Source organism: Lepisosteus oculatus, chromosome 2 (assembly GCF_040954835.1).
Source record: "Lepisosteus oculatus isolate fLepOcu1 chromosome 2, fLepOcu1.hap2, whole genome shotgun sequence".
Classification (NCBI taxonomy): domain Eukaryota; kingdom Metazoa; phylum Chordata; class Actinopteri; order Semionotiformes; family Lepisosteidae; genus Lepisosteus; species Lepisosteus oculatus.
In genome coordinates, this window is record NC_090697.1 from 15,993,909 (window position 1) to 16,115,146 (window position 121,238).

General features: G+C 38.3%; 4 protein-coding genes across 8 annotated transcripts; 2 read left to right on the top strand and 2 right to left on the bottom strand.

Annotated features, from left to right (window-relative positions):
- The first annotated feature begins 953 nt into the window (after window positions 1–953).
- si:ch211-225h24.2 (testis development-related protein) lies at window positions 954–27,789 on the top strand. 2 transcript variants are annotated; one of them, XM_015358301.2, is made up of 5 exons: window positions 954–1,200; window positions 1,290–1,416; window positions 8,699–8,740; window positions 21,736–21,839; window positions 25,656–27,789. In XM_015358301.2, exons 2-5 carry the CDS (start codon window positions 1,330–1,332, stop codon window positions 26,011–26,013), a joined length of 591 nt encoding a protein of 196 aa, XP_015213787.1. In that variant the 5' UTR covers window positions 954–1,200; window positions 1,290–1,329; the 3' UTR covers window positions 26,014–27,789. The 2 variants fall into 2 exon arrangements, with proteins under 2 accessions (XP_015213787.1, XP_015213780.1); XM_015358294.2 differs by having other exon boundaries at window positions 955–1,416.
- Window positions 27,790–29,180: 1,391 nt separating this feature from the next.
- On the bottom strand, window positions 29,181–82,567 carry fbxo25 (F-box protein 25). Of its 3 annotated transcripts, none has more exons than XM_015357909.2 (11): window positions 81,810–82,567; window positions 56,696–56,831; window positions 41,023–41,126; window positions 39,918–39,967; window positions 38,757–38,849; window positions 38,161–38,254; window positions 37,559–37,743; window positions 37,225–37,407; window positions 36,301–36,444; window positions 34,832–34,858; window positions 29,181–29,945 (listed from the first exon to the last, which is right to left on the bottom strand). In XM_015357909.2, the coding sequence occupies exons 2-11, from the start codon at window positions 56,821–56,823 to the stop codon at window positions 29,856–29,858; spliced, it is 1,098 nt and encodes a 365-aa protein (XP_015213395.1). In that variant the 5' UTR covers window positions 56,824–56,831; window positions 81,810–82,567; the 3' UTR covers window positions 29,181–29,855. The 3 variants fall into 3 exon arrangements, with proteins under 3 accessions (XP_015213395.1, XP_015213386.1, XP_006626446.1); XM_015357900.2 differs by lacking the exon at window positions 81,810–82,567 and adding an exon at window positions 57,206–57,307; XM_006626383.3 differs by lacking the exons at window positions 34,832–34,858; window positions 81,810–82,567 and adding an exon at window positions 57,206–57,307.
- Window positions 82,568–83,157: 590 nt separating this feature from the next.
- Window positions 83,158–84,733, bottom strand: fam110c (family with sequence similarity 110 member C). Its single transcript, XM_069197533.1, has one exon. The coding sequence runs from the start codon at window positions 84,545–84,547 to the stop codon at window positions 83,489–83,491; it is 1,059 nt and encodes a 352-aa protein (XP_069053634.1). The 5' UTR covers window positions 84,548–84,733; the 3' UTR covers window positions 83,158–83,488.
- Window positions 84,734–105,514: 20,781 nt separating this feature from the next.
- LOC102693669 (solute carrier family 22 member 13) lies at window positions 105,515–116,046 on the top strand. 2 transcript variants are annotated; one of them, XM_015357626.2, is made up of 10 exons: window positions 105,515–105,822; window positions 106,541–106,641; window positions 108,489–108,643; window positions 109,466–109,634; window positions 109,729–109,831; window positions 110,655–110,785; window positions 111,132–111,349; window positions 111,513–111,621; window positions 113,511–113,738; window positions 113,854–116,046. In XM_015357626.2, exons 1-10 carry the CDS (start codon window positions 105,598–105,600, stop codon window positions 113,915–113,917), a joined length of 1,503 nt encoding a protein of 500 aa, XP_015213112.2. In that variant the 5' UTR covers window positions 105,515–105,597; the 3' UTR covers window positions 113,918–116,046. The 2 variants fall into 2 exon arrangements, with proteins under 2 accessions (XP_015213112.2, XP_015213117.2); XM_015357631.2 differs by having other exon boundaries at window positions 113,857–116,046.
- Window positions 116,047–121,238: the final 5,192 nt, after the last annotated feature.

The following is a 121,238-nucleotide window of genomic DNA, read 5'->3' on the forward strand; positions in this document are numbered from 1 at the left end:
GAAAGTGGAGGCCATTAGGTCCATTAAGCTTATTTTCTTTCTAGTACTACTGTAGGTTAGCTTGTAAGGACAGAAAAAGTTGAAAAGGAGAGGAGGAGGAAAGACTAGGAACGAGCGCGGATGATTCACCACGAAAGAAAATCTCAAGTCTTGAACAAGTACAGCGTACTGTATATTGACAGCTTTAAACGAGTACAACTAAAGCTGAGTTGTTTTAAGTTCTCTGAAAACTGGTTCCAATGCACAACATGCAAATAAATTACATCGATAAGATAAAGGTGTTTCTTCTATACTTCGTCATACAGTACTTTATAATTGAGAATAATCACGTACAGGTCCATGGTACTGTATTACCAACAGCAGAGAAACTATTGTTACAAATTCAATAATAACTGAGGCAACGGTAGGCTACAACAATAGTGCAAATTCGATCTGAGTGAGACAAAAAAAAATAAAAGAACAAAGACATGGAGAAACCACGTCAGACTACATTAGTTTAATTTCTGTAATCAATGATTACTGGAGCATCGGCGGCTTTTGTTGCAATCACTTACAATCTTACAATCACTTTTTCACCACTGACCTTTCAATGATAATGTGTAGCAACACTGAGACATCATTTCATCTGTCAACGTCGACATTAAATGCAGTGAAAGTTACATAATATTGTCTTTTTATAAGAGGATGTGGCACACATCTCGAATACTGTTAGAAAAACTTACGGAGGAGGTTTTGACCTCAGAGAATGTTATTTTAATTTCCCTAAGGAATTAATACAAACCGGTAGTATCCAAATTACTTTTACACTGCGAAAGTTAAAGAAAATATGGTGCTCTTGAAAACTAAAGCCTTGTTCGCGGAAACAGTTTATTTGCTACTTTCTCATCACCTCCGAAAAGAAGTGACAACCCACTGCCACCTCCTACCATGGCAACCGGTAAAAAAAGGGGCCAATAAACTGGGGCTGAATTGGCAAGAAGAGACGTGGCGGAGAGGAAGAGGGGGGTGTTTTAAAGGTCACAGGTGTCTCAGTTGAATTTTCTCTCACTACCCACCGAGCTCACCATTTTCTTGCCGTCTGTGAAAAGTAATCCTCCTGAGCGCTATCGCCGTTTAATCATGTGGAGAAAGATTAGAAGTGTTTTTGTGGCCCGTTTCCAAGACCAGAGCAGCTAAACTCTTCTGGTGGTGCTCCCGCTGGTGAGTTTTTGCAATCTTACTAACTCGTGGATGCAACCCAGTTTGCTCGGAAGGAGATAGCACTTCCCCTGCAGAAACTTTCGTATCAGTTTACAGGTCGGACGACGAAAAAGTATCTGAAGCCACATAATGTTTAAGAAAAGCAAAACCAAAGTACTAATAGACGATGGATCGGAAGAAGACGACATCACATTAAACCAGCAACCCGCACCCAAGGTAAGAGGAGACTCTTAACAAAGGACTTTAAAGCTGTGAGATGAACCTCAAAGGATCTGTACAGCACTGCAATTTTACGTGTCGTTACGTTGGAATTGCTTTGAAATAAATCTTTTATGGCCGTTTTTATCCCTTATAACAAAATGGTGTTTGCAATAACTCGGCTTTTTTTGGTAAAACCGTAGGGGATTACGGTATTTTCAAATTTGTTTAAATTTGAAAGTTTGATGAATCAGCGTTTTTGGTTAAAAAAGGGGATTTAGACTGCATTACTTTCTTTAAAAAGTAACGCTTGGGTGGTATCGTTTGTGAGTGTGGAATTAATACCGAGGATGTGATAGAGACGCGCACAAGGGTGGACTTTATTACGTGAATTTACGCGAGAGCTATCAGGACGGCTATCGGGGTTTTCAGTAGTTCTGCTGCTTTGATTGTTATTAGTGCACTGACCTGGACATAACCCAGCAGCGTTATCCTCTACTTCTCGTAGAAGCTACTTCTTGACAAGATAATACAACTTATAAATATTATAGATGACAAAGTTTACACAGTAAAACGTGGTTACACAAAGTAGCCTACATGCAAATGTATTGTTAATTTTGAAATCAACATGAAACAGTCAAGAGCTATTGCTGTTTGTTACCCACAAACACCCCCCCATCTTATACCACGGAGTAATCACATTCTTTCAGGCATGAAACCATTTCTGAGCTCTGATCCAATCTAGGGGATTTAGAGGAATGTCTAGGAGACCAATGCTGGGTAAAGGCAAAATTAACTGGAAATGAGCCATTGTTTTTCTGCGATCTCTTTTTTACATGGTTTGCAGTATTGCCCCCAGCTGGGCCAGTAGGTGTGCGCTGAAATACAGCTCCCAGGGCTCAACTGCAGTAGCCATTTTGCAAAGGAACACTGAAGGTCAGGTTGAGAGTTTGAAAGCAGGATGCTCCCATTAATCTGAATCTGGGTGAAGATCTTGAGTAACCTGTAACATGGTTTATCGGCTCAAGATACTCAGTTAAGTTCCTGCCTATAAAAAGTCATTTTACCATGTCTCAGTCTACTATTTCATGGAAAAGATAAAAACAAAACAGTCATCAGAAAAAAGTCAGTGACCTAAACAAGATAATACTAAAAGTTCCTACTTTCCTTAGAGTGTTACATTAAAAAGAAAAGCGCACATAGTAGTAGAGAGCACTGTCTCAAAGCTTTTTTTTTAGGTGGTGTTGAAGCACCAGTGTTGCTTTTCAGATTTGATTTGTTAAACATGATCTGTATCTTAAACTTAGCATAGAGTTTACAGAGAGAAGGCCAAGCATAGTTTCCACGAGCAAAAAAATTAGATCTCCAAAACACAAATGCAGGATAAAGGTTCTTTGAGTCATTTCCCATCTGAGTTTGCTAAGTGGTGATCAGATATGTTCAGCATAGATAGGATGAAGATAAAACCTTAGACCATCTGCTATTTTTTCACAGCCAAGACTAGAATGCAAACAACTGAGATTATATGTCTGGGTAAGCCTTTCTCTGAAAGTATGACATGTTTCCAGGTGCTTAACAAAGTGAAGTGGTCACTAGTGTGCAGTGAACTAAGGAGGCTTTTACTGGTAGATTTAGTAAATGGTAAATCTTTTTGAGGATCACAAGATGACCATATATATAGCACCCTTTCTGTAGGGAACTTTACTGTTTTTTTTTAATTACCCTGGCAAAAAACCCCTTTGAGGGCTATAGATTCATTTTTTTTATTCACTACATTTTGTTTGCTTTGATGTTTGTATTCAAATTAAAACAGGGTATTACTACTTTAGCTTATAGAAAAACTGTCAAACAGCATACCACAGAGATTTATATTTAATTAACACATCAGGGGTTAATAATATCTGGAGAACAGTGGAGAAAAATTGTCCATGCTCTGATTTGGGTTCAAAGCATTTACTTTTGATTAGATTAATTTCATTTGCTTGAACATACTGGGATCTTTAAACTTGCCTCACTTGTTCTTTAGCTCAGTAGCCACTGATCAGCTTGTACCACATATATATTACCCAGTCAAAATGATCTCTCTCTAGGAACGGGTGGTAAAGATTTTGACTAGAAATCAAGGCTATTGTAATATTTTGATTTCAGGCTTTTTGGTTCTCTGCAGCATTTCTCACTGTCCTCATTGTTTCCACTACTAAAGTTTAAAAGGTAATATTAAGTGCATTTTCCATCAAAGTAATCCCAGTTTTAAAACAGTGCAGCACATGTGAATAACCATTGAATACTCCAGTGACATGAAAAGAAGCTTTAGTTAATGGACCTTCAAGGCAAATAATACTGACAACTGTCAAAATGCAGCATTTTGATGAAAGCATGCTGAGATGAGTGAATACATGCATGGGTTTCAAAAGTGGGGAAAAAAAGAAAATCTCCAGAGAATGATTTTAGTTCAGGACAGCTAGTTTGCTGTCTTGCACCTACTTTTGCCATGGTGCTGTCTCTTCCAATGAAAGCTGTTGTCTGCAGAGATAAGCTGGATCAGACTATAAACCTCAGCCCTGTAGCTTTGATGTCAACAAAAACATGCAGTAGAAAATATTGCAGCTTGATGCATCCCTTTTTTTGTCAGAACCTTCACACATTGATGTTGTGAATGATAAACTTTTGTCTTTCTTAGTCCTTTGATCTCCTTCGGTGGCAAATCTGAAACCATGGTATGCCCAGACATGTTGTGTCTCGGAGTTCTTAAGCTTCCATTCTACACACTTCAAAGAAGTGTCCTAAGGGATTGTATCTACATTATTATTAATGCATTAGTGGCGTCATTGTCTCTGATTAATTCATTAAATTGTCACTCAAAAGACCACTCTCTGCAATGTTTTGTTTTTCGCTGTTCAAGGAGCTATTCCCGTTAATTAAGCTCCGCCACTGTCTGTTTATTTAAGACTACGGTTCTAGTGCTATAAAACAACAGGAAGGAAAGAGAGGAGGTCATGCCCTAGCATGAACTGAAGGTAACCACTGCATTAGTTTGATAGTTTTACTTCACCTCAAGTGATTTTCAAATCTGAAGATGATTGTGCAAGTTTCACATCTAGAGGAAGATATTTTATGTTTAGTTGCATGTGGTTGGTTACTTTTTCTGCTATGGCATCCTGCTTTAATATGGATCAGGACTAATACACAGTTTTGGGAATGCCACTGGTAATTTGTGGTCTACAATACACAGAAATTTGTTGGGGCACTGTAATATAGGCTAATCTGTTACATTATTCTACCAGTGAAACTCAGTGGGCTATTTAATTCCAAATTTGGGTGAATTTGCAATTAAATTTTTCCGTCATTTAAAATGTAGTATTTTAAATTCTGGACAGTTCATTTACCATGATCAACCAAATGTGTTGATCTTGATAGGAACGACCCAAAGTATATGACAATACCATTTCATTTAAGAGAATACCCACACTTTAGTAAATATAACATTATTAATTCCATTCAGTATATCTCCTGTGCCTAAAGGCCACATTTTTAAAATTGTGTAATTGAAAAGGGGAGTTTGTTTTTCTTAGGCATTTTGTTTTTCCTCCTTTGTCCAAGAATTTTATGAATTTGAGGTGGTGATCTCTGAACTGTATGCGCTTTTATCAGTTAAGTATTTGCAGTTCAGTCTGGGAACTGATTACTTATTTACCCTGTTTTGCTTACGTGTGCTTTAAGAATGCAAAAGCAACTCCTTTAAATAAGCAAAGGTCTCTTATGAAACCATTTATCCATTTTCTCTCTGCTTCATCCAATTTAGGGTCATGAGAGAGTCAGAGCCTATCCCGGCAAGCAACTGAGTCACCCTACACAGGTGCCAGTCCGTTCACTGGACACGCACAACCGCAGACACACATAATCACACCAGGGTCCGTTTTCCCACACACCACTTAACCTAGCAGTAAGTCTTTGGACTGTGAGAGTAGACCGGAGCACCTGAGGGCAACCCACTCACAAGAGGGGAGAACATATGGTACAAACTCTCCACAGATAGCACTCCAGGTCTGGAATTGAACCCAGGACCCCAGTATTGCAAGGCACTTTGCTGCTCTCTTATGAAGCCAGTTGGTTTTCTTTTTAAAAGAATGTACAAACCCATCACTGTGCTAAAAGCATTACGCATCAAGAATAGGAATGACATTTAAGTAATATGTCGTCAGTATATTTTCACCTGTTATACCAGTAATTGGGAGAACATGCCAACTTGCCACAAAGAGGTGCACCACATTAAAACCAAGGCCTCTGGAGCTGTGAGCCCCTTGTACTAACCACCATATCAGTCTGCTGCTATTTACAGTGGGAAATACTTTATTACGTATTTCAATAGTACATACCGATAGTGGACAAAGATACATATGGGTAAATGGGGGACACCAAGCATATTAAAAACATTGACTTTCACACGGGGGTGGCTCATGTTAATTAAAAAAATAACATCCAAGCATGCTTAGGGTCATGTGCGAATGAGTTAGACAGGCCTCATCACTTTTAATTATGGCTAGCATGGGGTAAGAGGAGACCTCAGTGACTTTGAAAGAGGAGTGTTTTGGGGGGCATATTTGGCAGGAGCTTCAGCGATCAAGACAGCTCAATTCACAGCTGTTTCTTGAGTAACAGTGTCTGAGGTGATCTTGGCATTGGAACACTGAAGGAAAGACCATCAGCATGGGGGGAACTGTGGACAGGAAAGCCTATTCCAGGATGGCGATAGCCCTGCATTGATTTGAAGAATAAAGCAAAACACGTGAGCAGCTACAAATCAATTGGAAAAATGTCAACCTGAAGTACAAGTAGCCAGTTTCATTAACAATGGTCTGCCAAAAGCACCGCGGAGCAGGATATCATAGTCAGGCTGCAGTGTACAGTGCATTGCCAGGTGTGACGAGTGGTTTGTACATTTGGCGTCAGGTGGCGTAAAGAATGCAGGCAGTTGACTATCAAGAGGTGGAAACATGTGATATTGTCAGTTGAATCATCCTCCCGACATGCTCTCAACAAACATTAACAATGTCCTGTGCATTATTATTGTGCACAAGTAGTCAACTAAAGAACTCTACAGCCCTGAGCCCAGCCAGCTCGGTTCCAACAGTGAAGGGTTCTTGGGGTTCTGCAATACCGTGGTTTTTGTGGGGTGTGTTTTCCTGGCAAGTGTTGGGTGCACTCATTCCTTTCTAAGGCAAGCTCAATGCACATTGCTATGTAATAGTACTGACTGATCACCTTCACCCCGTGTTGAGGCATTTCTTTTCTGCCGGGAGGGGTGTCTTCTAGGATGACAATCCTCAGAATGCGAGTGGTCACCCAGTGGTTTGATGAACATGCCACTGATGTTATCCATATTTTATGGTCTTAAGTCACCAGATCTGAACCCAGTTGAACATTTATGGGAAAGTCTGGAATGTTGTCTGAGATGGCTTTTTCCACGTTCTTGTGGACCAATACTGCCATATTCCTCGTGCAGAATTCTAGATACTGGTAGACTTATGCCATGGTGTACACAGGCCATACCGGCTGCACATGGTGGTCCAATGCTCTTTTAAGTGACTTTACATCGATGTTTCCTTTTTTATTTCATTACCTCTTGTTGTGAAATAGAAAATGTTCTGTTTATTTAGTGCCTTAAAATTAAAGATGAAAGGAACCTACTTTGACCATATCAAATATGCACTGTGACCATGTCGCATGCACTGTCAAGCACATCACCGTCCAGGACGTGTTGTATAAATAACAGCAGCTGTTGCAGAGTCACCTATGATAGGACCTTAGTTTTATTTTACATCACATTCTAAAAAGGAGGTTAAGTAAAGTGCAGCAGCAGTGAAAAACTACTCTAAAGTTAAAAAATAATTATCCTTTCACCCGATTAGAATGTACTGTACGCAATATCTTTTTAATCCACTTGATTGCTAATGTAAATCTACTTAATACATTCTTGAAATCTCCCACAAGCATCCAGCAGAGGCCTATGTTGGAGCCTAATTTTTACCCACTAGTGGAGTTGGGGCTTAAACTGGAAGTCTTTGGTAACAGCCCTTTTCTTCATTTATGTACCCTAATTTTGTGGTTAAATGTTAGCCTGACCCCTGTAGTTACATGGTTGTATTATTTCACTAGCTGACTGTAGCAGGTATTTCCAACAAGCGGAGTGCTGCAGGGGTAGGAGAGTTCTAGCTCTCCTGTAGGTCCCTGTTGATGACTGGCTCTGAGTGCTGGGCATGTTTGCTGGTCCTTCCCTGCTGTATTTTCCCCTTGGAAAGGGAAAGTGGCTGAGCTGAGTTTTAAAAGAATTGGAAAAGCCAGATTGGGTGTGTGTGTAATAAATGTTTATTTTTTAGGAATGATAACTGCTGAATAAAACCTGTTTCCAGTAATGATATTTACTTATCGTTCTTGCCAGCACTGTTCACTACTAAACTGATTAAAATTTCAAATCAGAAAATGTGTTGGGAAAGGGCTGTAACCTCAGAAAGGACTTAAGAATATTTTTAAAATTTTGTGTTTAACGAACAAGTAAATGCTCAACATGTATATGTGTATTAAAAAAATGGAAAAAGTCCACTCTTCCACTTGTGTATTAGTTATCAAGCAGCCATTTTTAAAATTGATTTTTGGTCATTTTTCCCCCAATTGTCTGCTAAGTGTCCAGGATGATATTGTCTTTATCTTAAACCAGCGAAACAAGCAATACTAATGTAAGTCAATACAGCGTGATCAGCACTCTTCACAAAGCCCTGACATTGATCAGTTAAGAGAATAAACTTTTAATGTTTTTCAAATAAATTATTGTATGTGGAATAAGAGAGGCGTACTCTGCATAGTCAGCAATATAATGTAAAGTTCAGAATTGTATCTTTTCCAGGGCAGGGCAGTCATGATCCCAGTAACGCACAAGACCCTTGTGTAAAAATATATTTTTAAAGCTGATAAAACATTTCGCTATGTGAAGTAAACGGTAAAATGGGTTGGTTGCTATAAACCGCAGTCTGTTATTTAACGTCCACTTGTAACCTTGAATATGTTTTGGCTTAAGATATTCCACATGTACTTAATTGAGAAAAAATTATAAACAACTTTTATCAGACCTTGATGAGCTGCTCAAGTAAAATGTGAGACAATTGAAATGCCTTTCACAGTTTTACCGTGTTTATTTTATGTGTTCCATAAATATTGTACTGTTTATCCAGGAAGAGGCTGTGTACAGCAGTGTTTTTGTCTGCTGTTGCAGCCTTACTAATTACTCAATGCCTTTTGTTTTTAGAATAAAGATCCAGATGGCGAAGAGGAAATCACTGCTTCAAAGGTAATGGTTCCTTACTTTAAAGTGTCGTGCCAGACACGTTGACAGAAGACCATTCTAGCGAACATTTTTCATTGAGTTGTCGGTTTGTATCTCTATAGTTTGAAAGCTATTTCTATTAGCAATATTTGCTTTGTTGGTGAACTACTACAGTTCTTGAGTGAGAGGGGGCATATTCAGAAACTGGATTTGCTACACTAATTGGGAACATTGGGGTGTTTTCTGTAGGTAAATATGTTGGTTCTTCCTAAGGATTTATAATTCATATAAAGGCTTGACGGTGTATGCAGACAAAGGTGTTATTAACAGCATTCTTTTGATGCACAGCTATTAATTTAGATGTTATGTGTTAGTAAATATGTATTAAATATACTTTGCAGACAAAGTATTAGTACACACTATCTTATCTTTGGTTTGTTCAAATCCCTTAAAAACTTTGAGTGTAACTGGCAAGGAAGTACAGTTTAATATACACTGTTAAACTACATACAATGCTGAATAATATGGTATTAAATGTAGGGTACCATGTGTAGATGATTACTATTAAAAATGATCTGTTTGTGAAGGATAGCTTTGATTCTCAGTAGTCTTGAGTCAATGAGGGGTAGTGGAGTTGTAATCTGATATTGCCTAGTGACTTGTTGCTGTTGAAATCAAATGGCTCTGTTTATTTAGCCAGTCTATCTGTTTTTTAATTTATGTGTTAGGTGACTAGATTCTGCAAGTTGCTCTGAACATGTTCCAAGAGCCTCCTTTTGCTAAATGTTCAGGGCTCCTCTTCATTTAAATCAATCCATTGTCATGCTCCAGAATTCATATCTTCATGGGTTCTCCAGCATGCTCGATTCTAAAGTTATGCGAAAACAAATTGATTTTGTTTTTTTGGCCTTTGTTAGTGAGGGTGGAGTTGAGTAGCATGGACATTTGGTCACCTTTTGCAGGATGAGGATGTTTATTTTTCTCTAACCAGCTGTAACGGTCTAGTGTGTCAGGTTATTGTTACTGTGCTCTAGCAAGCACTTATTGAGCGTGCGCTTATGTAGCTTAGAAATGTGTCAAAATGGTAGAAATGTCAGAGGGTGATACATGTCTGTTCTAGAAGGTTAGTAAAGACAGCATTGAGAATTGCAAGTCATGATTTGACATCTTGTCTGCATGCTGAATGGACCACCAGGAAGGCTGAAACCGTTACTGCTGATCAATTTCATCCAGTCCGCCATGTGTTTCAGCTTGTCCTGTCTGACAGGCACCATGGATCTGTAAATGTCTGTGCTAACCATTTCAGGCACCATTTAATTTCCACTTTGTAATGCTAGAGTGCTTTATTCTGTTTGCATCATGCAAGTATGTGTAAATTCATGGTGCTCTTGAATGTAATGCTGAGTAGTCCTCTACCACCGTGGAGCAAAATCTGTAAGAGTCACAAGGGACAAAAAGGTTTTCAGCATATCAGGCTACACCAATTATATTGAGATATATTTAATATTTGGTAACGTCACTCTGGGTTAAGGAGCATTCAAATCGCTCAGGTCCCCAGTTCTGTAGCTGCATGTAAGCCAATAGGGCTACGATTAAAAAATACAATAGATTGATGGCCATTTGAAGTTCTTTGCAAAGGGGGGAACTTCAACTTATTCAACTTATGTTTTTAATAATTTCAGTGGATAATATCAGTATTTTAAGCTGTTTTAGGGTTTTGCAAAGTCATTGACTGGATCAACAGAGAACGTGGTATTGTGCGTGTGATTTCAGAATTTTATTTTAAAGTATTAATATGCATAGTGCATGTACAAGCTATGCCGGTTTTTGTTTTTTTTTCAATAAAAATGGCCGAATCTTCTTTTGTTGTGGGTACTGGAGTGGTGTTTGCTAGAACTATTATTTCGAACTACACATCAAAATTTTGAAAGCCATCCAGGATCATTTGAATTTTCCTTCATTTCTGTAAAATGTTCAGCTGTGTCGGAAACCCAGTTTGCTAGTCTTTTACCCATTTTTAATATGAGATCAAGGTATTCACTACAGAACCTCTATACTGATTTTCTCTTCAGCCCCTCAATAGGAGCAGGCATGCCTGATTCTGGAGTGCTACATTTGTGTCTGATGTTCATTCCGGCTCAGACCTTAATAACTTAATTGAACCATTTAAGTGGATAAGAAGTCAAATCAGCTGTTTCCTGGAATTTAATCGGTTGTTTATCCCTGCCTTAGTGAGATGAGACTAAAGTGTAAGAGCTTTGCCTGCAGTGCTTTTTGTCAGCATAGGGTAACCAGTTTAGGGTAGCCAGTACACTTGAGTCTTGGAGAGCATATGTTATTGAGAGGTGTTCCCCAGTGAAAGAAATGCCTGCTAAAAATCCTTCAACTTCATTCAGATTAAATGGTATGTTCATTAAAATGTAAGAAAAGGACAAAAGACTTATCCATCAAAGTTGAGAGAGCAGACTGAGTTCTGTGGCTCAGGTGTTGCAAACCTGAGTCATGTCATCAGCCAGATATTACTGGGATTTTCCACGAACAGTGGTGCACATTTGGTCAAGTGACACTTTTGATAGAGTTACAATTTGTGGGCCAAGGCTCTCTCAGCATGCCAAAACAACACAAACTTCTTTGAATTGCCTGTCAGGAGCTGTGGAGCTTGCAATTTGTTAAAGTCCTCGTCTGCCTCTGCTTACCTCTCCAAATAAAAGTAGTTATAGAAGAATTACTTTGTTCTGATTATTTGGGTTGGATTAAAATAGAAATTGAAATTAAAGCAAGTACTGATATTCCTCTTCATAATGGAGATTGTAAAGTATAACCTGTAAAGAAGACCATTTGGTTAAATGTACTTTAATTTTACTCAGGATTTCAAGCCTTTTCTCTTTACGACTCTTCTAAAATTAGGGCAGATTTTACTGCCCCAATAAGAAAATCCTGATCTCAACACAATGCCAGGTGGACATCAGCCATAGGGGAAACCTGTTGCTTTAGCAGCCTAGGCCACAGGCACTAGGGATAGAGTTGGGTATGAATGAGAATGCCCAGATTCTATGCAGACTGACAACACCCATGCTTGCACCCATGGGGTGGAGTGGCAGTCTGTGACCAGGAAATCCTGGTGGGTTGGGTGATCAACCAGAAGTGGAGAGGATGGGTAAGTGGAGCTCCCCTCCACCACCACCAATGTGCAGCATCCACCTGGATGATGCGGCAGCTGCCATAGTGCACCAATATGCTCACCACACATCAGATCTCAGTAGGGAGGAGAACAGAGCGATGAAGCCAGTTCATAGATGGGGATTACTAGGAGGACATGATTGGTAAAGGCCAGAAGGTCAAGGGGATATTTGGCCATGACACCGGGTTTACACCCCTACTCTTTTCAAGAAACACCCCTGGGATTCTTAAGGATCTCAGACAGTACCTTTTTACAGTATAGTGTCCCTGTCACTTTACTGGGGCATTAGGACCCACACAGACCACAGGGTGAGCACTCCCTGCTGGCCCAACTCACACCTCATCCAGCAGCAACCTTAGTTTTTCCCAGGAGGTCTCCCATCCAGGTACTGACCAGGCTCACACCTGCTGAGCTTCAGTGGGCTGCCAGTTGTGAGTTGGCTGCTGGAACCGATGAAGGTCCAGCATTTCAGTGATTTCTGAAATGAGAGGTTGTGCCAGGCAATTATTAATGTTATAATACAATTGGCTGCTGGAACCAATGAAGACATTAAGTTAGAAAATGCAACCAATACACACCGTCATCTTCCCTCCACACTCACCAGAAGACCAGCATTGCACAGGCTGAATCCAGAGTTAATGTGCTCCGTTTCAGCCAGACAGCACTTCATCTGACCAGAATCTCTGAATCTCGGAAACATCTCTGAAACAATCCTAGTTCTGTCTGAACAGGATACCTCTTTTATGCTGTTTGTCCATGAATGCCAGGGGGGCAGCCATCCTCTCTTTTAAGGAACAGGTAGCGGGTTTATTCCATGCTGAAAAGGAAATTAAGGAAACGCAACGTTTCGGCTGTGGAGCCTTCTTCAGGTGAAGAAGGGCAGCCTACACATGCTGACGCATGTCCTCTCTTATTAGATGGGAGGGTGCCCAGAGTGGCACAGAGAGTTTTAACGAAGAGGCTGTGGTGGAGCTGCACAACAGAAAGGCAAGGCAGTTGTGCTATTGGGTGTGCACTTGGGAAAGAGGAGCTGCCTCTTCACTGCATTGTACCTTTGGCTTTATTAGAGGGGATGTCAGGATCCGTTGCCAATGAAATGTGGATCTCAGGGGTTTACAGGATATGTATAAAAATTATTTGAACTTGAAACTTGACTAATGAAGTGGTGCGTTGTGTACAGTGTTGCTTGTCAGATGTACACCTTTTGCCATTTTACTATGACCAAAACTTTACATATACAATAAACTTACTATTATGGATTTTTGACATTTTTTTAAATGTCACTTACACAGACCCCATTATTTTAACTACTTGACAAAAAAACTAGTTTAAAGAAAGTAAAACGTTCACTTAAGACTGTGGTGATATACATTTTCCCTTTCTTCAACTCTGTCAAAGTTGATTCCAGTAACTTAATCATTTAAGTTCTAATAAACCATCTGTTCCTGTGTGAGACATGGACATTTATTACTACTTCAGTATCATTAGGATCTGTCTTAGAAAAGACTGAGATATTGTGCAGTGTTATGGTCTGCAGTTTATACATTCCTTAACTAATGGTAAAAGGTCTAAATATTTTGAGAGTTTGTTAAAGTTAATGATTGCCTGGCACAACCTCTCATTTCACAAATCCTAGTGTACATTGTAAAAACAGTCTTAATGATGGACATTGACTGTTTCCTGAGTTCAGAATTTTACACTTAAGTAGTTTAACATCGGTCTTGGGTTGGTAATTTTTTTTTGGTAAGTGAACAAAGATAAAATATACTGTTGATTAGAATTAAAAACATTTCTCTCAGTTTTAATATACAAATCATAGTGTGATGCTGACACCTTTTTCTTAGGTTCCACACCCAAGAAAAAGACAGAACAATGTTTTGTCTGAGAAACCTTCAAGTGTGTGATATAAATATCTTAACACCCTTTATAATTAAACTACCTGTATATTTTTATTTTCTTAAGCGAACATGTTTTTTTTTGTATTTAAATAGCATGTTTTCACTAAAATTTAAGCAGTATAATAACCAGTCCCACCTTTTCCCTCATGATTTTGTGCAGTACTTATTTTAAGAGGGAATGCTAGATGTGTGAATTACCTATATCTTATACTTATATAATAAAATCATGTACTTTGTCATTTTTGGAGAACTTTTTTTTGCATATTCTTAACTTGGTGATATTTAGCTGCTGAATTATAAAAATGGACATAAGTTGTTTTTCTTTATTTTGCTAAAAACCCCTTGCTTTGTTGGCAGTAAGTGCTAAATCTAAACAAGCTCATGGCTTAAATTGGTTGTACAAGGTTTGTTTTTGTCTTTGGCATTCAATTAAGAAATTCTGTATCCTGTAAGACCTATGCAAAAATGATGCATCACATTTGTTTGTAATAATTTCATTAAAAATGCTGTTGTGCTTTCATAGTTTCCAAAATGCTTATAATTTCAAGCAGGGTATGCATAACTTACATTTTAGAGACTGCAACATGCATCACATCAGGGTTAAGTTGCCTTGAACTGAGTATGAAACCCCATGTGGGTGTGTTTGTAGAGAAAGTGTTTTTGTAATTACTGTGATCTTATTGATTGGCTAAGCCAAATATTCTTAGGATAATAATAATAATAATAATTGCTTACACTTATATAGCGCTTTTCTGGACACTCCACTCAAAGCGCTTTACAGGTAATGGGGACTCCCCTTCACCATCACCAATGTGCAGCATCCACCTGGATGATGCGACAGCAGCCATAGTGCGCCAGAACGCTCACCACACATCAGCTATCAGTGGGGAGGAGAGCAGAGTGATGAAGCCAGTTCATAGAGGGGGATTATTAGGAGGCCATGATTGGGAAAGGCCAATGGGAAATTTGGCCAGGATCCCGGAGTTACGTTCGAGAAACGCCCTGGGATTGTTAATGACCACAGAGAATCAGGACCTCGGTTTTACGTCTCATCCGAAGGACGGCGCCTGTTTACAGTATAGTGTCCCCGTCGCTACACTGGGGGCATTAGGACCCACATGGACCGCAGAGTGAGTGCCCCCTGCTGGCCCCACTAACACCTCTTCCAGCAGCAACTTAGTTTCTCCCAGGAGGTCTCCCATCCAGGGACTGACCAGGCTCACACCTGCTGAGCTTCAGTGGGCTGCAAGTTGTGAGTTGCAGGGTGATATGGCTGCTGGCAAGGATGGTAAGGAAAAGCAGTAAGAGACAGCTTGTGTGTTAATGCATTAAAAGCCTTTGAATAAATGTAACGCAGTGCTTGTGTTTACTTAGACGTCTCCGAGATTGTGGTTACTCTTAAACTGGAATTTTAAAAGCTTTGTAGGTTAGTATTTGAATTTAACTTAGATAAGATATTGGTAATTACGAATAAGGTACTCATGAATGCAATTCTTCAAATGTTAATTTTTATGTTATCTTTCTCGCTGCTTGTAAACTTTTAAATTAAGTACAACCGATAACAATTTACTTTATTTAAGAGTGCTTTTGGGAATTGACTATGTAAGAAATTCAGAAAATGTACAAGTGTGTTCATTCCAAGTAACAATGATACTTTATTTCATGTAGTATTTCTCAAGGTCCATCGTTACAGTGATATTTAACTGCTTTGGGAATCACTTTATAATTTTCCTGTTTCAACTAGGTTAAACACTAATCTTTGGATAATCCAATCCTTTGTGTCGAATCCTTACTTGACTGATTTTTTTTGTGTCCTAGTTCTTTATTTACTCGTTACAATTTCTTTATTCTTATGGTCCACACAGTCCACACATATTACATTGCTTCTTGAAAATCCTATTATTTGTATTTTTTTTTCCTTTTTAAGAGACTGTAAAGTCCAGGCATACCTGGAGTTTAGCAACGTTAAACCTGCCTTATAAAATAGATGATTCTTGGAAAAGTAGGAAGTCCTGGGCAGTGTTTGTATGTTTGATTAGATGTCTAGGAAACCCTGGAGCATTTGACGAATGAAGTATGTGACATTTACAGGCCCCTGGAATGGATGAAAATGCATCATGAAAAATTAACAGAACCAAAGGCATCCAATATGTGGCATAGAAAGTTTGTGACATTATCTTATCTGTCTTATTTAAGGTGTTTTCTCTGTTTTACACAGATTGTGATTGTGTAGTAGTTTTTAATTGCCATAACAACAGCTTCTAATGTGTGGAAGCTACAGTATATGAATGCAAAAACAATTTTATTTGGTTTAAGAGTTTTCTGAACATTTAGTCAGTGTTCTTGGTGGGTGGCTGGATATTTTAAATTGAACAAAGTTAGTGTTTGCGTTGTAGTTCCAGTTGTTACTTATTATTAATAAAACAAGAGTTTTAACCCTGATTAGATTAAATGTTATCCCTATTGTTCTCTGATTTCATGTTTATCACTACGAATTATACTTCACTATAACTTATACAGCATTAAAACCACCAGATTATCAATTTTCTTATAAAACACATTGCAAATACCTTTCTTTACAAACACCTGCCATGTGTTCAAACTTTTAACCAGACCATAACTTGGTTCTAGGTCTATTTGCTAGTTTATTACATGTAAATAATATAATAGTATTTGTCAGAGATTTTTTCTTCAGTACTCATTTCAGCCAAACAAGTGGTAGACAGAGGTAAAATGTTTATAAGTCTATAGATGCACAGAATGTAAATCAAACATACTGTACTATGGTCTACAGTACAGTGTTGGGGAAAAGTGAAATTTGTTATTTTGAAAATTCCTTTTTGTTGTCTAAATAATCAAAATATATAAAATACATGAGACTCTTTGTATCAGAATTCAAGATTAAAGACTGGCATTTTGGTGTAGGCATTCAGAATTAAAGGTCACATGGAAAATGAAGTGGCTGCCTTCCTCCCTCAGAGGAGGAATTGAAGTGGGCCTCCTGTTAAGAGCTGGGGTAGAACAGACAGCCTTGTCTCCCGCACCTGAAGGATAAGGTTTTACAGCTGAATCCTTTCTCTGTCACTGCTGAGTTTAGGCCTGTAGACTGCCTGCAGCAATCTGAATATCCCTGAAACTTCTTTGAGTATTTAAATACAGAGTTTGAACTTTCATTGTGGGTTTTGGTCTAATCCAAGGGTGAAAACTATACAAATTGGGGGGGATGCAGTTTTTTTAGGATGATTTTTAGGATATGGGATTTTTAAGTTGGAAAATTGCAAAATTGAATTAAGTGCTTTGAAGAGTTAGATTGTTTTATTTGCAAGAGCTCTAAGACTGCACAATAGGTTTTTCACATTTTGTTTAAAAACAAAATTACCCTAAGACAACAATGATCTGTGAAAAATAAATAGCAGCTGTAGCCAGACTGAATTTGCCACAGAAATTAGTTTTTTTTTTTGTTTCAGGTGAAAACGTTTCATGGGTGTGTGTTCTTTTATCTTCTGACAGGAGCCAATATGAAAGAAAAAGATAAAGACCAGCACAACCTCTGTAGCTCCTACATACAGTGTAAGGGAACAGGGGGTATACCTAAATACAGCAAAGGCACAGAAAATGTACTTCGAATAAATCTTAAAGAAAACATTCACAGAATGTGATAAAGGAATTAGCAAAAACCTAAATTTTCCATGGAGACAAAGGGAAACTGTAATTGCTGAATAAAAAAATAGCTTGGGGGTGGGGAGAGTGTCTGGAACATCATAATTGAGCGTTTTGTAGCCTGAGAAATGGGTGTAGAGTGATACAAAGGATAAACACAAAAATGGGCCTTGGGCTACATTGAAGAGACAGCGAGGTGGCAACTTCTTTTTACCTAACACAATCCATAGCGAAAACCTGTTTTTAAGCACCGTGCTGCTTAAAGGGAATCTGTATACTGTACATGAAGTATAACAGGCAGCGCAGTTTCAAAGCAAGATTCAGAGGAGCTGTTTTTTTACATGCTGGAAAAATACTTCCTCGTCACGGTTTAATTTCTGCTCAATAAGGAGTAGTGGGAGAAAATTAAAATCGAGTAATAAATTCAGATCCCAGTTTCTTGGTTTCCATGTTCCCGTAGTGTTAAGATCACACCTAACTCTCAAAAGGTTGAGCTTTAATGATCATAAAGCAGGAACTTCAGTTTTCAGAAAATGAAAAGCTGTTAAGTATGCTGTTGTCTAGCAGTCAATAGTTTGTGAACCTAAGAGTTGATGCTCTTGGAGCCAGATAATTTGTGTGTTGGTACATAAGACAAGGACCTCTTTAAATAGCTTCTTGTTGAGTGCCAGTAATCACCTTTTGCTTTTATTTCTACTTTAATCCTAGTTTGTGTGTGCATGTTGCAGTGGATATATGACTTTTATAGGACTTAAATGCATAATTAAATATGTACACCTTTGTTGCTACATTTTTTTGTCCCTACACATTAATAAATGTCAAAATGTACATGTAATTGTTTTCAGAAGAGAAAGGTTCCCTCAAAATATTCCTTCAGTAATCAAGGAGGATATGAAGGTTCTTCAAGTCCACCATTTGTTACAAATACTTATTTTTGTGAAAAAGCAGGCAAACGTGAAAATATAGTCTGTGCATGAGATTGACAAAAATAAAGAATAAGTGATGCTTTTAGCAAATATGATATTATGATCTCATCAAGTTGTCTAAATAGTGAATCATATTGGTTCTAGAATAAAAACTTGTAGTGAATTGTGTATACACCACTCCAGTATGTTAAGAAATGGTATGTGTGGAAAATCCATGATTGTGTTGTGCTTGTTGGAACATTCCTTCACACAGAAACAAAAGCTATCCGAAAATCAGAAAGTAGCCGCCAGAATAGTTATTATTGACTTATCTGGTTCTGTTCCTTACCTGGACTTCACCTTTCAATAATATAAAGCCCCTAGATTTTAGTGTTAACAATTGCCCTACTTTAAACCCTTTCCTATTAATTGTGATTAATACTGCTTTTGAAAGTGCAACTCTCCAGATGCATCTTAGGCAACTTTGTATTTTCATAGAGGAGCCAGGAAACATGTTTTAAGTTGATGAAATTCAACTTAATATTGAAGAGATTGAGAGCGAACCACAATATCAGTTTTTGAGCTGCAAAGGAGTGAGTATAGGTTAATTCTAAGCTGAAATGTAAAAAGAAGAAAAAAAGTTTCACGCAGGGAGGCTAGATTTATTTTTTTCTTTTCAGCATAGAATTAAGATCTGCTCGTTTCTGTATTAATTTGAAAACTGTTAAAAAAATTATCAGAACTTTGTGCCTTGATGCTTTGCCTGTAGATTTCTCATTTGAACACATTCATACAGTACAGTAAGTGTGCAGGCATGTCTGTCTCAAAATACCATATGAAGAGATGTTCCTGTTTAAATTAGGACTACATATCGGACTATTGCAGATCAAACTACACATTATGAAACTAGATAAAGCTCAATACGTATTATGGAAATAAAGCTAAATAAAATATGATTATAGTGCCTTACTGAAGAATGCTACATCTTCTAGGAAACCAAGATGAAGATGGAAGAAATCTGTTTTGAAAAATCAATTCTGATTTGAAATTTTCTTTTAACACAACAGGATAATGGCAGTCTCACATTGTGTGTTAAACAGTGTTATCTGCAATCAAAAGAAAGTTGTTACATTTTAATTATACTAAATCTATAACTGTATGGGGACACTCCAAACCTGTGTGATCAATGTCAATATAAGTGCAATATAATAGTTATTGTTGGGTAATTCCCCAAACATACTTTGCATTCGAACCCAGCGGTTTTAAGTATAGGGGCATATTCACTTTAATCCAGTTTCACAGTGTAAAAGTCAATATTAAGTGGAATATCCCTTTGAGGCAAAGCTGTGTGAAGCCTGAAATCTATTGAGCACTCCATATTCTTTCAGTAATCATTTGAGATGCTTTGTTGCAGCCACTTTGAGTTCTTGCACGTCCTGTGGGTGCCGGGACGTCATGCCACGCTGAAGAGAAAATCTGGACAATTGGATTTCAGTCTGGAGACTGGCTTGGTCAGGCTTAGATTTGTTTTCTCTGGTGAACTCCTTCACTGCATTGGCTGGATGGGTCATTGTCCGTTTGCACAGTGAAGGAAGTATGGGACCATTTTGTTCTACATAAGCAGACAAAATGTTTCTGTAAATGTACTAATATCAGGATCAGTAATACATACTCCTTGACTGTAAAACAAAAATTGCAGTTTTGACCTTGTAGTCTCCATACCTTTGGAGGACACTGTAATTGGGAAAGGTCTATGGGAATCAAAGTGCTATACAGTAGGGTTTTGATATTTGTGAGGGATTGGTGCAGAGAACCGTTGGGAATTGCCATGTTCCCATATAGCCAAGTCCAGCCCTATTCTGTTGCAAAATGTACTAAAGTATATAGTTTGTTTAAAAAACATACAGTGAGTAATCCTCCCTAAATGATAATTAATGTACAAATGCACTGGCTTCAAGTCTGATTTAAATGGCGCTGATCAGCTAAAATAACCAACAGTAATGACAAAGTAATCACAAACTTGCACTAATCAGTTCAAATAAACAACATGAAGCCCTCCTCTGCCTCCAGCATTGTTTCTCTCTGTCTCCGTGATCGTCATGCCCTACCGTAACGAAGCTGGGAATTAAACAGTCCGTCTCCATCCTCTCACGGCCCAGCTGCAGACACAGAACCAGGAGAGTTCGTTACGAAATGAGAACAAGACCACGTTGAGATGTGGATTCTGGGTAGTGCGTACTTGGGTGCTGTGCAGCGAGAGGCTCACTTACTGGTTAGATTTGTCTGACAATCCTACTCTGTTGTGCCTCCAATTTGAGAGTTGTACTTAACCTTCAGCTCATTTTAATCTTGCTCTGCTCTTCTCTGGTCAACCAGACGGTATCTCGAATAAGCGAATTCCAAAATGTTAAGCTTCCAGATGTCGACACCCTAGCGTACATATATTCAACGAATATGTGTAATTCTTTCCTAAATAAAGATGAAAGCATGACAGAGTACTGCAGTGTGCTCTTAACTGTTAAGATTTTGTTGCGTACACAGCAGTGCTGTTGGACAAGACTGCGGATTTCAATGTTTTGTTGCTTTTGTCCTTTGTTGTTTATGTGCGGCTTATTTGTTTGTTTTGTCTTTTTGCAACTTCCATTTTTGTCACATTCCTGTCCAAGAATGAGAGAAAAAGACTAGGTATAAAGTATTGGCACTGATATGTGGGCCATCTGCAAGAAGCTCTTCACATGACGGCTGTAAAGCACCAGGCTATTCAAAGGAAGCTGTGATTCCTCTGATTGAAATTCCTGGGTGACACTTGACCAAAGACTGGAGGGAGGTTTTTGAAATGCTAATTCATCAGCCAAGTATATACTGTTTCATCTGTCTTTAGCAGATGGCAAAAATCCACTCTTTCGCTGTACAAGAACAGCCTTCTCTGTGCTGTGTTTCTAACATTAGAGATGAGGTGTTAGAAATGGCAGTCATCTATAGGATTATTATAAGGGCTTTAATGTGACTCCCATTGCTAACTATTTCAAAAATAAATGAAGTGTCTTCAATTGAATTTTAAGGCCTAAATGCTTTCCTTTAGTTTCCTCTCTTGTCCTCTGGTTTGTGTTTCACTGTAAATCTCCAAGAAGTCCATTTGGGTTCTTTTTGGCTATTTCCTTTGAGGATTTTTAGTGCTTGGTTCTTGTCTCCTTGTAGTTTTAATAATGAATGTAAAGAGGTAATTAAATTATCCAGACATTCCTTGTTAGATCCACTAGGACGGGGAAGAATAGACACACACTCCGCTACCCTGCTAATAACAGAAATTACCATAGGATCTCAGTTCTAGAAAGGAGGGATTTTTTGTTTTATCGTTTTCTTTTTTCCCCATAGGAAAAGGGTAAAAAAGCGAAAGCTAAGAAGGAGAAGAAACCTATCATTATTGAAGACGACGAACACTTTCTATTAACAGGAGTTACACCAGTAAATAGAAAAGGGTAAGTCTTTGAAGGTTGTAAACCATAATTCATCTTGTAAATATTTTGCACATTTTGAAAATATTTCTGTGAAGTAACCTCAAAGTAATGAAAAAAATAATACAAATTAGTAAGGACATGGACACATCTGTCCTAACACTTTAAAAACTGAAGGTGTCAAGGAATTTTCCTGACTAACTCATATCCATGTACTTTAAAAAGAAATGGAGCATAGAGCACTGTCTGACTTAGCACTTAGTTTGGTAAATGTTATGTTCATCAGTAAGAGTAACCGTGAAAATTAAACACAAGGCCATAGTGGCATGAAGAGTTATTGGGATATAAGAGGAGGTAGAGATCCACTTTTTCCACAAAACATTGTAAAGATCAGAAGGCCAAAACTTGAAAAAACCTACTGTATTATTCTATTGATGGTTAGGTGGTGCTCGTTTTCTTTTTTAATTTACCTAAGGAAAACTGCAAAGGCTCTTGTATGATAAAACAAAAATAAACGATCTGGAATGGAACATTATCACCTCGCCAGGTCTTAATTTCTCTCAGTGGTAGTTCTTTCATCTTCACTAGGCTAGTTATGTACGCAAATCATACAATGTCTCAGCCAGGGGTTTTGCATGAAAGAATTTTAGCGAAAAATGATTCCCCCAGAATATCCTGTCTTTGTTCTAGTGTTCCTCTTTGAGCTCTGTAGGCCACGCTGCAATTCTGCTTGTTACGACGGTAAGGTTTCTCTTGGTAGTTTGGCAGCAAGTGTTCCTGATCAAAGAGGTCTTCCCTCTGTTTCAGAGTAATCCCTTAGTTAAACCTGTGTACTACAGTCTCCATGTTGCTCGAAGCACTTTTCCACTTATGTTTACCATGTGCTCTTGCTAGTTTTTTAGATTGAAAAAGGACAACGGATGTTTTAACAATTCAGATCTAAGGCAGTGTTCAGACCTGTTTTTCTATCACCCCTCTTGATTTTACCCTGTTCTATTGATTTTTTTTTTTTGTTCTACTTCCAGGCACTATGCGTAGTGATTAGCTTTGCAACCTCACAGTTCTAGGGTTCTGTGAATTCAGAGAAATGGACTGGAATCCTGTCCAGGAAGAGACCAGTCATGTGTTCTCTGTCCTGCCTTGTACCTTGTGCTTCTATAGCAGATGTGCTGTAACCCTAATCCCCATTAGCAGCTTTCTGTGAGCAGTGGATAGAGCACAGCCACCCTCAGCTCCAGCACAGCTACCACCAGTAGAGTTTTCTCTGCATAAGGCTTCTTTTTTTTAAATGACTTGCAACCTGAAAGACAAATAGAATACAAACCACTTCAGTCATGTAAACAGTAAAGCTATTTATAAAGCACTAAGTACAAGACTTTTCCCGGAAAACCAATCCTTGGGGATGACCATTTTGGATGTGTAAAATCTGTTACTTGCTGCAGTATAAAATGAGAAGTTACAGCTCCACACATTCTATTCCCACCTTGCATGTACCATATTTTAGATGTTTCAAATTGCAATTCTTTGTTCTCAGTTCTCTAAGTTCTTATTTAAGTATTAACATCTCTGAAACACTGACGCAAAACCAATTGTGTGGCAAGCTAGTTTTCAGATCTTGTCTCTCTGTCGAGCAGGTTAAGAAAGACTTTCTTTTTCTGAACTTCAATTCTTGTTATTCTGATGTTGCCATGCAATTAAGTAAGGGAAAAAGTTATAGATTTATTCCATGCTGGAAAGAAGAAAGAAAACGCAACGTTTTGGCTGTGGAGCCCTCTTCAGGTGTGTCACCTTCTCTTCTTCTCTTTTCAGCATAGAATAAACCTATTACTTGTTCCTTTGCAGACTACGCATGCTGACACGGCTACCCACATGTAATCAAGTATGAGACTACACATGATACGGCAATATAAATATTGTCTGACAGAAGGCTCATGAGAGACTTGTAAAGTTTGTGGTTGGTGCGGTGGCTCTGTGGCTAAGGATCTGCGCCTGTGGCTGGAAGGTTGTTGGTTCGTATCCCACGGCCAACAGAGGAATCCTACTCCGTTGGGCCCCTGAGCAAGGCCCTTAACCCCAACTGCAACCAGGGGTGCTGTATAAATGGCTGACCCTGCACTCTGACCCCAAGCTTCTCTCCCTGTCTCTGTGTTGGAGAGCAAGTCGGGGTATGCGAGAAGACAAAGTCCTTATACAAGAAATTGTATATGGCAATGATCTCATCTATCTTATCATAAAGGGCAGATCTATAATGTGGATAGCTGGTAGCCCTACACAAGACTATATGTTTGCAAAATAGCTTAAACCTGTGCATATCTATTTGGAATGGTATAATGCTTAAGAGTATGGAATGCAGTAAAAAAAAATACAGCTAAAAAGTGAACGTTGTCAATACATTTGCCACAAATGTTTGATTATACGGGGAGGAGGACTGAAAATTGAGGCTTTTTAAAAATATTTACAATGTCTATTATTTGATGTTCTGTAAATCAATACATCATCATACATAATTTTCTTTGTATTTACTTCAGATATCATTGGATATTTTGTTAATTGACCTTGATGGGGATATCTGCTTAACCAACATGTGAATCTTATGGGACCAAAACCATTCAAAAGAATGCAAAGTTAAGCATGTGGACGGAAATTTAGGCTAAGAAGAAATTTTCTCTGCACAAGTACACTTTGAGGTTTTTCACAGGTTACCTTGTGCTGTGGGTGGCTAGATAAAATGTTAAATTATTAACTCAAGACAATCCAATTTCTTTCCTCTGAAAATTCTTTCTGGAGTGCAGAGTTACTCACATGAGACCTTTGCCATCGACAGCACTCTCTCATCTTAGGAATTTGACCAAATATTTCTTCACAGTACAAAATATTTAAAAGATCCTTGAAAAGGCCCTTTGTGAATTTAGTCACATCTTTTAAGATACATCAGAGTATCAACACACGATAACACAGTTAACAGTTTAACCAGTCATTTTATTGTATTCTGAAGTGTCTGATATCACAGAAGAGTTTAATTTTTAAGATGGTTTTTATTAGGTCAGAGTGCTCCTTCTAACACATTAAGAAGGTAAAAGTATTAGTGATTTAGATTTTTTTTTAAATTGCAAATTCAATTTTGGGAATGTTTTGAGAAAATTGAAGTACGAGTAAGGTCATTTACCATAACTGTAAAGAAAACAATACATTTCTGAAAAGCTGAACTCTGAAAAGTTCCTAAAAATTCTAGTGCGTTGTATATGGTATAGGCAGCATGCACAACTCACCCCAGGTCAGTATTCAATCGGCATCTTTTAGGTGCACACTTAGACCCACAAACAACTGTTTTCCTAATGATGCAGTCAAATTCACTGGAGTATGACTGAGAGAAGGAACTCTGCTTCTGTCTTCTTGCAGTACAAACAATTCAGGGTCATGGGGGAACCAGAGCCCATCCTGGCAATCAACTTCCGCCAGTCCAAGATGGAATTGTTTTATATTTCTTTTTTCGACCTCACAAGTTAAAAAACCATTAGTTTTACAAAATGGTTCCTCAGTTAAAGGAAAATCCCTTCCACTAAAAAAGAGTGCTTAAAAAGAAGCCTGCTTTTTATTTGTATCCAGAGGAATAACTGCAATTTACCTTACCTGGAAATTACAAATTGTAAAAGAACAAAACATCATTCCTGGAAGCCAAGTTGTTTCTCTTGTCTCGAAGTTCAACCCCTCAGTAGCCTTTTAAAATTGGTCATAAGGACATTTTGAGCTCTTTAGAGGTGTGTGAAATAATACTGGACAGAGCTGGTTATGTCTTGCGGAACTTTGATTTCTACATTGTTGTCCTTTTTTGTCTTCTAGATCTAACAAGAAAAAGGAGGAGGAGAAAAGTAAGATGTATGTTGAAAAGAGCTACTGCTTCTGGGAAACTGTGACCATGACTATGAAGCAGATTACGCCAACCAAGAAATTGGATAAGATTGAAGGGTGGGAGCCTCCACAAGTCACTGATGTTATTGAAGAGCACACGGCCAGAGATGCCCTCACATTCCCCACAGAGCCCTCATCATGGCCCGGTTTAGAGGAGGACACTTCTAACTACTCAAACTTGACCGATCCCAAGAACTCTGGTCCGAAGTGGAGCACCAAAGCAAAAGAAAAGCTTGCGGGCATGAGGAGGCGAAGCAGAGGAAATGTTTCGGAAATTTTGGAGGGGTAGAAATGAGATCCTTTCACATATCGTATAGATTGCAACACCTGCCTGCCTGTGCTGCTGTTTTTGACCGTTCCTTTTTTTGATTTAAAAATATCTTGCAAGATTTGGGTAGAAGAATTCTCTTATGCAAAGCTGTAAGCTCAGAATTATGGAGGGGATGGGGACACACAAAATGCCTTATACTGCCTTTAGATTGTCCATGCACTGGCCATCAAGTAGAAATGAAAGTAAATAAAATAGTTTTCTGACACAAATTGAATTCACTTTTAAATGCTTAAATATTAAAATTTAAATTTGCTGTGGTTCTTTATTTGTGTGAGGTCCTCTGTAGTGATGTCTCTTTTTTTGCTTGCTTTCACTTCTTAGACTGCAAGGACAGGAAATGTAAAATAGCTCTCTCCCTGCAGGAATATGAGCACAGTATAGTCAATGTAAAGCTGTATCATGTGCTTCTGTTAAGCTTACTACAAAGTGTTTGGCTTATGAGCTTTAGAGAAGCCGAAACCTTTTGATTTCCAGAAGCCTTGTGATTATAAGGAAAAATGATGCCTTTAAAACATTGTTTCTGTCACTATTATGATTAATCTGTTGGACTTTGAGTGTTTTATTTAACCTAACAAAGTTTATAATTCTTACTATTAAGAGTTTTACATAGTGATAACCTTAAGAGAATTAAATTGGCTTGGGTAATCTATTTTCCATAACTCTGTAGAATAATTTTTCAAGGACTGAAGTTTAATATATTTTCCCAGCATTTTTGCCATGTCAAACAAATCTTTCAAATTACTTGGTAAACAAATCTTTTTTTTTTCCACTTCTCCAGTTACACCAGCAAAAATAATTTAATGAAATAATACAGTGTAAAGCCCTTTTTTCTAAATGTTATATTTTTCCATTTAACTGTTAAAGGTATCAGTGTAAACATGTCAAATCATGGTTTTTATTCTCTATTTGTCCTTGTTCTAGTGAATAACACTTTTGTTTTCTGCAGATTGCTTAAAAACACGTTGATTGTGATTTGTTGTTATATTTTGAATTTTAAATATATTATTTAAGGTCCCTTTATTTAAGAAACATTTCAGACAATTTATGTAAACTTTTCTGCAACTCCCTTCTATACCATATATTTAATAGTGATATCAAACTCAGTTGTTGGAACACATTTTACCTTCTGGGATTTATTTCACCTTAGCTTAATTGATTACTGAAGCCATTAACAGAACAATTACTGTCTAATTAAATATTTTTAGCCCTTAAAAAACTTTTATATATGTTACAAAAAAATCAAGAACTGGAGATTTGTACTTCTTTAAAATCTCTTAAATCAAAATAAAAAATATTTATATTATATATTATCCTTTTGCCTTAGTAAAAAATATCTTTATGCATTGTTCTTTTTAGTTACACAATCCCAGTGTTCAACAATATTAGTGTCTCGAATCAGATCATAAACTGTTTAACTGAAGTTCACTTTGCCTGTGTTTAACAGAAAATCCAGCCTTCAGTGGCCAACTGGTGATCATGATATGCAAAACTAGGTCATTAGTGTGACCTAAATTCCAATGTATAAATGGGAGGCCATGCCAGATTTTTTGCAAACAATTACGTATTCATTTTTGTATGTGCTACAAATGCTGATTCATTCAACTGCAAATGATCATGTTGCAAACTATGAAAAACTGATTTGTTATTTTAATATGTGATAGCAAGGGTGAGATTATTCTTTTAATGGGAGATATAAGGTCATATTTTCAATAAAAATCCAAGTAGTTTTTGAAATTTGTATCCATGTGTTCAGTTTCCATACTGGAATATCCTTTGCTAGTCTATTAATATTCTTCAACATGGCCTCACTCTGTTGCACGTACTGTAAGTATTTTGTGATTGGCATTCCAAACAACCTCTCCATACCAGTGTTATTTCATCGACGGAAAAGACCGCAGTCTTTCTACATCTCTCCTTGAAGGTGGATTTAAGAAATTAATTTTAGAAACTTCAATAACCCATTTTTGTCACCTGACACATGACAAATATGAAAGGTGACGAAATAATTTCTTTAACTTAAGATTCATAATGATTAAAAATGAGAACATCTTTTTTGTAGCAGGTGCTACGTTTTATTCGGCAGAAGTGACGGATACATTTATGATGATGTGCCATTTCACAGTAGAACCCGTGATGATAATGTTAATAGTAACCATCATCATCAGGGGGCCTACTGTGAAAGGCCCAGGCAAGGAGCATTGTGTGACAATACGTTCATAAGGCTATATAAATGTATTTCTGGGATGCATGATTTGCATTGGGTTGCAGAAGCTGGTCCATAGGATTCTGTCCAGTTCTCATCATGGAGCCTGGAATAGTGTGTTCACGGTGTTTGAATGCTAGATACCACAAGTCATCCCACTAATGCATGACAGCGCTCAGGTTTGGACCTAAGCGGAGTTCCCATGTCTTAACTGTTATTTTCTCATCTGGCAAGATGGCCACTGTTTCATGAGCAGCAGGAGCGTAGGCAATGAAGGTGGTCCCATCAGAATGTATGTGAGACCACAGGTCTTGAATAATGTAGCACTGCCCAGTATCACAGGTAGAGAACCATCTGGGAAAGAGGCACATCCCCTCACTGACAGCATTGCAAACCCACAAAAACCCCTGGAGGCCACAGGTTTCTCGATATTTGCCAAGGGCCAAGACACTCCTGCTGGACAATTCCCACCCCTCACTCAGAAATGCTCAGCGAACGTGAGGAATTCCAGTCACAATTAACCTGCTTAAAGACAAGGCTTGAACTGACTACACCTGGAGCAGAGTCCAACTTGTGCTTGTGGCACCTTTACCAGCTGAGCCACTCAAGAGGCCTAATTGGTTCAATCAAAATGATGACAGAAACATTTAATCAATCCCCAAAATGCCTTGTGTAATGAGTGTAAGTCCTGCAATGGACACGAGTCCTGTCCAGGGAGTAGCTGCAACCCTGACCAGGAATAACTAACTACCTTTCTGATAAAGGATGGATGGCTGGAATCCGTCTCATAACTAAGTGTATGAGAAGTTTAACCAGGCAAAATTTTCTATATATTTCAAAGTTCCTTTTTTAAAGAACATCACAGTGCTCTTAGATAACTCCCAGGGACATTGCGGTAAAAATAAGCTAGTTGACCACAAAGTTAAAACATTTTTAAATGCATTTTTATTATATTTAGTCACTTTCATTAGCAAATCTTTAATTGTACCAACAGCATGATCGGTTTTTCACCACTACACTTATCTGGTCGCTGGAATGATAGAGGAAGATTACAAAATATTTAAAGAAAAGGATACAAAATTATTTTCCATAAATAATGCCATTATAGTTTGATTCTGCTTTATAGCAGATTTAACAAAAGGGTATAATAAAAAAAAGTTTTAATTGTAAATTTACATTTTAGTGTTGACGCTTTAAACATGTACACAGCATGACAAAACAGTGAACAGTAATGAACTACTCATCATTCTATGTGCGCTCGTTAACAAGGAGAAATAAAACCAACACATTAACCTCCACCCGCTACACAGCCACCAAAAAGCACATTTCGTCATTCCTCTCTTAATATTGTCAGTGAAAATAACTGCATTTTAAAATTTTCTCAAGACATCTTTCACAAATGTCCAAGTGCAATCCATACACCATCCTCCGACCTTTCTGCAACATACGAGAGCATTTATTACATAACATGCGGAACAAAAGATCTCCATTGAGCCCTTTGACTTGTAGGAAAAATTAAACATATATTGCACATTAAACAAATCAAGCAGCAATTGGTTTTGCCCTGCTCTACGAAATAAACGGTGCACACAACGCTCTAAAACTTGAAAAGGTCAATGAAGTGCTGTGGGGACACTGGCATAAAACAGTTGCCGGGATCATTAGCTGTACAGGGATGTCCAGAATCCTAGGAAAGTCAAAAGAAAAAGTCATGTTATTAAATGCATACAAATAGTATATAGTAGATCATTACTAAAAAACTTTAAGGAATTAAATGAAAAATATCAAAAGTGTAAATATATATAACACTACAGAACAAAAAAAAAGTGTTTCATTACATTTTTCATGCAACCATGCAATGAGATGTCAAGTGTCTCAGAGCTACTCTGATGAAAGGTAATTAAAAGAGCAGCACTTCCCGAACTTAAGCAAATTGTGAAAAAGGAACAAGTAAAAGTAGCTGAACAGCCCATATATTTCAGGAAAGTTCTCAATATGAAACAGCGGAGATGCTATTTGTATTCAATAATACCCAGGATGTGATGTGGCTAACACAGCAAAAATGAAAATCTTTTAGGCAGCACTGTCCTGAACTCAGTAAATACCTGGATTTTCAATACATTTGTTACACAAGTTCTGGAATTACAAGGTATCTGTTGTACCACAAGGATTTCCTGTTAAATAAGCTGAAGTAGCAGTCGCACATCATTATATAATGTACTGAAAGGCTTTAAAATTGCAACAAATATTATTGGTTCCAATACACAATCAAGACCTCTCCTTGATGACACTCATATTGAACACTGCCAATTCCAAGACAAGGCATATCTATAAAAAAGACCTTTCCTGGAAATATAAAAATGCCATTAATGAATAATGTATCCTTTACTTCACTTGTGTTAAGATGGAGTTCTGAAGCTCACTATGTTTCATTTATAAATATGAAAATACACATCCCTCCACAAATTTGTCATAATATGGCATTCAAGGAAAGTCTGATGACATCACTAATATGGACTCCATCTCTCTACAGATTGATAATTTTTTTTACAAAGCCCTATATTCCCACATTTTTTCTTCAAGAATCTCAGAGCTTCACACTGAGCCTTTTTTTTCTTTTCAAATTCTTTTAAAAAACAACAAGGCTGAGAATGAAAAGTTTAAAACTGTTAAATAACGTCCATCCATTTTCTAACTGCTTCACTGGGTCACTGGGAAGCCGAAGCCCATCCTCGCAAGCAACAGGCACAGCACAAGATACACCCTGGGCTGGACATCTGTCCTCCGGGGGCGCACACACACACATTCACACAAGAGCCAAGCATCCCAGAACCCAATGAACCCACCAGTATGCCTTTGGGCTTTGGGAGGAGCAGCCAGAGGAAACCCCATGGGAAGAACATGAATGTCCAGTGCAGATGGCACCGCAGGTCCGAAATTGAACCCGGGGCCTCAGTGTTGCAAGAGAGCAATGCTGACCACTGCACCACAGCGCTGCCTCATGGTAATCGCATACACAAAGGAATTCTACAAAGCTGGCTGATGTATTAGTAATGACTCAGGCTAAGCATTTTTTCACAACCACTTCTTAGCTGTAATCCAGTCTGCCAACCTCAGGGCAGCAATATATAGCCTTTTACCAAATCACACCATGCATCATCGTTAAACAATCATTTTATTGCATTATTAATTTCAATTAGTATTCCCATTATTATGAAGCATATCAGATAAACACTATGTAGATAGCTACTGAGCCTTTAACACTTCCATCCTTATCAATATTTACAGTCTAACAGGACAGTAAATGGATGTTTGTTTTAGCAGGCTATTGGCGTTTCTTTCAAATTAGTGTCAGAAAAGGTATTCTGATGGGGGATCTGAATATTTATGAATCCACTGTTACCCAGAGCATTTGTAAGGAACATTCTACATACCCTTGATCGTTGAATTTCAGAGGTATATATACATAATTGATGTAAAAATGATAAGCTGCAAGGGCAAAATTACTAATGGATGTCTTGTTTCTGGCACAGAATAAAAGCAGAATACTTTTTTCCTGCAGCGCACACAGGGGAGAATGAGGAAATGTGGGCTGATTTCTCCCCTGACCAGACCACCCTCAAGTCACTCATCATTTAACATCTCCGAGGCATCACAAACCTGTGCTAGAGGCTCTGGCACTTGCAGGAATGCGAGATGCAACTCCCTTCCAGCTAGCTTGTCCACTCTATTCAGCTTTCTTTTCTAAGATAAGTGCTGCAAGGTGCAGCTGGAAATGAAACTGCACAGGATAAATGTGTCATAGATGTAGCACCGGTGCTACAACTACTAGAAGAAAATTGACAATAAAGAAGGCTGAAGAAGGTGTGAATCTCTCAATTCAGAGAAATTGTAGAAAAAGTACAATATGGAAAAGGAGGTCTTGGGTGCAGTCAGTCTACCCAAGGTGGTCAAAGAACTTTGACCTGGGGCATGTTGTCACCTTCTTTAGTGAAATATTTATGTAGTACATTAGCCCCTTTCCCTAAAGAACTTAACATTTCTTTTACCCTTCACTGCAATATTCCTTTCATTTTCTCTCTTGGCTTCCTGTCTTACATATACTGCATACCTAGACCTCATCCATGTGTTGTGTTTGGGCGGCCTAACATTTGTAGTCATTCTCAGGGTTTGCCCAGGCCTGGCAGGATTTCTGAGAAAACAACCCATTTAGTCCTGCTGCTCAATTTCTTGTCATGTTGCTTGATTTGTCCTCGATGGGAAAGTGTGCGGCTTATACCAATGTTATTTGTGTCCACAACTACTGTACTTCCCTTTTCAGGGATTGTTTGTACTGCTCCCAGTACTCAAAGTCCAGACTGCAGGCCTTGACTACCACATCTGCTGTCAGGTCCTGAAGCTGGGTAAATGTGTTCGGTCATATGATGCTGTGTGGTATTTTTTGGATGGGTTGGAGAAACGTATTTCCTTTCACCTCCCAAGACAACTCTTTTAGTCTGTTTCTTCTTCTTGTTTCTGTGACAACTCAGAGTGCACACTTCCCAGAATATTGGTTTGGTCTTTTGGAGCTCTTCAAGTACCTTTAAATTATTCTCCAGTACATACATTGTTCTTTCATGATCTGGATTTTTGTGGCAGTTAATATGTAGTTTGTAGACAGATGTAGTTTGGCTGTTACAGGTTGATTTCTTGGTCATAAAATAACACCTTCAACAAAGAGGAGCAGTTATTTTAATATTGCTGTTTAATGGGATTGATTACATACTTCTCCTTTACACTGGAAGAACCTATGCCTCCACTGGGACCTCAGGAGGGTCAGGACTGTATTGCAATGTTTAAAATAAGCCATAAAACCCAAGCAGCCATAATAATGATATTAAAAGCTACTTGAAGCATTAATGCATAAATTTACATAGTACAACCATTTAGGCAATAACATGTTTCCATAACGTGAATTGGCTCTAACAAAATTGATTTGTCTATATCCATAATACGGGTGCATGTTGGCTACAATGTGACGCATGTGGAGTAAAAACAGCGGTAGGCGAGGCAGCATCAGCATTGCAACACACTCTTGGGATACTGGAGTTTTCTCCTACATATTGGCATCAGGCCCTGCCCAACCTGCATATGCAACAAGGGTGTGTACCTATACCAGTGTTCAGCAGCTATATTTCTGTTCATAGGAAACACTGATAGAAATATGAGAGAGAAAAAAATACAAGAGAAACGTAAGAACATGTAATATCATTCGCACTACTGGGTTTATAGTAATGTGCATTGTTAAAACAGTTTCTTACAAAAAGTGCTGCCTCACCCTCCTCCACTGCAGAACTTGTCTCTGATTAGACATGTAAATACTGAAGCATACTTACATAAGAAGCATGTCTTAACTATATTTGAACCCTTTTTCAGTTTACAGGCATCATCATTATGCAGAACTAATATATTTAAATATATTTAAAATGAATTTATTTTAATATATTTAAAAAAACATATTTTAATTGAATATTATGATCAACTACTATAGAAAAATACCTTTGTTATTGTGAATTCCAGCTCTTTACCCCCAAACCCTTAATTCCTATTGAACTATTGGTTCCTATTGGTTTCTATATTATTTCATTATTTTCTATAATGTGGTGTTTTACAGGAACTCAACTATCGCATTATAGCAGAAATGCCTGTACTTAATACCAGCAGCACTCCTTCAGTAGGCATATAGTGTCGTGTGCACGGTGCTTACTACCCAACTATACAAATGGGTACCAGCATAGGACTAATCATCCCATCCAAGGGGAACGTTCTGCATTGCAGAAAGCAGGACAAGCTGTGAACAAAAAACTTATGTGCTGAATTAATATGTCCCCCATATAGTTTCATTTCAGTTGTTTTCTTAACTGATCATTTCAACTAAAAGCAACGTATGCTTTTAAACATTCCAGTAAGTTGCTGGTATTTCTTCTGTGTGAGTCTTCTATTGGTTTTAATTCAAAGCTAGTTAACTGATAACCAGGTGAGATGCCACAAAACTTTTAAAGTTCTGATTTTAACAGATAATAATGTGTAATGTGGTGTACATTAAAGTAAACATTTTGCATTGTATGGCAGCAGCAAATCAAAGAGGTATTTAGCTAACCATAAGCATTTGTGCTGTACATTAGACTGCTTAGCAGAATACTGCATCAATCCATGAATAACAGAAAAACTGTTAGGAGAGCATATGTCCATTTACTGTTAGCATTAATTATTGGTTATTACTGACATATTACTGGTTGATCTTTGAACTGAAAGTGACAGGTGACAAGAGATGCCAACAAACCTTTAAAAGCACAATCTGTTCTGAATTAAATGTGTCAAATAAGGATTAAAAGGAAACGTATTCAGAAACCTTGGGATATTTTAGAGCGCTGACCTTAAAACATGTTAACCATTGCCACCTTAAAGATATTAATCACATTTCACATATGAAATGACCATGCATAATGAATACTATCATCGAGTTTCAGGGCCAAAATCTTAAAAAAAATAGAAGATACACAGGAAAAACTGTGATGAAAACAGATAAAGTACCTTGAATAATAAAGCAAGGTGGCAGTCCTTTTGAGGTCAGGGAGGAAGGAGTAGAAGAAGGGTAAAGCATGAAGGGAAACATGAAAGGTTAAAGATTAGCGAGGAAAGGTGGGTTTTCTACAGCTCAGCAATACTAGAGTGAGACTCTACGAAGCAGGTCTATATTAACGATCAAAGGCACAAGTAACATCAGAATCTCTAAAGCTGTTAATGAAGTGTCTAATCATGAACCCTGGGAAGTAGGAAATTTTACACACTGTAGGTGGGAGCAATAAAAATAACTGTCAATCTGCATATCTAATACTTCATTCCCTACAACATACTTGGCACAGTCACAGAATGAATGTGATACTTGAAGAAAGGGAGAGTAAAAGGCAGGACTCAAGCTCTCATGTTTCAGCCCCCTAGGACACCACTGTAAATTGTAAATGTATCCCACCCTCAGAAGAAAACAGAGATATAGTTATTCTTCAACATCCAGAGATGTTTCTTGGGCTCTCAAAAATATCTTATATCTTGTATTACCATATTACATGAAAGAATACGACTTGACACTTACATGTTTGTGCCTATATGTCCTACCTCTTCAATCAAAAGTATCAAACTTAACATGCATAGTGCAAGCTAAAGTCTTACAAATATCTAACTGAAGGAATCTTACAAATGAATATGCATTATTGATTATATGATTTGGAATCTCCATTTTGTTAAGCTACAACCTGCAATTAGTAATAAAGGTGACACAATGTTAGCCTACGACGCAACTTCGTAATGGTGCTATATGTAATTCATCTTTTATAAAGTATATACATTTTTTGTAACTAACATTTAATCCTCAAATTAATACATTTGAGGATTAATAATCTCCACACAAATATTTCCAAGAGAAATCAAACTGAAATAATTATTTCTTGCACATTTATTTTTAAAACAGTGTAACACGGCACTGTACTGTATGTGCTGAAGCTTGAGTTAAAAATTCCTCAAATCATGTGGGTTAACGTGCACTGACCATAGCTTACTCGCAAAAATGTTATTTCCTCATGCAGATTTTAGGTTATCTTACATTTCTAGAAACTAAAACAAAGGGAGGGATTGAGGAATTGCAGCAGATGCCAAGAGTAAGTGTGGTCCAAATACAGAGGAATGAAGGACAAACTCACTGCAGGATAGAGAAGAAGCAATTCAGAAGAGGACCAGCTAATGGAATTTAAGAGAGGTTCACCATGAAATTAAAAGACGTCTAACAATAGTTTCAAGATGACAATCAACCTAAATACAGAATATTAAAAAATATTAATATGAATGAGTATTATTTTCCTAATACTCTATAGATGTTGTACTTTCAGTATATAAACTTATATATACATATTTTATTCAATCTAAACAATTCTTTGCAAACAAATTCTCAATTCCAGGTAGATTTATGGAACGAATATATGACAAGTGCAATGAGCAAACTGTCTTACCTTCCAAAACAGAATGCTACAATGTCGACAGAACTGCAATGTATCCCCATACTGTTCTTTTTTTGGATAATACTTCTGAAGGGTGAAGTACATCAGTTTCCAGTCCACATGTCCCTTTTCTGACAGAATTAAATGTCTACAGAACTAAGAACACAGAAAAAAAGAGAGCACAATTAAAAGATGGAGAGACTAAAAACACTGTAAAAAGTCTGGATAAATTGAATTCATTTCTATTTTGTAGAAAGAGTGGAAATGGGCATTTACATTTGCAGTAGTTAAAATGTCTCGTAGACATAAATAACGATATTTGAGAAAGTGAATTTGCTAAAAGCCAGCTGAGGCCTTAACTGACTATTCCTTACTTTGCTGTCCAGGGAGAATGAATTGTGCAATACTGACAGCCTGTGCCTTCACTCTTACTGATAAAAGTGTGTGGTGATGAAACCACAGTAAGTTCTCAGTGCAGATAAGCAGTTGACATGAGCCACCTGTGCTATTTTCCATGTTAACTGTTTTGGCCTCAAAACTGTGGTTACTAGGAAAAATACCTAGGACTTCAGCATCAGTGAAAGATATAACACATCTGTTTTCCTAGAGATCTGCTATGCACCTGGGAGGAAAATGATTCTGATCTTCTGATGCAAGAGTAGTTTATCACATACATCATAATTAGCTCAATGTATAACACATGTCCAGGCTTTGATAGGCTCTGCGCTTGGTCTTGTGTTTAAGTGAAAGTGTCTATCCATTTTATATCTAAAGAACCCTCTAGTGGCCAAACTATGTATATTTCAAAGGGGCTCACTTTGACTTTTGAATTGCTTTGAATTACACATAAAACAAAATACAGTTCACAATCTTAAGCAGAGACTTGTTGTTTTTAACGTGAATCTAAAAGTGAAACTGAAACGTTGTCAAACGTACGTGTTTTTCCGCAAAATGAAATTGACACAGTTTTTTCCACAGTTGTCGGTCTTCACTCAGCATGTGCAAAGTTGATGTCACCTGACCAAGGTTGATGATGTCCCAGCCATCCGAAAACTTGTACAAGATGTTGTTTTGCATGTGGAGTGGGAGGTCACTTAATGTAATTCCATTTGTAATTTGCTGTAAAATAGACCCAAAAACAATGTTGCTAAACATATTTCCTCTGTAAAAAAAGATAAATTCATTTAATTCAAATATAAAAAATTCAAACAGTTTTACTAGCTCCATTGTTTTGTACATTCATTAAAACAGCACTGTAACTCAGACAGACCTTGGGGATCTGAAGGTTGTTCAGCTGTTGCTGCCAGTTGAGTATGGTCTCCAAGCGACACACCCAGATATTGATGTTGCCCACCAGCACTGACTTTCCCACTTCTCTTATCAGGATGCACAGTGTAGAGCCCAGGTCCTGAAGAAGGTCTTTGATCAGACGTGGATTCTGCTGGTCATCTAGGACTGCACCAGGAAAGGCAATGACAAATGTATCAACCATCCGAGGGAGCATTTTCACTCCATTATCCAAAGAGAAAGGCTTGCACGCAACAGAATAACATTCTGATTTACTGCTTAAGCATATTATGTCACAGTTTCCTTAAAACAAAGATTTTCCCCTTGGACATATTTCATGAATCTTACAAAACTAACAACCACGAACACAAACCAACATTTAAAAATGACAGTCTACAAAAATATGGCAAAAAAAAAATGGCAAGCCCATTTATATCTACAGCGTCAGTTAAAGGACTTTATTACTGAATTGCTTAGGCCTAGTTTGAAAATGACTTTAATTTCAGTATCCAACACCCTTTACTGCAAATCTTTAGGAAAGAATAACCACGCTTCAGGAGGCATCCGAGTATTTTAAGATCTCACCCTTTCGAACAATCTTCTCAAGAACATTGAAGTAGTTTTTCTGTGCAGCTCCACTCAAAGATGTTAACTGGGATTTTGCAATTAGCTGCAACAACTGTAAAGAAAATGTCTTTCAGAGTAAATTCCATGTTTATTCCTTAACACGGGCTGCTGAATCTTATTAATCAACCCATCTATTTAATTTTCCCAAACACTGCATGCCAAGTCTTATAAAGGAGATGGAAAGGAGCACACTGGGGTGCATGCAAAGAAGATTAATTGATGTTTGTAGATGCGAACTGCATAAGAGATTTTTTTAAATCAAAACAGGATTGTAAATTTAATATTCTTAGAAGTACAGGACACTGTTTTATATTTCAAATACACATTAACAATAAAAAAATGAAGAGAAAACTGTACGTTTATATTTAAAAGAACAATTAATAAACCACTTTATTAAGTCCTCACTCCCTTATGTGTCTGTAGCCATCCCATACGATCCATGTAAATAAAGCTGCTGATGAGGTAAATGTTTAGGCTAAATAATTTTTTCATTATACAGTTGGCTTAATCAAAAATATAGCATATAAAAGCAATACAAGTTGATGATATCTTACTTTAACAACATAGTTGAATCTTCGAATATCTTGAATAGCACTGGAAAAATCTAAGCGGTTAAAAGCTTCCCCTAATGTGCAGTAGCCATGTCTCTGAAAAAATAAAACACCCAAAATAATCCATGATGTATGCAATGTAAGACAACATTTGTAAAACAGTAACATTATACAAGACATACTGCCTAACCCTGGGAAAATGCTGTATATAAGGAGCTCTTCTTTTTGTCTTCCAAAGGAATGTAGATCTATACCAAGTACGTTCTTACACATTTAGATCATTAGAAGAGTTGCCAATAGCTTAAACACTTATGAGGCTATAAGAACCTACTTCCACAGTGAGAATAGGTTACTCCCATTGGGAAAAGTGTATTAATTAACAACAGTTACAGACTTACAGTATGTGCTGTTGTTGACACCTCTGAAACCAAACCTCTGGATGTTTTGATATCAGCCTTGGTGTTACTTTTGACCCCCTGAAGGGCACTTAAGGAATGCCAAGTATCTTTTCTCTGTCTGTGTAACTCTGTTTCGTTCAGACCATTGCTCTGGGGAAATACTGATACAACCCTTTATTTTAGCTAGATTAGACAACTGTAGAGCCTGACCTACTTCCAAGGTACTAAGGTACAGGCTTCAGTACATCCAGATTTCTATGGCTTGTGTTCTAACTAAAGTAGTCTGCAGAAGCACATAATTCCTGTCCTGACTGCTTGTGAAATTTAGAGGACTTCAAACTTCTTCTGCTCACATATAAAACACTGAATGACTTGAGATGCTTCAGATTCTTTTAAGGATGTAGTGCACGAGCATACTCCAGCTCTTAATCTGAGATCTGTTAATTCAAGATTTCTTACTCTTCCAAATAGTAATAGCAATTGAGCCTTCTCATGTGCAGTACCACATCTGTGAAACTCATTGACCGAATCTACCAGGAACTCTGCAACTGTGAACACTTTCAAAACTTGCTTAAAAGATCTGTCTTTTCACTAAAGCTTTCAATGTATAATTCAGTTTAGCCCTTGTCTTCACATAGTCAATTTGGTACCTGCTTTTGGTCAATTTGTTTTGCATCTATTGTGCTATTTTATAATGCTTTGAGAAACTGCAAGTATAAACTTTAAGACTGTCAACTCTTCTTCTTATTATTATTATAATACTTACCTCTCTTGTGCTCTCCTTCTGAACATAGATCCACTTCTCTTGGTAGAAAACTTCGGAAAAAAAGTGAACACCATATCATATAAACATCCATCTATTTTCAAATAGCTTTATCCAAATCAAGGTTGCGTGCGAACTGGGGCCTATCCAGGCAAGCAACAGGCACAAGGCAGGGTACATCATGGACAGGATGTCAGTCCAACGCACGGCACACACAGACACAGACACACACACACTCACACTAGGGACAGTTTTCCCAGAATCCAATTAACCTACCAGCATGTCTTTGGACTGTGGAAGGAAACTGGAGCACCCATCGAAAACCAATGTGAACACAAGGAGAACATACAAACTCCACTCAGATAGCACCCAAGTAACTGAACTCAGTCCTGAGCGCTGCGAGGCAGCAATGCTAACCACAGATATACCGACTTGCCCTGTCATATAAACATATATTTACAAATATTAAGTCCTGTATTATGCTAATTTATGTTCTAAGTCGTTAGCATGTGTTATAATAATGTTGTAGATTTACACTATGCGTCACAAAATCAAGGTTTCAGAAGAGCCAATCTATTAGTATTCTTTGTCAATTTCCGAGGGCCTAATTTACCCAAGAAACGAAACAAGAACTACAAAGAATGACACTTATTTCTATAAAGATGAGACCGATCTGGTCAACAAATAAGGCTGGCGGAATATTACAACATAACGCTTGTTACGAGTGTTGTCAACACAATTCAGAAGAGGTAGATCTGGGATTGTAACGTCAACATAATAATATCATATCCTATTTGCTTGTTTCTTTTGCTTCCTTGTTAAAATTGTATCAAATAAGGGATCTTCAAAAAAATATCATATTTTTTAATATTTGGTTTCTCTGTACCCAACTGCTGGTACTGTACCACCTCCCTATTCAAAAGATCACTGTGTAAAGTCCACTGGTATTAGCTTGTGATTCAAAGCCTTCAGCACAGTAATGCTGGCATTAATACAGCACTGGTATTAAAATGTCTCTTAAGCCACAGCATCTGCTGTATGTTTGTGATTCTGAGAAGTAATTTATGGAAAACATTTCTACCGCCTTTAAAAGAGTCTTGATACTTACATTGTGACTTCGTATTGTTGTTAAAGTGATCCTTTTTCCTCTTTTTTGCAGCAACTTCACAGACTTCACCTGAAAACAGGTTCTCTTTGTTTTCATCATGAAGCCTATTTAAAAACGAAATAAAAAATGGAATTCAGACAGGAAATATTTTTATCTGCTTCTTGATGATGGTGATACATTTCTCCAAAACAAAACTTAAACAAGAAAGAGATAAAGTAGTGTAACATTCTATTTAAGTAAAAAGTTTCTCAGAAACTCATTTATGGAAAACCTTGTAAAAATACTAAACTTTAGCATGATCAACATCACCAGTAGTAGTAGTATAGCTTTCCCAAAGGATCACAAAACCTCATAAATACCTTAATAAAATATTAAATGAAGGTTAAATTCAAAATATATTGAGATCTTTTTCTTTCACAGCACAATACATGTATGCAAGATGTAACATCATTCAAGTTACAGTGTATCAAAATTGATTCATACCCTTTCTAAAATGTGCCTAAAAATGCAACAGTATTAAGACCCTTCCTATGGTGTCCCGTATTGGAAATAAAATGATGCATATGGATTTTCTTAAACTTTATATTGTGTTGAAATCCTGAAAGCTCAAACTGAAGACTTCTTAGAGGTAACAAGTTTCAATAGACTGTCAGCAAACACTAAACAGAAATAAACTAAAATATGTAAATGTAGACGTATACAGATCTCTAATCTTTATATTTGGTGGAAGCACCTTTAGCAGCAATTACAGCCACATGTCTTTTTGGATAAGACTCTATGAACCTTGTACACTGGGTGCAATTTTACCCATTCCTCTTGGCAGATTTGCTGAAGCTCTCTCATGTTTGCTGGGGATCTCTTAAGGATTTCAAGCCACTGTGCTACTGAAAGGTGAATTCTATCCCAGTTTTAAGTTTTATCAGAATGAGGTTTTCCTCTAAGATTTGCCAGTACTTCGCTTCATCTATGTACCTATCAGTCTAGACAAGCCTCCCAGTCTTTGCCGATGACAAACGCAACTAGAACATACAGCTGCCACCACAATGCTTGAAAGTAGGGAAGATGGTGCTAATTGAATGATCGGCTTCTTTGGGTGTGCGGCAGATGTAACCTTTTACCACATATTTACTGTAACACTAAGGTGCTTTCGTGCCATTCGGGATCCAAAATATTTTTTGTCAATGACATACAGGTCCCTTTAGTGGAGAAATGGAGATATTGTTGACCCGTGGACATTGACATCCATCTCAGACAACTCTATGACTCTTTCAAAGGCACTGTTGGCCTCAAGGTGGCACCCTACAGCATTTCCTTCTGTCTCCTGCCTGTTTAGTTTGGATGTAGGCAGTATCTAGGTGTCTTCCACTGCTTAATGATCGGGTTCACACTCAAAGAAATATTAAGGTTGTGCCTTTCTAAAACTTTATCCCTGAACCGTTTTGAAAGTTCTGCGTCTCTTTTGGCTTAATCTCTGCTTGAAAATCACTCCCTGACTGAATGTCCTTTCAGAGATATTGTATTTATTCTGCGATCATGTGAACCACTAGCACAAAATACATAGAGGCTACAGCTAATTATGTGGTTCATTAAAGTAATTTTGTGTACCTAAATTACTTTGGGGTTTGAATGCTTAGACAATCATGACTTTTCATTTTTTTTTTCCCATACTTCAAGTATTATGGCTGTAAGCTTAAAGTAACAAAATGTAAAAAACTGTGCCAGGGTCTGAATTCTTTTGATGGATATGCTCACTAAAAGCCATTAATGCTGGCAAATATTTAATTCATTTATTTCCACCTGTATAGTGAACATTGATATATTTTTTATTGTAGTACACTTCAATAACTTTTCTGTGAAGCAGTAATTGATGATAATAGATATTGTTCCCTTCTCTCCAAACAAAATATGGCCAAGTAACACGTTAGAAATACATTTGGGACTCTAGCCAGCTAACAACAAAACGTACATTGTGCAAAGGCACAACTTGGGGGAAAATGTATTTATAAATTAGATGTTGTGTAAAGAAGTGACTTACGAATGTTTTGTTGTTATTGCATCAAGGTTTCTGGACCTACATCAAATACTTTAAAAGATAAAAATCAGCAATACCTACATGCTCTGCCAAGCTATGATGAACTACATGGCTTTTTTTCAAAGGCCTTTTTATAAAGAACGTTTTGAGCATTACCCTTTTCAAATGTGTGCTGTTTAACTTAAAATATAAAATGAAAGCAGCACTTAGTACTGTAGTCCGGTGGCCTTTACAAATCATTCTGTTCTGCATATTTGCGCTTTTTGTATAATTTTGTGCATGATTTCTAGAGCACTGCCTTGCGGCCTTGTTAAATGTAAATATTTTATATACTTATTCAAAATTGGAAAGTCAATTTTAAGTTATAAGATTTTACGTTATGAGTGACACATCGATTCCGGAGTTCTTTTTCAAGGCAGTCAAACTCCACGTGCAGCTCATGCTGATGCACTGTTACCCCATTTTAGCCAGATCTCGTCAGATCTCACAAGCAAGACACCGTCTGGGCTGTACAAGGAAGGCAGACTTCCAAGGAATTTCAGGTTGCTGAAATTCCTCGCTGAAATGTTGTTGCAAGGGAAGTTATTAGACCAGTAGATGGAGTTCCTCTCTCTGGACAAAAATCTCCTAACCAAGAACCTAGAACAGTGACCAGGACACTGTGCTTTATCAGGAGCTGGCCATAGGATGCTGCACTAAACTACCTGGTCAACTGTTAAAACTGGCTAAAGTCTACTGTGGGCTTGTACAATCTCTTCTTTCTAAATTCCCCCCCTAATTCAACTAACACGTACTTACTCACTTCTTTGCCTCATGTGTTCTGTATTGGAGCTGCTAGTTTATAAGATCTACTGCAAATTACTCTGGTTGGTACTGCACTTCGGAGCTGAATGAAATAAGTTTCCTTCAATGCGTAAAGTGCTTTGGGTTACTTTGGGATGAAAGGTGCTATGTGATTGCAAGGAATTATCATCATCGGCCTTTAAACAGTTAAATAATATTAATAGTGAGCATGCAGGAAGCAAAGCTAACCTTATTCAGTTTCGAATGCACTACATTGTAACTGGTCTGTTCCTTTCCAGACTGTTAAGATACTTATATACAGAAACCAAATGGTAAATGTCACCTAAGGATGCACAAAAAATGGGAAAACAGATCCAGATGTGTATATAAACATCAATTTCTTGTATAAGCCAAAGCAAGGGAGAAACAAATGGTTACTGGGGCAATAGGTACCAAATTGGAGATGGTACTAGAGTTTCATCCACAAACATGCATTCCAGGAGTGCAAAGGACAATCTTAATGGCACATTTTGGCCAAAGGGAAAAGGAGGAAGAGGCGACACGATGGCACAGAGGTTAGCATTGCTGCCTTCCAGCACTGGGGGCCTGGGGTCCTGGGGTTCAGTTCTGGGCCTGGGGTGTTATCTGCATGGATTCTGTATGTTCTCCCTGTGTTCATGTGGGTTTCCTTTGGGCGCTCCAGTTTCCTCCCACAGTCCAAAAAGAAACTGGTAAGATAACTGCATTCTAGGGTCTTGGTGTGCGTGGGTGTGTTTGTGTCTGTGTGCGTCCTGAAATGGACTGGCGTCTCATCCAGGGTGTGCCCTGCCTTACACCCGTTGCTAGCCCTCTTGTAACCCTGCATTGGAAGGAGCAGTTAGAAAATGAATGGATGGAAAAGGAGGAGCAAGTGGAAGGAGAGAAATTCCAGGAAGAAAGGACACTTGCATAACTAGGAACTAGGCGTAGATTTAGGAAGTGTCAGGGGACCTGGGCTGGAGCATCTGAAAGGCAGCAAGAGACGAGGGTTTTTAAGAGAGATTTAGTCTTGGATATCTGTGACAGAGGGAACTACACATCCTGATAACACACTAGTGGCTGTTGGAACCGAATCACCCAGAAACCACAGCAGAGTAGAACGGCCATCAAATAGGAGACAAAGCTTACGAGAGACCGTTGCAATTAATTTAAGATGGGCTTCAATGTACAAAAGGAAGTAGCACTAAACTTGTCTTCCAGGTTCCGCGGGTTTTAGATAGATACTTTATTGATCCCGTGAGGGAAATTGCAGTGCAACAGCAGCTTAACACAGACAACACAGCCACAGTGTAACGAATTATATAATAGTACAATACAAGAGTTACTCACAGTCCGGACACACAAAGAACAAACTAGAACAGAACACTACACAGAAAAATCATATCACACATATTAATATAAATATAGATGTAAATATAGATATAAATAAATATATTTATAAATATATATTTTATGGAGTGACCCAAATTGAAGGGATGATCTCATTTCAAATACAAAGAGAATGAATGTCGATGAAAAAGACTGATAAAAAACTCTTGAAGGGATGATCTCATTTCAAATACAAAGAGAATGAGTGTCGATGAAAAAGACTGAGAAAAAGTTAAAAGATTTCGGGGGTGTCAGAGCCCCTGTAGGGGAACCAAGATGGCATACTTCACTGTGCGCTTGCCTTCTGGGAAATGGTATAGCTATCAATGGCTCTGCAAAGTTGGCAAGGTGTTTAGGCTCTGGAGCAGCGGCTGTTTATTTCAGAGCGCACATATTCTCCGTTTGCCAGCTGTAAATATCATGATCGACTGTTTACACCAGTGTAAATACAACACCTTGACACTTTGGAAGATGCTTCTTGCACCCATGTTCAAAGCCCAGCTCTGATGACCACCATCCCTGACTGGCACAGCAGCATAAAAGTTCAGTCTGGTTTTAAACTGTCCTAAAATTTGTATTAATTCTACAGTTCTCACCGCTACACACATAATTAGTTCTAGATAGTTATTTTTACTGTATCGTTTTTTTTTCTCATTGGTTTCATTACTCTTGCTCTTAATGACTTAAAGAAAATTGCTTTATTAAACTTTATCTGAAGAATAATTAACCATATTACTTCACAGTATTCAGATGTTCACAGAAGAGGATTGTAGTGTCAGTTTTCCTTTCAATGTGTCCTCTAAGTCATCTAACAAATATTCTGGTGAGTTTCGCACTGGCAACATTTTATTGCCAGTGCAAAACTATTTCATGAAGCAACTAGATGAGAGTGAATTGGCCTTAGCTTTTTTTATTAAAAAGTATTTTTGTATTGTATTGAGATATGAATATTTTATGAAAGAGTACTCCAATTTTTTCATATATACAAGTATATATACAGTTTCTTCCACAGAGACAGACTTTGACATCACTGTTGTATATAGCTCTACACTTCTTTTTTTGTTTGCTTTTCTGTTGTGATAATTTACAGTTTATCAATGTCCATTATATTTCATGAACCAAGAAAGTAGAGTGAGCTCAAACCCCAGGTGGGAGCAAGGTATTTTAGAAAAATGCCAAGCTGTATAATTCAGCTAATTCAGCACAAATGTGAGTTGCTGTGGACACAGCTATTCATTTGCTGTCGTCAATATAAATTAATAATAAATATTGTTCCTAGAATTAATTAATCACAAAACTGTAGCAATTCTGAGAAAGAGACTAGCAGAAAACATCGATTTTCTATGCAGAAGTAATTATATTAGAAAAGCCTAGACTCCGAGATGTCAGTTTTGAGGTTTATAAGTACATTTCTATGCATTAATAAAAAATATCATCATGCATGAAGATGAGAAGATATGCTTTAATTCAGGTTTTTCAGGAAGCTGGAAAATATTGAGTAATATCATCATTGTCACAATGATGATTAACATGGTTGCTTACAGATAAACGAGAGCCAAGTCTGTGATAATTCCGCATATAAATACAGGATTTGCAGAAACAATTACACATTTTTTGTAACAAAATGCACATAATTCCAAAATGCATTTCTGTACCTCAAGTCCTTATGCTTTGCAAATATCTGATTAAATATTTAATTTATTAGTATTATATTTTCCTGTATAAAATGCAGACATTTCTTTTTTTCCCCACTATTTTCTAACCTATTTCCTTGTTTTTTTAACAGCATGAAACTAATCAGGTTATTTAATGCTGCTCTTGTACATAAATATTAGTTCTTACACCACGAATGTGGGACTTCAGATAACCCTGACCAACTGCATATTCTTAAGGGAGATGCCAGAACTCAAGTATGGTTAAGAAAAAATAAACCTTTTATGTTCAGAGCTTTGGCAAATGAACTAAACTAAAGGAACAATGTGGACAAAGCTTCAAGAAGAAAAGAAGATTTTCTTAAACCTCCCCCACAGATGGGAATCTCTTAATCCACCAGTGAAGAAGTCACCCCCTGCAATGAAGATTACTGGGCTGAAGACTATTAAAAGCTCACTACAGTGCAGGTCTGGGAGAGAAAGCAATGCAGTTTATCTTCTCACAAAAAAAAAGTAGACAGCTGAAAGAACATTTGCTTTTTTAACTATAATGATTTAATATATAAAAAGTAAACATTAAATAGCAATAGCAAAAAGCATCCAGCATGTTGTTATCACTTCATAACCAATAAATGGGAAATTAAATAAAAGGATCAATATTATTTCCATCTGTAAAAAGAAAACAAGCATGTCTATAGATTGGAAAGCTTTCCTGAGGCTTTTCAAGAGCTCTCAGTGGTACCAGACAGCCGCACAACCAGGATATTACCAGCACTTTATTAAGAATCCCTGACTATGGTCTTGAATCCCTATTTTGGCTCTAGGAATTGGCTATTCTGGTGGCATTAGGGATATATCATAGTGAATTTAAAACAAAGAAAACAATTTGATCAATAAAACTCATCTGTATCTTTTAGGTTTTCTCTGTCACCTTTATGCAAAAAATTCCCTATTTATAAAAATAAGCCTTTTAAGTACATGTCCTCTATACATACAGTATATTAAATTCACACTTTTGTGAAAAACAACATGAAATTATCAGGTTTATTTCCAATGTCTATACAGACTATAAAGAATATTAATGTACATCAAGAATGTTTGTGCAGGTTAATCAGTAGAGCTTCACAGCTTTTACTGGAATGGTTAAGCAGAATGGTTTTAGCACAACAAAGCCAAATACACCTTTACTTAAAAAGAGATATTTAAGAGCCAGCTGTACAGTTCCAATACACATCCCCAGCTCTAACAGGTATTAACAATGCTGTCTCAAATTAAACATAACTTTATTTTGTGATGTTTTCTTATACATATTAATAATAGTCCAAACTCTAAGATAAAATTCCTAAATTGCAAACACAATGCCAACATGCTGTACATGAAAGACATACCAGATAAATTATTAGTGGATGAAAGATTAAAGTAGTTCAATGATGTCTAGAAAGCCAAATCCATGAATTAAAACCTTACAGTTGACTACTCCATCAGCAGCTGTTCCATTACACAAATGAACTGACTTATCACTAAAATATGATGGTCATGCCGCACTTCATTACAAGCATTTGTTTTGATGTGTATAAATTAGTCTGTCAAACAACTTAGAATTGCATCTAGTTGCCCTGGTAGAGTTAAAACAACCACCTAAATCCAAATGTGATAGAATGAATGCTTTTCTCCAATACAGCACAAGACAAAAACAGTAAGATACACTCTAAAAGGTAATCTGGCTAGCCTAGAGCTGGATATTTGCCAAGAAAAACATATTCAGGTTACGGTTTTGATTGACAGTCCTGTAGTATGTTCTAAAATAGATAAAATGATGCACTGCTAAACCTTCTCCCATGAAGAAGGCATTCAAATGACATATGTACAGCAGTCAATTATGGAAAGCATGAGTGTCATGAAGTGATCTTGGTTTCATACTGTGCCCTACCCTAATTGTTATTGCTGGTTTTGAGCCATTCATGTTTAAAGCCCTCTGAAACCTACAAATGCATCTGAAAAACACAAAAACCACAAAACACTACATTAAAGCAAGCCACTACCATTTTTTCTGGGAAATAGTGATTACATGATGAAAGTAACAATACGATTTGTTTCCTATTAAATTTCACCATGGGTCAAAAAGCTGTTTTTTCCAGGTTTATGTAAATTGCTCAGTTAGTTCAGATTACATTCCTCCATCATCTATGAAAAGCACAATTCAGTCTATGTATTTATGGCACAGCAGAGTATGTACTGTGTTGGATAGCATCCATATTAAACTTCATGTTTCAGAAACCAGATACAATCATTTCACCTCTCTGCAGGAAGAGGATTTTATGTGGTTATTAAATATCAAACCAACATGCACAAAAGCAACCCAAAGTGTCTGAGGTTTAAAAATTATAACCCAAAACATTCAGGGCTATTAGTATTCTAAACAATTGTGATATCTAATTTCTTTATGTAAATAAACACCTGGCAGATGACATGTACTTTAGAGGGTGTTAAACGCAGGTAGCAAACACGATAGATACGACATGGCAAACTGTAAGCATGAAGAAGTTACTAATTAAAAATATTAAATTTTGGCCTCTTCTTGTTTTGATTTATATAATTAATAATAAATTCTTACTGTGTGACATATAGTCAGCCTGTTGTGGTACCAAAAAGTGATTGCACTGTCACCAGAGTTGTGGTATTAACCCAAACTGGCATAACTATAGTGCTCTTGGTGATAATTGCTTGCACTTGTATAACACATTTCAGTACACTCCACTCAAAGTGCTTTACAGGTAATGGGGACTCCCATCCACCACCACCAATGTGCAGCATCCACCTGGATGATGCAATAGAAGCCATAGTGCGCCAGAACGCTCACCACACATCAGCTACCAGTGGAAAGGAGAACCGATTAATAATTAGGAGGCCGTGATTCGTAAAGGCCAGGATGCCAAGGTTACACCCCTACTCTTTCTGAGAAACGCCCTGAGATTTTTAATGACCACAGAGAGTCAGGACCTCAGTTTTACATCTCATCTTAAGGACATCACCTGTTTACAGTATAGTGTCCCCGTCACTATAGTGGGGCATTAGGACCCACATGGACCGCAGGGTGAGCGCCCCCTGCTGGCCCCACTGACACCTCTTGCAGCAGCAACCTTAGTTTTTCCCAGGAGGTCTCTCATCCAGGTACTGACCAGACTCACACCTGCTGAGCTTCAGTTGGCTGCCAGTTTTAAGCTGCAGGGTGAAATGCCTGCTGGCTGCTGATAAATCAATTTCCAAATGTAATTTCTCATCTGTATACCTGAACTGCTGTTTACAGAGGCTTCAAGAGCATAATGCCTGTCACGTGTCAATCAGGTGGACTTTGTACTTTATTACCATGGGCACATGGGTTTTTGGCAGGTGCTCCAATTCCTACAGTTAAAGCACAGTGTTGTATTGGGATGCTGCACACTGCTAACATCTATAAGAAGAATACTACAAAGTATTTAAGTTGCACTGCTATATATCATTACACTGTCTGTGTTGACTGACATGTCTAAATTGATGCGCATATATATGTGTGTGAATGCCTGTGCGTTTGTCTTGTAAAGGACTTGTGCGTCTTGCTCTGCTCCCCTCATGTGTCACTATAGGCTCTGACTCACTGTGCACAGGATTAAGTGTTAATTAAAAATGGATGGAAGGGATGAAAAGCACTCAGCAATTAATGAAAGGAACTAATTGTTACAATTAATTATCTCTGATGAATTCACAACATCATAAACAGCCGGAAAAGACTTCCGATCCTGCCTTGTGTACATTTAGTAAAAGCAAGCATCATCAGACAGATGGCTTTTAAGGTTTAGGTTCAGGTCTCAAGCAAACATGTAACTCCACTGCAACAGGGCTCATTTGAAACTACACGTGACATGATAGGCTACTACAATATTGCTGGTAATAAACATCAGATTTTCAAAAATCTTTATACTGAATAATATTGTGGCTGTTTTACATTTTTTCCTTGTTTCTCAAAACATGTGGATTTTTCTTGGAAACCAGATTTTCCTACAGGTTTGGTTCATGACATCAACTATTTCTGTCTGCTCTGATACTGCCTTGTTGTCAGCCCCCAGATGTGACCATCGCAAATAGATTTTACTCATTATTTGGGTTGGTTACTGACATTACAGAAAGACATTTTAAAAATAAAATACTTAAGTGCCATACTACTACTTTCCGTTTGAGTATGAATTACTAGAATGACTTCTGAATGACGTACTGTATTAATTTATTAATCTAATTTATATTGTATAATATATATTTATATTATTAGATTATATTAATTTTAATGGCAGTACATTGCAGCCCTCTATAGAACCACAAATGTTCGCTTAATGAGTACGAAAGCTCAATAAAGGTTATGGTCTATAATAGAGAAGTAGCTTATTTTGTATGAACCAATAGTATCATGCTTCATTATTACACAAATTCATTTAATAATATAATAAAATTAAATTATAATAAAACAATATATATTGGTGAACAAATATGTTCATCTCCGCAGGATTGTAACCTACGTAGGCCAAATAATTGCCAGAAGGACTCACTGGTGGCCTGTTATGTTTTTGGGAGGCCAAGAAAACACATGGAAAAGGTTTCAAACAACCTTTACCTCACTCTCCCTTGCAGGCACACAAAGCCAGTATAACATGCTTTGATAAACCTTTGATGAATACAAGCTCAGTCAGCTGTTTAAAAACGAGAGCTTATTAAGGCTCTGAATGAAATCCAAATCTTCATTTAATTATGTATTGAAAGCTACCTGTATGCAGCACCAAAAGATAATACAGAAGCCCAACAGGAAAATATTACAACGGTAACAAAAGACCTTACAGAAAATGGTGCAGACCAAACACACAGTAGGTGACAGCTTGGTATTGTGCATCCCACATAACCTGACAAAGAGAGTCAAAGAGAACTGAGATTTATGCCTTGGACACAGAATATCTAGTGTGGAGAAGTGGATTATTCCACTACTGAGCAGGACGTTAGTATGGCAGGGCTCTGCATATTTCTTTTTTTATAAAGCAGTGCAAATCAGAAGCTCATTCATAAATCTGCCTTTTTGTTGGACCTGATGACCCATGTTGACATAATAATGATGATGTGTACTGGTCAACTCCACTAGGAATTCCACTAGGTGCGTCTCAATGCAGCACCTAGTATAACACATTAAATAGGTCTATTTCTTTTGGATATTAATTGCATTTCCTTCTCATTGCATTTCCTCTTTGTATGATGTACTGATACATTACTCTGTTCCTGTATCTGCAGAGACTGTTACTGTAAATTCCAAACTTGCCCTTCTAGCAGAAACTTTTAAAAAAGAAAACAAGATGAAATGCACTCATCTTAGTCACTGCCATTTCGTTTCTTAGGTGTAGCATGTTTTATTATAATGCAGTATGCGGATTCTTAAATATTCTGTGCTGAATTGTTTTCCTTAAAGTAGCATTTGTCATCCCAATTAGAGTAGCTATTCCACTAGCTTTTCAGCTTCTGAAAAGACTTCAGTCGACTGCCAAGAAGAGGACAGTATAAGCTAATCAGTGTCAGAATTCACAAAGCCTGAAAAATCTCTTGGAGAAAATTAAGACCATTAGCTGGCTTACTGAAAGAATAATATATTGTGCCCTCCACAAGTACTGGAACAGCACAAGTCAAAACTATATATTTCTGCTTTATAGTCAAGCAATTTGTATTTGCAATCAGAAGATTAATATGAATGAGTACATTTTGTCTGGGTAATTACGCATATCCTGCTCATTTGAACATATTATGACAAAAAAACGTATTCTGTGTTTTACCCAATGATTTCTGATGACCATAAGTATTTGGAAAGAACCACTTTAATCAAATTAGCATGACGTCTGCAACTCCCAGACCTCACCAAAGTAATCATTTGAGATGCTTTGCTGAGCCTTTGCTGCAGTTATTGCTGGGTTCTTGCCCATTGCTGGCATGTTCTGAGTTCTTCACCATGTAAAATGCCTGCTCAGCTAGACTTCAATCTGATGATTGACTTGGTCAGTCTCAGATCTTCCACTTTCTTCTCCGGATGAGCTCCTTGGTTATTCACACCATGCTTTGAATTACTATTATTCTGCACAGTCAAGTGGCACCAAATAATTATAGATAAATATTCTTCTAAATAGGATAATATCTCTGCAAACGTCAGAACTCATTCTGCCTCTGTCATCATTAGTTACACCTCGTGTGAATAAGCCAGTTCCACAAATAGCCATGCATGTCCAGGCAATATTACCTCTTCCATGTGAGAGTGTTGGAACAATGTTTAGGGACTTTAGTCCGAGACAACCCTTTACCACAGTGACAGAAAGATTAAAATAAGGAGACAAAAAGAATCTGCAAATGCTCCAAAATCATCTGAGATGTGTGTAGAGCAAAGGCCAAATAAGATACTTCTTTCCTTTCCCTTATTATTATTCAAATTTTATTCAAAGATTATACCCAGTCTATTTTTGCATTCCCTGTTTCTTTTCGGAATCTGTGTACTTAAGAACAATTCAGTTATAACACATCCACCAAACATTTTTATGAGAAAAGCAAAACAACCAGGATACTTACAGTATATCTCACAGAACATGCAACACAATAGGCACGTTATACATTTCTTATCCAGATCTTCCTCCCTCTGTGCTATCAAATGACCTTTTACAGGCGGCTGTTTACAAGAAACTCTTACAATGCCAAATTAACCAAGAGAAATTACACTGAAACAAATGTGTAAAAATGTGCAAATATATAGAATAGCAGGAACAATAAATTAGCAACTGTTCTATAGTTTTAGTTATATATCTTTTGTACAAGGTTTAGGATATGAGAAGAAGAGGCTCCTGTTACACAATATTCCCCCACAAACAATGTCAGTGGAAGAACTATTTTAAAATATTTGGCACAGGGTATTTTTTTTTTACTAAAGATCTTTAAATGCACAAATAAGTAAATACCTTTAATTCACCATATTTATTGAACAGTTTGATGCCACAACCAGCTAGTCCACTCAGCATCACATTCATATTTCTTAGTATTTTCATCTTTTTAGAACAATACAGTGCACAAGTTAAGCCTTCAAGGCATAGTGCTTAGCAGTACTGTCATGAATTTATTTAGATGCACTTAAGGCTTCAGGATGAGTTAGATTAAGCAGAGGTTTGAGTGACTAAAAGCACAGACGAATGTAAACCGATTAAACAACTGTGAATTATTTTAAAGCACTCCATGTTTCACTAAAAGCTGTTTGGACACTCAGCAAGACAAGAAAATGCCAGTCTCCACATGACCATGATTTTCAAAATGATTTATAAGCCATGACTTCTAAAAGCATACAAGGCATAATCCCTTTTTAGTGATTATATTGAAGCTTTTAATAGATACTGTACACTGAGGCAAAATAATAAAAAGAGAACACACCTGGAAAGAATACATGGGCAGAAAACACTGCAAACATATACAGTACATACACAGAATTTTACTAAAAGAGGTGAAGAGAATTACCAGAAGTATTCCAATGCACGTATGCAGAAATTTGCTGTTGCTTACAAAAAGTACTTCAGTTACAATAGGTCTAGTTGGGCTACTATACGAACAGTAAATACCCCTGGTGTAAGCCTTCCTAACATTCACTGCATTACAAACACAAGATCAACATCAAAATGGTTTATAACAGAAATGTTGCATTACATACTGGAAAAATCCATAGAGAAGAACATAAATCTATTGAATGTTAAGTAGCTCATGTGTCTCCAAGAAGATTTCTAACCTAAAATCCAGCAGTATTCCATAAACAAATATATACACAAAATATAAATAAAACAAAGCATTTTAAGCAAGTAAACAGATGGCAGACATAACAACAGCTAAATAACATTTAAGTTAACATTGAGTTAGCAAGTCTGTACTGAAAGGAAAATTGCAGTGATTTAGTTTTTTTATAGATATGGAAAGGATGAGAATAAAAATCATACACAGACTTCCTGGAGTCTCAAAGAATACATTATAATACATCACTATTTAAACAGACGCAATAACAATCACAATGCGGCAAACTAACACACACGCATGAAGCTTAGGCCTTGGGTCCATGCTGTGAAGTCACTTAAAAATGATGTTCACATACAATGCTGCGTAACCTATACCACTGTTTTAGAATAATTAAAAAAAAAGATATTTCTGAGCTACTTCTTGCTTTTAAAAATGGTGTTACCTCATTCTAGCCTTATAAATGTTAAAATTATAGTGATCACAGTGTCTCTGTATAATTATCTGTAGTTCTTCCTTGCCACACCGCTCACCAGAGCGCATTCCTGGTTTCCGGAGCTCTGCCTTCATTTCACCTCTACAGTAATTAAGAGATAAAACTGAGGAATGACGGAACTAAATCATCTTTAATTCACAGCATTATCTCACACACGGGTTCACATGCTATCTGTCTGCTTCCTGTCTTGCCTGTGTGTGGGCCGGTTGCTTTTCAGGACTGTTTCCCTGTCTGATTTTTAAAAGCTTTCTTGAGAAACAACCCCTTTTATCCTTCACAATATTAAGATCATTAATATTAAGTAACATATAAGTGAATCAAGCTTCTCATAAAGTTACTTTGTTACGTGAATTGAAAAGGGTTAGGCCAGACATTAGTAATCAAAACACTTGACAGGAATCTTTCATTCTCTTTTCAGTACAGTCACACAATACATATCCACACTTCAATAACAGAATTCAACTTTATCAAAATCAGCCGATAGAAACAGTGCTTGAAAGTATAATTACAGAAGATTATTTCTTCATTTAGCACAAATTCTGTGGTAAATGAAAACCCTTCCACTCAGTGTAAAAAAAACACAGTGTGTATCTGATCAAAATTAGATACAGCAAGTCCAATTATTTTGTACTTATGCTTCTGTTGACAAAGTAATACATCCATCCGGAGCCCCAATCACCTTTAAACATTTTTACAAATCTCCACTGACATACATATGGAACTCATCCGTCTGTTGTGCGTTATCACCCCTGCCCTCCACGTGACACAAATCATAGAACATTACTTTTTATTTGTTTTCCCACGAGAAAATAACCACCTGTGATATCTTCCACTTCCCCTAATTTAATGACAATTAAATTATTGGCAGTGTGACTCTAAACTAGAATTAATGAGAATATCTCATTAAAACAGTCACCAATCAATATGGTCGAACATAACACAATCTGCTGCACGACTGATTGATGGTTGACATTTTATCATCCTGTGAGGCTAAGTAAAGATAATAAAATATAGCTTTTCCACATCATCAAAGACAAAAAAAACCCAATGACTATTCAACATTTTTCCAATTTGAAATATTTCAAATCTCTTCCCAATAAACTTAACAGCTCATTACCACTTAACTAAAAATGTGCAAGGCTGAATACTCACTTACAAATGTATAACATCACTGATTTTCAATATGAGCAAAAAAAATGAGCTTATTTCATGCATTGCAAAACAGAAATAACATGTCCTTCACATTTTGTACAAAAGGTTTTTTGGATAAAAACGCCAGGTAAAAATGAGGAAGAATATTTACAGGGTACTCCAGTTCTTGTTGTGTAACAGCTGTTTCACAGTTTAAAAGAACTTTAGAGGGAAAATTTCAGACAGCATGCAGCATAAGTGATTTGATGCTGTTTTACCTCATGAGTAAGTCAACTCACCGGCGTTAGCGATCAGAGGTACCCAAGATCAGCACACAGAGGGAAAGGGGTTAGTACTCACTCTTCCAAATCCAAGTCGTTATCGTTCCTCTCCAAGTCGTCACCGAAAAACTCGAAGCGTTTCCAGCCGTCCTCGGTTTTTATCCAACTCCATCCCGGAGACCGCCAGTCTTGGCCCAAGAACGGCATCTTCTACCCTGGGATTTCAAGACAAGAGGCATTCCGCTCACAAGTCTTCAGCAGCTGCCATTTACTTTGCGTACCACTTTCAAACTACTGTAGATGTGCCTCAAGCCCAGTTGCCTTAACCACACAGACGCGCACCAGAGAGTTGGCGAGAAGGTCAACATATCTGCTTTTCATCTTAAAAAAATGAAGGCGAAGATTGCTGCCTTAAATAATTGGCAGCGGCAAAACATAAAACTAAAACACAACATTCGACATCATTAAATATTACACGATAAAACCACATTACCACCAAGTATAAATAAACAAGGAGTCTCGGCTCATCCAAGTTATATTAGCGTAACACAATCTAACTAAAACATTAACACAAACCACTTCTTCTTACCACGATACTTCTCTTTGTTTCTTGAATTTCAGCTGTACCCAGTAGTATTGACGGAAGTAAACATACTCTTTAGTAGAATATGATACGCCCCCTTTGCTCTGTGCGGTTTGTGATAGGACGCGGTATCTGTATTTACCGAGTTGCTATCCCGAAATCTTGCATCTGATTGGTCCGATAAGCTTTCAATCAAAGGGCAGTGGACTACATGTTTTGTTCGGAGCCCTCGCGAACACGTGACTGCGAGTCCTGCACATGTCGGTGTGTTTTGGTTCTAGGGAGGAGGAGGAGTAACTGGAGTTTGATTGGAGGAGTTGGGTGTTTGGTAGTTGAAACGTGTATTTATTTTAAAAAAAACTCGTTTTGCTTAGGAGATCGACAACCTAGCATTACACGAACGATTTTTGTTGGATGTTGAACACCATATTGTTTTGTCGCTGTTTTTCTCCTTTATTGTACTTAAAAATTAACTACTTCTGTCTCTTTGGAATCATAAATTATATTTTGTTGTTCTGATTATTGTTAGACTTTGTTAGCCGCCATAAAATGTATATCATAAAAAAGAAACCTGTAATATAATCCTGTAATACTGTTGATAATATCTCCAGAGGGTTAATCTTTCTCGTCTGATTATTACAGCACCCCGTGGCATCGATTCGATTTCACTATTTCACAGACGTGAAGCTCTCGTGTAAATGACACAACTTTGAGTAAGCTGTTGGTGAATTGCACTTTCTGTTGGAGCTTCTGCCCCCGTCTTCCAAACACTGCGTCTAAATTATTAAAGTCTTGGAACGCTCGCATTAACCAGGTGTCATGCCAGTGACGTAAATCCTATCAGTTACTTGAGCCACATCGAAACACAATGAGGAAAAGTCACGTCTGACATTCCTGAGGAATTCTAGCACATACAAATACCACATGCTGGGTCATTTCCACTTCTGTGAACAAGGGTAAGGCAGGGTGTACGGTGTATGTCATAGGTATAAATGGAACACAACATGAATTTCGTCAAACATTTAAACATCTCAAAATTACAGAAAATAAAATTGCAAAACAAAAAAGCATACTCTTTCAATATGAAATAGGACATTATCAAAAAGTAGGCATTAGGTATGACCTCCTTGACCATTAGCACAGCATAGGCACAGACCTGCTCAGCTTCTGAAAAGTCTTCTGTAAGAGGTTCCACCACTCCTCCCATGCAGCTACAGTCAGCAGGGCAAGTTTGAAAAATAGTAATTATCTCCTGCTGGTGACGCTTCCACAGGTGTTTGGTTTTATTGAGATCAGGACAACAGCCAGACATTTCCTTGAGGTTGTGTCACTGTAATCCTAGTACAATGTTTTCTTGGATTGTTGATTAAATTCAAATTGGCTTGAAGCAACAGAAAGGCTGTTGCCTTAAGAATTTTATCAATGTCTTTCTGAGCAGTATAGCTGACGTCAACCTATACCACAGACTGTTCTTGTCATACAGGATGTTGCTCCATACACAATTGCAGGTTCACTGGTCCTACAGCTGGTTTGAGCAGTGCATCAGTCATGGAAATATGCCTCCACACACATTGTCAAGCCTAGAGGAAGAAACCTTACTTGTCAGTGAATAGTACAGTCCAACACCCTATCTGCTCCCACTTCAGAAGTTCTCTGTCCCACAGAGCACAGCAGTTTCATCTTTCAGATCTCAATGTTACCTTTGAATGGCCTCTTGAGTATGCATATCTTTTTTACACGGATGGCAAGCTACGGTCATTGTGTTGATATGTTGCATATTTCTTCCTGCTATTCTTTGTACAGTCTGGAAATAAATCCATTTAAATAAATGGAATAGGCTGGTATGGTGACACCTTTCAGGATGTGTCCTGTCACACACAGACCCAAGTTCCTAGTTTCTCTGGACTTGTGATTGATTGTTGAAACAGAATATCTCATTCATGCCAAAAGCAACTAGTCGATCTTTATTACTCAGACAGCATGGTCATACTATTCTATTGCTGTAAAATGTAGACTCCCACCATCTCATTGAACAAGTTCCAGAGAACATTTTGCCAGAACTACAAAAACACCTGATTCTTAAAAAAATTGTAACTCTTTCATTCAAAGAGGTAAATTAGATCCGTTGTGTTCCAAGTTTTCAATTTCCTTGTGAGAAATAAAAGCTGAATACATTGTAAACCATATGGTATATTACAAAATGTCTGTCATTTCCAGCTTGCCTTCTATAACAGACAATTTTGTATCTCTAAAACACTTTTGTTCTCCTAATGTTTTCTTATTATGAACGTAAAAAAAACAATGGCATAGATTTTGGCTGTCAAAGCAGTAATACTTTCTGTGTCTTTCTTTTGATCATAGTAGACTTCTGTTTTTGTAGCCAGTGTGGCATGTACAACCCTCTGATTTTAGTCTTGTTGAAAATCTTTGGACACGATAATGGGTCAATCACACAAACCATTACCATCACCCACCACTGAGTAAGGCTACACAATGCCCAGTTCTCGACAGAATTAAGAATTAAGATATCACCACTTCTTTACACCAGGTTCAGACAAGGAAGATCTTAACTGAGCAATGTTTTTCAGAAATGTTTCTCGGGGAGGAAAAGTATAACTAGTGACCTGAAGTGTAGAATACAAAGACCACTTCAAGATTTCTGAGTCCTTCCCCGTCACTGGTGATATTACAATGGTAATTTACAACAGGAAACAATTTATTTTATTCCAGTGACACTCCAAAATCAAAAAGACTGAAACAAACACTCATCCTTAACTTACAGGGTCAACTTCTTGATGTGGTGTTACTTGACAAATTTGTTATGCCAAAGGAGTTGGTTTTTTTTTGCTCACATAGTTGCTGAATATACATAGAGAACTAGTCAAGCACAGCAGATTTTCATCGTGCCTGGGAGCAGTGTACCTTCATTTTCTTACAAAGCATTTATTAGTAGACATAGGCACCCATTTTTCATCGGAATAACATTATTTTGATATCATTGGAGACATTTTAAAAGGCATTTAGTCATGACATCCCTGGTGGCGATTAATTAAATGAAACAAAGTCTTGGGGTTGAATTAACCTCTCGCCGCACTGATGGCGAAATGTATACGAATGTTATTAGGTGGCCTTGAGGAAGAAGGCAAAACGGAATACAATTTTCTCAAATACTCTTACTCTGCCACCTCGTGGTCATGTTCGGAACTGAGCTATAGAAGTAAAGAATTCTTTGTTAAGCCAAAACATTTTTAATTCAAAGAGGGGAATAAAATAATGGTATGAGAGCCACCAGGTGTGTAATTTGTTCTTACTACAATTACTCTATCTGCGTGTGCAAAACAATCTGGTTTATCTGAAGTCAATAAGTGAACAATTTGAGTTTAATAAAAGCAAACAAGTGCTCCTGGGATTTGTCCATTCCATTGCTTTGTAAAAAAACTCACCTCTCCTATATCCTTCCCTCAGTTCTCTACAACACTTCATTTTGTGTAGTATGTTGAATATCTTTTAAGGCTGAGCCTTCATTCATAACATAATCTGCCAATTGCCGTGAAAACATCTTGATCTTGGTGATCTAACATTCCCCTAACATGTTGCTGTATGGAATTATAATAAATGACAAAGACCTGGACTGCCTTCTACTGCAATACTGTTTTTGCATATAGTTGTTTTGTTCAGGAACGTTAATGTTTCAATATGCCTGAAATACATAAGAAATGTTATAAATGAGAAGAGGCAATTCAACTCACTTAACCAGGGGTTGCCACTATTTGATTAGAGGATCTCTCCCAGCTGCTTATAATAATAATAATAATTGCTTACACTTATATAGCGCTTTTCTGGACACTCCACTCAAAGCGCTTTACAGGTAATGGGGTCTCCCCTCCACCACCACCAATGTGCAGCATCCACCTGGATGATGCGACGGCAGCCATAGTGCGCCAGAACGCTCACCACACATCAGCTATCAGTGGGGAGGAGAGCAGAGTAATGTAGCCAATTCATAGAGGGGGGTTATTAGGAGGCCATGATGGGGTAAAGGCCAGGGGGGAAATTTGGCCAGGACACCGGGGTTACACCCCTACTCTTTTCGAGAAGCGCCCTGGGATTTTTAATGACCACAGAGAGTCAGGACCTCGGTTTTACGTCTCATCCGAAGGACGGCGCCTGTTTACAGTATAGTGTCCCCGTCACTATACCGGGGCATTAGGACCCACATGGACCGCAGGGTGAGCGCCCCCTGCTGGCCCCACTAACACCTCTTCCACTTCCACCTCTTCCTTGTTTGCTTACTGAAATGAGTCCAGGGTATGAGCTTCAGTAACATGGCTGGGTAGCTTTTTCTAGATTCTCAAAACATCTTGTTTACAAAATGTCCCTCTGTTATCACTCAGGTTGATTCATATTAGTACTTAGGTGTCCACATAGACCATAACCTGTGCTGGTCTACTCATGTTGAGAGTGTTTGCTCCAAAGTGCAGCAGCACTTATATTTCCTGAGAAGACTGAGAGTGTTGGGGTTCGACAGGAAGTAATGCTACTCTTTTACCGTGCTGTAATCGAGAGCATTGTCAGATATGGTATTACAGCGTTGGTTTGATAATCTATCAGTTCATTTAAAATCGCAAATTACCTGCCTCATACAGACAGCTTTGAAGGTCATGGGAGTGAAACAGCACCTCTCCCTGCAGACAAACGTTGAAAAATTAACAATCAAACAGGCAGGAAAAATGATCTCAGATCCTTCCCACATCCTCAACTCTGAATATCAACTTCTTCCTTCTGGCAAACGTTTTAGGGTTCCCAAATGTAAGTCAAACAGATACAAACATTCCTCTGTTCCACTATCCATTAAAGCTGTCAACGCAAATGTCAAGGATGAACACAGTTTTGACTCTTACAACCCACTTGAGTGCAATATGTGTTATAAACGTAACATATTGTTATGTGTTATATTGTACACGTGCAAAGAGTGATGTGCAATGTTTTTCTTATTTTTTGTAATAGAGTAATGTGCAATGTTTTTCTTTTTTTCTTTTTTTTTGTTTGCATTCTATTAAAATGTACTGGAGTGCTGGGTGTCCATAAAAAAATTCCCTCAGGGGACAATAAAATCTTACCTTATCTTCTACATTTTAAATGAACTTCAGCCCTAATCTCCATTTGTATCCCCTTGTTTGTTACTCCACTGTTGATTCTGAAGTCCATTGTGTTGACTGTCAATGCCTTTGAGGATTCTGATCAGGTCTCCTCAAACTTTCTTTCATCAAGATTAAAAAGTCTCAGCTCTATTAACCTGTCTTTCAAGGATATTTCTTTAAAGACAGGAATGCATCAGGTCTCTACATTCTCTATATTCAAATGACACCAGACTTAAAGGCATTATTGGCTATGATCATATAGTATACAGAATAATTTAGTATACAGAGTAAATTAGGTAGCTGCATCAGCATGCATAGGCTGCAAAGGAACAAGTAACAGGTTTATTCCATGATGAAAAAAAAGAAGAAAGAAAACACAACGTTTAGGCCATTGAGCCTGAAGAAGGCACCACGGCCAAAATGTTGTGGTTCCTTTGTTTTTTTAGCATGGAATAAACCTATTACTTGCTCCTTTGTAGTATATAATTTGCATTTTAAAGGTGCATGGCTACTTTCTGCTTAAACCTTTTGATGTAAACTACATTTAATATGTCCATGGATGTAGTAGTGTTTTCAAATTTCCAACATGGAAATGGTTGATCCAAAGGGTCTGCATGCAGAAAAACTCAAGGCAGCTTCAGAAGGAAGTCCTGGAGGCGTTTTGTTTTTCTTTCCAGCTTTGTACTGGTAGAGTACAACAGTATTGAAAAATGCCCCCTTTGCATTCCTTTTATATAGCAAAAGTACAATGATGAATTACACCCATCTGAGAATGTACCAAAACAGCCTTTAACGCTGATCTAATCACAATACCCAATAAAAACCCAGTGTGGCTATTTAATACAATTAGAGGTCATTTAGCAGTTTCTAGTAGCAGCTCAGGTGTAAGTACAGCCAATAACAAGCCAGCCTGCCTGACAGAAAAGAGAAGACTTCTTTATCAACAATTGACACCTTTCAGTTTCATTTCTGTTGCCTTCTTCAAGGACAGAATAGTGTAAAACTATGTGCTTATAAACTCCCATTAATGTTGATGAAAAGGGAATAATGTTTTCCTTTTTGGTCAGCAACAAAGGATGAATTTTGCTTTCACAAAGAGGGCATCGATGATAATTGTTTTTAATTCTCAATTCTTACGACCTTCAGACTGTACAAAGAGGTCATATGGTAAGAATTGGAATGAAAAATGGTGCCACTGTACATCTACTTTTTTTCTGTTTTGTGAGGATTCAGTATTTTTCATTCAACAGAGAAAGTATTATAATTCTAATCTCTTCCACTTCTGGATATGCATAATACTGCCCTATTACTTTCAGAACAGTTGTTATAAATAATGATACTTCAAAAGGAGAAGGAGAACTCATTCATTTGATTAATCTGAATATTAATCAAATCTTTCCTGGTGTCCTCTGCCACTAGTATCAGTCCTCCTTGAAATGATACTGTACTAGACTTTGCATATCTATTCTACAGAGAGAAAAATATATTTTTTTTAAATTGGAATGAAACCAAACCAGAAAATAAGAGTGATTTTCACACACTATTGCTTATTTGCACAGTTAGCTGTATTTGATTTAAGATTTATTATCCCTTTTTATCCTCTTATGATGTCTCTTCCTTCAGTCGGATCTACTGGTCTTTAAGTCGTGGCCTTTGGTCATGGGTGTAGGCAAATTTACTCTCTCTTAAAATTAATTCTGCTAGAATCTCATGAAAATTGAAGATCAATCATTCATTGTGTGTCACGTCCAGAATTTGAGATTTTAAACTGGAATGTTATTGAACTATTGCAATAAGAATTGATGATAACATGCACACAGAAATCATGAAACTGCTCATCAAAATAAACCTTAAAAAAGAAAAGAAAATGGATAATGGATAACAGATATTTATCAAGTCTTTTGCTATCTTTTTTTATTTCACTCATCATTCATAAATGTAATACACACACATGATTTTGACTTGCAGAAAATGAATTCACCTCAATAGTGGGAGGGTTCATTGAGCACCAGTGATGAGGAAATTTTACCTGTTGAACGACAAGCCAGGTGAAAACCAATAAAATAAACTCAGAAAGGAACTCAAAACCCCTGCTTCTAAAGAGAAATCTGCCTTGATGAGTATATTGCAGGCTGAATGAAGCTACCACACTGTTGCTAGCTGTGGTGGAAGATGAACAAGAAGAACAAGAAGAAACCTGTACATCAGGATTAACACCCCTACTCTTTCTGAGAAATGCCCTGGGATTTGTAAAGACCACAGAGAGTTAGGACCTCATTGCCTCATCCAAAGGACAATGTCTTTTTTACACTATTGTGTCCTCATCACTATACTGGGCCGATAGAGTCCACACAGACCGCAGGGTGAGCACTCTAATATTAGCTGGAACAACATGTGCTATGTAGGGCTCAAAGACCGTTGAGCAAATCACATGCTGCTCCCGGCTGGATGTGACAGAATCCCACGAGAAGGCATCATGAACCTTGAGTAATTGTGTCTCAGATTCAGCTTGCGTTGCTTCCAGCCGCGGCTACACTTGACCTCCACAGGGGACACCCTCTTGAGCAACCTTGTTTTCTGAAATTAAAATCCCACTTGTTGAAGTTTTCTTGTTCGACTTGAGCTCTGTGTCACTGCTGGTTCCGAAGAGCTACAAACCTGCAGCCTTCAGCAAAATTGGAAAGTGGCTAAAGATGTCAAAACCAGGGATTGTGAGTTGAAAGAGTCATTAAGAACTCAACTAGAATGAAAATCAGAAGGTTCCGTGACGCACAGGCCCAGGGGAGAGCATTACTAACCAAAATGAAATGTTCCAAGTCAAGAACTCCAGCCAAATATGTGATACTATACTGGGTACACATTTTATGGATTCATTCTGGAGAGAATAAAATGTAATTCCTTCTGCGGATAGGTTTATTTAGTTCTATCTTTATTTACGATGAGCAAATGAACTCACTGGGCTTAATTGAGCTTTAACTCAATTCTAACTTGCTCAGAGTCAAATGTTTGCGCTCTAGTTACCAACTAGAAAATACAGTTCTCCTGCTTTATCAAGCACAACTGAAAATATGTAAACAATGAGGATGTCTTCACACCAGGAATACTAATAATAGTGATAATGATGACAATTGCCAATATAAAGTCACTGTACATATTGCTTGGTTAGCTCATAACTATAATTCTAATGGAAATAAACAATATAAGTGATATTCAGAATTATGGTTGCTGTCAGATAATGTTCCTCTCCTAGCACAGTAATGGCAGAAGCTATTCAGCAGTTCACAAATATGAGGGGTGAAAAGAGCAGAGGATCAGAAGATCCATGTTCTGTAAAATTGCATATATATTTATTTTCTCTGCCTTCTCCTTCTAGCTTCTCAATTACTGGCTTGTACTGGATGATTGGTGTGTGTGAGCATATCCAGATACTTTGACGTTACAGTTATTGTTATCTTTCCAAGCGTACAACTCAAATGTATACTTTCATTTACAAACCTTACATGTATTTACATGCATTTAAATACCAGCTCTCTTCAGCTGAAAGTTAGTTTTGACCCGTTTAGTTTATCATAGAGCAACTTTTGTGCTGACAAAGTCATGTGCACCTGGAAACTATAGAAAGGGAGACAGCACAACTGAGAGAGACAGAGAAAATATCTACTTCATTCTCTCTCTGTGTTTCTTCTGAATAATAATTTATTTAATGTATATAGAGATTTTCATCCAAAAGTATCCCAAATTACTTTATGTATAGGAAATGACTCAGTTCATCCACCACTCAAACACAGTACCCATCTGGGCAGAAACCATTATGCACCAGCAGTCTTATTTCACAGCTTCTTGGGAGAAGAGAAAATAGAAATTATGTCACTAATTTAGGAGTCATTTTAGGCAGGGAGATTGTGAAAGTGCAGGGTGGAATTTTAGCCAGAACACTGGAACTGACAACCCTGCTCTTACAGACAGTGCCATAAGACTGTTAATGTTTAGTTCACTTTATGTGTCATATACACAAGTTCAATGAAATGCTTATTTGCACGTATGCTCCAATGCAAAGACATTAAAAGGAATCACCAAAAACATAAACACAGAACAGCAGCAACAACAAGTTCAATAACATACCTGTACAACAAAGAAAAAGACCAGGCAGTTGAACTTCAGTTCAATATCTTATCCAAAAGACATTACCTTCCATGTTCCCTGGTCACTATATTGAGACCTAGGTTGGAAATTCTATTCCACAGAGAACAGTGTCATCTACTTACAGCAGCTACTTAGTTTTCCATAGAGATTGCTTCCCACCATTTTTTCTGGTGTTTTCTGGTTTTTATTCCAGACAGTTTCTGGCAAAAATGGTTTTCAGATCCTAAAAAGTTGAATGGAATAGTTAGAGGAGTCAACCAGTTTCTGCGTTCCCTTATTCGGGTGTGTTTGGAAATATGAAACCAATCGAACCACTGCAGAATGAAAAAACTGATCACATTTAAAAAGAAAAAAAGTGAGCATACACTTAATAACCTAGCTGAAAGTCATTGCCCACCGGCGTGTCGGGGCCTTCTGCTGGCGTTGGCACGTTACCAAGATTCATTACTGGAAGTCGCTCTGTTAGTTGGATCATTCGCCGCACCTGAACAAGGTTGGAGGCCGAGTCGGTGCTGTCAGGGAGCGCGATGGGAAATGCTGATCCAATGCTCCCCGAGCCCAGTTCCGTGACCGAGCCATCTGCTTGCCCTCCTGGCTTCGACCTACCGCGCTGACTATTGACGACATCGAACCGATTCTGGACAGGTCAGGGTCGCTGTGCAGTCAACCTTGTCCGATGGGGCCAGGCAACTGACCCAAAATGCAACTGTGGTGCACCACAGACTATGTCACACGTTGTGAACGACTGCCCACTGACGCACTTCAGTTGTGGACTGTTGGCCTTACACCTAGCTGAATGATGCCGCTTGCTGGCTCAGCACGCAGTGCAAACGCTAAAGAAAGAAAGAATACACTAGTTGAGCAGATTGCAAACAAGGACAGAGTGCAGAAACAAGTAAACAAACACATAGATCAATAAAGCACCAGTTATTACCAGTGCAGTGAACTAAAAAGTAGCAGAAACAGAGGTACCCTAGGACCAGATTTATTTCATGCCAACAGTCTGCCCAGCCTTGCTTATCTTTTGATATCTGACATCAGGCTAGAAGATGGTTATACTGGAAATACTGCTATCACAAGCTGTTGCTTGTATTGGGTTATCTGTGTTCTTGATAAAAATCTATCAGTTGTATTGCATAAACATTTAGAGACCATGAAAGTACCATAGTATATGTGTATGGCAAATCCTCTCCTGAAAAAATAACAACAACAATTTGCATAACAGTGCACTGTCCTTAGGTCCTGTAATTAAGAAAGTTTATGAAGCATGAAGTGCAACCTATGGTTTGAAAAATGTTAGTTATCTTTATGTCTTTCAATGAGCATCTAAGTATTGTGGAAACACTCACTACAACGGATGTTAATAAGCAACTTTAACAGCGAAGTATAACTTAACATATAGACCCTTGCCGCAGTGTATGAGCTGAACTGATTGAATTGTTTGTTGCGATGATACTTGCATCTTGTGTGATCCTGGTAAAGCAGGATCTGGAGAAGAAAACCACCTCAAGAAAGGTGACAAGCATCTGTGGTGACAAGTATATTAAAATGGACTCTGAATGTGCTATGAGATGCAAAGGAAACATCTTTATTGGCCTCTGTGGCACACAATATTGACATTAAAACCGGCTAATATTTAAACAATGTAGCAGCAGCTAGGCTTGGTAATTGAAAGTAAACAGCAGTGTGTGCACAAAAACTGACATAAGAGTACAAAAATATGTAGTGTATCCTATGGCATCCTAAAGGGGTCATCAAACAATGGATATAAGATATTCTGCTCTCTGAGAAGTATGACAAATCTGACTGTTGTGTAGGGTTCTTCTGATCTGCAAATGTGCATGCATTTTTCAACACTGACAATCATGGTATTACAGTTTGAAGGCTAAAAGAAGCAGAAAACACAGTAAGCCTTGAGAAACTCTGAAATTGCTGTGGTGCCTAAAATGTACTTAATTAAGTGAAGGAACATGTACAGGATGTGAAGGAACAAGTAATAGGTTTATTCCATGCTGAAAAGAGAACAAAGAAAATACAACGTTTCCGCTGTGGAGCCTTCTTCAGGTGTGAGAAACAGAGGGCAAACAGCAAAGATTAAATAGCACAGGAGAACAAAAGTGGAGGAGGCGGGAGAGGGGAGAGGCAGAGAAGCCACTCAGGTGGTGCGAAGTGTAGAGGAGTGAAGAAAGGTGTGAAGTTGAAACCTGCACGTGAACAGAGAAGATTACAAGAACACAAGCCTGTCATTTAGAGATGGGGGAGGGTGTGAACCACGTTTCAGGATAATTTTTGTTTCTGATGTCTTTCTGCTATGTGAGTTGAGAAACCCTTCTTTGAGAATGCAGACGGAGAGATCAGTGTGATCATGGCCGTCTGAGGTGAAATGAGAAACTATGGACTTGGCGAAATCTGTCATTTTCACTAACATGTTCTCTGATGTCCTTCTACTCTCCTTCTGGTTTCCCCAACATAGATGGCTGGGCATTTCCTGCAAGAGATAAATGAGGTTGCTGGAGGTACAAGAGGTCACCTGCGTGATCCGGAATTATCCCGAGGGGCCTTTAAGGAGTGTGGTGTTAGATGTGTACTTGCAGATGATGCAGTGAGCTCTCCTGCATGGGGAATTGCTGGTGTAGATGATTGCTGAGGGAGGTCAAGGGAGCTGTAAACAAGAAGGTTATGCTGATTAGGTGGTAGGTGATATGAGATGATGGGGCAGTCAGAAAAGAGGGCCCCAATGGAGGGATCAGCCTGTAGGATGGAAAAGTTGTCGTTAATGGTCCTGGAGATAGAAAGTGTGTTAGGGTGGAAGGGAAGCACCAAAGGAATGTGGTTGTTAGGCCGGGTCGAGTTGATGATCCGAGGGCTGTTTTTGGCTCGGATGAGGGCCCTGGGTAGGGTATCCTCTGTTGATGAAAAAGGAGTGCATTTTGAGTGTTTGGTTCTGGAAATCCATGTCATCACTGCAGAATTGTTGTAGCCGAAGGAGAGTTTTTAGTGTGTTCGGGGTGAAATGAGCTGTACAGGAGATAGTTGTGTGAATCCACGGGTTTGTAATAGACTGAAGTAGAAAGTTGGGGATGTTAATGGGTTGGTTTATGTCGAGAAACGGAAGAGTGGTGGAAGGTATGTTAACTGTATATTTGAGGGATGGGTGGAAGTTGGTGAGGTGATGCAGGAAGTGCTCTAACTGGTCATCAGAGCATGTGTTAGCACCAACTCAGTCATTGATGCAGCACTTGTAGAGGTCCGGGACAAAGCCAGTGTAGGAAGTGAAGAAGCATTACGCATGCTGATGCAGCTATCCACCTGATACAGGAGTGTTCTTTGAGCCTTATCAGTCATAATTTAGACAAAGAGAGGGTGCTGAAACTGGGCCCTTATTTAGGGTAGTTAATGATTTGTTAAAGTTAATGAACTTTAAATACCGTCTTTCATTGCTTTCTACTGTGTGGAAAACTATGTGATTACAGTACCTCCCTTTATTTCGCTAACAGGAGACAAATCATAAATCTTGTTTGTTTTAAACTATTAACAAATGGGCTCAATGTGCCTGATGGCCCCCCAGTAACCCTTTCTGAAGTTCTTAAATCTCATGTTGCTGATCCAATTCCAAGTGTTCCACAGGTATTTCAGCGGACACCTTCTATGTTGAATGTACCCGTTGTCTCATGGTCGTATTATTCACCATCAGAAACCTGGATTTCCCCGCTATGCTGACGAGATTCAGATTTACTTGCAGACATGATCGGATGTTACGGCTGTGGATGCACTTTAAAGGTGCCTCTCCTGTTGGTTTTCAATCTTTTTCTCTATAAAAGTAATAGTTTGGCAAAACAGTAGTTTCATACATTAAGACATGCGATGCTATAGTCTTCGGAACAATACAGTTCTCATATCTTAGTGGAAAAAACAATATATTCTCTGACACAACTGCAGTTATTCCAGCACTGACTCAAGTCTGTCCTAGAGTGTCTAAGGGTCTAAGGAAGGGGTCGGCAAACATTTTAGAGCAAGGGCCATTAAAACTTTTTACTAACCTTGCTGGGCCATCCAAGTGAAATCCGATAAACTCACCGACTGGAATAGGTGGCGTTTCTCCAGGCACATCTCCGCCACGACCTCTTGCATACTCTGCTGAATAAACTCCCCGTCCGTGAAGGGTTTGCCAGCAGCTGCTAGAAGCAGTGATACTCGATAACTAGCTCGGGTAGCCGCAACATTTTCTTTGAATTTTCTCTCGAACAGTTTTTGCTGCCCCTGAAGCAATTTTTTTATACTGTTCTAATTTTTCCCTCCGTCCTGTGAATTCTAAAACCTTAGCCTGATGTTGTGTTTCGTAATGCCTTTTTATGCTGTATTCTTTAATCACAGGTATTGTTTCCTGACAGATAACATGCTTTACCTTTGATTTCCAAGAGACACACAAGTACTCTTCTGACCATTTGTCATTGAATTTTTGACCCTCTGCATCGATCATTCTTTTTATCGACATGGCAGGAATAACTTACAGTTAGCCTCTTGTCAATTATAACTTTTAGAACCGTATGAAATCATTACCTGCTTTCAAACAAGATAGGGTACACTAGACGTCATTTTGAGCAAATCATGGTAGGCAACAAAAGTCCACATGTATTTAATTCAAGAATTCAAGAATCATTGTAGCATTGTAGCCTCTTGTAGTACAGAGGCATTTGTAACCTAGGCTAAAGCTGACATGTGATAGGCTAAAAGTAAAATGCATCGCGCAAAATAGGAGTTGTTCTGCAACTGACTGTTAGTGGTGAGAGAGAGCAGCAGAGCTAACAAGTAGGGGCCACTGGCGGAAGATTTTCAATATCTGATGCAAAAGGTAACCCTCGAGATTCCTACAGCAGTGAGGTGCAGGTCACTCAGAAAAGTTCAGCGGGCCGGATTTGGCCCGCGGGCCGTAGTTTGCCGACCCCTGGTCTAAGGCATCCAACCACAAGAACCATGGGTAGTGAACACTTCTGGTTTACCTTGGTTAATTCAGTTGTGGGTAAATGATTAATTAAGAGTGTCAAAAGTGCAGAATAAAAGACAGAAAGACAGAGAGAGAGAAATGGATGAGAACAGAAGAGAGAGGAGAGGAGAGAGGAGGACACAGAACATAATGGTTGTGCCAGGCAGGCGAGAGGTCCTTGTCCAGATCATCCATAAAGACAAGACTGGAGCTAAGTTTTTGGAAGTACTTGCTAAGAGAGCTTGCTGTGTTTTTTAGAGACCTCTGATTTCCCGAGTGAAGAATTCCTTAGGTAAAAACAGCCTCTCCTGGTTTGTGGGTGCATTTTTAGAATAGGAAGATATAGTAGGTTGCTATTCATTTAGCGGGTGGTCAGGACATAGGCCTGTGGAGCGCCTTGACTGTGGACTGTAAGTATACGATATCATCTGCAACAAGCTGGGTAGCTTGTTTCAGGCAAGCTAGTGTAGAAATGCTCATATGCTCAGTTTTCAATGTACATATTCACAGTTCTATTCTATTTCCATTTGTAATATATTTTTATACTATGGTTTGTATAACACTGTTGAATCTGAAGAAGTCCATTCAATGGACTCTGTCAATGCTTTGGACAGTCCACTTAAAGCGCTTGACAGGTACCACCACCAATATGTAGCCCCCACCTGGAGAATGTCACAGCAGCCAAAGTACACCAGTACGCTCACCACACGCCAGCTATCAGTGGGGAGGAGAACAGAGAGATGAGCCAGTTCATAGATGGGGATTATTAGGAGGCCATGATTGGTAAAGTTCTGGGGGAAATTTGGCCAGGACACAGGGGTAACAGGGAATGCCCTGAGATTTTTAATGAACAAGGAAAGCCAGGACCTTGGTTTTACGTCTCATCCAAAGGACTGCTTTTTTACGGTATTAGGATTAGGACTCACACAGACCACAGGGTGAGCACTCCCTACTGGTCCCCCTAACACCTCTTCCAGCAGTAACTTTTAGTTTCCCCAGGAGGTCTCCCATCCAGACTCACACCTTTTTAGCATCAAGTAAGTTGCCAGGTGTGAGTTGCAGTGTGATATAGCTGCTGGCAACACATTCAAAACAAAGACAAGACTAACTGCTACACCATAGACACCAGGTAAAATACACTGAGATCTACACCCAGTTTCTCTTGATGAACAGGTGCACCTCCATTTCAACCAGAGATGAGTCAGGGTCTGTTACCTTGATACAAAATGTCAGAACAGAAAATAGACAGGAACAGCACTCAGGATCCACGACAGGAAAGACAAACACACCCATTGCACAAATTAAAATATTATTAATCATATTAAGAAAAGTGAATATACAATAATTAAATGCCATTGCTTTTCATGCCACAGAAGGAATACAAAGATGAAACATAAGTGAAAAGATTGTGAAAAACAAGTGGAAGTCATGCCACAGACTTTTGTCACAATGAGAAAGATGGGGTACTATCTTCAAGACACCACTTGAATGAAGGTCCAATTTTTAATCCTTTCTGCCTGACATGTAGTCCATATTCTCATTAGAATAGACAAAATCTGCATTTCTTATTTTCCAAATAGAACTATTTTTTATTTTATTTTAATTATCAGTGTAGAATACATTAAACTGTATTCATATAACTGTGATTTCATTGGCACAATGTTTAGTTATAACAATAAATGCATTATTTTAGTTTGGGTATTAGGAATCAATTGGCAGGACAATAGGGAGTCTTTATAAATATCCACAACATGCGGGATACATTTATTGATACATAAAAGAATATGTACATAAAAGCATTCAGGGTAAATACGGGAGAGTTTGCCTGGATACAGACGGCAGCTCTTCACATGAGAATTGTCAAGCTAGAGTGGGTATAAAGAAATGATACGTAAAAACAAGGATAATATGTTAAGTATAACATACAACTATACTAACTATAGTAGGTGTATATCGATTGAACATACAGTATGTAGTTCAAGTAGGTAGCTGTGTCAGCACCCGTAGGCTGCGAAGGAACCAGTAACCTGAAGAAGGCTCCACAGGCGAAACGTTGTGTTTCTTTTCATCTCTTTTCAGCATGGATTGAATATACGTGTCTATAGTAACTCTTAGTCCTTCACAACAGCTACTCTGAGGGAAGAGCTGAATGTCCCATACTAAATGTCCCATCCCTGACTGCAATATCACCCCACAGCCGCTAGGTGTCACATTATCTTTGTGAGTTCGGACAATTTTCCTGCTGAAAATTGTATTTTGGCACTCTTATTAGTATTTGTATTGAAAACTGCAAATGATCTTACTTTAGAATCAGTGTAAAAGAAAACAATATAAGACAAGAATATGTAAAAGAAATATATACTTTTTACTTAATATTTCTACTATATAAGAGGTCACATCATATAGTATTCTCGCCATTTACTGTATCTTTAAACGTTTACATTTGGGCCAAGGGTAAATGTTTAAAGATAAGATTCTGAAATTTATTTAAAATGTTAATACATGATATTTTATGGCCAAAACAACAAAAAAATAATTCATCCTTAATAATACATCCACCCATTTTCTAACAGCTTTATTCAAAACAGGGTTGTGGGGAGTCTGGAGTCTATCCTGGCAAGCAACAGGCACTAATACTGGCTTGCACTGGGCACCAGTCCATCGCAGGGCACACATAGGCACAAATACAGACACACACATACAGTAACACCAGGAGGGGTACTCCCTGAAGTCATTTAACCTACCAGTATGCCTTTGGCCTGTGAGAGGAAACCAGAACACCTGGAAGAAATGCACACTCGGAGAGCATACAAACTCTACACAGACAGACGCCCAGGAATTGAGCCCAGCACTGGGAGACGACAGTGGTAACTACTATGACACTGTTTCCCCCTTAAAAATTATAATTGAAAAATATTTTGTATTGTTATAAAGCAATTTTATATCATGACAGTAATCTCAGAACATCCGGTATTTTACTGGCCATGTTAACCTATGACCAGGTCAAAACGGTATGTTCTTTGACACAAACCTATCGTTTCTTCCAATGAGAGAAATATATTTCATCACAGAGCCAAACTACTGAGAACCTATGTAACATTTTTCCTTACAAAATATATGTAAAGAGGTTTTTAAAGGCATTTAATTATATTATTTTCTGAGCCAATGTGAACTACCTTAAAGCAATAAAAGTAGAAAATAGAAACTTGAATTCCTTCCCCTATAGAAAAATAAGTTGTTGCGGTTTTTTAATAGTAAGCAGTTAATTTGGGCTTTAAAACATTGAATTAAGTTCTAAAAAAACCTGCAAACAAGATGAACTTGAATATCGGATTAAAATATTATATATTTGAATGAATAGAAATTGCTGTGTATTTTTTAAACATTAGATTTAAATGTTACATTTCAAAATACCAGTTGTTTTAAGATAAAGAAACTATTTCCTAAGCTAGATGAATTATTTTACAAGATGCACAGAGAAAGATCTACTCAAAACAAACAATGGACAGACTTTGCACTGTTATTTGCATTTTAAGCAATGTGTTGCCTAATATTTAGTTTTTGCAAAGTGAACTGCCTCAGCATGTGTCATCATGTTCTAACAACATACAGCTGGATACGTACTGTAAAATCACTGAAGCCACACTTTCCTTTCTACAAAACATTTTTTTCTAAAACAATAAGGAATAAAATCCAGAAACCCTTCTCAGGCCTCCTGAGAGAGAGAAAAGAATGCAAGTTATTGTTTGGATAATAAAAGCCTTCTATACCTTTGTAAAAAAACATACTTCTGTAAAGTGCTCTTTGGTAATTTGTAGAAAAAAAAACTGATTGATCGACTGATTAGATATTGCAATATGTTTTTCATGATCAGCTCAAAAAGACCTACAGTATGAGTGCTGATCTGTCCAAGTAAACGTCCAGAAAATGTTCTTGTTGTATTTGTCAGAAATAACCTTGAAATAAACACCTGCTGGAAGGTGGGTTTTCACTCAGTTTTAAGGCTGTAGTAGACTGAAACAAGATTTCCTCTGGTAAATTGTAAATTGATCTGTCCATATTCCTTCTGTCCTAACAGGCTTTTCAGTACCTTCTAAAGAGAAGTATGCCATACCGAGCATGATACCGTCACCAACAAGCTAGACTGGAGCGATGATTTTGAATGGGAGATGTGGTGTGGTGTACTCCTGGCATTTAAACCACAAAGCTACAATTTGATCTCACTGGGCCACAGCACCTTTTGCCACATTTTCACAGGATCATTCAGGACCTTTCTTACAAAACCCATGCAGGATCTGAATTGTGTTTTCCACACGTCAGCTTTTTAGAGAGACCAGGTTATTGTTGAGTGATGCGCATTTTCTCTCATTTCACTCATCGAAGTTGCTAAAAAGTGGCACCTCTCACCATTTTACTCCTTGTCGAGCTGCTCAGTCTGATCTTTGCAGTGTCCAGGTGGTATGATGCACCTTTCGCTTCATGATGATATTCAGGGAATTCAACATTTTTGGTACCTTCCTTTCTGAAACTTTTCAACAACTTTATCCCTGACTCAGTTTTAAAGTTCCTTCATGGTTGGGTCTTTGCTTGAAAATCACTACCTGAACAAGGAGCATCACAGAGACCAATATTTTCATTCAAAAATGATAAGAACCACAATTATTGGACACATAGACCACTCAACTAACTGTGCCTTGTTATGGTAAATTTCTGCACCTAAATTAATACAGGTTTGCCACAGCAAGTGGTTTGAACAGCTGTGCAGTCATACTGTTAGAATTCTGAAATGTCCTTTTTTTCTACTACTTTTTGTGTGAAGTAGGTTGTATATATTAGAAACTGCCAAAGTGTCATGACTGCAAGCTTTAAAGCAACACAATGTGAAGACTATGCAACAGTTTGAATACTCTTTGCAAAGCACTGCATAGAACAATACTAATAATGCAATTTTAAAAGTGTGTTATCACGCACTAAGTTTTTCCACTGGTCCTAAATTATGGCTGGTATTAAAACGTTCCTTGAAAAGTGACAAAATAGGTGAATAACAAAGTTAGTCTTTGAAGTACTACTTTGTTTTTTTTAAAACAACACCCATTAAATAGAAACTGCTATTCAATATGTGTTGTGTCATCCGTTTATTTTTATTTCAAATGATTCCTTTGAATAATGCTTTACCTTCATCCAAACACTGACCCCTGGCTCAGTGCACAACAGAAATCTGAAAGCAGGACTGGGCTTGTATATTTACACCAAACATATTCCTTACAGATGTGGAGGTGTGCTAACTGGTATGACAAAGGCTGATATTTCAACACACCTGGAAGTTATGCAAGGAAGGCATGTAAAACAAAAAATGAACGTTGGCATATTAAAGAGAATATATAAGCCCAGGCTTTCAGTAATATTGTGAAAGTAAATAAATGGTGAATGGACCGTAATTATTTAGAATCTGATTTATTATGTGGTAATGTGTGTGGTTCAAATCACATTTCAAAAACAAAACGCATCATACCTTTGGGAAAGTGCCTACACTAGTGTGGTCTTTATTGCCCCTGGTTAGAAGTGAAGTATGTTTTAATCTTTAGAAGCACTATTAAACCATATGTTACTCAAGCAAGATTTAATCTTCAGCTACTGGTAGAATTAGTGATGTGTACAGGTGCAGGCATTTTCGGTCATGTTTTAGAAACTATGAACTGAAGGACAGGTAGAGCAGTATTTGAAGAAGATAAATGTATTTATTAGTGATTTAGAAATTCTAAGAAAAATCTTTATTTCAGAATCATTTGTTGGGGATAGTCTTTGTACTTCTAGAGACATTTTCTTTCTTATGATTATAACTGCCCTTCTTGAGGCACACAAGTCATTTACTAAATTGGTAAAACAATCACGCCCATGGTATTAGTATGTGGGATTTATTAAAGTCCATTTTGAAATGGAACGATTTTAAAGACATTTACTTTCATTATTTTCTCATTGTGTATTTACATAATCACATTTTGACTCAATAACTGGAAAATTCCAGACTTCCTTCTGCTGCTTTTGTTGTCAAATGTATTGTATATCGATGAAGTGTGGCTCCTTATCCTTTTGAAAAAGACCTGAAATGTGTTTAACGTGAAACCAAAGAAATGTATGAGCATTATCAAGAAACAGCCCACAATTTAGTTGCCATTGTGGTCAGCCAAAACTATCAGTGGCAGGATCCTACCAACAATAGGCACCTCTTCACGTCGCTAAAGAATATGGCTATGGACAGACCAAATCCTAATGGATTATTGAAGTTTTTCTAAATTGTATTAAGATATGCACAACCTTAAACATGAACAAAGGTGATTTTATGTGGCTATACACATTGTGCTTACATTACCTGTAATGTCAACAAATTACGGTGTTTTGATTTACATAACAGATATGAGGAACACTATAACATAACCTCATTCTCATAATAATTAAGATGTAATACAGTATGTGTCAGCCATCGATTTCCTAACTGCTTTCCATCCAATTAGAGGTCACAGGAGAGCCGGTGCCTATCCTGAGTAGGAACAAGCACCTGGCAGGGTACACCCTGGACAGGACACCAGTCCATCGGAGGCCAGACAGACACAGACACATACAGTACATACTCACACCAGAGCTGGTTTTCCCAAAAGCCAATTAGCCTACCCGTCTGTCTTTAGATACAGATATACTTTCCTCTGTGGAAGGAAACCAGAGTACCCAGCTGGAACCCACACGCACATGGGGAGATCAAATACAAACAATGCGCGGAGACAGTAGAACCACACATCTGTGACCGAACCCAGGGCCACAGCTCTGCAAGGCAGCAATGCTAACCACTGCGCTGCTGTGCCAGCCCTCATTCTGCCTTTTGTATCATACATGAAATCAGAGAGTACTGAAACACCTGCCTCTGTGCCTGGATTAGTCTGCACATACATTTGAGTATCATCACCATGGAAATGGTAAGTCAGACCATGTAATTGTAGCTTTTCAACAAGAGGAAGCAGAAACACTGAATAGCAAAATTAACAGCGATGGGTCTTGGATCCCAGATAATTACTTGGTCATGTACAGTAGGTAGAAGCAAGCACTTTTACTCCATTGCCAGGCCAACATAACATGAAGGCCAGCAAACACATTAAATCTCAACTCAAACCAGAATCGGTTCCCTCAGCTGGAAGGAGCAGATCTATAAACCTATGGTGGTGAGATCTTCATTTTCAAAAGAAGCACATTTAGCAATACCTGTACTGTATGTGACAGTAGGTAAAATAAAATGTGAAGCTATTTACTGGTTTAGTCACAACCTGGAGCTTTCATTATCAAAGGCAAGCAGATGATTAGCTCCTATAATGTATTAAAATGTAAAAAAGACAGTATTTACCTTTTGAATAGGCAATGCTTTTGCAAACCCCCAGTGCTAAACCAGCTAAAATCAATTAATCCATTTCTTGTATTGACCATGAAACTTCAATGACCAACATTAAAGGAAGGACTGATAGAGAAATATCTGTGGGGTGAATTAGGACAAGCTCTAGTTGCCAAGTTACAGTTCATTAAAGTGTTGTGGATTTGTATTGCTTGTAAAAAAAAACAAGCAAAACAAAGTTCTCATTTATGTGCTAAATCCAGCTTTTTTTAATATAAGAAAAACCAAGATGTATCAAGTCTTACTTCTGGGTAAAGTATCATCAAAACGTTGAGGCATTACATTAAAAAATGTTTTGGTGTTATCTAACGTTTAATCATTAAAGTTTACTGATGTATTATTTTGGTTCTGCATTACATAGCATTAACCAATACAATTTTGGGCCCACCTACACATTTTATTCACTTCAAATTGTTTTAATGTTTCACAGTGTGGCTTTACCACAATGATTATTAGTTGGAGTTTTCCTCTAACACATACAGTAGTAAAACAAAAATCGAATTTAACCTCAGTAAAAAAAGAGTAAAATGCAAAATTGTTTTGAAAAGGGCAGTTGCTTTTCTCAAAAACAAATATTCAGAAATCAATCTTAATAAACTACAAAGTAGTTTACATTTTAAGGCGTGGGGGGTTGTGTCATATATAGCTGTATTTTATATATCACACAAACTATGTTTAACACAATAAAACTAAACGCACTAGTTCCTTTTTAATTAGAAGGCAAGATATGAGCACGGCAAAAATGCATTCTCAAAGCTCTGTGGGTAAGTGGTAAATCCTTTAAAAAGCATATTTTATGTATTGGTTTTGGCTTATGACCAAAACAAATGTGAAAATAACAAAAAGGTAACTCATTTTCACTCAGAAGTGTATTAAATAAACCATTGCATGTCTGAAGTCCGTGTCATTGAAAAGAATCTACTTGATCCTTCTGTAAACAATTGTTCACCACACAATGTACTGTATGTGCAGCACGTCTGCAGGGAAGCTCCATTGGTTTTTACTTTTTTAAATTAATAAATCTGATATTGCAACACAGGTGCTCTTTGTTACACCAGCCTTTTAGTCTTGTCTTCTTTTCCAGTAAATTTCCCACAGGTCATTAGCTTAAAGTCTACGATTTCATGTAAACTTAAAAAGAAAAAAACGCGCCTTTCAAATTTTTGTATGCCTTGTAACCCGATAGGACTGCAGGCATGCATTTTTCAACATGGAGCCAGCCACAGCTTGATTCTTTGGCCTATACTGGCATCATCTAAAAAAGTAAAGCAGCGTTTCTATGTGTTCTACACTAGCAAATGAAATCCCTCACCAAATGTGAAACATAGAACTCGTTCGATTCAGTACCGCATGATGTTTTTTTCATGCAAGAAACAAATAGTAAATAATATTACACTATATTACAAGTTTCAAAGTTTAAATGGTTCATTTCCCTAGTTATCTTTCCTTATTCTGCTGTGAAGTAAATCTTACATGTAATTTAATCTTTTCAACAGGTAAACACTTTTAGTTATTCTGAACAGACCCAACAGTGACAGTGGTAACATCCACAATGCAAATGCACTGGACATCAGACTTGCCTATCTTCTGGAAAACAATCTACCAGCCCTTGAGCTTTTAAAGCCACTGCAGTTGTCATCTGTTGTAATTACTGTAGCCAATCAGTGAAGCAAGTTCAGTGTTTTCCAATGACACAATAAACAGGGCATTGTTTCAAAGAATTAAAGACTTTTTCTGTTATCACAAACAGTACCAGGCTGCCGGTATGTGGAGGTAAAGCACAATATCCATAGATATATTCATATCATGTTGTCAAAAGACCCTCTTCCTTAAACGTTTCAGCCCTGCCTTGGAGGGATGGAGTTGAGGGAGGAGGAGTTGTCAGCTACAGTATGTGGAATTGCAAGCACTTCCCTTTCAAAGATTAGCCTTTCACCTCAGCACTACTTCAGAAGAGGATATATTACATGATGGGCTTTGATAACACACCATAGAAGGTTCACATGAAGGCCATGCTTTAAAATCAGGCTCCAGGACATGATAAAATGAACATTAACACAACATAAATTCACTTTACCTCCAAGCTTCCTCTGGAAACTTTCTGTATGGAACTATAATGGTGCAGATTATTCTCCAAAGTGAAGCCAACAAGTTTTCTGACATCGACATATCCTACAGTTACGCTCTGAATCATTTAAAATGGATTTACATAGAGGAATGTTTTTTTAACCATTTGTATTTTGAGTAGGCATTTTAAGAGTCTTAATCAAAAGTATCAGACATTATAAATGAGCCGTCTGAATTTTGAAACTATTTCGATTTATAAATATTAAATCAAAAGAGTGACTAAAAAAGAATAATCATCAAAAGAAAAAAACAGCAACATTGCGCAACAGTTGTATTTGTGTATTTATTATTTATTGGGCAACTATGGGTATTTATTGTCTTAAAAGGCCTGTGCACACAATTGTTTCTAGCTAAAAGGCTTAATCATTAGGGATACCTTTTCTGTCAGATTTTCTTTCAAGGCTCATCATAACAAAAGAAGAAAACAATGGAAGACTAATACTCTCACACATGTAAGAACACAACTGATAATTTGTGTTCAATTGATTAGAAAAGTAAAACAAACTACTGTACAAGCATTATATAACCTTATTCAGTCACTGGGAGTTTCCTGAACCATGGATCCCATATGTCTTTAATGACACATTTTCTAACTTCTCTCGGATTCTATTTAAAGACAACCTGCTTTCGGCATGTCTCGTTAACAAAATAATCTACATGGGTAGAACTGGATGCCGTTTTACAATTGAATGTATTGTTAATGAAGAAGGAAAAAGAAAAAAAATATTAACACCTTACGAAAATTTAAACCACTAGCAATGGGAAAATACACGCACTTACCCATGCAGTAGACTGTCACAGACTAAAATATCCACTGGTATTAGTAAATAAAACTGCAGAGATAGGACACGGGTCAACTGAAAAGCTATCTTTCCAAACAAGCAGCAAATCCAGTACCCAATATGTTGCGCAATAACAAAGCAAACACACAAAAAAGTTACATCACACGGAATTGCACCTTGTGATTCATGTTTGTTCCTCTGCACGCATATACCTGAAGGCACAGAAAATAAGCAGTCTGCTGATACAGCCCCAATGCTAATTTTTCCATTTGAAATCTCATTGTTGCTGAAGGAGACATGGGCAGCTGACACGGGTGTTATTTCTTGCAGTAAACGAGAAAACACAGTCACACTGTATAGCCGAATTGGTTCACTGACATACTGTAGCACGTTTTTAAGTGCATCATTCTCACGTATGACCGCTCTGACACTTCGCCAGGGGAAAAACACTGCCTAATCTGCAAGTGGCAGATCCACTACTTTAAGCGCCGACTGGTGTTTTTGACACGTTATGCTTTTCAAGGGACGATATGATGCTTTTCCCGCACGGTGCCTTTGACAGAGGTGACCGGTATATCGCCAGGCGTATATATTCGACTTTATGGTAAGAGGGCCCAGTTCAATGGTGTTTTCTTTTACAGAGAGAACGAAAGATGTGATACAGGCAAAAGAATGAATGATACCCTTGTTCATAAAAATGCATGTACTGTACTGTACTATACTATCATGCTTCAGTTGTGATTTCGCACTCTTTCCTGATTTACTGTATTGAAGTTGCATGTAGGTTACAACAAAGTTTAGTCTCGCATAAATTCCAATGCCTTCTTATACATTTGGAATAATATATACATTTGCAAAGTTACATCGGAAAATTGGAATTACATAACATTTGTGATCTGAGCATGATTATATTTATTTTTTCAAAGCAAAATACTGCAGAATTCGGCGATACGTTGTCTAAACACCTTATTTCTGCATCGCTGAAAGTAATTTAAGGATTCTTTCAGCACATATCCGAAGCGTTATTCACTCTGATGCCAACGTATTTTTGTTAAGCTTAAAATCTAAACATTTCAGATCGGACGTTTCGGACCTTTTGTTATCCCTCATTAATAATTTGTTAAAATGTATTTTGCAAACAGTTTACCCTTCAACACGATGTTACTGTTATTCCAGATTTGTACAGTACTTCCGCGAGTTTGTGATCTTACTCTGATCCTGTAACATTTCTATACCTGCTGAGCGAAGAAAGCGCGGTAACGCTTCAGGCTACATTTATTTGCTCAAGACATTTATTTTCTATCATCTAACCTTAACTCGTCTCGTAATTGATAAAAGGAACAAGGTGGAGTTTTTAATCTTTGTTTAATGACATTTCAAAGTATAACAGTTTATAATAATAAAATATAAAAGCAGTCTATCACTATTTTTAAAATGTGGATAAAAACTTGACCAGAAATCGATTAAGTATTCACTTGCCCCATTATCTGTACACAACATCTTAATAGAAATAAGAGAAGACCGCATGTTCTTGAAGTTGGGTTTTAACTTAACAGCAGCAGAATCCTGTATAATGAAACTGGTTTGTTATAAATACCTCCAATAAAAACAACTTGCAAATCAGCCTTATAAATATAAATTTAAAACACTACTGACCAGTTGCGACGTAATACTATTCTAATGGAGATCTCGTAACACCTTGCCGGATTCATTAGCGTTCTTGCAACTATACAACCACTTTATAATCCTCGCATTGCGCTCAATCACCGACGTCCCGCTCTGATTCTTTTCCTTGACCTCCACCTCCAGGAGTCCGTCGCTGTCGCCGCTAGTCCTGGTAAACCCGTCGTCCGACGTCGCCACGCTGACGCTGCGGACCCGCACCGAGACCTCGTCCGAGCGCGCAGTGAAGTTCTGTTTGCCCAGAGACTCGATCACGTCGCCGTCCAGCCCGCAGTACTTGAAGAACGTCTCGAACTCGGAGAAGTTCTTCGAGTACCTCGAACTTATATCGGAATGCGACCGGAACACCCCTTTCCTGGGTGCCCTTTCGCTTTCCGCGTCCGTGTCGGGAACACACGTCCTCACCACCGCCGGTGGCCCTCCGGACGTCGCCGAGCGAGGCTTGCTGGGGCAGCCTGGCGGCGTCGCCTCGCTGGCCAAGGGGTCCAGGTGCGCTCCGGGAGCGCATTCCTTTCCCTGCGCCTCGGGTAGTGCAACTGACTTGTCTCGCAGCGTGCTGAGGAACAGCCTGCGCATTAAACCCCCCTTTGAGTTTTCACTGGCTGGCCCCCTTACCAGATTCTGTCTGTACATGACCAGAGAATCTGGCCTCTGCCTTTTCGAACTGCTCCGCCGTACAATGGACGAGCCGTCCGCGGGGGCTCTGCTCTCAGCCTGTTTCGCATTTCGCGCTTGGGGGTCGTCGTCGGGCTTTCCTTTCACGTCCCTATTACCGGTGCTCCGGTTCGAGCTACGAATGGAGGAGCCGTTGCTGCTTTCGGAAGCCGAGCTCAGCGTGATCACGGGCTCCTGCTTCGAGCCGACCACCTGTTGGCTTTTGACGTACTTGGCTTTGCTTGCCGCCAGCCTCTCCACCGCGCTCTGCCGCCCCTTCGCGTCCCCCTCCAGCTCCATCTGCTTTCGGAGGTAACTCGGACCCTTCTCCAAGATCCTGGTAGGATTCACGTCCGCGGACGCCTGCATCTTGACAGTGCGAGAGAGATCAGTAGGCATTTATCCCAGGTAAGGTTCCCCCGCGCTTACGAACGGGACCCAGGAAATAAGGACCTCAGTTTCCTTTTCAATGTCCCGCGGTGACGCTTGCAGATAAATATAACAAAAAACCACCGCATCGGGTTGGTGAGCAGATCTCTACTGACTCAAGACAGTTGTTTCACCTTGGCGTTTAGGCATGACACGCCCCCAACCCCACTTCCGTCCCACATAAAGGTAAAACAAACGGAACAGGCTCCCAGCACACCCCACCCAGTGACATCACACGGGAGTGCCTAGTGAAAACCTTGAATTTTCGGCACTCCTCCGGCAGCGGTAAATTATTAATTAAGCTGTACGAGAGGCACTGTCAGTCTTTATTACCTCACTAAACTTTTAAGTGTCCTTAGGTATTATTATATTTATTATAACACATCAATCTAAAGATGTTGATTGTCAATACGATTAAGATAGTATGGCTGTTCTGTAAGCGGACTGAAATCAACACCTTTTACACAAGGGCCTTTAGTGGTCTGTAACGAGATACGCAAACCCTACTTCCAACAACATAATGAGTAAGATGTTCTTCTCCCGATTGTATTATGTTTGTAATATACGCTTGTCCCGTTTGTAATGTCTTATGATCTTACTCCGCACTCTGCTACTCAGATATCACGATTGTTGTGATTTCATCAAAACAACACCTCTACTAACATTTGTACCACAGATTTAACTAACAACTTGCCTTTTCTCCAGCCTCTCGTGTATCGATTGATTTAGTATGAAAATTGCATATTTAAAATATAGTTTTACTTATAAGATTTTACTTATAAGATCTGTGTCTGTTGGTGGTTCTTGAAGTCCTGAGTTTACACCATTTGTCTTTAAACAGCTTTAAGACAACCTTTTGCAATGTGAAAGCACCCCTTACCCCCTAAATTTAGTATTAGGAACAAATGTGCTGTGTGGGACTCGACATAGGTCCCAGTGAAGTAAATTACAAGTTCGCACCTGATTCACATACTTACCTGGACTGTTCACAACCATCATGCTCACAGAGATATCTATATTCCAGTTGTGGAAATGTAAAGGATGAGAGGTTCGCTGTTATTTCTGTGTAGAATGGGTTGAAATGCTAACTGAGCTGCAGCTCAAGGTGACTGCAAACTTCCCAGACAATGAAATTGTTAGTGAAGCATTTGTTAGAAGCAGCCTGAGAACCTGCCAGTCATAACATCAGTCACAGTCTGACGTCTGAATACTGACACGTGAGCCAGGATCTCCGGATGACTGTCAGTGCATCTGGCAGCAGTGACCCCAGTGATTCAGACTGAAGGTGGAGCTGCTCCTCTCACCTCACTGGGGCTCAGTGGACACAGAATTCTGTGTGACAGATTATATTATTAACTCACCTCTAATTGATCAAACGTTTCTTGAGAAAATATTTATTGATGCGCTGGTTTTACAGAAGCTTCAAGACGCGGCAGCTGTATAACCTCAGCCTTCCAGAGGACTATCAGCTACTGCTGCCTGTAATGCCCCACCTTAATTCCACTCTCTGGTCTTTGTAATCACAGATGTAACTGTTACAATTGTTCAATTGTTATAATTGTCTGTTATAATAGTTTTGTAATGTCCTCCGGATGAGACGTGAAACCGGGGTCCTGACTCTCTGTGGTCATTAAAAATCCCTGGGCGTTTCTTGAAAAGAGTAGGGGTGTAACCCCGGCATTTTAGCCAAATTTCCCCCTGGCCTTTACCAATCATGGCCTCCTAATAATCCCCATCTCTGAACTGGCTTCTTCCTCTGCTCTCCTCCCCACTGATATCTGGTGTGTGGTGAGCGTTCTGGCGCATTATGGCTGCAGTCGCATCATCCAGGTTGCTGCTCATTGGTGGTGGTGGAGGGGAGTCCCCATTACCTGTAAAGCGCTTTCAGTGGACTGTCGAGAAAAGTGCTATATAAGTATAAAGATAAATAATTATTAATTAGGAATTGATTGTTTAATTATTTAATTGGATAGGTTTAATAGAGTTGGGTAGCCTCTCTTGTCTAACTGTACAGAATCCTGGACTCTCAAATCTAGTGGTTTGAAAACAAAATAAACTTTGCCATCTTCATATTATGATGGGGCTGATTCAGTTATGGTTTGAATTGAGAGTGTGTTCTTTTACATTTTATTACGTATTCTTGTCACAATTCAAGAACAGAAGAGAACAAGAAGGTAACTGGGTCAAATTTCATTTTGAATAATCAATCAATCTGTATCTGAACGTTACTGAAACATCACGCATTCAACTTGAAAACTTTATAAAGTTTGAACAATGATTAAACAGTGATTTTAATCTCATTCCAAACAAGTGTAAATTTGCTGGTCACCATATTGATAAAAATTATTGTGAACTTAAACTTGAATTCCTAAAAACGTTCACTTAATTTTTGTGTTTGGTTTAAAACGTATCCTTACGTGTTATCTGGTCCATTTAACAGTTTCTACTTTCTGTGGGTCACATAACTTCAAAGCATTTTCTGGCACTAAGTGTTAATTTGTAGCAAAATAAATTGTGTAGGCTCAGGTTGCATAATATATCCACCTCATTCATTTTTTCTAGTTCTTATTCTAATAGAGAGAAGCTATTTTGAAAAGAAAATCCCTTATACTACATTACCGCTGTTTAAAATCATCCTTGGATGTTGCTTTGGAAATTGACAACCTGAGGCTTTTAATTTTATTTACTGTTTCCTGCTGTGAGGAACATCTTGCTGTGTGTTTTGTTGATTTTGCTTTACCACATTCAAAGTGCATTGCAGTATAGTGCTTAAAAGTTCCCTATCTCTTACCATCAAAAAGCCATATAAGGAGAACAAATAAAAGGAGTCTATTCTTGAACTCTTTTCACAACATGATGTGGCCAAGACAATTACTGATAGAAACAACCCAAAAATATTCATTTAAACTTTCTTAAATATTGTATCAGAGAATCCAGTTGCTAATTCCTAGATTGCCAAGAAAGGTGTGAAATGTCTAGTATTGTATCGTCTTTTTGTCACAACATTATGGAGGGCAATTCAGCCATTGTCTGACCATCAGAAATTACTCAAAAGCATAAATCTACCAGGACTGCCTATTAGGAGGCATTTGCAAAATTTTCTTCCTAAAGGAAATATGAAGAGTGAGGAAACAGAGGGGGCTTAAAGAGATTGTCATATTGGCGACTGTTGAAAATGACCATATTTGATAAAAATAATTTTCTGAGCCCATAACGGAAATTGTTTACAAAGGAAAAACGTCGCAATAAAATTCATGCAAATCCCAAGAGTGCCCAGTTAAGTTTCCCTTCCGTTTAGACGGTTTATACGATTTTCATACAGTCTTTACAGTGCCGTTACATAAGAGGTCAGTAGGCTTAGCACGCTAGAACATTATTAAGAGATTTGGCCCTTTCTCCATTTTGTGTCTGACAAAAATAGGTGCTGCTGTTTGCATTCCAGCTTCACAGAGTGAAAACACAGGGGGCTTGAAGAGATGCCTGTCTTGAAAGAGAAATACCTCACTTTCCATAAGGGCCACACAACCAGGAGGTGTTAAATGTCAACCTTTATTTCAGTTGACTGGCTCTTTTGTCCAAAGTATCACACATTAGTGCCCGTTTCTGCAGCTGGGCTGCAGCTGGGCATTTCACTTTAGTGATCTGATCAAGTACATTCCTCGAGGGTATGAAAGCACTACCTCACCTGGAATTTGAACCCATCACCTTGCAGTTATGAGTCCAGAGCCCTAACCACCCCTTCACACACATATTATAACTTACAAATCCTCTCTGTAATGTATTCTATGAAATATATATTGTTTTATAATTTTCCACCCCAATAAACTGCATTTTAAACATTTATTGTATCTGGAAAATGATTTTGTACGCCAGACTTAAAAGCATGAATATGGCTAAAGCACATATATCTTTTTTTTGTGGTGCTCCAGAGCTTTTGGACATAGCAAACACAAATAGTATTTCAAGCTAATTCTATCTTATCATATTATTTATGTGTCTTTAAAAATGACTAATGTTCCAGTGAATGTGACAATAAATAATACAGCCCTTTAAAAAACTGCTGTAGTACCAAATACAGCAGCTCTATTACAGCAGTAGACATGACTGCTCTTGTCTTAAGCATCCAGCATGTTCACCAATGATACCCTGTAGCATTCCATAGCCCAGTAGCTGGGTTTTACTGCACATGTTGCAGTGGAATTCTCCACAACAATGCTTCAATTTCTTTCAAGAATTTCGGAAAATTATGAATCTAAAAATAAACGCCTACATGTTTCACCTGATCAAAGCAAAAAGAGATCAAGAGCAGATGTACAAAATGAATGTGTATGAGTAAAAATAGGTGATAGTGTTAATAAAACAAGAAAATAAATACAGAAAATACTTTTGGATTATGTATTAAGGGAGGCCTGTGTCTGGTTATAAGGTATATCATGTAGACCTTAAAATGACATATTGCAAGGTTTTTATTCAACGCAACCATGCTATGTAGTGTATAAATTGGTTCTCTGGGTTTACTAGCTTGAATGACAAGAATTCAACACTCATAATCCAAACAAGTTCTTGTTAACAGATAGTTGTGTTCTGGGTGGAACCTGGGTTAAATTGTCCTGCTGCAGTTTAATGAGTATTTCCAGGATCCCACACAACACTCCCAGAAAGAGGGGATGTTTTCTGACACACTTTGCCAATTGCTTTCAGCCAAAGAATCTGCTAACACTGAGACAGTCTGAATTTCAAGAAGTGCAGACAGACATTTTTGTTTTTGAAGTACAGTACACCTGTGCCACTTTCCAAAGTAAAAGTGTGGTTTCAATGTTTTGATAAGGGTTTGAATTTACTTTTTAGTTCTGTTCAATGAGTGGGAAGGGTATGCTTCCTTACCGTATACGTCTTGTGCACTAGAAATACTCCTCCACATATCTCTTGCTTTTCAGCACCCACCTGAAGCTAGCAGAAGTGTGGAGACAAGGGAAAAAATGTTAATAAGTACCACAAGCTAAAACATGTTTTTGCCCAATCTTTATTTCACACAGCTCTGTGTTTGCTGTGCATGGAAGGGAAATCGCAACTCAATAAGAAACAATCTTTAAAAGAATTATATACAGTAGTATAGCTTCAGACAAAGACTTGTTTTAACTTTCATTTTTATATTTATAAAAGCTTTCTAGAGAGATAGACAACATCAGTTTTATTTATGTTAAAGACTATTATCAAAAAAGACATAGAGCTCCTGCCACTGTTTAAATAAAGAAAATGGCAATCACACATTTTGGGATAAATAAATAAAAATTAACTGCCAATAAAGGAAATTGTACAGATGCTTTTAAAGCTTCAATAGGCATTGTCACTGACAAATTGTCATGCTTATTCATTCATTAATAGAACAAAAAATGAATTACATGTTGATAAGCTTTAAGGCCAAAACTTTTCTGTCCCTGCAGTAAAACCGACATACAAAACCTGTATTCAATGACAAATAAATACTGCAGTTATGCTCTGCAGTAGTTTAGCTATTTACATTTGAAACAGAGGCAAGACACGTGGCCCATATTTTTTCAATATACACTGCCTTTTTACTCATTGCATCTCATAAATATATCAAAACAGTAACTCAGTTCAAATACAAACAAACAGAAAATGTAACACTGGTGCATTGGTATTGACTCGTATGGTTCACAGTATGGGCAGCACAGTGGTGCAGTGGTTGGCATTGGTGCCTCTCAGTACTGGGGCCTTGGGTTCGATTCTGGACCTGGGCTGCTATTAGCTGGAGTCTGTGTGTTCTCCCCATGTTTACCTGTATTTCCTCTGGGTGCTCTGGTTTCCCCCCCAGTCCAGAGATATACTGGTGGGTTAATTGGCTTCTGGGAAAACTGGCCCTGGTGTGAGTGTGTGTGTGCCTTGCAATGGACTTGCATCAAGTCTAGACTGTATTCTGCTTTGTGTCTATTGCTTGCCAAGGTAGGCACTGGCTCCTCTGTGACCCTGTATTGGATAAAACAATTAGAAAATTAATTATACATTTCCTTATTGATTTGTCAAATAATTGTATGATTGTTTTTAGCTCTATTTTTAGTTCTGTTTTTTATCTGAAATCTAAATTCTCTCCTGACTTCACATTGACTGTATCTTATGCAGATTTTTTTTTCTCACTCCTTCGAAGTCTGTTTCCCTGAAACTGTAGACTTTTGATTTGGATTCAGCCCGTGGGGTTATTATATAACTCTAAAGGTCTTTAAATTGACTTTTGGCCATAATAACCTTTTCAGTATTGTTTAATATCATCCTCTATGAAATCAAAATGATTAAAACCTATATTTACTAAAGAATAAGCATAAGGGCAGGAGCAAGAGCAAGAATAATAGGCATTCATTTAGCATCCCAAAGAAACCTAAAACTCTTCAGACATATGAAGGCACCCAGTTCATCCACCACTGAGATGTGGCCACTGCTGTGGGCCAGCAGCCCCACTATACAGCAGATCAGGTGAAAAGTGACTTCTCTATTCAAAATTGCCCTGGATTTTTAACAACCGCAGACAGCGAGGACCTTGGTTTAATGTCTCATCCGAAGGACAGCGCCTTTTTTTTGACAGTACAGTGTCTGTACTGAGGCATTAGGACCCACACAGACCACAGCATGAGCGCTTCTTACTGGTCCCACTAACACCTCTTCCAGCAGCAACCTTTACTTCCCGAATTTCTCAAGAATACAACCTTCTTAATGTTCTGTTATAAAGTCTTGGAAAAAGGTTCTGATTATGCCAAATGTTAAGGAAGGTCCACTCTGCAGAAGGATGCCCAGTACTGATATCAATAAATAAAGTACAGGTTTGTTCCACTGTTTCTCAAGATGATGGGCTCTTGTCAACAGAAGACTCACAGTAGATTACAGAAAACACAAGCCAGCTCACCTGAGTCCGATATGCCAACACTGGGATAGTTTTAACTTTTAACCCAGTACAAACAATTCAAAAAAGCACGATTCATCCAACATTTCTACAAGGAAAAACGTAGAAATACAATCCATTCAAAAAGTGCAAAAGTATTCAGGCCCTTGCACAGCTTTCTCATTTTGTTACTGTAATGCTGTTTTGAAGCACCAATTAATATTTCTCATATACTGTACACACAAAAAAGATAAATAAGTAAATGGATAACTAATAACAAAGTCATGACTGCCTTAGTATTTAAACCCTTTGCTGTGGCAATCCTAAATTAATTTAGGTCCACAAAAGCAACTTATCAAGCCACACAATTAGATGAGTTGCTCTGTGTGCGATAATATTGGTTCTCACAATTTCAGAATTAAAACAGCTCTCTCTGTCCTCAGGGATAAAGGTGAATAATGGCACAAATCAAGATAAGGGTGTAAAAACATTTCAGAGATTCTAAATACCTCATTGAGTGTGGTGAAGTTAATCATTAAGAAGTGGAAGGCCCTCAGACAGGACCTAGATCCCACTGTCCCTCCAAACTGAGTTTGCAAGCAAGGAGGAAACTGGTGAGGCCAAGGGTGACTTTGAAAGTCTTACAGAGTTATGTGGCAGAGATGGGAGAAAAGGTCCGTGGCTCACCAATTTACCAGTCAGTCCACAAAGGGGACTTGTATGGAACTGAAAAAACCTCAAAACCCACATGGGATACAATAAAGAACATACAGTATGTGATCTTGCAAACGTGGTGATTGGTGTTGTGTTCAGACAAGAAAAACTGGAACTTTTCTAAGTTCAAAGTGTTGCATACATAATGTCTATGTCTAACAGAATGCCTCATTATCAGCGCCACCCTTACTATCAAGCATGGTGGTGGCAGCTTTATATTATAGTTCTTCTTGTCTTCTGGGAAATGTGTTGAGATTGATGGGAATGTACTGTAGAGGGAGTGAAGTACAGGCGAATCCAAGGGAAATCCTGCCACAGACAAAACTGGGACAGAATGTATCCTTTGAGCTGGACAATGCTCAAAAGCCCAAGGCCAATTTTACACTGCTGAGGCTTAAGAGTCCTTAAGTGGCCCAGTGAAAGTCCCAACCTACATTTTAGAGCATCTGGAAGGATAACTGCTGTCCATAAGCAATCCCCAAGCACCTTGAGGGAGCTTGAGTGAATCTGCCCAGAAGAATGGGCGACAATTGCTCAGAGTTAGCGTGTGTCACGAGTTGCCGGTTCAAATGCCGTCGCCAGCAGAGGAATCCTACTCCGTTGGGCCCCTGAGCAAGGCCCTTAACCCCAGCTACTCCAGGGGTGCCGTATTAATGGCTGACCCTGCGCACTGACCCCAAGCTTCTCTCCCTGTCTCTGTGTCTCATGGAGAGCAAGCTGAGGTATGTGAAAAAGATTAATTCCTAATGCAAGAAATTGTATATGGCTAATAAAGTGATCTTATCTTAGAAGTTCACAGTTTTAACATTCATTCAAATTTAAATCAGTGCATAATTTTGCAATTTCACAAAATGGGACACTCTTAGTGTACCCACAGACTACTGACATACATTTCCAAATACAAAATTCCATATAATATTCTGACTGTCATTGCCCTGGCAGTGCTTTCCCACTCTCGATTTAGTACCCAAGTGAATTTTCCGTTCTTCAAAATATGTTCTGACTGTTCCACTGGCGACCTCTAGTGGCCAATATCGTCATTGCATCCCAGCACAGTCCAACCAGATATATACGATTGAAATTATAATATCAAGTACAGTTCAAATGTATTTACTAAATAAAAAGCTCTGTCAGCTAAAGCAAATTACACTGATGCATAGAAGGAGTTCATAATTCTACTTTATTCCAACGGCAAAGCCAGTTTTCTCTACTGAATTTAGTGATCTCTTAATTGTTGCTTCAAGAAATGTTTTCCACATATGTCAACATAAGAGTCTTTTGTTAATATTGTTAGAATGCACCGTTAATCATTATAGCAAATTCAAAGCAGAACCAGTCTCCAGTAAATACAATGTAGCTTATACTGTATATGACTACTATTAATATATTTAAATAGCAAATTTAAAGTGGAACTTGTGCCCTATATTCTATCAATAAATATAATTCAGGCTATAAATGAAAACATTAATAAATAAATGAGTACAGCCGGTTACAAAAAATAAGGTAATAATGGATTGCCCACAAAGAATATACAAATGTCTTTTAAAAATAGATTTAAAATAATTTAAAAACAAGAATCGAGAATATTATTCATTTTCTTCACTGTATTTTCTAGATAATAGATTAATATACTGAATATACTGTATTTATATTGCTGATGTTGAAATATTGTATGTTTTTCTTTATAATATGCTGAAAATACAGTACAGTATGTGTGCTTGCAACTTCATGTTTCCCCCTTTTATAGGGAATAGCCTATAGCTAGAGATTATGTAAGTTATGTTAAAGTATATTTTCTTATAAAAGTCAGTTGAAACATATACTTTGATGTGATTTATGTGCTATTAACCTGCTATGGGAATACAGGTATCATAGCATGTCAAGACAAAAGCACAACTAAATGAACACTATCAACAAATAAGTGAAAAATGTTCAACAAATAGAGAACGTTTGTGTCTAGAAATACAGATAATCTGTATCTGTAATAGCTGCCATTTTACTGTTTCTCTGCCACTGTTTGCTGACTAATGATCAAAAGAAGGTAAAACATAAGAAATGGTAAGATTGTAAATTGTAATATAAAGATATAATACAAATCCACAAAGTATTACAGTGGAATTTATTATACAAACTGTATGCTGACTGCCAATTTAGGTTCACATAGAATACCGTGGACTCTATACAGATGTGTTTGTTTGTACAATGTCTTTTAAGATTCCATGTTGGAATCTGAGCCAGCAAAAAAAAAAAAGGAGAAGGGGTTTGAATCTGAAACGTTTGAAAGGTAAATGTGCTTTGTGTTATTAACATTGTATTATCCATCCATCCAGTTTCTAACCGTTTTGTCAAATACAGAGTCATGGGGGAAAACACAAGGCAGGAAACACCCAGGAGGGAATGTTTATTCCAAAACTTTATTCCACTGAAGCAAATATGAACTTTCTACAATTAAATTCTGAAAACTTCATATTCTTTCCCATGAATGACTTTACACTGCCAGGGTGGTGTGAAAAGGAATGAAAAGGACACATTCAAACATTTGAATGAGCCTGCGAGTTACTTTCCGATTAAAATGGTAACCTGATAACTACCAAGAAACGCATTTCTGTATGGATTCTAATTTGAGATATGACGATTGTATACACGTTCAGGCTAGGAGTAAAGGAAACATCTAAAATAGATGCATAAGTAATTAGAGTAGAAGAACTGGGCTCTTGGATTTGTGAATTGGATCAGTGCATTGCAGGGACATCCAGACAGAAACACACACTCTCACACCAGGGTCAGTTGTCCTCAGAGCTAATAGATAGATAGATACTTTATTGATCCCGTGAGGGAAATTGCAGTGCAACAGCAGCTTAACACACACAACACAGCCACAGTGTAACGAATTATATAATAATAGTACAATACATACAATACAATACAAGAGTTACTCACAGTCCGGACACACAAGAGGAAACTAGAACAGAACAGTACACAGAAAATCGTATCACACATATGAATATAAATATAGATGTAACCATAGATATAAATATAAATATAAATGTATTGCACAGGTCCCTGGCATATATTGCACAAAAGTGGTTGTAAACGGGAAAAAGAAAAAGAAAAAGAAAGAGAACAGATGTAGCAGTAGATGTGTATATGCGTTTAGTCCAGAAACAGGTCACTGTCGCTGTTGCCTCTGCCAAGACGCAAGGTGGATGCGTTGTACAGTCTTATGGCAGACGGCAAGAATGACCTCCTGTAGCGCTCCCTGTCGCACCGTGGATGAATCAGTCTATTGCTGAACGTGCTCTTCATTCCTGCAAGCCTGTCATAGAGGGGATGGGAGAAGTTGTCCATGATGGCCTCTAGTTTGGACATCATTCTCCTCTCAGCCACTACTGGGGTGTTATCTGTATGAAGGGCTTGTATATTCTCCCTCTGGTAAGAGTAAGAGTAAGAGTAAGAGGCAGAGGCAGAGGCAGAGGCTGGCCCTGGTGTAGGTGAGTGTGTATCTGTGTTTGTTTCTGTGTCTGTGCTCTGCAAAGGTCTGGCCTTTCATCCAGGGTCCAGGGTGTATAGTGCATTAAGCTCATAGTTTCCTGAGACTCTGGCTGCCCTGCAACCTTACAAATTGGGTGCAGTGGTTAGAAAATGATGGAATACATTTATACTAAAAAATATACAATTCTCTATTAAATGGAGAATACTTATTGTCATGTGGTACAGTTAACTTTACGTTTAGTGTGAATATGTACCATTACAACAGAGGATTAAAAAACAAAACTATACAGTAAATTGTCTGGGAAAATGTGTAAGAGAACAAATGACCCCCCAGCCAAAATCACAAGTCACTACTATCACAGCCTCAGTTTTAAACAGGAGTTCAAGCTGCAGTTAAAACAATCACACAGATCTGCTTCCCTTCCATAAACTGCAGGTCTGCTGCAGGGATCATATGTCCTAGGGACTAAAGATCCCCATTCTGGCCTGCTATAGAGCATGGCTTCTCAACCTGAAACCCTCCCAATCCACTCTTTTACACAGTTTTGCTACCAGAAGCTCTTCAGTTATTAAATTGATAATTAGCAGGCTTAATATAGGAATTATGGGACTAGTTTTATCAAAGTGTTGGTGAAATAAGAAATGTAAGTGTTGTTGACTGTAATTGTAATAATTGTAGTAATTTGATTATGATCAATTGCTTGTTAAATTATGTAATTTAGACATCATTTTAAATAGAGCTGACAGTCCTCTAAGACCAAAGTGTAGTAGATTACCTGATCAATACCTTTCAAGAGTAGCCATGTTGAGAAAGACTTACTTCCTCACCATGTGCTGTGTGTGCCTCACTATGTGCTGTGTTTGACTTTGTAGTGGCACTGAAGCTTGTGATCCCTGGGGATTCTGGTAGCTATTCCAGAGCAGACTTATCCCCTGGTAGGTCTAACTGTTCTGAGCAGGTCTCCGGTTTGAGGTCAGTCTAACACGGCACTTTCTCCTACAGTCTGGTAGTTCAGCATGGTGCCAACAACTCCGAAAGATAAAACTGTATTAAGTTAGCGATGCCAGAACAAATTCTTCAATTTGATCTAGGGTCCCAACAGAGTACCCCAGCTAATACAATAAGAATTATTTGACTCTTTAAGACCAGGGCTGGAACAACCCTGCACAAGAAGGTAAAAAAAAACCTGCACAGGAAGTCACTGTTACTGTCTTTTTTAAGTGTGCGTTTTTGTATTGCTGCCAGGAGAGGGCACAAGAGGCTTAGCACATGAAAGCAGGGGAAAAATGATCAATTATGTACAGATATACTGGGTGCTGAAATATAGTAAATATTGCACTTCAAAAGGAACACAGCTATACTGTATGTGACACAGGGAGAATGAAAATATTTTGAGACTTACAGTAATAGGGCCTTTATCCCTTCAGTGGGTATTTAAGATATTTAGCTCAATATTTAAAACAATATTCATCTTTCAGTCTGAGTTTAAATGTAACTTTAAGGAAAGTTCAGGTAATTTCTGTATATCGCAGATTCAAGTGGGCATTTTTCATGCTTATTTTGGGGGACACAGAGATTGTTGGGACAGTGCAAAAATGGATGAATCATTTGAGTCTGGAAAAGTGTAGGCATTTCTGGTCATGGAAGGGAAAGAAGTACATTTGGGGGCAAAAAGGGTTGGGCTTTAATCATTGAAGAAAGATGTATTTCCTTTTTTAGCACCCATCAGTGAGAGCTTGTACCTGTCAGTAGCCTTATCTGGGTTAGAGCAAGGGCTCTCAAAATCCCTGTCAGGTTCATGTCCAGTGGAGGAAAAGCTTCATTATCTCACCTTTGTTTATTTTATTTGCATAAGACCAGGGCACTATGACTGGCTGCTGTTGTAAATAATCTTTTTACAGGAGTTTGTGTTAAGTGTTGTTAATAATCTTTTGTTTATCTCATTAGTGCCAGGAACAAAGTAACCGGGATGCATAATGAAATGTGTGTCTCAGATCAAAAGGGTAACATAAGGCTAAAGTGTAGACATAGACTTTCAGCTTTTGCTTCTGGGTATTATTTGTCATACATGTCTAGCACATATGTTTGAACAATGGCATTTGTTGTGCTCAATCCCCCCATTTGGGGTGAGTGTAAGTATTGGGATAAATGGCTGACCGTTGTTTCCAATTGCCCATGGGTTCCATGTTGCGTTAAGTGTGAAAATAGATCAGTGAAAATCTACAGTCTCCGTTCCAGCCTTTGGAGTATATGGTTTGGGTCTTAAAAGGCTGAAAACTTCCCAAACAAGCAACAAGTTAAAATGGCTGCAGGCAAATCCTGACAAAGCCTTTCAATGGAACATATTGTAACGAGGACAGTAAACACACAAATGAGTGGTAATGGAAGAGCTTTTTTATTAGTCAGAAGGCATAGTTTTCGCTATTCTTTTTTTCTATCAAAATAAACTTTATTTCACATGAAACATCTCAAGTTAAGTACACACTCATGCAAAGTCATGCAATCTCTGCTACATGTATATTACAGGTGTTCTAAAAAAGTGATTGTCCTTTATCAATCAATCAGAGCAAGTGGATGTTGGGACTGGAGATGCACAATGAAAGAGTCCCTCTAAGCCCTACCAATGAATGTTTTCCACTCCACAGCCAAAATATTTTTTCCTTTTTTTTCTTTTCAGTGTGAAATTAACTTCTACTTGTTTTTTTTTCAGGTTATTCACGGTCAGTGAAGCCAAAGCTTAATAAACAACACTTTTCCACGACTGAAGTTATTCTACCTTGTATGAATCACTTTACAGTGACAACGTGGTTTCACTTCAACTAACAGGCAAGCAATAAGCCTTACTGTAACAGGCATACAGTTCAGGGATTTTACACAATGCTGTTTTGGGGGTTATTTTGTATAGAGAGGAGTTTTGTAAAAGAAACAGGTTCTGCATTCCACCGACCATACTTGTGCCTCATTTGCAGGGCTTGGATCAGTCTACGGGCTGTGTGGAAGGCTTGGCACTAGTACTCACCATTACTGGAAATGAAAGTTGTGTGTCTCTGACTTAATGTTAAAAATGGTTAATTCGTCATTGTACACTTTTAACGTTTGTGCTTTTTTAATAACTTCTCACAGGACCAGGAAAAAGAAACCATCCACCTACAACAGGGGGTGTATATTTCCTAACCAGGACCCGATTTCCTCATTTCTCATGACAGCCTTATTTCATGTGTCTACAGTGTGCAGCTTGTAACAGCACGAAGATGGAAAAGACATGCAAGCCAGAACTCATGACCCAAGATGCAACAGCACTTGCTGCCACAATTGTTTTTTAATAGAACGTTTTTAGGTCTCTTGATATGGGGGGTGAGATGGCTTCTAGGAAAGGGGTTCCAGGTCAAGTGAAGCTATAGAAACTGCACATTCAGAAGGCCTGTTCCGCATCAGTGTGAATCGCTTGCAGATTATACTGTGCCTCTGACTGGACAGATCACTCACTTAAGACTTAGGATACTTCCTCCACACACTACACTTTTTAGTTTAATCCTAAATTACATTACATAGGTCGATTGAGGTCGAATTTGTGTAAACTTTCACAAATTTAAACGTTTGTACAGCATTGCATTTAATGGATCAATTACAGCTTTGGTACTTCAAGGTGTTAGCACTCAGTCAGGGCAACCCCAAATGAACCAGAGCGAAGACAGCAGGGGGATGAATTTTCTTCCTTTATTCACGATGTGCGCACAATAGAGGTTCCACAATACAACAAGTAATCTCGTACAAATTAAACATGAAGAAACAAAGAAAGCTTCAGAGATAAAATACACTTTCAGGTGAGGGTGGCTGATTAACTGTTACCCCACCTACACTATCATTTTTAATCTTAATTGGTTAATAAGCTGCACAGTCCAATAAATGATCACCATTTGACCTTCCCATGTACCCTTCCATCTTAAATCCCATAATACTCCTCCCTAATTCTCTTCACCTTCATCACCAGAACTTTAGACCACATAAGGAAGGTCAGTGTATATGAATATATGGCTTTTCATATAGTTTTAACCAGAGGTAAAAATTGGGATTATTCAAAATGATTCTAATACTAAAGTATAGTTATGGCTCAGAGACCATAAGCTTTGAATTTATAGTTTTCCTTGTTTGAAAGGAAACTTTGTTAGAACAGGAAGTGTGCAAAGTAAGTGCCTGAGCCTAAAGAGGGAAAAACAATGTGGGATTCTCTTCTTCACTTATGTGGCTCAATACATGGGTGAACAGATTGAGTGAAAAGGCAGGACCAGTTGTAATTTAAGGAGAATACTCAACACCCTTAACAGAATTGTGTCATGTCTGGGCTGGGAGTTGCTCACATACCAACCAAGACCGTGAGGACCAGGTTGGGCCTCCTATCTGCGCATCCATCTCCCTCTTGATCAGAGACTGAATTATCCAATCAATCATCCAATTAGGCACTACATTTAAGTCCTGAAACCCAGCGGGATCAGTGCTCTGACATTGAGTTATCTTAAGTAGGTCAGTCTCCTGCCTGCTTTAAAAACCTGCCTTTGCAAGGTTCAGAAATGGCCTTCTTCTTCAGCTTCCTGATCTTCTCCGCATTCACCCTCTGTCTCACAGCACCAGAATTCCCTGTCAGCCTTAAGCATTCAGGCTTCTCTGTCAGCCTCACTGCTCCAGACTTCCCTGTCTGTCGGCCTTCATTATCCGGCTCCACTTCCATCACCCTCCAGTCTTCCAAAGCATTGCTGAGAATCCCAAGTGCTGCAGTTAGGTCTCAGCCTGTCACTGTGACTGTGGCAGTGTACAACAACCAGCGGCAGCATAACAGATTGTTGCTTTTTTTTAATCACTTTATCGGCCACATACAATTTCTTGTAATAGGAATTTGTCTTTTCACATACCCCAATTTGCTCTCCATGAGACACACAGGCAGGGAGAGAAGCTTGGGGTCAGAATGCAGGGGCAGCCAATCATACCCCCGGAGCAGTTGGGGTTAAGGGCCTAACTCTGGTGCCTGATGGAATAGGTTTCCTCTGCCGGCCACGGGATACGAACTGGCAATCTTGCAGCCACAGGCGCAGATCCTTAGCCAGAGAGCCACCACACCACCCATGTTATAACGTTCATACATAGAAACAGTTATAACAGTGAAATAATGCACAAAGTCTAGAAAACAGAGAAAGTTAGTAACTCTCTTGAAGTGACATCCAAGCAGGAAGAGGTCTATTTGGCACTACTGTGTCTCCTCTTTTTTTGTCCATCAAGAGGTGGGCTAGGGCCGAGGCTCACCTAGTGTAGTCTACACCATCAACAGAATCTGCTAACTATGTTCTGCCATTAAAACTTCCCAAAGCAGTAGCAGTGATTCAATGTGTTGGATAGTGCCTAATTTACTTTCTTTATTCTAAAAGTGGTCTTCAGAAAGAAGAATACTGTTGTTTCTAGTTTCCGAATGAACAATTGTGCAACAACTGATTTACAGGTTATAAAACTCTTGAAGACTTTATGACTATTATTATTTGATTTCTTTATTATTTCACACTACAAGTCTCTTGGCATATTGAGGTTGGCCTCAAAGAGTTGTATGTTACATTTATTGTACAAAAGAGATTTTAGATCTTTTGGTTTTTATTCCATCCTGTTTCAATTTCCATCTGTATGTAATGTATTTACTTACTACAAGGGTTTACACTGTTCCTTTTTCCTGTTAATCAATCTGTCTTAATTAAATATATTTATTCTCTTGCTAAGTATTGTAATTGTTTAGTAGTTAGATTTTTGTTTTTTCTGAAGGCAGTTTCACAAAGGAATTAGATAGAATTAATCTATTTTTTTTTTTAGTTGTATGGTGTTATCTAACAAACCATGCAATTTGTCATAATACCTCTTTGGAATTTTTCCACACCTACAATTTAAATACAGTAACCAGAAAATCCTGATTTTAAAGCACATTCGTCACTAGATATGAGTCAGTTGGCGAGCCTTTTTTGCTTTTTTAAAACTCCTGTACTGTATATGAATGAGCCAGATAAAGCCAGCAGCCATTTCACTCTCCAATTACAACTGGCAGCCCACTGAAGCTCAGCAGGTGTGAGCCTGGTCAGTGCCTGGTCAGTACCTGAATAGGAGATCTCCTGGGAAAAACTAAGGTTGCGGCCTATGTGGGTCCTAATGCCCCAGTATAGTGACGGGGATGCTATACTGTAAAAAGTCGCCGTTCTTCAGATGAGATATAAAACCAAGGTCCTGACTCTCTGTAGTCATTAAAAATCCCAGGGCATTTCATAAAAAGAGTAGGGGTGTAACCCCAGCATCCTGGCCAAATTTCCCCGTGGTCTTTACCAATCATGGCCTCCTAGTAATCCCCATCTATGAATTGGCTTCATTACTCTGCTCTCCTCCCCACTGATAGCTGATGTGTGGTGAGCGTTCTGGCGCACTATGGCTGCCGTCGCATCATCCAGGTGGGGCTCCACATTGGTGGTGGTGGAGGGGAGTCCCCATTACCTGTAAAGCGCTTTCAGTGGACTGTCCAGAAAAGCGCTATATAAGTGTAAGCAATTATTATTATTATAAAGAAGTACTGTGTGTACTTCATGTATGGTAATCCGGACGATCCAGTCCTCTTTCCATTCTGAGATTGCTGAGTAACTGTCACATAAAACCATGGAGGACAGAGAGCAACAGAGGAAGAGCATTAACTGAAATTACACATTTTAAAAACCTGATGACGTAATAGTAAAAATACTGTTTTGATAGATGAAAGAGAGTCTAAGAACTATTACTCTTTTCTAAAAATGTGGAAAGTGTTTGAAGCAAAATATACAGTTAGTCCCTTGATGGAAGAGAATCAACCACTCTAATTTTTTAAAGCCAGTTTTAGAGCCTAGGAAATTAGAAAACAAACAAAAGATAGGAGGGAATTCAGCCTTATTTTTTGAAGCTGAGAAACATTTTGGTTCCTCTTCTTTGAACTATCTTGGTAGCTTTCATGGTATTTTTGTAACTTTTTCATGATAAAATCAACACAATATTCCAATTCTTTACAAACTTTATTTTTTGCTTTATTTCTATGGATTGTGCTTGGCACTTCATAATCCAGTTTTTACATTTTATAATTTTTTTTACCATTTCCTTGTAAAGACTATGGCAGACGCAACATAAACCCCAAAACACCGTTTGTAGGTTGCTTCAGCAATTTCAGTCCTAAAAATTGTAATGTACATTTCTCTTTTATGTACATTCAAAATGTGGCTGCAGTTTACAATTCATTAATGTTTTAAAGTATTAGAAAATGATTATCTCAATCAGGCTGAATTTGAGCCCTGAGGGCAGCTTGTAGTGTATGAGCACAGTATCCACACATACAGTACTCCAAAACCACTTAACCAGATCAGGTATGGAAATTGCGTATGTAACTGACAGCTGTGTTATTAACCACCTGAATTAGTCTCTCTTAGTCTTGATGCTCCAAAGGATCATGAGAAGAAATGTGTAATTATAAACTACACACCGAAAGCCCTATTAATCTTGAAAGCAGTCTAATTCCTTAGTTCACCTGTTTGAAGGGCAGATTCCTAGTTACCTTAACCTTACCTCTCTGGTCGATTTGAATGGTCAGCTGCTTTCAAATACCCTGTATCAGTTAGCCATTGCATTATCAGGCTAAGGAAAAGTATTCTGTTCATAGTACTGTATGTAAGGAGAGTTCAACAAAGAGCCATGGAACAACCGGGGACAAAGTTCTCTTGTAAGTAACTAGACAGCAGCAATATTCTAGCATTGTAAGAAAAGTGCCCCACCAAATTATATACGGTAGATTGTTTCTTAACTCTTAAATTGTTTCTACCTAATTCAAGATGACATTAACTAAACCCAAATAAAATATGAGAAACAATATGCATTAACACATTTTCTATTTATTACGGTATCTTGACCCAGATGTTTGAAATTATGAACGCATGCTTGTTGTATGGAAAAAGAAAGCGAAAAGACATCAAACATTTCCTCAGAAATACAGCAGCACAGAGAATTCTGTGTTGCACAGGTGCTGCTCAAGTACCAAAGGCAATTGACTGTCATGGTTAGATCCTAATTTGCTTTTTTTACTTTGGGATGCAGTCACAGCTGAACCATGGGGTCAGAAACTGGAGTGTTGCAAATAGTTCTGTGTTATATATTGTATTGTAGCATGTTAAGGGGTATACTACCTACTCCAATACTGATTACAACTCAGCCTTTTAACATTCTATACTATTTAACCAATACAGGCCAGTTATGAGGGTTCAACACTGATGGCAAAGACAGGCTACCTCCTGTGTGGCTCCATGCCTAGAAAGATACAGAGGTTGGAGAGCCTCAAGGCATGCTGGGGATTGTTTAGTTATGTTATCTGCAACTACCCACCAAAAGGCAGGCAGTCACTAAGGCAGAACTGGGATGTGGAAAAGCCTGGTGGTAACTACAGTAGCTCACATCAACCCTAATGTTTTAACTGATGGGAACTCCCCATTTGGGACTAGTTTTTCAACTGCAGTAGCTTACTGTGGACATGAATTTCTTTTCAAACAGTCTGGTGTCCTCAAAGCATGATTTCTTTTTAGTTATTTAAAGACATCTTCTTGATTGCCTTGCACATTACATCACTATTTTACTTAAGGATTTTTTACAAATACACTGTAATAATAGGGGGATTTGCCTCCCCCGTGACCCTATATGTTATAAAAAGGTTAGAAAAAGGATGGATGGATAATAATGGGGAAATATGAAGTTTTTTAATAGAATAGTTCAAGGTATATACAGTAAAAGAGTCTAAGGTATACTGTATCACTTCAAGGTTGGTCTTAATACTTCTGGACTAATTAAAAGATTAATGTATTGACGATGTATTTTGATATTTTTGTAAATGCACATGCAGTATGCATGGTTGTGTACAGCTCCAGGGCAGAGCGGTGGCTCTGTGGCTAAGGATCTGTGCCCGTGACTGGAAGGTTGCCGGCTCAAATCCCGCGGCCAGCAGAGGAATCCTACTCCATTGGGCCCCTGAGCAAGGCCCTTAACCCCAACTGCTCCAGGGGTGCTGTACAATGGCTGACCCTGTGCTCTGACCCCAGGCTTCTCTCCCTGTCTGTGTCTCATGGAAAAAAGCTGGGGTATGTGAAAAAGATGAATTCCTAATGCAAGAAATTGTATAGGGCTAATAAATAAACATTATCAGTTAAGTACATTGTGCAAATATTTAAAGAACAAAAAAAATATTCAGTATATTTTGAACCGAATTTTAAATCTCTGAACCATTAGAAATGAATGCACAGGCACTATCTGTCCCTCCATTTTTAGCCGCTTTTTCTAATATAGGATTGCCTATCCAAGCAAGCAGTCCATAACAGTCCAGACACACAGACACTCGCACCTTGGGCCAGTTTTCCCAGAAACCAATTAACCTTCCAGTGTGTCTTTGGACTGTGAGAGGAAACCCACGATAACAAACTCCACACACACGTTGCACCCAGTGAAAACTGCCGTTTATCGAGTAACGCGTTGGCTAAGCTTGAAAACCAAGACGTTTTTGAAAAAAAGAAATGGAAAAAGAATTTTGGAGGTACTCTTCGCAGACTTTGAGAGAAACCCCTTTTATGTCCATGTGCTTTTCAGGAGCCTTTGTAATAAAGACCCGTAAAATAAATTGACTATTGTTGCCAGAGAAAGAACAATGTATTGTTTTTGCAGAGGGTAATAGATACTGTAGCACCCCAGAAAATGAACACAGAGCTACAATGCTAACCACCGCGCCACTGTGCCGTCTGTGTGCCGTTTAGGTAACCATTAATTAGAAATGGAGTGCGCCTGACAGGCAGGCAGCTTGAGCTATTAATACCCACGAGTGAGGAGAGGCAAATCTGTGTCTTTCGAGTAATGGGTCCTTTACAGAAGAGCGTGTATTGGCGGCTCAGTCTAATATTTGTTTTTACGGCATTTATGTTTTTTGTAGACGTTTTTACGGTACATCATTTTTCTTGTGCAAGTTTAAGGGAGTCTGGAAATGTGAACTTTTTAGATGAGTCACCAGAGAAGAACTTCTCATACGACATATCCAACGAAAACAGGTCTCTCTCGATCGCGTTTGCAGAAAGTTTTAACGTGAGTACCAATAAAAGAGGTGTGTTACACTTCTTCAAGTTGTTGTTAATGAAATCGCGGAGTACTCTTAAAAACATGGTCACAACTCGATAGATATTTGCTATAGAAACCTACTTAGGTAATGTAGGTTGAAGCCGATATTCTAGTTTCTTTCAAGAAACAGCTGCCTTAGATCAATTACGGTAGCTACTACAGTAGCTCTCATTTGTAACATTTATGTTCGATGGTATCTTAAAAAATGAACGCACAGACCAGCACCACTAAAGAAAGTTGACATGAATAACAACACGTCAATGCAAAACATCACCACATTTGGCAATTTTGTCAGATTTGCTGACGGAAGCTTTAAGACTGTTCAGCAAGAAAAACCGTGATCGTGAATGAGACATGTTTTTGAGCGTGCAAAAGCTCTTTAAGATTTATTGGCTGTGTGCACGTCTGTCTTTGGAGATCATTTATAGAACATGAATAACATTTAAAGGTACTGAAAATAAAAACAAGCATGTAATGGTAAATCATGCTGTAAACAGAACTGTAAGTACTAAAAAAAGCCTATCCATATAATGTAATCATAGAGTATATCATATTAAGTGACTATTAACTATTTTACTGTAAGTATAGAAAAATAATAAAATCGCTTTTTAGTGGAAGAGTCCAGGTTTTCTTTTTCCCTTTCAGTTTTTAAAATATGAAGCTTGCTATCTGTTTTGTACCGCAGAGTTCAGAATGTGGAGACAACAAACTTCGGGAGTACGGCCTAACAATGTATATGAGTGGACTCCTGCTTGGTTCACTGTTTGGTGGTGCTCTCTCAGACAAGTAAGATTGCCTTTAAGAAACGTGATTTGGAGCTAAACAATGAAGTTAGGAATTAATGTAATAAGAGGAGATAAAAATAATTTCAAATGAAATTTGGTTAACGGAAGAGAGGAAATGAATGTTGGCGATATTAGATGTGTAGTTTATGATTCTTCTCATCTGCATCACAAGTCACCAGGCCATAGTGAAATTCATGGCTGTATATGATTGTTTGGAAAATGGATTGAAGGAAGTGTAGAAGAGAACACAGTAAAAGACATTAAACTACTTCACTTCTAATGAAAACAGCTAATGAGTTAGGTGACAGCCTTCATGTGAGAACACAGTCCTTTTCCATTTTTTAAATTAAATTATTCAGAACAGTTAATTACAGTTACTGCTAGAAAAGGACAATGTATTGTTTTTCAGTGTTTTGTTACATGCATTAAGATGGGAAAAGCAACTGCTGACCCAAAATAAAGGAATTTCAAGATTCTATATAGATGCATCTGCAAGTCATATTACTGCGAATAACAGGAATGGAGCTGTAAATTGTGCATTTTGTTATCCTCTGCAATTTTTCCCCTTCAGTAAAATCGCTAATGAGGACTGCATAACTTCATCTTTCAGACCTCCTGCTTGCTGAGCCTAATTGAAAATAACATCTTAGGTCAACTTTCATTCTCTTCAAACTTTTGTAAACTGCTTTTTAGCTATCTTTCTCAGATATTAAAGAGATCGTGGTTCTTCAGTGTGTCCTCATATTATATCACCTACTTTAGTTCCAGAATGACTTTTGCTGCTTCTCTTTTGGACTTATTATAAAGCTTTTTTGTTCTTTTTTGCCATGTGGAGACCACAACTGTACTGTATGTAATATTCCAAATGTGGTCTAATTAAAACATGGTAAGTGTGACAGGTTGAGACTGTTACAGTGACTATTACCGGGAATCCATTTTGGTGATTTCCTGTATTTACTATATGTGTTCAGTGATTTAAAATCCCCCATTACTATAACACCGTCTTCAACACTACACATTCCTCATGGGGTTGTGGAGATGATATACCGTAGGCTTCTATGTTATCTTGGTGGTTGTATAATATACTGCTGTGGTCAGGGACTTCTCATTTTCAGTTTACCCAAATATCCTCAGTTAGTTTTCCCCTTCAGTAAAATCCCTAATGACTATGTAACTGACGGGTCAACCAGGGTCAACTTTCATTGTTTTTAATTTTTTTAAATATCTCTTCTTGGCTGTTGTAAATTATATTTAAAACGTTAAGCTCACAGATTATCATTTTGACGGCATGGTGGGGCAGTGGTTAACATTTCTATCTCGTGGTGCTGGGGCACTGGGTTCAGTTCTGGACATGGGGTGCTATTAGTGTGGAGTTTGTATCCTGCTTGGGTTTCCTCTGGGTGCTCCAGTTTCCTTCCACAGTCCAAAGACAAACTGGCAGGTAAATTTGCTTCTGGGGAAAATAAGTCCTGGTGTGAATGTGTATGTGTTTGTGCCTGTGTGTGCGCAGTGATTGACTGGTGTCCCATCCAGGATGTACCCTGCTTCGTGCCCGTTGCTTTCTGGGATAGCCTCTGGATCCCCCACAACCATCAGTTGGATGTAGTGTTTAGAAAATTGATGGATGGATGATAAGTTTGTTTGTTTTTTGTGAAAAGCAACAAATTGTTTTTGAAATTCTCCAGTGGTGCTTCAGATGCTTGTTTTGCAACTCAGAATACCAAATTAAACCTTCTACATTCTATTTTCACTACTTTAAACATGACTTATTATTTTGTGCTGTTGAGTGTCTTTAGCTTTATTTCTTGCTTTTCATAGGGCTGTCTAACAATCTTTTTTTTAATAAAGATATGGAAAGAAAGTCCTCCTTGTGGGATGCAGTACTATACAGGCAATCATAGCATTGATGCCTGCATTTATACCCAATGCCATTTTCCATCTAACTGCTCGTCTGATTGGTGGAATAATGTGCTGTGGTATAAACATCGCTTCCTTTAGTTTGGGTAAGACACTTTTCACTTTTTCTTGGAGGTAAGGCTCGCTTCACAAGAGCTGGAATTATGCACACCGATATTCTGGTGCATCTCTTTAGGCTGTAGATCGTGAACTTGCAGTTAGGAGAGTTTGAAAAAAAATGAAGGATGTGAGAATTGTATTGGAAGACCTTGGAGAATTTTCTTTGCTGTAGTACATGACATGATCAGTTAAGTCAGTATTATTCAGTCTATCGTACCATGTTTTTGCAAACAGGAGATATTTAATTTCTCAGTAAGGGTGAACCCTATGGTCCAGATATTGCAGTTTTGAGTCGGCACTGTGTCATGGATTGAGTATGGTTGTTCCCAGACAGCAGCTCAATTGGCGAGACCCATCAGGGTTGTATAAGCTGAATTTGATCTAGGTGTCCCTGGTTTGCACTTGTCTGGTGCTGCCAGTGTGAAACTACAGTGATGTCAGGGAGAGCTGGTGCCTCCTCCTAGCTCTGCTGTCTGGGATGAGCTGCTTAATTGCGTGCCTTTGGAAGGAATGGAACGTGTCTGTGTGCTTCTGTGCTGGTATGAAATACGATTATGTGTGGAATTGCAGATTGAGGGGAGTACTGTATAAACAATAAATAACCAATTATTAATTCCAATTTACAGAAAGAAAAAATACATTCTGTGCAACATTATTAAAATCATTAGTTAATTTAAAAAAAAAAATAATTCAGTTATTTAAGACAGCTTCATGCCATACAGTGTTTAATTTGACTGTTCTTCTGAAGTAATGTTCATAATGGCACATAGCTTCAGAACTCTATGACCATTTTCTCTCTGTTTCCTCAGGAGTTGAGTGGAGCTTGCCCAGATACCACGTATGGCCCCCCGCCTTGCTTTCCTTTTCCTTCAGCATTGGGATGATGTTTCTGGCTCTGATTGCATATCTTGCATCAAACTGGCAACAGTTTTATTTAGCCATTGCAGTTCCACAGCTTCTTTGTATCCCTCTTTACTTGTAAGAAATACATACGGTATCTGCTCCTTTTGCATTTTAATACTTCTAGCCTTTTTCTTCCGGTGTTGATTCAACATTTTTTGTTTTTTGGTAGCTGTATTCCAGAGTCACCGAGGTGGCTACTGATGAAGAAAAGGTTCAGTACGCTAGAAGAGTACAGACATGAAAGCAGAAAGGACCAGGAAAATCTGGATCTAGTAAGGACTTGCTCAGTTTTCATTTTGTGCTTGGAATGCAATATTACACTTCTTTGCACAGAGATTATGGGAGTCAGAAACAGCAAGCAGCACAGTGACTTTGTTGAAGCAGCCTTCGGCAAACAAACTCTTAACACTGGCATTCAAGAAAAAGCTGAACTGAATGAACGAAACTGTATACATTTGATGGCCCAAATAATCTATCCTTGTTTATAACCTTTTTAATTACTTGTAATCAAGAAAAGTATCATTCAGCTCTTTACTTATTACTTGTGGAAGTTAACAAATATTTATTTTAATTGCCTGTCTAAATTCAGAATAGAAAATGCCATGAATGCCAGCGGCTATATTACCCTGCAACTCACAACTGGCAGCCCACTAAAGCTAAGCAGGTGTGAGCTTGGCCAGTACCTAGATAGATGGGAGACCTCCTGGGAAAGTTAAGGTTGCTGCTGGAAGTGGTGTTAGTGGGATCAGTAGGAAGGGCTCACCCTGTGGTCTTTGTGGATCCTAATGTCCCAGTATAGTGATGGGGACACTGTACTGTGGAGTGTCCAGAAAGGTGCTATATAATTAAAAGGAATTATTATTACCCCTGCAGTTGATCATTTTAAATGTGGGGATGCAGTTTGACAATACATATCATATACATATCTTTAACTTAATTTCAGTGTGAAAGAAAGATGATATAGAGATACATTTTTATTTAATATTGATGTAATGTGGCAATGCATGTATGAATATGCATTATAAGTACTGACATTTAGTGTTTATTCTAGTTAATAAACTGTTAGTTACTCTATATTTTACCTGTTACTCATAGATTTTGGAGACTGTTGGAATGAAAACCCAGCAACCCATTGAACAAAATAATGCAAGTGAAAGAATTTCTGATTTTCAGCACTTCAAATCGCAAACTATAGTCCAGCGTCTTTGTATCATGAGTTTTATAAGGTAAGTGGTATCTGGGATTACAAATTACAAATTCTGTTGACCAATATGAAACCTTATTTCAAAGCTGGTTAACTAATTAATGTAAAAAGAAAACTGGGATCTTGCAAGTGGCTCAGCTGATAAGGACACTAGCCCACGTGCAGGGTGAACTCTGTGATTATGGGTTTGAGTCTGGGCCATGTCACTAGCTGACTGTGACTGGTCAGTGGTAACTGAAGTGGCAACACATAGTGGGATGAGCACCACCAAGGAGTGTAGTAACAATTAATTCAGTATTCACAACTTGTCAGTGTTTTTCAGTCCCCATGGATCTCTGCGCTTGACAGGATGTTACTATTTTTTTCAGTTTGTCTTCTGCCCTTACATACTATGGAATATGTTTCAACGTGGGAAATTTTGGTGTGAATATCTATCTCGCCCAGTTTTTCTCAGGACTGACTGAAATGCCGACTTTGCTGGTACCTTTACTGTTGGTAAGATTTGGTCGTAGAACATTCACCATGATTTCCCTGTTGATGAGTGGATCGGGCTGCTTGCTGTCCCTCCTGGTTTCCAAGTTGTGTGGTGAGCAATCCTAAATATAACTTTGTATTATGAGATTATTCTTGTTTCAATACACTGAAACTGTTCATGTTGAATAACGACTATAATAGTTATAGTTGTAGTTGACATCGAGACTTTATTTTAAAAAATTATAATCGTTTGTTTTTCCCTATCTTTTCTTTAGACATGCCTTCACTTGTAATGGCATTAGCTTTAATTGGGAAATTATGTATGCAGACTACAGTATTTGTGTCCCTGCTCTATGGAATAGAACTGTTTCCTACAGTTATAAGGTAAATAATTGGCTTTTTCTTACATGTTTCTTTGGTTTCACAAATATTAGGGAGAACATCACTATATCATGCCTATGAATTGAATATACTGGAATGAAAAACAATAAACTGAGAGCAACTTATCCTCTTGAGGTTGTTTAGTGCCTATATATTTAATTATTAAATAAATATATTGATATTTTCTATTGTTATGACTGGGGGTAGAAATGTTGCTAAACTTTTACAGTATGTTTCCCAACTGCATCACTTTATCACTTAGAACACATTGTATTGTTTGCTGTATTTACAGTACCTAGATGGGCAAGACACAGATGTGTGACACAGTGTGCTCCTAATGATTTACTTAAGTTAATTAACTTCACTATACATCATTCAGACCACCATATTAAAGAACATTCACCAGTGATGTATATTTCTAGGGAGGTCAATGAACCCATTTCCAGTGGAATGGACCACTGCATAAATGCAGTGAAGACTGAGACAAAAAGAAGACGAGAGAGAGAGATGGGGGGAACATTCATCATCTGTCATCTCTCTCTTCGTCCTGTCTGAGGTGTTCGGTGTTGTATTTGGATTACAGGGGCAGAATTCTTGATTTTTGGTCCTGACTTATTACTGTTTCATCAGACCTGTACTGGAGCTGTAAAAATAATGCTAGTTATGAAGAATAGCTTGTTATTTCCTGCCTGCTGTTTGTAACACACAAAGGCATTTGGACTATGGAAAACAATTGTTATTCTGGTATAGTACTGCACTATTGAACATAAGAATAGTATAAAATACATTTGTATTGCATAACCTCGAGTAAACCTGGTCCTCAGAGAATTTTCCCCAGGTGGTGGCTAGACATATCCCTCAGGAGAACCAACCATTCTTCTCCTTTCAATCATCTGGTCTACCCAGCCGTGTCAAACCAATTCCGTCTAACCTTTGCAACTGAGAGACTGATGTTAACCTTTTACTAGAAGTCCTCAACGCATAGGAACTAAGAGTCTGGCTCACTCAGAGTGACTGATGTTGACTGAGGAACAGTCATCTATGAACCTTCTTCACCCTGTTTAAAGAGATCATTAATCAGCAACAGCTGCAGCAGCATGTTCCCACATGAAAACCTTAGCTGCTATTCACATACTGCGCCAATGTCTTTAAATCACCCTTAAACCATGACCTTAATGATTTACAGTCTTCTTCCTAGTTGTTAAAATTGATAAAAGGCCTTAAAATGACAGCTGCTCTATTGAAGTAGCTCTGTACCAGATGTTCAGACTTGATTGAAGGAAAAGGATATCCCTCACTGAGGTCACTGCAAGTCTGCCAGTCCCTGTGAACTGGCAGGGTTTGCTGCCAATCGATCCCAGCCAATGCGTGAACACTCCATGTTTTACTACGTTTCTTTTGTGGGAGCGTTGTGTAAAAGTGACATTGTAATGAATTGGAATCAAAATGATACTGTTTTTTTTACCAGTCCTTTTTGGTTGACTAAAACTGATTAAATTCACAAATCCAAGAGCCCAGGCTTTTGGATTCCATATACAAATGGTCTTCTCTGTAGTTTCAGGTTACCATATCAATGTAAAACTCACAGGATCATTGATATGTTTGAATGTATCTTTCTCACTCCTTTTCAACCCATCTTGGCAGTGAAAGGTCGTTAATGAGAAAGATTGTGAAGGTTGCTGTCTTGCACCCTTTGCTTGCTGGGATGGGCTCTAGTTCCCCACTGTCCTCTATTGGCTAAAGCAGTTAGAAAATAGATGGATGGAAAAGTTAATATAAGCACTGCCTTTGCGTACCAGTATTAGTAATCTGCACATTACAGACTCACTTTGCTGCAGTGGTTTGTATTCACTCAAATGCCTTCTGATATTAAATTTTTTTTTTCTCCACAGGCAGAAATGTGTAGGCTTTGTGAACCTGTGGTATCGGATTGGGTGCATTTTAAATGCGGTCTTGTCCCCAAAAGATGGAATTTCTCTTGAGGCGATGATTTGTTACGGTAGTGGCCCGATACTTGGAGCAGGCCTATGTCTCCTGCTGCCTGAGACGAGCGGAATATCTCTACCAGACACCGTTCAAGACTGCAAGAAGCAGCCAGTTCCATCCCTTTTTTCTAAAAGGTAAGGATAACTTCGGATCAGGTTACGTTGTGTATATATCTTTAAAAATAGAATTGTATTTTGTCCTTGTGGATGATGACTACATCTAGTGTAACTTTATTAATCCATCTACCAGCAGAAAAGTGCATGTTCCTGGCAAGGTTTGCAGTGGCCTGGAGCCTATCCAAGAACTACAGTAGGAAAAACAAGACGAGGGTGCAAAGCAAGACAACATCCTGGAAGATACACCGGTTCGTTTTCAGTGCTAGGTTATAAATATTTTGGGGAAAAGCAGGAGAAAGCAAAGTTTCCTGCCAGATAAGATGGGGATACCAGTATTAAGAAGGCTTCACAGACAAAACGTTGACACAGACAAATGTCAAATTAAATGTGATTCAATAATGCTTGGTAACAACTTTTGATCCCACCGACTCAGTTTCGGGATACAACTACCGCGTGCTGCACTGCGCCACCCAGGCCCCAGAGAGTTTCTGGAAAAAAATTTCAGATAGGACTGCAATACCACCCATCCTAATCCTGACGTGTGCCCCCAAATTCAGGGCTGATCTTAAAAATCATCTAAATAATGTGTGAATCCTAACCCTAAGCCTACCTGGGGTGTCAATTGAGCATTTCCGCGATCTGTATCTGAGCCTCGCTGAGCATTTGATTTTGACATGTTCCCCGAAGCAAAAGGTATGAGTGGGAAACAATGAAGACCGTTGATCAATGCTGTTGCAATTAAATGAGATTAACGAATGCTTGGTGACAACTTTTGATGCAATCCCTAGTTTTGGGATACAATTACCGCGCTGTGCACTGCGCAACTCAGAGAGTTTAAAATTTTTAATAATTTAAAATAATCTAGTGAGCTTCTTAATGAAATTAATTATATTGAGAAGCTCTTTTCAAATTACACTACAGATTTGTAAACATGTCATATTGGTGATCTCAATTAAGAGGTAAATCTGTTTAAAAGCTTAGCAGTGACCACTGTCCTCATTTCACACAATTCAGAGTTCCATTAATTGTAGTTTGGTTTTTCAGACATTTCTATATCTCCCCTAGGACCCCCCTTCTCATCATCCCATCATAAGGGTCTTATGAACCCTGCTGCACACGTTTCAAAGGAAAATTTAAAATAACAATTGATTCGAAAAAAACTAACCATGGGTAAGAACATTTTGAAGATTGATGAGGAATACTAAATTTTCAAGTTAACTAAGAGATTTAAAAATTTAATTTCAAGCAGTCTTAAGTTAAATATACTAAATGTATAATGTGTAACGGAACTAATACTTTTTTGCTTAATAATCAGATAGTAATAGAAAACTGTAAAAGATTATACAATACGTAACTAAAATTAACAGGTAAAATCTCAGAACATGTTCCACTCTTCATTACCTGCCCTCAAATAACCACAGATAATTGCTAAACAGTGCTAAGCCTGCTTTATGGGGTACAATGAAAGATGTATTTTTAAACAGTCTCATATGCAATTCTGCAATTTCCCTCACGGGATCAATAAAGTACTGTATCTATCTATATAAAATGTACAATATTTCCATTAAAAAGGCTACCTTTGGTTTTCTAACAACAAAAATAAGATATAGTCAAGACAGTGAATAAGCAGATGTTTTCTTTTTACCTATTAATTGCTCATACCCAAAAGCAACCTTTCTTCCAAGAAAACTCTGGCTGTATTGTGTTAACTTAAACCCAATGCATTACTATTTTAATTTGTCATGTAACGAATGGTTACTTATGTCTTTTAACTGTACATACTAGATACTGTAGTACATTGTGCAACAGTATAGAAGTGGACTTGGTTATGTGCGAATTCTCAATGGTTCTCTGCACTGAATCCTCACAAATGTGTAAAAGTAAATGTTAGTAATTTTAAAAATTAAACTCTAGGTCACTCTTGAGATTTTAATGCATGATTAAGAAGGGATATGACAGGTCTGTGGTCATCTGTGAGAGTAAGGCATGTGCTGCCTAGAAAGCTTTCCTGATTTAAAGTAAAATAATTGAATTTGTATTTGATTAGCTGTTCAAAGATAAAAACATTACCTCATGCAATGATTACCTGAAACTAGCTAAGAGATGTCACAGAGCTCAGAATACCGCATGTTTTTATACCACATGGATACCATCAGGAAGTTTGCTTGGATACAGAAAACCTCTTCTGAGATAGAATCAAGGCTGGTACCTTTGATAAAGAGTGCGACAAATAGTTTAACAGTATTTCTTGAGGAAAATGTATGGTCATGTTTTTCATGAATTTGTAAAGCATCTCCATTTGAATAAAATCGATTTGTAAATTAAATCTTGTGTATACCATTCTCAATTTTTTATATAAACCAACATATGTTGTGATGTGTGGATTATTCTGTCTGTCTCTGAAATTTCTACCTTGCTAGAAATAGAAAGGTTAATAATTATTGCTGGAGTAGCATAATGTAGCTACAGTATAGCTGTTTTAGTATCTCCTGTTCACAAATGATAGGGAGGGCGTCACAAACTGTATTTGTAAAACAACATCACTCACATTCATTTTCATCCCAACTCAAATAAACAGCATCCCCTCCAAGATCTAACACTCACCTGTGCTGATTTAAATGCCTAAACATCATGACATTGTTTGTCCTAATTCCATAGGAGAACTGGGAGAGACATCCTCCTGATTGACCATCAGTCTACAGGAAACAACACATTATTGATTGTCATTCTTGTTATTGCGAGCAGTTTTGTTGCTAGTTAACTAGTTAAATACAAATCTATTTAAATATATCAAAATTAGATGTAATGAATTTCATTACCCTGGAGCACAAAGAGCATATTTGATTTGATTCTGAAAGTGAGACAGTAGATTGTTGTTAAAAGTGATTGGATAATTCTTCTTGGATAAGACTTCCTTCCAATGTTTATCAGCTGATCGGGATTCTTATACAACATTACATCACACTACAGTGAGGCCTTGGCAAGGGTTTATCATAAAGGAAATAGATGTCTCCATTCTCCTAACAAACCAACAGCACATGAGTAATTGACCAGGGACCTTTTAACATTCCCATGTAAATACAGTCACAAAAACAGCTACATGTTAATCAAATCAAGCAAACATACTGCCAGTGATATCTGTAGATTCTGTTAGAGGAAGCATATCCACATTAACCAGTGAAAAGGAGGAAGGTCAAAGAACTTTTTCCAGATGCTGAACTTGGAAAGAAGCTCAGAAATGCTCATGACAATATGAAAGAAATATAAGTATCTGGAGCCCTATAATTTTGATGAGATGTCTGTCTGTATTCGCTTTTGTCACCTTTTGTTTCAGAAGCTTAAAGTATGCGCATCCATCCAACCATTTTCTAATCACTTGTTCCAATTCATGGTTGCTAGGGGGTATAATTTTGCACTGTGCGAGGAAACTAGAGCTTCCGCAGAAAACCCATGTGAACAACGTCACCCAGAGGAAACTCCATGCAGACAGCACACCAGATCTGGATCTAACCATTGCACCACTGTGCCATCCCGTCACAAGCTAATGTGTGCACACAAAACTCATCCCCTCACTATACAACCTTGTGACCTTTGTGAAACTTGTGCAAGTTCAGAAACTGATGGAGCTTTTTGTACACATTATTTCTGATGTAAACATAACAGGATCACTGTAGGATAGTGTCTGATGTTATTTTACAATTCTGACTGCAAAAGCACAGCTCAATATACTGTATGTCATTTCCTGTCTCTGTGGAAATAACTCAGATTCGCCTTTGCTTATTTTTAGGCAGTCGGAGCACCACACTGAGGAAAAATGAATTTCCTTTTTTTGAAAATTAATGAATTTCTTGAAATGAAGGACAAGGAAAAGCTCAAAACCCAGAAGAGAAAACATCATCTAAAATGACAGAACTATAGTCTCCTTATCAGCCTAATTCTAGAAGCACCATTTGCTTTAAGGACGTGAGAAACTTAAGTGTCCTGTCATTCTCTCATGTTTCTGGTATTTTTATGTCTGTGAATCACAAGGGGCCATATTCTCCTGTTTAACTTTTGTACAGATGGTCTTGTTATTTGTTTAATCTAAGAATCTCATAAAGATCTGAATTCAAATGGTAGTAGTGAATCCTTATCATGGTGTTACCATTAGATTTTTTTAAGGGAGGATAACTGATACCTGTGATATGTGTCCTTTCCATAGGCATAATGGTCATTTCAGTACATGCTTTGTGCAACTCCTGTCCTGAATCATCATTTGAGTTCAAGCATGCACACCAGTTTTGGTAGTGCAAGAGAGTATATAAGAGGGATGTTTTCTTAATAGCCCTAATGTTTTAAAGCAACATTAAATAAACTGTTACCTCATTCATTGTCATCTACGTTTTTCCTGTCAGTACACTATATCTCCTTCTCTGATCTTTACGTTGGTCAACAGTCCTCTTCTAGGTCTGTAAAGGCTCTTAAAGAAAATCTCTACACCATTTGTCTGAATTCATTTTTAGTCTCTACTCCTTTCATTTGGGAGCTCCTGCATTTTTATTTAATTAGCTCAGTGGCTGCACTTGTCAGTTCATCAAGATGCCCTTCAATTAACATAGTCAGGGTCTGACAACTAGGGTGTGGATCATACCTGTAAGTGAGGAACGGAGATGAAACAAAAGACAGAAGAAGACAAGACCCAGCACAACCCAATACCTGTCAGTCATCATACAATACTAGCCCTCTGAGTCATCAAGCAGTCCATATACAGTCGTACCAACAGGCCTGGAAATAAGGGGCAAAACGTAGAGGAAGATAAACAACACACGCTGACACCTGCCAATTATCATGCAAAATTGATCCTCTGGGATCTGGCTGATACCTGTTACAGTTGCAAAACGATTTTGTCTATCGTTTTCAGGTTGTTCATTCGGGAACTGCTAGACGACACCCGATAGCTTCATCAAGAGATACTTTCAGCCTGGATTAGAACATAGAAATTTTGTAGTTTTCTGCCCACTAAAGACAAAAGATACATGACTTAAACAACTTCCAGTCCCTAGAATCTGCTCCCACAGCAATGTTGATGCATTTACAGTATGAAGGGAGAGTCCTGTTGGTGGTGATTTCTTATCTCTTAATAACACAATGTGTATTGTGATATAACTCATTGTTATCTCTGAATAACAGTATTTTTTCTCTGTGGCATGAACAGACTACTTATTTTCTCATTGGAAGAGGAAAATTGTGCTGATCTAATTGATTCAAGTAAGTGAGCACTATTTGGGATACCTTTAAGGTCAAGATTTTTGTTCTCTAGATTCAGCCATCTCATTTGTTATAACGGAGGATTATTCCATGCTGAAAAGAGAAGAAAAGAAACAATGTTTCAGCTGTGGACCCTTCTCCGGGTGTGAGAAAGAGGAAAGTGAGCAGCATGGGAAAACAATATCTGGAAGCGGAGAGGAGGCAGGAGCAGGGGAGAAGCAGAGTGGGCACTTAGGTGGTGAGAAGTCAAGAGGGGTAAAGAGAGGTGTGAAGTCAAAACCTGCAAATGATTAGAGAGGATTAGAAGGAAATGAGTCCGTCGTTGAGAGAAGGGGGAAGGTGTGTATCTAGTTTCAGGACAATTTTGGTTCTGGATGTCTTTCTGTAATAGGAGATGAGAAACCCCTCTTTGAGAATGCAGACAGAGAGTTCAGTATGATCATGGCTGTAAGAAGTGAAATGAGAAACTACTGTATGGGCTTGGAGAGAGCTTTGATCCTCACAGCCCTGATGTGTTCCCTGAAATGGTCTCCCAGTTTCCTTCCTGTCTCCCCAATGTAGATAGCTGGGCATTTTCTGCAAGAGATGCAGTAAATAAGGCTGCTGGAGGTATCAGATATCTTCTGAGAGATCCGGAATTGTCCTGAGGGGCCCTGAGGGGTGTTGGGGTGGTGGGGAAGCACCAATGAAATTCTATTGTGAGGCCGGGAGTTCCTGAGTTGATGATCAGAGGGCTGTTTTTGGCTCGGGTGAGGGCCTTGTCAATAACATGGGTGGGGTATCCTCTGTTGATGAAAAATCAGAGTGCATTTTGAGGGCTTGGTTTTGGAAATCCATGTCATCACTGCAGAGTTGTCAGAGCCTGAGGAACTGTGAAAAGAGGAGATAACTTTTAGTTTGTCTGGAGTGAAATGAGCTGTACAGGAGACAGCTGTGAATTAGATGTGAATCCGTGGTTTTGTAATAGACAGAAGTAGAGAGTTGTGGATTGTTAATGGGTAGGTTTATGTCTAGAAACGGAAGAGTAGTGGAAGATATGTTAACTGTGTACTTAAGGGATGGGTGGAAGTTGGTGAAGTGATGCAGAAAGTGCTCTAGCTGGTCGTTAGAGCATGTGGCAGAACCGACGCAGTCATCAATGTATCGCTTGTAGAGGTCAGGGACATAGCCAGTGTAGAAAGTGAAGAAGCGTTCTTCTACTCAGCCGACAAAGATATTGGCATAGCTGGGTCCCATTCTGGTGCCCATGGCAACTCCACTCACCTGTTGGTAAAAAAGGTTATTGAAAGAGAATGCATTCAGTGTGAGGACCAATTCTGCAAGGCGTACCAGGGTGTGGGTGGGTGGATCAAGCACTGTGCGTTTGTCCAGCGTGTGCTTGAGGACTGTAAGGCCGTCATTATGGGGAATGACGGTGTAAAGAGATGTGATGTCCATTGTAAAAATGTAGCATTTGGTGACCTGAAATTGGAAATCATTAAAAAGTTGGAGCGCGTGGTTGGTGTCTTTGATGTATGAGGGAAGACTTTCAACCAGCGGTCTTATGAGGCTGTGAAGAAAGGCTGAGATGTAAGTAGTTGGACAGTTACATGCTGATATGATGGGGCGTCCAGGGGCGTCCGGTTTGTGGATTTTGGGGAGGAGGTAAAATTGAGATACCTGTGGATGTTCAATGATGAGCCGGTTCGCCTCCTGGGGGAGCTCATTACTGCTGATAAGAAGAGATATGGTGGATACCACTTCCTTTTGGTAGTCAGTGGTAGGGTCCTGTTGGAGAGGAAGGTAGGCAGAAGTGTCAGTTAGATGTCTAGAGCCTTCAAAGATATATAGGTCCTTACTAGTTCAGGTGGGTAGCTGCATCAGCATGCGTAGGCTGCAAAGGAACAACACCAGGTGTTGACACCTGAAGAAGGCTCCACGGCCGAAACGTTGTGTTCTCTTTCTTTTTTCAGCATGGAATAAACCTATTACTTGTTCCTTTATAGGTCCTTACGCCACACCACAACAGCGCCTCATTTATCCGCTGGTTTGATGATGATATCATCTCTGTTGCAGAGACTGGAGCGTCTGATTTTCTTCTTGGGTGAGGTTAGACCTGCATCTACTGGGTATAGAGAGTGCCTCTCTCTAGAGAACTCATACATCAGAAAGACTACCGAAACCAAACTTATCCTGCAGCTAGGATCACACCTTCCCCCTTCTCTTAACGACAGACTACTCTTCTTCTAAATTTTCTCCATTCATTGGAAGTTTCATTTCACACCTCTCTAC

What these genes read in the sequence shown, in the direction of transcription:
- si:ch211-225h24.2 (XM_015358301.2), top strand. Translation starts at nt 1,330, where the DNA reads ATGTTTAAGAAAAGCAAAACCAAAGTACTAATAGACGATGGATCGGAA. An exon ending in ACCAGCAACCCGCACCCAAG is followed by an intron (nt 1,417 to 8,698) that starts GTAAGAGGAGAC and finishes TTTTGTTTTTAG; the next exon opens with AATAAAGATCCAGATGGCGA. An exon ending in ACACCAGTAAATAGAAAAGG is followed by an intron (nt 21,840 to 25,655) that starts GTAAGTCTTTGA and finishes TTTGTCTTCTAG; the next exon opens with ATCTAACAAGAAAAAGGAGG.
- fbxo25 (XM_015357909.2), bottom strand. Translation starts at nt 56,823, where the DNA reads ATGCCGTTCTTGGGCCAAGACTGGCGGTCTCCGGGATGGAGTTGGATA. An exon ending in AGAAGGAGAGCACAAGAGAG is followed by an intron (nt 38,850 to 39,917) that starts GTAAGTATTATA and finishes TTATTTTTTCAG; the next exon opens with AGACATGGCTACTGCACATT. An exon ending in GATTCAACTATGTTGTTAAA is followed by an intron (nt 38,255 to 38,756) that starts GTAAGATATCAT and finishes TTTTCTTTACAG; the next exon opens with TTGTTGCAGCTAATTGCAAA.
- fam110c (XM_069197533.1), bottom strand. Translation starts at nt 84,547, where the DNA reads ATGCCTACTGATCTCTCTCGCACTGTCAAGATGCAGGCGTCCGCGGAC.
- LOC102693669 (XM_015357626.2), top strand. Translation starts at nt 105,598, where the DNA reads ATGGGTCCTTTACAGAAGAGCGTGTATTGGCGGCTCAGTCTAATATTT. An exon ending in GGTGGTGCTCTCTCAGACAA is followed by an intron (nt 106,642 to 108,488) that starts GTAAGATTGCCT and finishes TTTTTAATAAAG; the next exon opens with ATATGGAAAGAAAGTCCTCC. An exon ending in CCTGGTTTCCAAGTTGTGTG is followed by an intron (nt 111,350 to 111,512) that starts GTGAGCAATCCT and finishes TCTTTTCTTTAG; the next exon opens with ACATGCCTTCACTTGTAATG.